At 36.4% G+C, this 144179-nt stretch overlaps 4 protein-coding genes across 8 annotated transcripts in view; 3 read left to right on the top strand and 1 right to left on the bottom strand.

Moving 5' to 3' along the window:
• PAN3 (Poly(A) specific ribonuclease subunit PAN3) overlaps positions 1-23799 on the top strand; it is a 32986-nt gene extending 9187 nt beyond the window's left edge. For both annotated transcript variants that reach the window (XM_071589813.1, XM_071589812.1), the window contains exons 5-13: positions 132-585; positions 3287-3571; positions 6019-6135; positions 7705-7869; positions 12087-12439; positions 18165-18304; positions 19131-19412; positions 20116-20278; positions 21989-23799. In XM_071589813.1, the coding sequence (XP_071445914.1) occupies positions 132-585; positions 3287-3571; positions 6019-6135; positions 7705-7869; positions 12087-12439; positions 18165-18304; positions 19131-19412; positions 20116-20278; positions 21989-22150 (2121 nt within the window). In that variant the 3' untranslated portion in view covers positions 22151-23799. The remainder of the gene's footprint in view (positions 1-131; positions 586-3286; positions 3572-6018; positions 6136-7704; positions 7870-12086; positions 12440-18164; positions 18305-19130; positions 19413-20115; positions 20279-21988) is intronic.
• On the bottom strand, positions 23578-24932 carry wrm2 (wurmchen 2). The gene is made up of 2 exons (XM_071589815.1): positions 24833-24932; positions 23578-24739 (listed from the first exon to the last, which is right to left on the bottom strand). Exon 2 carries the CDS (start codon positions 24556-24558, stop codon positions 24388-24390), a length of 171 nt encoding a protein of 56 aa, XP_071445916.1. The 5' UTR covers positions 24559-24739; positions 24833-24932; the 3' UTR covers positions 23578-24387.
• A 495-nt stretch (positions 24933-25427) lies between these two features.
• asrij (OCIA domain-containing protein asrij) lies at positions 25428-47846 on the top strand. The gene is made up of 6 exons (XM_071590533.1): positions 25428-25608; positions 27319-27442; positions 33815-34001; positions 35485-35645; positions 42754-42889; positions 45241-47846. The coding sequence occupies exons 1-6, from the start codon at positions 25534-25536 to the stop codon at positions 45356-45358; spliced, it is 801 nt and encodes a 266-aa protein (XP_071446634.1). The 5' UTR covers positions 25428-25533; the 3' UTR covers positions 45359-47846.
• A 6990-nt stretch (positions 47847-54836) lies between these two features.
• Positions 54837-143897, top strand: LOC139691891 (glutamate receptor 1-like). Of its 4 annotated transcripts, none has more exons than XM_071589823.1 (20): positions 54837-55204; positions 63442-63594; positions 93711-93838; positions 97780-97909; positions 112162-112294; positions 113759-113879; positions 115645-115812; positions 116486-116692; positions 117302-117409; positions 117806-117919; positions 120193-120313; positions 121041-121135; positions 127289-127785; positions 133064-133262; positions 133457-133701; positions 135401-135509; positions 136377-136514; positions 137384-137458; positions 141561-141636; positions 143047-143897. In XM_071589823.1, exons 1-19 carry the CDS (start codon positions 55075-55077, stop codon positions 141579-141581), a joined length of 2892 nt encoding a protein of 963 aa, XP_071445924.1. In that variant the 5' UTR covers positions 54837-55074; the 3' UTR covers positions 141582-141636; positions 143047-143897. The 4 variants fall into 4 exon arrangements, with proteins under 4 accessions (XP_071445924.1, XP_071445926.1, XP_071445923.1 ...); XM_071589825.1 differs by lacking the exon at positions 127289-127785 and adding an exon at positions 128865-129220 and having other exon boundaries at positions 143047-143896; XM_071589822.1 differs by having other exon boundaries at positions 97762-97909; positions 143047-143896.
• The last annotated feature ends 282 nt before the right edge of the window (positions 143898-144179 follow it).

The following is a 144179-nucleotide window of genomic DNA, read 5'->3' as shown; positions in this document are numbered from 1 at the left end:
CTGAATGTTTGAAATTAAATTGTGGTTTGGAGTTGTAAGATTGATGGTTCATGTTTTGCTCTTGTAATTTGTATTATTTTATGTTCCATGTTTATGACCTTATAATTGAATATTTTTCCGTTTACTTGCAGGAAAATGTTGGAGGAACAACGTACTTCTACCCAGCAGCAGGTGATTCAGCAGCAATCCACCCCCACTTAAACTTACACCACCAAATGCAGGTTGCTCCCCACTGCCCACCTGGATCTGTGCCACCTGTCACAACAGGGCCTTCCCTTGTGTTCTCAGCATATCGTGTGTACCCAGGGCCCCCCTCACACCTAGGCACCACCCCATTGACTGCCACGTCACCGAGGTCTTCACCCCCATTGGCTGGTCCTACCTCCTCACCTAGACCTACGTCCCCCACAGTAACTTCCCAGCCAGCCATATCCTCGGGACCATCTCCTTCAGGCCCCACTCTTCGGCCCTTACCAGCACCACCTCCTGTTTCCACTTGGTTCTTAGTTACGGAAGAACTTCGTGCTGACACCTTGCGTAAGCATGCACTGACATTAGCACAACCTGATCCTGAGCAATTTCCAGGTGTGTGGAATTTTTCTTGTTTTTTTTTAAATGTATTTGAATTATAGTGCTAAGATTTTAAGCATTGATTTTTTAAATGTTTTACTGGCACAAGCAATATGGTACTGTGAAGAAATTTATATTAAATACGGCATTGATTATTAGCTTGCTGTATTTATTCTTTAGCAGTAATCAGCTGGCCACTGGGGTGATTCCTAGTCTTTCATTAGTACAGCGATGCTATTCAGAAATATTAAACCTATTCTTCAAAATCTCAATGCATGTTAATTTCTTATAGGGAAAATACTAATGTTTGTTACTTTGTTATTTGTATATGAAAAATATTATGCACTTAATTTGCAATATCACTTGGATCAAGAGGATAGTGTAATACCTCATGTTACTTTCTTCTTTAAAAATATTGATTGAGTGCATGTTGATCATTGAAATCATTAAGGTGTCCGCTCAGCCACACTGCATTTGCATAATACTTTATTGGTTAAGTTTGTGTAAAATGATACAAGTATCAAATTTGCCAAAAGCTAACCTGTAAAACTCATTAATATTGATGTATTGAAAAAAGTTCAAACATGAATTGGTTCTAATGAAATTAAAAATACAAAGTAACTTTCCACTGTTCTTTATTAGCGTACGACCGGTTTCAACGCTCCAGCGTCATCATCAGGGTACCTGATGATGACGCTGGAGCGTTGAAACCGGTCGTACGCTAATAAAGAACAGTGGAAAGTGATGATGACGCTGGAGCGTTGAAACCGGTCGTACGCTAATAAAGAACAGTGGAAAGTTACTTTGTATTTTTAATTTCATTAACATGAATTTCCACAAGGTTGAGCCGGAAACAATTGAATATGAATTGGTTCTCTTTTGAAAATATGCTTATGTATGTAATATCTCAAAGCTTGGTTGTGTCTCTGGAAAAAATATTGTCGACTACTATTATGTTTTTAAATATCTTTGCGTGACCACAGTGTTATGAAAATGTGGGGCACTCTTTATGTAAGCATTTTATAAAAGATATTATAAAATATTTATTTTGTGGTATATATGCACAAAAAAAGGGGGATTGGGATGGTGCGTTGGATAAAGTACTGGCTTTCCACCCAGAGGCCCGGGTTTGCATCCCGGTGGTGGCAGATATTTTTAGTGGTATCCCAATCCCTACATTAGGTACTTTGTGGAGGGCTCTTTGAGTGTGGACACCGTCCATTGGATGGGATGTTAAGCTGCCCTTGGCGCCTTTCGTTAAGAGTAGGCTGATGCCGATGCTGGATTTCTCTCCACCCTTCATCCTTTCCAGATCATCCCTAATAGTGCAAATGACCTTAGCTCATAGTCACCTACCCCTAAATACTACTGCGTGTATGAAAATTTTAAGCGGTCGTCTTTTAACTCTGAAACTAAAAATCATAGTTTGTATGTACCTGTAAAACTTTGTGATTGCATCAATCTTCTCATAAACCATCTGTTTAACTGAAATCAGGTAATAAATCATTTTAAGGTAATTGAGCTTTAATTATTGGACTATTCTATTGTTTAATATCTATCAATTACCCGGAAATATCAGAAAAAACAGGAAACAAGCAAAAAACTGAACTGGCCCTGGAACAGAAAAAAGGTGCCAACCACCTGTCACTAGAATTCAGTGATCATTCAATGTGGGTGAATGATAATAGGTATTGGTAAACAATATTAATATTCAATGCAACAATTTCAGAGTGTAAAAATCATTCACCTTGACTGGGTTCGAATCCCAGTCAAGGTGAATGATTTTTACACTCTGAAATTGTTGCATTGAAATGCACATTAGCGGATGACTCCGTTAAAATTTACTGTTGCGGCATCTCCCGCAGTTTCTTTGGAATATTAATATTGTTAAACCCTCCTGAAAAATGGTGTGCATCATGATGTCTCCGTGGCAAATGCTTAGTCTCTCTTAGTAGCGAGACTATTTACTGAGGTTTCTTATTATCTAAGGTACAGATTTATCTTATCACGTATGCACCTATGTAGTATATAAGTTACTTTTGCTGGGCCTGCATCGGCCCAGTTCAATTGAGGCAAGGGGATGTATGAAGTTAGAAGGTAACGGTGGAACTGAGAACTTCAAGTTATTTATGATTGCACCTTACCTTCCTATATTATCTGGGTTTTTTATTATCTGAATAATTCTAATGTTAATTTCTTCTTGTGCATTCAGTAAGGTAAGTTTGTTGGTATGATTTAGTGACACTAGAATGGGAATAGATATACTCTCAAAGTAATGGTGTAAATTCTTTTCATTTTGTTTCATATCGGACTGTAATTAGTTACATGACTGAAGGTTTCCAATATATTTTTTGGGAGAATATGTTTCATTTGTATTTTAACTAGAATTATTCTCAGTTTGTGCTTTTAAGTTTAAGTCATGGTGTAGATGATAGTTAGTGAGGAATATTTCTCATCTCAACGACATCATCCTTACGACAGAATATCATCCTTGCCATTTATTTAATTTCAGTGTACAGGAGGAATCACATGATGAATTCTCTGATTTTAATGATTGTACACTCTGCAAAATTTATGTTCATTGATAGGAGGTTTTGGATGTTCATTGAGCATTTTCCTTGATCTGAATAATTCCTTTTTCGTCCTTAAAGAAATTCCAAAGCATTATTTCTCCTTATATGCATAACTGAGATCCCGTCTTGGTTTTTACCCACAGATTTGCCCACTGAGGTTGATAATTATCATGACCTCTGCCCCCTAGAGGCTCTTACTGCAAATAATGGCCTAACAGGGCTAGCAATAGGTCAACCGCCAGGTCATGTAGGTCACCATGGACTTCATCCACGTCACTCTATACATCATCCACTTCAGTCGCACCAGAGGCTTTCTCACCATGTACACCACCACCACAAATCGTCATCTTCATTAGGCTACCCTTCATCCACCTATAAAGCAACTCACTCTAAGACTGGAATCCGCTACTGCCTCAAAAGGATACACGGTAAGAATTCTCTTTGAGTCCTAATCCCTTTAACATGTGTAAAGATCGAAGTGAATTGTTTTTTTTGTTACTTATGCGCCTAGGTATTTTATCATTACCATTTACTCTGGTCATATTTATTTTCAATTTTAACTTGTATGTGTAGAAAGAACTACTCGCAAAAGTAAATTGATCACAGTTTAAATAAGTCAAAGTATTTGTATTGGTTTAAATTCAGTACTACCTTTGTACGCTAAATAGGTAAAAAATATCATTATATTTCCTAACACTCACAGTGCCACATGGTGGTACATTTTTAATTACCAATTAATCCTGCTGCTCCTATGTATATCACAATTAAGCTATGAACTTTGAGATTCACTTTAATGCAGTGCTAATGTAATATGATAGAATCGCTCCTTCAGGAGCAAAGTAACTATATTGTTGTAGTCCTTTAGTGCCATTTTTTATATCTTCACCTGAATTGCTTGGTGTCCCTTCATAAGTTTTGGTCTCAGATTATAATGATATTATCTATTGAATAACATCTTATATATTTGGGCACATTTCATGTATTTCTTCCTGAACAGGGTTTCAAATGTCACCTTAACTAGTGCAAATTTTTCTTGTAATTTAGTAACCCTTCCTCTCTTAATTTCATATCCCTATTTCATGATGCCCTTCTTTTTCTGTCTTAGCCATTCTAATTTTCCTTTTCCAGTATTTATGACTCAATACAGTGGAACCTTCCTTAACAAGCACCTCTCACAGCGAGTAATTCGCGTAATGAGCAAAAATATTGGTCCCGAAAAGGACTAAATGTAAGAGTGACTTTTTGCATAACAAGTGATGAGGAGAGGGAAATTTCCAGAATCATTGCACACTTGCAACTGCAGTTTGTCTCTAGCACTAGTCCTGCTACCATCTTAGTGTCACTAGTGATCATACATTTTTCCTGACTTGCGCTCAAACATTTTATTTCTAATTTTTTGTGTAAAGTTTAATCATGTATTGTGCAGTTTTAAAATTGACCCCGTAGAAAAATCTGTGAAAAGAAAATCAGAAGTGAACAAAAATTAAAAATAACAGAAATGAAAAGTAAATTCACTAAAAAGCAGAAACAAGGTGTAAGTGTGGGTTTATCTAGTATGCACATCAACGATTGGCCTTTTCCTTTAGAACATGGACAAGACTAAAGAGATAGATAGGAGTGGAGGAAGATAGGAAGAGTGGTAATGCATGCCATAAATTTATTTAATGATCATTCAGAGTTGCATTTTTTTACCAAATGTTGAAGTATTTGCATAAATATGTCTCTAGGTAGCTGTCTAGTAAAAATGAATTAGATATGTATCATAAATAATTAACAATTTATTTTGGATCTCTTTTGATTTTTCAAATCAAGTTCGCAATCCTGTTTGCTTTATTCTGCAAAAGAAGAAAAGGTGAACAGGGTCCATGATCCTGAACAATGTACATATAATTTTCTCTGGATAAACCTTGTACATTATTTACATTTTTTGGCGTGAAGCACATTATTGTTGCTTACATTAATGTATATGCAAAAAGTTGTTTTGCTGAGTGCGTGTTTTGCTTCATGAGAAAGATAGAAGAATGGATTATGCTTGTATTATGAGGTTCCACTGTATTAGCATTTACTCGTGATATTAATTTTTTTGTAATATTGATAAAATAACAGGTTTTGCCATGTACTCTTATGATGGTGTTGTGGAATTAACTGTAATAAGTTATAATGTTATAAATTACCCACCTTTAAGTTACATTACCCCTAGCCCGACTGCCACTTTCTACAGAAAGTCCAACTTGGTTTTTGATTTTCTTTGGTTAGTACGTACAGAATATTTGGTCACTTCATGGACATGCTAACCAGAATGAGATTAGAGAGACAAATATGCTATGGCATAGACTTTTTTCATACTTCTTTACGTAGGTTTGTCATTTGTTTGATAAAATGTCATGTACCAATAGATATTTTCATTACATTTGTATTTTTAACCTCTCTTAATTACTTTTTAACTCTCCACTAAAATTTTCCCTGTAATTCTACCTTTAATTTTGATGGACTTAGTATTTTGAAAGTTGGTGCATCTAAATGGATAAACCTTATGTATCTTTCCCTTTAGTATAAGTATAACAAAATGTTTTAGTATGCCTTGGTCAGTGGCTTCATAATTAATCTACACAGTACCAGAAGTGTGGATTCTATTTTGATTTGAGATTAAAATTAAAACTTGTTTTTTTCTCATGAGTTGAACACTGTTGACCCTACTTCTATGGTAATGCCCACTGAAAAACAGTTCTTGCACTGAAAAAAATGTTGTGCTCGTTATTACTTTTGTATTACTCATGCAAAGCAGGCAAAATGTATCTTAAAGAGTAACTTGATCTGGTGAGATTGTTGATCTGTGTAATGACATATCCTAATTTTGTTATGATTTACTTTTCAGGTTTTCGCCTTTCTAACACCAAGTGTATGCTACTGGTTGACATGTGGAAGCGTCTTCAACACCCAAATATAATTCAGCTTAGGGAAATATTTTCAACAAAAGCTTTTGGAGATCATTGTATGTTCTTTTCTGTTCTAATAGATTTAGTGTTTTTTTGCATTAAGTTTTTCAAACATTGATATAACTCTAACAGTGACCTTTTTCACCCCTCAATACTTATAATGTAGTGGAGACTAAAGTATTGCCTTTACAATATAAGCGTTTAAGGAAGAAATGCCTTATTTATATAAGGTATAACTGATATATTTATCAAGTTACTCTCAATTTTTATGCTTAAAAACTGTTGCCTGTCATATTTTCTAGCGGTTAAATGTATTGTAAGGTATAAGTGCACTGAGTTTCGGGTCCTTGTCAACCAATCAGCACAGCTTGATTGTCATGGATCAGAAATCTTGTTTGTTTTTTGCACAATGCTTTGCTTCAGGTTGAATTACTATTCATCGTTTGAGTAAAAAATTTACATTTGCTCCTGTGGGCTTAACAACAGGTAAATGCCTACATGGACATCAAAATAGGCATGCAGGATCTATGTAAATGGAGACTAATAATTTCATAGTTAAGCACATAGTCACTGAAACACTGAAAATGAGCTATAATTATTATGATAGAAATTTTCTTTAGAAGCTGTGTTTGCATCAAAGTGTGAAGATTTTATTATTTTATCCTTCTACACAGAGTGATGCACTGTTGGATGACATGCCAAATTTTCATTGGAAAATCTGTTTTCTATTAGGTTTGAAAGAAGTCAAACCTTTTTTTGGGCACAAACATTTTTATATTTTCCAACAAAAGTTTTTCATCGACTTGTTTGTTGAATCCCCATGGTAGCCGATGCATTTTTATCCTTATAAAGGTTAAGTTATTCCTGAGAGAAACTACATGTGAAGTGAATGTGACTGGAAAGTTGGTGAGCCGTTACAATATTTGCATTGAGATATCACTTACTTTTCTTCATCCATATCTGCTGGTATTGTTAATAATTTTTTCATCTTTATCAAACAGGTGTATATACTCTTTATGCATATTACATGAGTCACAAATGTATCGCTGGAAGTAAAATTTGATGTTTTGGAATGCTTAAAAAATTGGTTATAGCATAATTTTGTCAATAAAATATATATTTGCTTATTATTTCCTTACTTTCCAAAATGTTTTAGATTCTTGCTAAATGAACTAAATGATGTCTAGAATCACTTTGGGGAATTACTCTCAGTAGGAATCAAATCAACAACTCTATACAGTCCACAAATTTATTTTGTGTGTATGACCCAAGTTTCATTGTATTGTGATATCTTCAAGTGGAGATCTTGTGATGTGATAGAACCCAAGTCATACGTGTTAAATAAAATTATGGAACACAAGGTTTTTGATTAAATTCCAAATATATACTGGTGTTGAGCTTTCCGATTTGCTTGAAAAAAGGTCAATCATTAGTTTTTATAATGAATTGTTATTTAAAAGTTATTTTTGAACAACTCTGGAAACCGTCTAAGAATAAAAGCACTATTTTCTCACCTATCACTTTGAATTGAAAATATACCTCTATGTTAGTAATAGATAATACAGTATTTATCACATCTTAAAACAATGGCTGTTTATGTTTCATGTCCAAAATATGATCTGCAGCCATGGTATTTGTATTTGACTTCCATGCGGGTGCTGAGCCACTTCTGGACAAACATTTCAGCCAACCAGAGGCATTAAATGGATATATTGATGCATTCAGTTCAGATCCTTCAGCTCCCAGGCCTTATAGTCATCATAAAAACACCTTGCTCCGCCAGCATTCCAGTAAGTAAATGCAATATAACTGTGCTAAGTATTAAACCAAGATATTCACAAGTAAAACTGTTAATTCAATTCATTATTCTTGACTTGAATAATGCTCTTTAGTAATGGCATCAAAATGGAGCAGGCCCTATTCGGTCTCAAAATAGCTATATTTGATTTATATTCTGTTTGTTGTGTATTGGTGTATAGGTATGTGGGCAACATCTAGTGCAATAGAATGGTATGGATTGACTCGTGGATATCTTTTTTAGGTTTTAAAAGTAATTTTTACCTTAACGATTCATTTACCTTTTTTGTGAAGATGATTCATGCCAAGCTTTAAATTTCCTTAGCTTATCTCTGTATTTTTCAAAGGGCTTTTATTTTTTCATATTTTGGAAGCTCATAAACGCTGACCATGTTATTTTGCTGAGTCAATTCATATCTATAAGCATTGACTAATGGTATTTAATTCTTCCATTCATAGAATCATAATTATGCCCTTTGCTATTAAAGAATTCATTAACTCCTTTAATGGGGACAGATTTTTTAATAGTTACCCACCTGGTGGGGGTTTTTAATATGTATATATTTGATAAATACATTTTATTTTTGGTGTATTATAATCTTACTGATTTGTTTCAGAGTGAATTTGTGAAAAAAATCTTTTTACTTGTAACTTAATTATTTAAACAATCATTGAAAAAATCATTTGCTAATTTCATGCTATAAAATTAAAAAAAAATGTTGCCTACCAATAGGGCCATTTTTTCATTGTTAAGTACCATTGATTGCACTTTGTATTTAGTTTTATTTACACTATATACAGACTCTCATCTCTGACATAATGCTGAGCTTTAGTGTGGTACGCATCAAAGCACGGAGCTGCTCTGGGTGGAGCATTTCACTCTCTGCTGCAATATTATGTTTTCCTCCTCTGCTTATGTGACCAAGACCCTACACATATCTTGTGTGTTTTTTAGTTGCAGTTGGGTAATTTAGGTCTGGGAAATGCATGCCTGATAATCACTGTGGTGTTTTAATTTTGAACTTTTTCTTGGCACTTAGGAAATAGCTCCTCCATATTTGTTGAATAACTGATAAATAAGATCTAAATGGAAATTCAAGTGATTTTCCATCCCTCCATGCTTTTTATACAGAGAATTGAATGTGCATAGATGAAGAAGGTTCCATAATATCCTCTGATAATATTTCTTCATCCTCTTCCTCGCCATACTATACATTAGCATATACTGATCTGATAGATTACCTCCTCCCATGGAGTCATTGTAGTCCACAATGGCGAGAGGTTTCTCCTTTGCTTTTCCTTTCCTATCCTGCATTTTCTTTGTGCTAGCATCATGAATGCCGCTCTGTACACAAACATCCCTCTTGTCCTTCCTCTTCAAAGCCATCAGTTTATATCGAAAGTTGGCTACTAACTTCTCCTTTTTTTCAATTTCTTTGTTATATAACTCTGCAATTCCTTTTGGTTTAATCTTACAGTTCCTAATGCAACTGTTTCCTTTGGATTCAGAAATTCATGTAGCTGTAATAATTTTCCAGATCTATCAGATAACCTTTATTCAGCAAATTTTGTGAAAGTGCCAGCACAATCCACGAGGGCTTGGTAAAATGTCACACATCCATTCCTCCCGCACAATTTATAAGTTCCATATCTTTCCATGTGTACATTATCATATTCAAAACATATCCACTCTTTGCTTCACAAAGTTTGTGTGATTCAAAGCCTACTGCAGCCTTTTTTTTTGGAATGTAGATCTTCCACCCTTGACCACCTCCCCAAAATAATAAACATTTCATCAATAGAAATGTCTCTAGATCTTGAAGCTCTTCTTTCAACCCAAATGCTGGAATGTGATTGCAAGGTATCCATCCAGTTTACTCTGTTTCACTCCCAGAAATCTCCTGCAATTCTTGTGATTTGCAAGGAAACCTGGCTGCTCTTCCACTGGCAATTGTTCCCACAGACACATTAGACGGTTCCTCCTCGGATTGGTGGCTGCTTTCACTATGGCTTTCCTCTTCTTCACTATGCTCCAACATTTTATTTCTAAAATCATCAGACAGTGGAGGTGCTCTTAGTCAGTTAGTAGATAATTTAGACCTTGGACTAAAAATTATAAACTATACACTCAATAAAAGTCTATGGCAGAAGCAAAAAAATCTAATAGTGATCTAAAAGTTATAAGCTTCACACTGACTGAGAGTTTCTTGAAAAAGTCACACCATCACTAAAAGGAGGTTTCCAAAACTCAAAAACTACACAATAACAGAAAGTGCAATGACAGCTGCACAGAATGACGAGTACATCCAAGGGTAGATAATTCAAGTCCAGGGTATCACAAGGTAGAAATACCTAGTAATGGGTCACATGCATGTATCTTATGCACGGAAGAAACAAAACTCAGAATGAAATAGCAAAAAAACACAAAGCATTACTGGAACCTAACTTCCACTCAAAAGAAAAGAAGAAATCAAAGAAAGTTCAAATATTCAAAGTATGTCCGCAACTATTTGCTCGAAAGAACTGCAAAAGAATGCCAAAAAACCTGGTTATCCACCAAGAATACAAACCAAAATTAATTCCACATCCCTTAGAAAAGTTACCAAGGGCAAGTGAAAGAATGAGTACCATAAGGGGTTCCTTTGATTTGAAAAGACAAAACTTTCACGAAAGTAAAGAATTCCTTTGTGTCTACCGCTAATACCATCGAGTTCAAAATAATTACACTTGATGGAAGAAGCTTGCGGATTAAGATCCGAAAGAACTGCATCAATAGATGCATTCCTCAAGGAATGAATAATCATTTTATTTGGCACAACTACAGACACTCCCCATCTCAGCGTCGTCCCCGGAGCACATCTATGGATGTCATATCCATTAAAGGTGTTAAAAAAGGTAACATAATGAGCAGGTAGCCAATGAAAATAATAATATTAATGCATTTATTTTTTATGGAGATTGGGGCACTTTCAAGCATACACAAACATAGGACAATTCAGGTATAAACTTCACAATTTTACAAAAAAATACAATATATATATATGTATATGTATATATATATATATGTGTGTGTGTGTGTATATATATGTATTTATTTATATGTGTGTGTGTGTATATATACATACATTCATTTACTTAAATAGATAGCTAATTCTTAATTAGCAAAAGAAATTTGCATTGTGTGTCCATTAAATGTATAAAGTCAATAAATTTTGTTCTGACATTTTTACTGCAAGTTACCAATCTGTGTGTCAAATTTCTCTGAAGACAAATTCTGGCCACACTTTTATGTCTCTTTTATATGAAAAAATGTGACTCATGAAGTAGAAAGATGCTGTGGGCTGCGATAAGAGAAGTTGTGTATATTCTCTGGAATTTGATGACTCTAACAATGTATTATGTGGGAAAAACACCAAGAATTTAAATGTATGAACAGAAGAGCATTATAATGCTTTTAAATATAGTCTTGAAGAAAAGCATAATGATGACATTTTCTGTCAAACCATGGAATAGGTAATGGTGTTATTTGGGTCAAGATTTTTAAATTTTTTAATCATAGGCATAAGCTTGTTACTCTAGGGCAGCTGGAAAATTTAAAATATTGAATAGCCAGCAAGGCACTATTATTAATGAACATTTTTTTCCTGCTTGTTCCTCAAACAGATTTCTTGGGCATCTTCTTATGCATCATGTAACCATAAACACCGTAATCAACCTGAAGGTCAGTTTGGTAGGTGATGATAGAGTTCACCCAGTACTAAGCCCAGCAGAGTGTGAAATTCACACACCATGGTAGGGGGGCCAGTTCCTTTCGCTTTGCCGGTAATGGTTTTCCAGGAAGATCTGGAGCCCATAAAATCACATAGCTAGAGTAGAGCTGAGGGTGCCCGGAGAGGCTTGCCATGTATAGTTTGGTTACTATGGAAAATAAGTTCTCATAAATCACCCTTTAACTTTTTCTGTACTCGATATTTGATCAAGGAAGGGCAACTTATTCTTTAAATAAAACTATACAATTGAAAGTTGTCATTCTCAAACCCTTATCACATGCCCATGTGGTAGCATATGGGATATGATGTAGGTTTAGGTGTGTAAATGAAATGTATTTTCACAATTGAAAATGTGTAAATAATAATGTAGATTTAAGAAATATAATAATATGATTAATTGGTTCTGATCACCTGGGTAAATAATTTTGTACTCCTTACAGATCTTCTCCCAGAGTCCTTGATATGGAACTATATAATTCAGATAACATCAGCAGTGAGAGTTGTGCATGGTGCTGGCTTGGCCCTTCGTGGTGCTTTAGAACCCCACCGAGTGCTTGTGTGTGGCAAGACAAGGCTGAGACTTTCAGGATGTGGAATACCAGATGTCCTGGCCTCATTTGACCCATCCTCTGCACCATCCCCTCCACCCCCACCACCTCCACCTCCCAACTCAGTGACGGCTGGTACCTCATCAACAGCAGCTGGGAACACATCATCTTCATCCCAGTCGGGGCAGTCTGTACCCGCCACGCAAGCATCTTCGGCCTACTTGGCAATGGTTCCCCACTATCAGGTTTGTGTCATAGTAATGGCTATGAGTTGTATTTATTAACAGCAGTATGTTGCCTAATAATGATTTGTTATGGTGTACTAATTTATTGCATGGCAGACCATTATAAATAGGAACTTTTTTCTGTATTGGTTAATTGTAGATAATTAAGATGTTTTTGGGCAAGATTAATTTTCTTCTTCTTTTGTTTTCAATTATGAACAACCAATTAATACCTTCTGAATCATTCATTTTTCTAGGCACATGTTTGAACAAAGGCATATTTATTTCTCCATTTAATTCCATGACTCTTAGGTTTAATATTAATATGTACGAACAAAGTTTGGGTACTTTAAAAAAATTTTGGTATTACATTTAAAATTATTTTATGACATTGGTTATTTGCCATTGACATTGATATGATTACTTTTTTTCAATTTTATGCTGTGACTTACAAATTGTATTACCTCAAGTTGTAGTTAAAGGTTTCACAGACATCAAAGAACTTCATGCCACTTATTTTTGTGAAGTATGGGAGAAGAAATTGGTGAGGTAGTGGTTGATAGAGAGGAAAGAGTGGAGAAAGAAGAGGTCATACTTGGCAGGACTGCAGAATACAAAACTCTAGAGAGAGCACATGATCTTTTATAGCATTAACAACACATTGAATGATGCATGGTTGCACTAACAAAATTTTAAGGTTGTACTTAGTGTATGCTTGTGTTATTTGGTTCCCATGGGAAGAACTGTTAATGAAATAATTAGATAAATCCAATGGAGAGCCAGGAGATTTCTTTTCAATTCACAGAAAATATGCAATGCAAGCTGTTTCAGAATTTGGTTTGAATGATGGATGCACACACACATATCTTTAGAAATAATTGTTTTCACAGATGTCCCCAAAGCTAGCATTCCATTAAATAATAGCACTTAGCAATCCGGCACACACCATTGATTGGCTCCTAAATAAATAGATGGCAACCGATAATAACTTCATATGTTCCAAAATGATTAAGTGTTAAAGCTTAAAATTATGTTAAGGTTTCAGGAAAACACATTCAATTTCAACTGAACAGAAGCTGTGCACTTAAAAAGCTGCAGTACCCAAAAGCAAACCAATTACAGAGAGCAACTGAGCAGGCACAATATTAACTACAAATGGATTTATTTTGAAGATTATTTTTCAATACTAAATAAAAGGGATATTCAATTTCATTGTCTGATATTCTCTACTTTCACCATTATTTTCTATTATAATGATGTCGAAATAAACTTAATGGTTACATGCTTCACTTTTTGGACATTTTATAATTCCAAAACATTGGAAGGAACATATAATTAATTATGTCATATCATGGTGAAATTTGTTGCATCAATAACTTCACTGTGAAAAAGTTAGCATATTGTTCCTTCCAACATTACAGTTAGAATAAATGTACCATATATACCTCCACTGCAATAGTTTCCTTCTCTGATATCTTCACCAACAAATATTTATCATCTTTAAAAATTTTCACAAGTATTATCTTATTGGGATTAAGTTTGAGTAAAAAATTGCATGTAATAATTTGTTGCTAATATCTCTGGGTATTGTGCAGGTTGTGTTCCTAAGTTATTATTGTATGAAGAAAAAATAAGAGACCAAAAATAAAACTGCAATTATAGACTTCCATCAAGTAGAAAAGAAACCAGTCTTACATTCAGGCCAGTACAAAACTCAAAACTCCAAAACTCATGCAATATTTTTAAATAATAATTGGAATCCTCGCGTACCTTGATAGCAGATAATTGAATATTTCAATGCTTGATACATGATTCATTCCGGAACAACTGTGGAAGTGTACAATCTAAAAAAATGTTTATTGGTTTGACATTTTAAATGAAAATTTTGTTTAGGGTCAACCATTCCTCTGTAGAGTGGAGGCCTACCATCCCTTAGTTCTCCCTTTGATCCTACTTAGCTTAGAATTACACTTGTTGATAAAGAACCATTGGTTGAAGAGACCTTGAATAGTAGGGATATTATATGTAGTAGTCTACTTGTGTTGGTCATGTCCCTAAGGCTAGATTTTTGATTGGTTTTGGTACTGCGCACTGCTGAAATTCTAACTCCATCTAGCATAACACAAATTGCCCCTAAACCCATACTACGTATAAAAATAACTCATTCCTTAGTTCTGTATACTTTGTGCCTTTAATAATTCCATTAAAAATTGCTATTCTTTTCTGCTCCTTTCCTTGCTGTTCCCACCTTCTGCCCTCTATTTCAGTGTTTGGCATCCCACTGCCTCTCAGTATCTTCTGTAACGACATGTCCTGCCTCCTTTGAATTTCTCCCTATGGCTGTCACTCTTTCCCTACCATATCTAGTACTTTCATTTTACTTTCTGGTAATTTTATTTCTTCAATTCTTCTCCTAACTCTCAACTTAAAAGCCTCTCAATTTTTGCTTATTCTCTTGCCTCAATGACCCAGTTTTCAAGCCATACAAAATTATGCTCCAGTATATTATATCATTCATATTATTATTGTCCTTATGAATATATCATATTGCATTTTTTATTTATTATTTGTATGTAAATATATGTCATAACTGGTGTGAACCTTTTATGTAAAGAATTTTTAATCATTGTTGATTATAAATTTCTCTCAGAATTGCCGTGGTTAGATGTGATTAGTATTAAGTTTGACAATACTCATTTGAAAAGGATAAGTTTTATAATTTCAGCAAATAATATGTCATCATTGATTTAAATCAGTAAAAGCTGATATATTTAATTCTGAAATTATCAAAATTTAATCTTAGAAATCACCCTTAGAGTTAGTGGCTACAAAGCCTATGGTGTGGTCTTATTAGCTGCTCACTGTTTGGTGGGTGTTTTCCGTGCAAGGTAAAATTTCCAAGATTGTCCCACAAAATGAAAAATTAAAAATGAGAATATTTCAGCAGCTATTGAATTTTAAATGGCCATTGTTGCTTTGTCTGTAATTGATTTACTTTAAAAAAAATTTGGGAAAATTGATTTATTATAAAATAGGGATATTCTAAATCACAGCATTTGTATAAATTTCCCTGATGTCAAAATATTCTTTATAATCCAGCATATGGGGTATTAATGACAATGGCTTCCCAAGAAGGCCAGCAACTGTTGTGATTTCTTATAAATTGTTAATTAGCTTAGATGCCTTAGTGCCTGTAAGAACATATTTTAATAGTGTAGGAGAGATATGGCTTTATGGACATATATCCAGTGTGTATAAAACAGCTGTTAGACTAGAAATAATAATAATAATAATAATTTTATTGGACATTAAACAAAATAGTTTTGCAATAGTCTTCGTCATAAGTCATTAATTCAAATTAAAAGAAAGTTTGGGGGGAAATATTTTCAAAGATAGCTGCTTGAAAGTATTGAAAGGAATGTTCTCGAAAAAATTATCGTCACTGAAGTGGAATTGTCTGCCATGATATTGTTAGTTGGATAAAATTAATAGCCCTTAAAGTTAAGTGCAAGTGTAATTTCATTGCATAGTCCTTGGAAACCTTAATGTTTGTAAGATGTGAAATCAAATCCTTGAAAAATTAAAATTGTTTTTTTAGCCAAAAACCATGTGCATATGATACCCTGGGATCTGTGATACAGACTTAATTTCAATATCTATTATGTATGATAATGTTTCTAATTTATTAAAATTCACGGTAAACTGATTGAAATTTTATTGGACATGATTTGATTTAATACAAATAAACATTAATTTTACTCAATGCAACTATTTCAGAGCGTAAAAATCATTCGCCTTGACTGGGACCCGAACCCAGATCCCTCAATATCCGGTCGAGTGCTTCAGCCACTTAAGCCACCGAGGCGTCCTCTTAAACTCTGAAATTTTGGGGCTTTTAAAGGAACTAGATGTTATGACGAAATACCGTACATACAATGTCACATGCATTCGTAGTGTTCTCTCTTTTGATTCTGATGCATTTAAATTTTGCAGTGCCATCTTGGTGGATGGTTTGATTATATATAATATTTATTGTTATTAATCCACTATGCTGTTGTGCTAGATATTGCTTAAAGTTCTACATTTGTTTGCATTTTATTCATTTTTCAAATGATAACAGGCAAATTGGAATGTAAAACAAAAACAAACTGACATATAATTACTCATTTTTATTAATTAACCAAGTGTTTGTATGAAAATACTAGGTCTGCTAGTGGATAATACTTCATATTAAGGGTGCAAAATGAGAAAGATTTGGCTAATATCTATTAATAAATAAATTGGATTTGATGCAATTGGTGGAAAAACCCTAAATAGTGTAAGATTATTGCTAATTTTAATCATATTGTTTACTATGCATTTTCATCGATTCATTGTTATTTTCTTAAGCCTAATTCCAAAAAACTTTGGGAAATGCCATGACAGTAACTTTTATTCACTATATGTGCATTACAATGCAACAATTTCAGAGTGTAAAAGTCATTCACCTGGACTGGGGTTCGAACTTGTCAAAGGTTAAGCATACTTATTTTTTAAAGTTGGCTTTAATCCTGTGGACTGTGGAACATCGCGTATGATGACAAATACCCGTGACATTATATATGTGGTATTTTGTCACATCTTGTTCCTTGAAAGCCCCCAAAATTTCACAGTGTTGGAGAATGCCTCAGGTTAAGCATACTTATTTTTTAAAGTTGGCTTTAATCCTGTGGACTGTGGAACATCGCGTATGATGACAAATACCCGTGACATTATATATGTGGTATTTTGTCACATCTTGTTCCTTGAAAGCCCCCAAAATTTCACAGTGTTGGAGGATGCCTCAATAGCTTAGCACCTGGCTGGGCGTCGATGGATCCGTGTTCGAATCCCAGTCAACGCAAATGATTTTTCACTGAAATATCACATGAAAAATTGTTCCAATCTCAGTTAATTCTAAAATTTTAATTAAGGGAAATGAAGTTGATCAGTCAGAACCTAGAAATAGATTGATTGTTTGATCTTGGTGCACATCCTATCTGTTTACTGTGGAATCAGCCTGGGAATATGCTTACAATCAGAAATGTGTTGAAAATGTCGTTTCCTTCAAATGAAATATTCTAGTGAAGGTGAAATCATAAATTAGTGTTATTGATTCTATTTCTCTTACTTCTACATTCAGATATAGTAACACTATTATTCTGACACAGATTATCTATTTGTGGGACTTTATTTTTACAACAGAAAACTTACATGTTTGGGTGGTTAGTGAATGTTGTGATGTCAGTTTGAATCACAAATATTTTTTTGTCCTGCCTGCTAGCTATTAATTATTGCCAACATTTTCTTAAAGGTATGAAAGCAGAATATTTTTTGCTTTGGTTCTCAGTGTTTTGTCAAGTCTGTGAGCACTGCTAAAACTGCTTGAAACAAAATATGTTGTTATTTGAAGACTCTAACCTGCCTAACTGAAGCTTAATATTGGCAGTTGATCCTAAAACTGAATGATTGGTTAATTAATAATGTAGATAAATGCTCACATCCGATAATGAGATTTTTGTCTGCGTTGTTCAAGAGTAATAGAAGCATGCGTAATGTAGATTTGATGAGAAGAATCCATTTTCTCGGAAATTATTCCCCAGAAGCATAATTGTTAGCAGTTTTTATTGGTGTGAATTGGCTTGACAATAGATATGAAAGCCCTCTGCCCACTACTGATCTCCTTTGACCCCTCCCTCCTATGCCCATATGCCCTTTGTTGGGGCAGCAAGAGGATTTGCGTGCGCTGGGCCGTTTGGTGCTGTGTTTGGCATGCCGCTCCCTTGCGGCCCCGCACCGAGACCACCTTCAGGCCTCTCTAGATTTGGTCTCCCGCTCCTACTCACCCGATCTGCGCAACCTTATTATGTGAGTTTTCCTGTAAAACTAAGATTTCAATTTATAGCTATAATATGGACGTTATGGTATATATTTCTGAAATACTGTCTTGGTAATATATGTCCAAATAAGTATTACTTTAATAGTAAGAGCCAATTGTGAATGTTCTGTAATTCAGATGTTTGACCATACATACTTGTACTTTTCTCTGGATGTAAGCCTGCAGGATTGAGAAGTTTTGTAATGTTGGGAAGTTTTACCTTTCTCTGATGAGATGTACTTTAAACTTAATGACTAGTGAACCAGTAGTATAGTGGTGAAATGAAGTCAGAAGGAATAAATCTATGATAGTAGTAATTCATATCCTGCTAAAATTTATTTTTATCGATTATAATGTGATGATAAACTGCCAACATTTTAGATTAATATGGGCTTTATTGATAGTTTGCTTTTATTGGTAATTACTTAAGTCAATCTATTACTTTTTTGAATTAATTTGGTGTAATATTTGGGTTAATAATGTAATTAGTTCCTCAGTTGTAAAAAGAGTTGTTCATCATTTCAATAAAATAAGTTGAAATATGTCATCTAGGTTCTTGGAAGCTCATTATAATTTTTAATCATCCGCTGATTGCTCACAATTATCAAAATCAAGATAAGTAGTGGTTACATTGTAGTAATTATTTATGTTGAGACAATAATGGTTGCATGATGAAAATAAATTCATATATTAAAATTTATATAGTATATTATACAAGAGAATATGAATTTGTGTTTTTAATGTTATGTTTTCTGGTTACATAATGAGAGATGGTAATACTTTTTACAGAATTAATTTTTTTTCCTTTTGGCATAGGTATCTGCTATCAGGGCCTCAGACACAACAGCAACAATCACCTCAATTAGGTTCATCATCGTCTGGAGGATTAGGCTCCTCTGGATCACCTGTTAATGTTGGAAACAGCCGTGCACACAGTGTTGCTGATTTGATGCCCATGATTGGAGCTCGATTTTACACACAGTTGGATGCTCTTGCATTAAGGGGAGACTCTCTTGAGGAGGAAGTGGCGAAAGAAATGGAAAATGGGCGACTTTGCCGCCTGCTAGTGAAACTTGGTGCAATTAATGAGAGGCCTGAGTAAGTTATTATTTTTCTAAAATGTCACAGGAGACAAGACAAGCAAAATGTTACATGTCTTAGCATCTGCCAATGCTCTTATCTATTTAAAACTGAGACTCTAAAGGTGTTACTAATTATCTAAGCTTTTATCAGTGTCTTCTTTCATTTGTGTGCTTGTCCTGTATTCTTGCTTCCTTTTAACATTCCTGTTTTTTCCATGAATTCTTGTTTTTTTCTATTCTTGCAGTAATTCATATGTATTATGTAAAAGCCCCGTTTTAAATGCACTTTTGATTCTCCGTTAATCAATATTACGTGGTTTCAAAATCACCTAAAAAGTTCATATTATGAGAACGGATGAGCAGTACTATTACTGTCTGAAAAAGTTTATATCAGTATTCTGCAATTTAAAATTAAAATCCCATTCTATGCAAAGCAACACAATTGTACCAAATATACTCTAAACATAGTTTTCTACACTTGTGCTTTTTTGTGAAAGATAAATTAAATTTCATGTGTGAATAATTAAAGCCAGCATTGTAAAGGTTGACTTACAATTTCTACCTTTCAGGTCTTTGTTAGACATTTACCAGAAAAAAAATAGTATATTTATATCCATTATTTCTAGTGAGGAAGTTGCATTGATATCTTGCCTTTGTCTTAACATGAGGGTTTCACTTGTGTATGTGATTTTAATTTGAAACCCTCTTTTGTTTCACAGGTTAAATTTGGATGGGTCCTGGAGTGAAACTGGAGATCGTTACATGCTCAAACTTTTTCGTGACTATTTATTCCATCAAGTAGAAGAAGATGGACGACCATGGTTGGACATGGCTCATGTCACACACTGCCTCAACAAGCTTGACTGTGGTGCACCAGACAGGGTGAGATGAACGATGCCGATACGGTGCATCATAGAATTAGGTCCATACATCATATATATACTTTAAAAGTTACGTTAATGTTAGACATGTATATCTTTTTTCATCCCATTATTGCCCTTTTATGGTTCCTTAACCATTCTATGAAATGATTCAATGTGCACCCACATATTATGAGTGTAATTAGAAAAGTTCTCTAAAATAAGAAATAAATGGCTTTCCTCAGTGAAACATTTTCATTTTTCAATTTAGTCTCCCTGTACACTAATGTACTTGGTCCAGCGATGTTCCAATGTCTTGATCCCATCTCGGAAATTAGATTCCTTCAGGCCTGCAAAATACCAATCTACTTCGGTGGTTAATTTTCTCTTTGAAGAAAATCTCTATCCACTGAGGAAAATTTTGAGTTTGGGAAAGAGATGGAAATCTGATGGAGCCAAATCAGGCAAATAAGGCGGGTGTGGCTCCAATTTATAGCTTAGTTCACATATTTTTGTCATGGCAACAACATGTGTGGGTGTGCACTGTCTTGATGAAAGATGATATTCTTCCTTGCCAAAACTGGCGTTTTTTCATGTATCTTTTGCTGTAGGATCCTTTGCTGTAGGTCCAGGATATTAGCATAGCATTGCCCAGTGGGAAGACAATCTATCAGCGTAATCTATTTATTTAGCTAACGGGAATAACTCTTTATATAAAGGAAGGCAAAAAACATGTATTGGTTCCACAATTGTAAAAGAAAAAACAACTACAAAAGGGTACAAATTGCATAAAGTTAATATTGATATGTACAGGTATCCACATAGCAATAATAAGCTTTCTAAAATTCTTCGGATATTTTTAATAACATTTTTTTAAGGGATCCTGGTGAAATAGAAAGTAGGTCAATATAATCACAATTGTTTGCATCTCTCATAATTTGGTTTATAGGCGAGTAGTATGTGTCGTTTTGTGCATGATATCTTATTTCAAAGAGTGGTTAAATGTTTAGATACCCAAGTCAAGCGTCATAACATCGGCCCAACTGGAGAGACTCATGCTGTGATAGCCCCATGATGAAATTCTACACTCAATGTGCCAGGACAGTACCAGATCTTAAACTCTGATTATCCATTAGTGGATTATATATTTTGCTGATCATCCGTAGAAAAAGTGCTAATAAAATAAGCATTTTGGTAAAAGTGGCTTTATTTATCCATAGGCAAAATACATTATCATGAAGTTGTCGAGTGGGAAACAAAAAAGGCTAACTACAGAACTATACTGTTAAATTATGTACAAAATACAAACAAAATAATTAAAATGCAATGCTCTGTTTTGAAGACAAAAACTAAGTTAATACATGTTAAATTTCATACATTCACTAATATTATGGAACTAGTTTTTTTGTAGGAAATCTTTTACCCTTGGTTTGAAATTCCTCTGCTCAAGGCATTTAATTGTGGTTGATTGTTGGAATCTTTGGTGTTTGATGCTCTTGAGGCTTCTGAATTTAAATGAATAAGTTCATTTAATTTTGTGTTTTAATGATGGAAATCTTAATTTTTTACTAAGGAATTATAGTATATCTTAAAAATAAAGCTATAGTCTTATCTTAATAAGATAATTAAAGATAATTTTTGAGATAGTTAAATGCTTTGAAACTTTAATATTTTTTTTTCGATACTCTAAAACTAGTCCCCCTTAATTTATTCACGATGATGCTATTTACAGATTTGCCTGATGTCTCGGGATGAGCAGAGCGTTCTGGTTGTAACTTACGCAGAATTGAAGCAATGCTTGGAGAGTTCCTTTGCCGAGATCATGAGTTCAGCTTCAGCACCATCTCATCATTCACATTCTCTTACAGGCTCTACCCACACCTCTGCCTCTTAGCCCTCTCTTCAATTTTTCTTCTCTCAAATATGTGTTGTAGGGCAGGGATTGTCACATGATCTATCTGTGGTGAAAGTAGTGTAACTGTTTTACAGTGTGTTGGCTTAATAATGGAAAAAAACGAACCATTTTAAGCTGGAAAATTTGCTTATGGTATTGATATATGCTTTCAAGATGAAATATTTTTTTTATCATACAGCTCTCTTTCATGAATTTAAAGAATCATGTGTAATCATTAAGGGACCTTAGTTCTTTAAAAAAAAAATTGTGGATGACTTGACCATTTTCTCATCTCTAATGTCTTATTGTGAGGAAGTGTGATTGTGATAATACTCCATTGAGTAGCATTTATTGTGAGCACAAATAGTTTTTAAGGAATTTTGTTCTAATGCGAGTGCAGGGAATGTGTGAACTGCTGCTGCATTCCAATTTTGATAAACACGAGTGCAGGAGATAGTGCCCCTTCTGTTCTTTGGGAAGAATTTTAGGGAACAAAGTGGACTGCTAAGAAGGGGCAAACTTGCTTTCCTTTCTCCTAACTGTTGAGCTCCAAGTTGTGCCTCAGCATGACAAAAAAGTTTATTTTTTATGAATTTTTCATCTTTTAAACGTCTCAGGAGGCACTTTTAGTTCCCATCATGAAAAAAAATGAACCTCTTGTATTATAAGCAGATTAAAAAACTTTATTTTTGGGGACAAATCATTTGGTGTAGGGTGAAAACTTTAGCTGATGACTTGATATGTGTTAGGCTTATAAACTGTCTTATGTTTGTCTTGGTTCTTGAAAATTGTGGCTTGCTTATTTTTGCAGGTTGAGAGGTGTATACTTAGAATTTATTTTGAAAGTGCTTTTTTAAGTACTGAGAAATTATTTGCTGTAAATGGGTCACACTGCCCACTCTTGGAACTCTCTTAAGAAAGACCCAAGCATTTGTTATATTGATTTAATTCAGGTGGCTCATACATACTAATTTATCATGTTTTACAGAGTGGGTATTTTTCTCTACATCCAACATTTTAGGCTAGATGTTAATTTATTGTTCATATTTTGTCATTTTGTTAGAAGTGTGGAGATGTCTTCCATTTATATTTATATAACTTACACCTCACCTGAAAGTTCTCTTGGTACAAAAGTGATGACAGATTTTAATAATGGAATATTTTATATCCAGAAATTAACTGCCCTTTTATTTTCTCTGTAAATATATTTGATGTTTTTACATAGTGCTTCCCTGAATCTCATTCATTTTATGATGCTGTCTTAATGTTATTCTTCTCAGAGGTTTACTTTAAGTTTCTGGATAACTACATGGTTTACAAAAGGTACAAAATTTAATAATAAACGTGTGATTCCTTCCACCATTTACTTTTTTCTATATTGAATAAAATCAGTCATACCATGGTGGGTAGAGTATTAAAAAAGAACATTCTATGCAAAGCACTTTATTTTTCATATAAAATATGTCATTGTAAAAATTGGCTACAATTTCATTTTAAAAGTTAAAATACAAAAATACTCCAACAATGTAAATGTGTACTTATTTATTATTAGGACGGAATGTAACAGGAAAAACCATCAAAATTTGTTGGATTGTCAAATGTAAATGGACGGATTCAAAAAGTACATAATAAATTAACTTCGTATTAAACCAGTGCATTTTGATTCACAAAAATAACAAAATGATTGCGCTTCCAATGAAAAAATACTGCTTTTGTTGGGACATGTGAATATTAATCCCATTATAGGAGCTCTCAACATCTTTTTATAATGAGTATGCCTTGAAATTATAATTAGAAGTACAAACAATAAAAAAAACATTAACATACACTAGCTCAATTGACCTTTTGAATTTTTGGGCGGTCAACAGTATAAAAACAAAGTATAAGGAATATAATTAAACAATAACATAAGAGTGCCTCTGGCCAAAGTAACAGTATATTAATTAACACTTAGCATTGTGCAAGTCAAAATAGCTTCACAGATGTCGGTGAATTTGAACAAAAAATAAATTGTGGCACTGTAAAATCATTCTGCTTCATATGCAAATATAGACATATCCATTTCAACAATTAAATGCAGTGGGTGTACTGGTTACTGTGATTGCAATAAGTGTATAAAATTTACAAGTTTATCAAATTGTAACTAGAGCAAAAAGCAATTGAATTTATTGACCGAGCAAAGAAATCTCCAATGTTACGAATAAAATTCAATCATTTCCCAAGAGTGGTAAGTTAAACTATGCATAAGAGACCTTTTGTTCGTAAGTTTTGTCTTCCCATTCATCATCTGACGGGCGAGGCTCATGCCTGGCCTTACAAAGCTTTGGGCCATATTTTAATACTAAAATGATTGAACCAATAACAAATAAGGCTAAGGCGGTTAGCGGTGGCCAGTACGGATGAAACATGTTCGCGCTTAATGTGCACCTGTTCAAACTTCGCACTCTCGACGCCTCTGTAATTCAAGATATTCGTCGGCAGATGAAGGTCTTGAATCAAATGTTAACTGGGTTGTCGGTATCCTACAATTTTCTAATTCGGAGTAGTCCAGAGGTGGCTGCTTTGTTGGAGTTTTCGTCCAAATCGAAACTATCCAACGATTACCTGTAATCAATACAATGTAATTATCTCCAATGGTAAATTGAAACTACCTACGGTTTGTTATCAAAACTAGCAACATACCTGTGTCGCTGTTTTGCCAGTAATCCTTATACTTTGAACAACAACCCAATATAATATTTAAAAGAAACAAAACAAAACCAAGAACTGTGCAGATTGTTATGACTACGTAGAATGGTGTGAAGTCGCCGTAAATTCTATCCGCATGAACTGGTTTCGTCAGTAAATGTTCAGAACTATCGGACATTATGAATCATGGGATCATAATCTGAAAATAATAGTAAGTAAATAATAAATAATCCAGGGAAGGACTTAAGCTAAAATTTTGAGAAACGACCTGCCTACCGTTTTTGACGCCAGCTACGCCCTAAGCAACGCCCTTACTTCTACTTCGACCACTTGCTGCATTAGCTTTGAGCGTGCTGAGAGTGACGTCAACAGTTAATATGACGACATACTGGTTAGTGTCCAATGAAAGATGGGTATAGGGACTGCTATGCCGAACGTTGGAATTTCTAACGAAATGGCTTTAGAGGGAATTTAGAATCAGAATACCTATAACAATGACGGAGAAGTATGGCAACACAGGAAATTAATCAGTTGGACGTCATTCTCAATGCAAAATGAAAATGACCGTTAAGGGTAAAACAAAAGCTATGCGTAATATTATAAGCGTACACGAAACTTGTGTGAACCGGTGTAGAATTCTATGCACCGAGTTGAGTTAGTAAACATTCGCTGCTACTGTCGAAAAACATTATTAAATGGATAGAAATCCTTATCCTTCCCAGCCAGATGTAATTTCTGAGAACAAACCTTCAACATCTCCTCTAGACTCGGTAAATCATTGTTCTATTTCACTTATTAGGATGCGGGGCCTATATTTTATTTTAATCAGTAATTCTAAGCATGTAAACTCTTAAAAGATCAAAGAATGAACGCCCGCGTCATGCACTCGAAATGCGCTTACTCTTCTTTAGGGTGGAGAGTGAATTTGATGGCACCAGAATTCTTAACTTAAATTTTGTCGACTGTTGAACAGAGAGAGTGATATGCTAATTGCTAGCTATCCGATTGAAATAAATGAACTCTTTATGTAATATCCATCCCGTATATTTTGAAAATGTATGTTAAATGTCCTCACTGGCAACGGTAGTGTTGTTTACGAATCCTTATGCATCTTGCAAGGTTTGGGAATGGCCCATATTTTACAGTTAAGAAGGTTGGGCTTGCAAATACTGAGGGTTACCTACTTCGTTTATGCTTTATTAACTATTTGTCAACTTATATTTTCCTGTGCTTGAAACTATGTTGAATGTAATTTCGGGTGATAGTTGACAGTAATTAACGTAGTTTATTCTTATTTGAAGTTTTATTTGTAATTCATGCACACAGTGATGTGATTTCCAGTCGAATGTTGGGACCCAGTGTGTCTTAGAAATTAGATAGCATTTGGTTGGAAGATATTCCCAAATGAGGCAGTATTATATTTGTATAAGATATTAACAACTTTAGAATGTAAAGAAGGCGTTAGATTAAGATGCTGCATCATTGTCTGCTTGACTAGTGCACTTATGAAGCCTATTTTTCTCGGTTGTTACTCAGAAATCACCTTCATAAGAGGGAGCAGGGCTGAAACTAAGTTTGTGCCATCCTGAGGGAACATAACATTCCCACCGCCTAGCGAGGACGGCTTCGCTCCTCTAACGCCGCCCCCTTTTACAAACCATTCGTTGTTGAGGTGTGAAAAGTATCGTTATGGTGAAATAACATTCATTGTACAAGGTATTGTTGTACCTGTTTCTCGCCGCCTGAGATAGAACCGGCTGCCCCATCTCTAGTTGAGGCCTTGTAGGGAAACCCTGTGGCAATGCAACCATAGAGCATTTTTTGTCTTGTGTTTCAATAACTCAAAATAATTTTTGTTGACCAGCATAGAAGTTATAAATCCATCATGTGTGTGCTACCGAACACTGTCTATTTGTACATGTTTTATTTTAATAATAATAATGTCAGCCTTTATAAAAATCTGATTTAACCATGATGTGACTATTTAGCTATAATTTAGAATATGGCCTGCTTCAATTGAGCTATGATATTTGTAATTTGAAAATGGTGAATTAATTAAGGTGGTTCTCAATGAACCTCTTGTCTCATTCATCTTAAGATGAACTAGGGGAATGTATTTTATCATCTTGTTTGCTTCCCTATTTGTCACATGACAACATTCGATTTTTACATTTATGTTGTTCATAATTTCTTTAGTAGGGGAAAACTGGTGGATGAACATATTAATGCATACCTTGATTGTATTTCTCTCCCATTTTGATAATGCTACTTTGTATACCTTACTTACCATGTTTCTTGTCTACGTTTTGAGGGATGGAAGAAAGAAATTCTTTCAGGGCTGTCACAATTTACTAGTCTGGTAATCCAAATTCCACTAGGAAATATAAAGTATCTAGAAATGAAGTGTGAATTGATAGATTGATCTGTGGCTATAATTTTGACAATTTTGCTACCCCACTAATATTAATTACCAAAATTAGTCTTACAGATTCAGTGAAGATGAACTCCGTGTTTTGCGTGAATGCAACCGGGAAAGTTTTTATTTGCGGTCATTACCGTTGAGTTGTCTGCTTGGTCTTGGTGCTTTTTATGGAGTAAATGCAGGTAATATACATTATTAATAAATGTACATTTCTTAACAGGATCTTGCCAAGACTAAAATAAATTATAGGGAGGACTTGTTAGTTTTATTAGCAGGTTTCTTATGATTCCTTAATAAATTTCAGATAGGATCATTTAATCCTATGTAGGATCTTGTCATACGTTTGAATTAATATGTTAATATTTTCAAATTAGAGGTTTATGTTACAGTAAAAATAGTTTTTTTAATTTCGTCTCCCTGTAATTTTAATTATAAACAATTTATTTGTTGTTAAGTGTCATATTCAGTCTATAATAGACATTTTCAATTTTGAAGATAAAAGTAATAATAATGACCATGCATAAAGATGCTGGCAGTGTCTAGCATAAATTTTGGAATTAATGCATGTTTAAATCCCAAGAATTATATTCCACACAAACTTTTATTTGAAGCAATATGACTTTGCCACTTAGCAGCATCGCTTAGGTAATTATACATTGAAAGGATTAGATTAAATATGTCTAGAGGAGCAGGAGGTACTCGTTGATGGATGGTTATGGGAAGGAGAGAAGGGACAAGGGTCTGAGTCTGATAGTCTGTCGCTCTGATGTTTTGCAATGATGACTAGGGGCAAGTGTGAAGTATGCATTATGTCATTTGCAATAACTGACTTCTTAGCTGGGTGCTTTAACATTTTGAACTCCTCCAGTATTTCCAATATTTTTTATTTGAATGCATCAAATCCTTGGTTGAAAACTGCTGGTGTGCCTGTTGTCACAGAGGTGCTTTGTGGAGGGGGATGCAGTATTTCCTTCCTGAAATGCTTAATATTTTTTCTCCCTCTTTGAATATCCTTCCCATTAGACCAAAATGTACTGGACAGCTGTAAGACTTGAGTGTGTACATTTTCCATTTTTCCACTTGTTTTGTAGTAAAATGATGTTTTTTGAAACTATAATCTGTTGTAGAAGGGTAATTCAAATGGTGGTAGGTTACTTTTTAATATGAATAATATTTTGGATAAATAAGTAATTTTGAGTAAGATCTGGTGCTTTCCTGGCATATTTGCTTCATGAAGTTTTCTCTGGTCTTCCACCGGGTCAGGGGTTCCATATATGGCCGATGTTTCGATGCACGGGTCGGACATCGAAACATCGGCCGATATGGAACCCCTGACCCGGTGGAAGACCCAAGAAAACTTCATGAAGTAATTTTTAGCCACTTATTTATATTGCTTTCCACACTACTGTAAATGTTTTTCGCCTCTACTTTCTGGTGTTTTTCTTGTGCAGGTTGTCAAATTCTCCAAATTATTACTGCTGATGGCTATTTGTATAATGATGTTCAATTCTATCTTACATTGTTCTGTTGTGAAATATTGTGGAAATTGAAGGACAGTATGAAAGGGCATTAATCATACTACCTTGATCAAAAATTTCCCGGAATTTATTCAGAAAATTAAAAATACAAGTTTATTCATCTAAATCTATATTGTCCCCTTCAAAGTAATCCCCATCGACTGCAACACACTTATGCCAGCGCTTGATCCAATCCTCGAAACATTTTTTATATTCGGTTTTCGGTATGTCCATCAGTGCTTCCTGCGATTTTTCCATTACTTCCTCTCGGCTGCTAAAACGCGTTCCCCGTAATGGTTTTTTAACTCGATTGAACAGAAAGAAGTCACAGGGAGCCAAATCAGGTGAATTCAGTGGCTGTTGGATGGTATTTGTTGCATTTTTCGTCAAAAAATCACGAATAATGATAGCACTGTGCGACGGTGCGTTATCATGGTGCAAAATCCACGAGTTTTCTGCCCACATTTCTGGTCTCTTTCGGCGAATTGCTTCACGCAAACGTCTCATAACGCCCAAATAATACTCTTTGTTTACTGTCTGGCCTTCTGGCAAAAATTCATGATGCACTACACCGTTGTAATCCATGAAAACCGTCAGCATTGCCTTCTTTTTTGACTGAAAACGACGTGGTTTTTTTGGTCTCGGCTCATTTGGTGAACGCCATTCACTTGCCTGATGTCTGGATTGCGTGTCGTACTCATAAACCCACGTCTCGTCTCCAGTAATGATCCTTTTGATGAATGTGGGATCGGATTCAGCCTCGCAAATCATGTCTTTTGCGACGTCAACACGGTCTCTTTTTTGCATGAAATTGAGGTCTTTCGGCACCAACTTTGCTGCTACACGACGGAAACCCAAATCATTAACCACAATGTCTTGGGCGGATCCATAGGCAATGTTCAAGTCCTCCGCTATTTCTCTGATGGTTAATTTGCGGTTATTGACCAACATTTCTTTTACTTTATCAATTTTTTCACCGACTTTCGATGTCGATGGTCTGCCACTGCGTTCATCATCTTCGATTGACTCACGACCACTTCTGAACCGCTCGTGCCACTGGTAAACGACCGTTTTTTTTAGAGAATCGTTGCCGAAACACTTTTCCAACATTTCCAACATCCGTGCGCCACTAAATCCGTTTTTTACGCAAAATTTAATACAAGTTCGTTGTTGCAAATTTAAATCCATTTCTGCAATTGTAAAAAATCGCCAACACACACAGAGATAGATGTACTCTTGGCTACGTAACTTTTGCAAATGTCAAGTTATGACACTAAGATTTAAAGGGAATATCAACAACAGATGTACCAATTTAACAAAAAAAACAGAACTCAAATCGGAACGATGGGAGCGCCACACGGTGGTTATTCCGGGAACTTTTTGATCAAGGTAGTATTAAGCGTATTTTAATTGCAAATTTTTGTTAAACAGGCTGACAAAACCAATGGTTTAGATGTATTTTACTTTTTAAAATAAGGTTACATTATTTAACTACCAGACAACCAAAGAGTTTTGGAATAGTTGGGAATAGGTGTGTCACCTGATCTGTCTACTGGAACCAGCTTTATTTCCATGTAATAGGAAATATTCCAGTGCCAATTGATCAGGTATAAATTACTCTGGTAAAATAAATTGTGCTATAAAAAAATTCCATTAGAAACTCCAGGCAAGAGGCATAGGATGTGAGGTGATTATTACAATAAGTGTAGAATAAAATATTTTTCTAGTTAATTTTTATTTTTTGATATAATATGTACCTTCATGCAAATGGTGATTAATACTTTTATGGTTCTGTGTACTGGGGCCTTGGAAATGGGGTGGGCATAGGGTTGCAGTTACAAGGTATCGTGAGGCAGCATCTCCCTCCCCCAACAAGAGGCTGAAACTTTTTACCCTGTCAAAAAAAGCGGCTCTGCTCATCTCTAGCACAGCCATGCAACTCTTGTACTGTAGACTAGTCATTTTGTTCCTTGTTGAGAGTAGAGACCAGGATAAGGTTGACGATGATGGGATCAAATTAATGGACTACACATCCTGAGGTTGCACAGAAAAACTTTGGAAGGAAAGGAGGAATTTTTGAAGGAAGTGTCAAGAAGATTTTCAGCAAATTCAAGAAAACATATTTACTTTTAGGTTTTTTTGACAAGATGTTCTTTGTAATGTTGCATTTAAAAAAACTTGTTTTAGTACAGGTTTAAAAAAATAAATTGAAAAAATGCATGTTTTGTCTTAAGTTTCAAAATATACTCGTTAACTGCATGGAAGATATGCCATGATTATAATTTTTTATTTAACTTCCTGTTTTCAAATAAATGAGGATTTTGACAGATTTTTTTCTTAGCACTTGGGGTTAAAGAAACTGAAGCAACTGTTGTAGGGACATTTCATTCTGAATCTGTTTGACTGTGCCTGAAAGGATGATGACGGGTGGGTTTCCTGCCCCTCCCCAACTATGATACCAGGGTATATTTTTGCTATTAAAATAAAACTTTTGAGTGGGGATTAAGGAATTTATTGCCTTCTGGGCCTGGCACTCTTGGAATGAACAGTGACAGACACATTGCATCATCAATTTATTCAAACTATTCTATTCATTTAGGAATTGTGGTGGTTGTTTTTATGGATTAATTTGATCATACCTTCAGCATCTTGATATTTTTTCTAACTTCTTCTAACCCCATTTGCTTGCCATGAACTGGGGAAACAGCTCAGATTATCCTCCGACACCCGATTTTAGTGAAATTGTTTTTATGCTTTTCTTCAAGACACCTATATTTATTCATTCAAGTGTGATGACACTCAAGGAATGAACATTGTTTTCTAGGTTATTGATGTAATGACATGATGATTAGGACACACATCTGGGCATTCCATCTGAATTTGTGAATGTAAGGAAAAATTGGTCTGCCACAAGCTGTCAGAGGGCTGCTGCTTCACTATCATCAGACTATACAGTTCTGAGTGCTACTCTGACAAAAATTCCTACAAATGATACAAAGTATTTCTGCTAAATATTTAAATTTCTGAGAGGGAGTTTAATATGTTAACACTTAAAGTGACAACAATCTCTACTTCATTCCAGAAAGAAAATAACACTAATTTTCCCCATCAGTTAACCTTTCATCAAATTTTAGTGCAAAAGGGAGCACAGCTATAAATTATAAATTAGGTAAATAATAGCATAGTAGTAAATCATAACTTAGGTAATTACACCTGTTCACTGTCATTGAATAGAAGATGGTTATGTCCGCTCAGCTAATACAATCAATGGATTTGGGTTCTGTTATAATAGAATGTAGTTTCATAGATCCTTGAGAAAATAATCTCCCTTCAACTCTCCCAGAGTTTCTAGCAATGGGGAAAGGGGAGGAGTATTTTTTCACATTACTCGTTCTTGATGGCAATAATATTCATTACTTATTCTATTCAGTCTAATACAAAAAAGGGCTCATGAAGGTAATCTAAAAAAATTTGAATTCCAGGCTCACCTTTGTGACATTTTATTTAATTGGTTAAGATTGCACTTTTGATTATTTTTGGTTTCAATGTCATTATTAAGTTCCAAAGTATGGGAATGTTTCAGTGGAAGTATCCCTTAATGAAGGAAGTATAAAAATAAGATTTTCTTGACCATACTAAATCGACTCAATTTTTGAAATTACAAAGTCATGCAATAATTACTTTATGAAGGTAAATGAAAAAATTGGATTCATTGTTCAAGCTTTTTGGCACTTAAGTAGAAAGTAACCAATGTTACAGATGTGACCTCTTGACCGATGCAAACCTCATTTCTCTACATTTATTCTTACTTTGATGCAAAGTTACATTTCTGCTTTATTCCTCCTCTATCGTACCAATTCCACCTCTGTGTGTGAGAACTTTCTCATTGGCAAAAGTCCTGCAAAGTTGTGTCATCTCCATGGTCAATGGTTTTAGACAACAAGCAAGGCAATGGTTTTATACTGTGTCAGAAAGCCCATGGTGCTTGAGCCAGGAAGGAAAATCCTTTCAATGCATGGAGAACCCTTTGACTGGTCTTCTAACTTGTTGTTATTAAATGCCTCCATTCATACTCCAACTGATTCAGATGAGTTACACATCTATGTTTATATTTTCATATTGGTTGTTCAGATGTAAACCATAATTGTGCTTCACAGATGGCTTTAAAAAGTGTAATCCCATATTATTGTTATGCAAGAATATCTCAGTCTAAAAGTCATTCATCATGACCAGTATTGTTGATTTTTATCCAGTGAAATTGCCGCATCTCCTCCCGTTTTTTTTGTCATGTGCTATTTCTAAGAGAAAAATTTTGAGCCCTTCTATTAGCAATGAGCATTTAATTGTGATTTTAGGTTTTAATTTCATAGTAACTGGTATGAGCTTTGTTTGCAGCAGAATATGTGGTAAAGTTGGAATATGCCCCTTTCACCAACTTGTATTATATTTAATTTGTATCAACTGCATTACTTCTTTTTTGATATTCATTTAATATGGTGAACCCACTTTGCATGGCTATGATGTATGCTTAAAACTTCTAAACAAAGATCAAATATTGTAATGCTAAAATTTTGAAATCAATGCCACATGGGTGGTTTAAGATATCACAAGGGGTTCAAAAGCATGGGAACTTGACAAAATTTACGTGTGGTATCTATATGAACTAAACTATCACACTTGGGAAAATAATTTTGGGGGTTGGCCACTCAGTCAACAAAAAATTGGAAATTTTTCAATCTCTTCAAATATTCATAAAAATAGCTGAATCATTTTTAAAAATAGCAAAGCATATGATTTGCAAATCAGAATTCTCTATTATCTTTTAATGGTTACAAGCCATTTTGATTTTGATATAATCCATCATGTCTGTAAGCCCGGGCTGAAACCAACTATAGTGTGTTTAACTTTGGTGATAGCAATAGCATTCACAGTATCAGGGGATGAATCATATAAAGTACCGAAATAAGCATTGAGGCTAAATTGGTGGAATTATTTATGTAACATTCACTATGAATGCATTTTTTTTCTTCTACCAAGGTTTCCTGAAGAAAAATCCCAGATGGGGTCCCACACCAAAAATAGCTATTGGAGTTGTGATAGGTTACTTCATGGGAAAAATCTCTTACCAAGAGAGGTGTGCTGAGAAAATTATGCAACTTCCAAACAGCAAGTTAGCAGAATACCTAAGGCAAAAGAAATTACGAGGAAGATCCGGTTATGAGAGGTAATTATCCCCAAGTCGATTAGAATTTTACTATGCTTAATGCATCATAGTTTATTCAATGAGATATGCATTTTGAATGCAATCTTTTTTGATGTGATAGCTAGTGTATTTTCAAGAGAGTACTTGGGTGGCCAGCGACTAGGGAATCTGTGAAATTTGCTGCAACTGGAAAATGTCAGGGATTTTTTTTAGGGATGTTGTGAAATTATTTTTGAATTCTTTTCAAACAAATTTTACTTAAAAAAACTTTCAAAAAAAATTTTCATTGGGAAAATACGTGTGACTTCAAAAGATTATTTTACTGAATGATAACAATAGCATTAACTATTTGGCGGAAGAAATTTTTGTCATTATTTTCTTAAGGAGAAGTAGAATTAATAAAGGTGAATCAAAAGCTATGTTATACACATTTTATTGGTTATACCGTGGCCTGATTTTTGTTATTGGGTGCTTAAATTAGGTTACAACTGTTTTCAAAGATCGGCTGATTTCCAGATATTTTGCAATAGTCACAGTGTTTTATACTTGAAGCACACTGTGACACAGTGCCTTATAACAGATAGAATCAACAACCTGGGCATAATGGAGGTCCCTTCTCATGAGTAAGGATGATGGATCAAGGTGCTATTGCCTATCTTTGGTCACACGGTTCAGGGTTCTTCCCATCAGATGTTCCCTAACAAGTTTCAGAAGGAAGTGTCAATTTTCTCACAATTATGGTGTTATCCAATTTTGTTTCAGTTGCCACAATTTTTTGCTGAGGTAAAAGGGTCATATAAACTATTCCAGGTGAATACAGGAAATATTGTTTATGTGCAATGTGGTATATAGGAATAAAAGATAAGATGAGCGATAGGAAAGATGTGCACCCCATTTTTTCACTGTTTTTTTTAGTGAAAAGAAGACTTGTGGGAGACTAGATTTGCTATGGCGTATCTGCCTCAAATGGTAAAACTTCAAAAGAGGAGTAATTTTTTTTGAAATCATAAGGTGTATTGAAATTCAATGCAAGTACTTAGATTTCAGTTGCACACCCTGAGACTGGCACAAAATCATACTGTATGAAACAATAGTAGTTTTTAGTTGCATATTTATTTTATTCATTGTAATTGTTGTGGTAATAAATGGTGTTTTTTTTAATAAATTAGGATGGATGGCTAAAGCATTTTCCTAATTTCAAGGTATGTGTTTGATTAACTGAGCCTTTATTTGATTGACCTAAAAGGGCACATTTATTAGTTTTTCATTTTTTAAGATTGGTATGCTTAAATTATTGTTCCCAACCAAATGCCTATTAATATGAATAACGTTTGTTATCATTAGCTATCGCTGATAAAAATGTTGAGAGATAAAGTAGTGGTATATGGGGAAAAGAGATAGGTCTCTCTCTCTCTCTCAGACTGATGTAGTTGCTTGCTTGCAAGCATTGGAAATGGTGATACATTACAATTGCAATGGACTTGTTCTCTTTGTTTTTTTTCAGTATGGACACCCCTAATTTGGGTGGTGCCATGGTAGCAACACCCTTTGGAAATGATCCTCAATTTTCTTATACTAATACTGGCCCTGTCGATGCTCTACAGCTAGACCTAGATAGGCCATTGCAGGAGGGGTTGGATGACTTAGGAAGGCCTTCTGTAGATTGTAAGTTAGACTACCATTTGTTGTTTTGACCTACTTTATGTTTACTTAGAGTAAAATGTCAGTTTTAAAATTCTTCATAGATCATGCCTGTGCATTTTAATAGAATATTACATATTGTCATATATCCTGAGTTGTTTTTGCTTGCAAAATCAATAAGTAATTTCTTCTTTATATTCTGAACTAGCTGAATACCCGGCTTTGCACGGGTTAGGGAGAAACAATAATATAAATATACTACATAAATAAAAATAAAAAATTATAAAGTACAATAATACACTACTTCATACAAATTTAAGAATCTTTTTTATTTAACACCTGTTTATAAACTACATTTTTCGTTTCATATCCAGGAGAAAGAATATATAAATTTTTAGGCGAACCTACTCTGGAGCAAGCAACATAAAGTTGCCCGTGGCTAAAACATGGCGATCTTAGATCAACACCACAAAACTTTAAAGACTGTCCCTATGATTTATTAATGGTAATTGAAAAAGCTAGCCGGACTGGAAACTGTAATCTTTTAAAGTTGAAGGGAAGATCAGTTGGGATTAGAGGTATCCGTGGAATAAAAATTATTTCACCTTTTCCTTTTCCAGTTAAAATGACTGCCTGGATTATATTTTTCATTAATTTTGTCACACACAATCGTGTCCCATTGCAGAGTTTTGGTGGATCTAAATTTCGGAATAAAATGATTGGAGATCCTACTTTAAGTATAAGGCGATGTTGTGGCAATCCAGCTGGATCAAGTGAATTTAGGAATTCCGTTGGATAATTGACGGCTTCGTCAGCTTCCACTACGGTATCAACCGATTTATATTCAATCACGTCTCCTGGCAGCATGGCTAGTATCTCCTTGTTAATTTCATCAACAACATCGTTCTTAGGAGCAAGAATGGCTCTTTCTCGCAACCATTCTAAATTTTTATAATTTTGATTAACGTTAGGATAGACTGCTTGTATCTTATCGCGGACAGTTTTCACCGATACACATAAATCTGATGACAATTTTATCATACCAGATGCTTCAATAACTAATCTATCTTCTCCAATCTCCAGAAGTTTATTTGAAAAATTTTGAGCATTCCCATCTCTTAAGAGGATTCGCATGTTTTGTTTAAGGCTAATTTCTTGGACATGATTCCATAGAACAATGTTTTAAACAGGCATAAATTTCATCGGCTGGAGTCGATTTTGGAATGACAGGCAGAGTTTGATGGAAGTCTCCACACAGGAGTACCAGAGCTCCTCCCATTAAACTGCAGTTTCCTCTAAGATCTTGAAGTGTTGCGTTGAGGGCCTCAAGAGATTTTTTATGAGCCCTCGTACACTCATCCCATACTATCAATTTACATTCTATAAGAACTTGTGCCTGACCGCTTGTTTTATTTATATGACATGTGGGATTTTCTTGTCGGGAAATATTAAGTGGCAACTTAAGGGCAGAGTGGGATGTTCTTCCTCCTTCCATTAATGTCGCTGCAATACCTGAAGATGCAACGGCTAGAGCAATTTCTCCATGAACCCTGATTTCAGCGAGAACTAAATTAATTGAAAATGTTTTTCCCGTGCCACCAGCAGCATCAAGAAAAATGATACCTCCTTCTTGTTTATCTACTTGACCCATTATTGTTTCGTACGCGAATTCCTGATCTTCATTAAGAAGTGGCTTTTTATCCGCGATGTATGCTTCTAAGTCTAAGACATTGTAGCTAGTTTCACGTATATAATCTGGTTAAAATACACCCTGTTGATCTTGTACAGGTGCAAAAAGACCGAGTTCCACTAAAGTCTTGTTAACCATGGTGATACAGTTTTCCTCCAAAATAATCAAAGTTTTATTAAAAATGTCGGAGTTAAACGTAATATCCAATGTAGGATTTTCACTTCGAATTTTAGCCATTATATCCTCACTCATTGATTCTTTATATTTTTCCCATATCGTTTTTGGGTTATATGGATTACAGGAGGTTATTATGATGGCAAACAAAATTCGGATTTGTCCTGGAAGAGAAATCAAACTGGCCTCTCGCAATGAGTCATCCCAGTGTTGATCTCCTTCTAGCAACCCTAAATTCTGGCAAGCTTCTCTGAATGTCTCACATATTTCTCCGTTTACCGTTCTTAATTCTGCAAATGAGCGAGGTCCTCTAATGGTATGTAGAAGCATTCTTAAAAAATAACATTCGGCGTTGTTAGGATGGACTGTGTAGACTCGGCCCAATGCGTCACATGAATAAATATTATTCTCAGGATCAAAGTTGCCCATTTTTCTTCTTCAAAAGACTTTCCTTGATGTATTCCACGTATAATATCTCGGCAATTCTGAATACAATAGTGTTCTTGCAAAAGTATCCTGCTGGCATAGTTGGAAAAATGCTGTTTCTATGACAGCAAAAAAGTAAACAAATTACATACATACAAACAAACACTCTCCTTTATATATATAGATATAGATATGGTATATGCTTGTGATGTTGTCTTTACCTTTTACAGAACCAATACACCACCAGTCAAACTCAAACCACCATATATTTTAAATTCAAAAAGATTTGGTTGGTAAAAAATGGTTAGAAAAATCTTTTGTAGAATTGGTAGCTGTCATAATTTCAGTTTTTAATAGTGTTAAGTACTTTTTCCTGAAGACTTTATAACGAAATCTTTTAATCGTACTGGGCATTGCTAATGATCTTAACTAAAGTCAGACTATCCTAGAGTTAGTCGCATTCAGATCATCATTTTTGCTAGGTTTACTAGGAGAATACAAGTTTTTCAAGCCCAGCTATTTCCAGTGTGCTTCTTGGTAGCCATACCTCTGTGGATGTTTATTAATAGGACATAAAAAGTTTAATCTTGATTTTAGTATAGCTCTGAAGGTTCGTAAAAATTAGCGTCAGGTATATTAAAAATTATTTTTCAAACATGATAATTGCCATGGTTTTTCCTTTGACATGCCTTGTTGAAAGCCATATGCATCTGTATGCTCATCGATAAAGATTATCTTGCCAGTAGAGGAACATTCTTGTTTTCAAATCAAACTCTAATTTTCTGGATCTTCTCTTCTCCTTCCCAGTGCATACGAGTAGTAGTAGTTCTCCTTCCAATTCTTGAGTCATGTATTTTACCTTACCTATTTAAGAACAGTTCTTCAAGAGTATCCAATCAGAAAAGACATCTGTAGTTTTGGTTGCTTTTATTTCCTCTTTTCTGTAGTCCAACTTCATCCATCATAACACCCTCTTAAGTAGACCAGCTTTACAAATAAAAAATAACTGGTACTTGCTTTTTCTCATCATCATTTACTATATTAAACACAGCATCGAACAATCTCAGATGAAACATTTCTCAGCTGGATCTCATGTAATAGACCTGTAGGGATTTGGGTAGGCTGAAAAATATGTATTTTGGGGGCTTGAACTAAGCATAAGTAATGATGCTGCATAATAATATAATATTTATTTATTTGTTTTTCAAATGTCAATGTTGCTTATTTTAACCGTACTCCTAAAGTACTAAAGTTTATTTTTTTTGTGAAAATTATAGCTGAATTTAGAGAGAAACAACTATAAATAACAAGATATTTTGACTACAGATACCTTATTGCACAGGATTCCTTAGGAATTTCACATAAATGTAGTGAAATATAATATATTGAGATTAAATTGTCTGTCTCAGCAAAATATTACTTTCCAGTTATATATGGTGCATATTGCAGTTCATTCTAGTTATTTTAATCATATGGTAATCCACATGTATTATATTTTAAAGATAAGAGAATTTCCATTCAATTTCATAAAGTGCTGTGTGCTTTTTACTATGGATGTAAATTGGAATGTATTATTTATTATTATTAGGTAATCTACTGGTTAAGGTAGGTTTTTGGATGGACACAACTACCAAATAAATACTTCACAAAGATTTCTCATCATCTCCTCTGTCATCTGATCTGATCTCCTCATTCTGATCTGTCATCAACTCCCTCCTCCTTGTGAAAGCCTCTTTGCCTAGCGCAATTCTTCTATGTCCCTACTACTTTGACCGTGTTGGTTCAAAACACTTCCAAGATACGTAAACTGTTTTACCTGCTCTAGTTTTTGCCCTCCTATTTTAATGTTTAGCTTAGCCTTTTTCTTTCTAGAAAATCGCATAACCTTTATTTTATTATTATTGATACTCATCCCATATCTGTCGCACTGAATTTCCAATTCACTCAGCAAATCTTGGCTGACTGGCAAACTAAAGCTCGGTCATCCGGGAACCGAACTGATTTTACAAAAACCTCCAGTTCTTCCCATGCCTCTTTAATCATTTCCTCTATATACAGGTTAAACAGCAATGGTGATAATGGGCAACCCTGCCTTACACCTCTTCCTAACACTGCCCATCTGGACTCCCTGTTCCCCACGCACACCTAAGCAGTCTGAGACAAGTACAGGTTGCGGATTAGCCTCCTTTCCCTCCAATGTATTCCTATTTTCTTCAGTATACTCATTAGTTTTTCCCAATTCACTCTATCAAATACTTTTTCGAAATCTACATAACAGGCAAATACCTTCTGATTGTATTCTATATTCCTCTCGATTAATAATCTCATTACTGCAATGGCGTCACGCATACCTCTCCCCTTCCTAAACCCAAACTGGTCGTCCCCTAAGTAATCATTTTGCCTACTCTCTATCCTTTTGTTGATGATCCTGTGAACAACTTAAGCTTCATGGGATATCAAACTTATTGTCCTGTAGTCCTTACATGATGTAGCCTTTACCTTTTTCGGAATAGGAGCTAAAACTGATCTTGCAAAGTCTTCCGGCCAGATTCCTTCCTTATGGATACTACGAATCAGCCCATATAGCCTCCTCCTCGCACATTTTCCTAAACATTTCAGTAGTTTAGCCACCCCCACGGCCTTATTTTGTTTCATCTCCCTTAATGCCCTTTCTATCTCATCGTCGAGTATACCTGGGCCTAAGCTCTCTCCCTTGACGTCATGTTCCTTTTCTATGTCTAACTTTGTTAGTTAAATTCTTTACTATACAGTTTTTCTATATATTCCTTCCACCTCTCTTGGATCTTTCCTGTGTCAACTATTATCTTACCTGCCTTATCTCTAACTGTTAGCATAGATCTTCCCTTCTTACTTCTCGATAAAGATTTAACTTTGCTGTGCAGCGCACCAATTTCACCCTTCCTCTGCAAACTTTCCATATCCTCCCACTGCATTTTCCACCATGTTTCTTTTGCTTCATTTTTTACCTGTCTCAATTTATTATTTTGCTTTTTGTACTTCATTTTGCCGAACTCTGTGTTTACATTCTTCCACTTTCTCCTCTCATCCATCTTTGTAATCATCTCATCCGTGATCATGGTTTCCTAGTCCTTTTCGTGTTAACGGTTCCAATAGTGTCTTTTGGGGCTTTCGATAACCCTTTCTTGATCCTTTCCCATTTTTCTTCGATAGTACTTAGCTCTTTACCATCCGCCATGATTTTCTCTATAGCCTGTTGGTACTCCTTCCTTTTCAAATTGTTTAATGCTTCTACATTCCATTTTCTAACCCACCGCACCTGCCTTATCTTTTTGAAACGGACGCTACATTTCATAACAACTAAATTGTGGTCAGAGTCCGCATCTGCTTCCGGGAAGCTGTGGGAATTTATCACACTGTTCCTAAACCTGTGTCTAACCAGGATATAATCTAGCTGATACCTTTCTGAGTCACCTGGCATTTTCCATGTATACCTGTGCCTTTTGTGGTGCCTAAACCAAGTGTTAGTGATGACTAACCCCTGTCTCCTGCAGAACTCAACTGCTTTCTCCCCGCGGTCATTCCTTGTGCCTAAACCTCATCACCATCTCTTCCTTCACCTACCGTCACATTCCAATCCTCCATCACTATCAAATGTTTCCCTGCAGTAACACACGTGATTATGTTCTCTAACTGATCGTATATATCCTATCGACTTCTTCTTCCTTATGGTTGCTCGGTGGCATGTATACCTGAATAATAACCAAGTTCGTCGGTTCTGCTTTTATCTCCATTAGTAGTATTCTATCCGTTACCTGCTCTATGTTGACTACGCTTCTTCCTACCTCTTCATTTAATAATATGGCAACCCCTCGTTGGCTCTCGTCCCCACCGCTGTATATTTTTCTATACTGATCACTCCAGTAATCCCCACTATCCTTCTGTCTCACCTCGCATAGACCTAAAATATCTATATTTCCCCTTTCCATCCCTCGCTTATTATTCTCCAGTTTCCCTGTTCTCATCTTTGTCCTAACTTTCCACGTTCCTATTCTAACTAACTTGGTCTTCTTCTTCTGCGTCTCCTGCTGCTGCCGGTTTTCCCCTGCAAGGGTTTCGTGGGATGACGGCCGCGGAAGCCTTGCCTCCCCTGCTGCCGGGCACACGGCCGATTGGGCCAAGCCCCGTAGTTGCCAGGACTCAAAATCTTTGTATTGTCCATCATTTAAATCTTGGGAGGTGGTTTCCCATTGCCTTCCTCAATAGTGTTTTTAACGTGACACCATCACTCAATGGCTGCCGCACTGGGGTGAGACGCCATTGCAGCCCCCTCACTGAGGAACAGACCCCGCATGGACTACCTTTCGTCTGGCTCCTAACCTTCAACATATCTTGCATGGGTGACCTTCCCAGGAGCAATATTATTACTCCCGCCAACACAGCTCCAGAGGTCATCGGAACACCAAGCCCTTCCACCATGTCAAGGTTGTAGTCCGGGGAGGGGATTGGAATGTATATGCAATGAAGTTTCAAAATTTTAACCGTTGGTCTTTCTTTAAGCTATTATTTTCATTTATTTGCCCTGGGCTAAATTCATATGTATTCATTAGATAGGCATCGCCTTTATATCTTCATTCCTCACAAAAGATAACCCTAACTCCATGAAGTAGGAACTTCTATTTCTTTAATAAATTTCTTTAATAAATTTCTTTAATAAAACTGCTTAGTTAATAGTCAAACAGTTCAAAAAATTGAAGGAGTCCATCCAATGTTACAGGGGTTACCTAAAGGAAAAGATAACCAGATTTTGTCCCACATAGCATTATAATTTTATTAATTGATTTTGTGACTGATTTCCAATAGCTTTGGGAGCTAGTAGCTTTGATGATGATGAACCTATTGGAGGGACAGCTACAAACCCTCCAACACAAACTGTGACATATGAAGAGCTCCGTCGCCGCAATCGAGAAGAGTATGAGCAGAAAAGAAGACCCTACAGGTAAGATTATTATACAAAAGGGAAACACACATCTGCCCACTTTTAGTGTCTTGATCACAAATATATTAAAATTAAGAATAGGTAAAATATAAAATTTAAGTGAAGTAAATTCACGTTAACATTTATTTGAGGATTTTGTTTATGATGCAGCATGAAACCAAATGATCCTAATTTAAACATAATTTCCCAGCACCGACTCAAATTGTTCAAATGTTAAGTATGGGGGAAACCTTAATCTACATAAACTTTGAATTAATAAATGTTTTTATGGTCAAGACAGCTCTCCATATGAATTAATGAAATAAGAACCTCTAATTCACATTTCCGAACCTGGAGTTCATGTAATGTCATCTCACCATCCTTAAGAGATAGGCTGATTTTTATTGTATTTTTTCCAGAGGTTTCCATTTCAGTGGAAAATGCACACTGTCAACCGATAGTATACATTTGTTCATCATGCTTCTTTTTGTGCTGAAAAGCATTTAATGATGAACTAATGGTATTGCTATTTTTTCAAATTCAATAAAGATTGCTATATGGCCTTACGATCTATTTAAGAAGTTTCTGGAGTCATTGTTTATTGAGGGTATTGCAATTATCTGCCTCCTCTGAATTGAAAATGTTTGTATTAGCATTTGTCATATTTACAATGAGAAAGTGCTCGCAGTTAAAGTAAGTAAAAACTATCCGAGAAAACAGGAAATTTTGAAAATTTAGTTCATTTTGAACTTCAGAGCAAAAGGGATAGGGTACACCAAGAGATATAATGTATAAATGCTTCCCTACCTAGGTAACGGATGAAATGATCCCCCTTCAGAATTTTTAGTACAATTATTTTTCATTTTAATGTACTGCATCTCTTAGGATAAAAATTACCAATCATAATATTCCTCATTTTATAATAATACTGTTAAATATTTATAAAAAATGAAAATGCAGTAAAATAATTTTATATCTTCGCCTCAATTTTGCTTAAACATTTGTGGAAAATATTTACATCCTTGCCATTTATCCCACTTGTAATGATTTTCATCATCGGTCCAACAGAATGGATTAAAATCAGAAAGAAGAAGTAAACTGTAATGGGGAGGTGATGATTGGGGTGGATTGGATTTATTTCCTTTGCCTGTCCTCATTACAGCAGGCGAAGATGGGCCCCAAATGTCAGATGTATGAATAGGGAGGTGTGGGAAGGAGTTAGAAATAGACTGAACAAATACAATGGGCATGGGGAATTAAAGAGGAAACCCAAGGGCAGTTAGAAATCATGGAGTCATGCATCACGGTAGTTTCGGAGTGCAAATTCTGAGAGGATATGTACATGGACGGCTCACATTTCTGGCATTTGAAATAATTTGAGGGATGTGGGAACAGAAATCCTTAGAAGATGGATGAATCAGATCATGGCCCTGCCTCAATACCACACAGGTGAATGAAAATGGGGGATGACTTGTTGGTTAAGAATGAATTACGAGATAAAAAGTGGGATGCAAGAGAAGGAAGGCAGGAACAATTGAAATATTATTCATTATAAAGAATTAAATGTTACAGTTTCAGTGTGTATAACAAATCTGAATTGTTTTAAAGCATGATTTTTTATTCTTTTTGGTGAAGTATTTGTATTAATTGAATCAAATGGGATCAGAGTCTTTGAAATGTTTTGCATAGATGTAAGTGGTCAGCGTTTTGTAATCCATCTTTCATTGAGAAATCACCAATATATTCTCTTGTGACTGACTCAACTCTCAGTATCAGCAGTTTCCAACCATTCAAATTTCAGATTATCCAATTAACGATTTTGAATCCTACAGACCACAGACATGATTTTTTTGAAGGTACAAACCTTTGTAAAATAATGGTCAAAAAAGTTCCCTTAATCAACGTGAAATTGTGATAATGCATTTAATCATATCTAAATTATTGAAGATTTTTTGTATCAAATTTATTACTGCGATGTCTGTAGCTCCTTGTTTGTGATTTCTCCGTTAACTATGAAAATTTGTAAGGAATGTGTAAGCATTTAGCCTTTTATTTGATCATTGATTCCTTTATATAAAAATGCTTCAAACATGGAGAAGGGCGTCTCTTATCAGCATCAATATCTTTTTTGTTAGGGTATCTCTAGTGATTATTCCGATAATGCTCATTTGTGTTATCATTGGGATACCCAGATTCTAGCCACCCAGGTTACACAAGAGCCATTCCCAAGGCTGGGGGGCTCTGGAAACCATGATCCATAAGACAACCTGGCCAATTTAAGCACTTCATTGTGATAAGAATCTAATTTTTCTAATGGTGTTGTTTTATCTGCTTTATGCAAATTTCTGAGTTCAATTACTTCATTCTTACAGGGCATCTCCTAGCACAGAGGAGTCACCTATTGTGTTGAGACAAAGAGGCCCACCCTCTGAGTCTACCTCTTCTGGCTCCACAGTGAAAAACCAGTATGGGGACATAGTTGAAAGATAATGAAGAGTAGTGACACACTGGCAATTAAGTAGTGCAGAGTCTACTTGGTTTTCTTGATGGTATTCAGAAATTGTACTCATTAATTTAATCAATAGGCAATTTTTTAGTGTGTTTAGTATTTGCATTGTAACTATTTTGCATTTAAAACGAATACATTACAAATCAAATACTTGTCATCGAGTAAAATTAAAACTGTGCTTATATGAGACTGAATGTTGAAATTTTATTTTTTTTCACTAACATATTCATTTTTTGACTCATGAATGGTATTCATCTAATATATTAAAGAAAACTCTTATTATCAAAACCTGTGATCACATGTCATTTTATCGAGTTTTATCGAGTATAATGTCTTGTTCTCTGTGGTATAGATTTTAATTAAACATATACGGAATGTTGAAGACTGATAGAGGAGATGATTTTAGGCAAGTGATGTTGGGATAAGAAGGTTCAAAAATGGGGAAAAGGGGCATTGAATGGAATGAAAGGGGATAGAATTTATGCAGAATTGAAGAACAGTGTATAGTATTGTAATGTTGGGTGTCAGGTTTTCTCATTATGCGAGACTAAGAAATGTAGAAGTGTACAGTCTGTGTCCATCCCAAAATGTAGGTACTTAAAAAAATTATGGACTACCGACTAAAACAAAATAGGTCTTAAAAGAAAAGCAAGAATTAATCTTTAATATTTCCTATCTCATCCACTATTGTAACCAAAAAAATTTGAATTAGAATTTTTCTTCATAATTATGCACATAACTTGAAGTTAAAAGAATATAAAATTTTCTTTTTCTCAGTAGTCATCAAATTGGGCATTGGCTTCAATTTCATATTAGTATTCATTTTATCCAATAGAATTTTTCACCTATTGCTTTCTTAAGGGATGTGAATTAACACCATGTTAATGTGACTATGTTTAAGTAGGAATGGCTATAATATCCATTCCAATATAAATATGACTGTTTTACTCTAGATAAAGTATTTTACAATTCATTAGTCCGCTGTGTATGTATGATGTAAACTTTCTTGTTTTATCCCTTTCCTTCCCTTTGTCTTACAGTAAATAGTATGTAATTATAAAAAGTGAATCTAGATGATGAAGCAAAAAATTTGACTGCGATTTAATTCAAATTATCAATATGAGTGCTAATTTAATAAAATAGTTCGGTGGCCTAATGAGTGGTTAACTCCTCTGTAGGGTCACTGGTTCGATATATATCTCTAGACAAACGGAATAAAACCAAAACTGTGTGATTTTTTGAGTGCCTGCTATAATTTTAAGTTCAATTTCAAATAGCAGAGAAGGAAACTGTGTCCATACTGATAAGATATGAATTCCCATGTTATTGACCTCAATATTATGTTTGAAGCAGGTTTGACCATGAATCTACCTGTATTAGCAAGTGATAATTAGGAACAAAGAAAATGTAGTATATCAAGAGAATAGTGAAGGTAAAATAACTAGCTTTATATGAATGGGATGAGAATGACATTATGGAAGAATTGATAAGAGATTTACTTATTAGTAATATATAATCTGAGGCGCAACAGCTTACAAAGAAATCGCCTGTGAAGCAAAACCAATGGGAAAAATACCTAAGGAGGTACCTCAAACCCAGGGTAGGGCCAAAGTCAGCAGAATTAATTTTAATTGAATAAAAGGATTATAAAAAGTTGCAGTATTTTCATACTAAAAATTACTCGGATAAATATATGTTGTGATTTTTCAATGACATTTCTATTTCTGATGAAGTTACTTATGATGTTAGACAAAGTAATTATCTTTGCCCTTAGGAAAGGAAATTGGATGTACCATTCCCTTTATTTCTTCATTATTCTCTACTTTAATAATGACCAAGTAGCCAACATTTATTAGATCACTATTGTAGGCATCGTACAGATTGGAGATAGCATTTGAACGAGATGTAACTCTCACCCATTTTAATAGATTTCTAATGGACTTAAGTGCATCATTAACACTTGTTGCTCAACATTTTTCCTTGATAAACTATGCATACTTTCTATATCCTCTTCTCCCATCCTAAATGAATTTTTACTCTTTCCACTTTTACGCATATCTTTCATTTTAAGTATTCCACAGCCTTTTGCTTTCTTTTACCACTCATTACCTCCTGCTACTACTTCCCTTATAGTACCCCCAAAAAACTTTTCCCGTGGTAACTTTATACGAAAATGTTAATTTCTTGGAAGATTGGTATTATTTCTCCGGTGTAACTATGAAGTGCATTGTCAAACTTAAAAGTATATGATAATTGCTAAATCAATAATGTGACAATTTTTCCTAACAAGTTGCTAATATAAAATATAACTTCAAAGATAATTCAAATACCTAATCCTTCCAGTTCTTTGTATACATGTGATTAACCTGTAGTGTTGGATTATAATTAGCACTTATTGCCTCAGCAAAACAAATTAAGGTATGAAACTCAAGGGTGAAATCATGTTTTAATTGTCATGACTGAAATAAAGGATGCATTACCTAATTAGACATTGTATTGATCTTGAAGTATTTATTTATTTATTTATTTATTTGGGATACATTGCTGTTAGGCGATAAGCCGGGTGGCAATGACATGATATAACAAACAGTAGTCATTCTTAAAACATATCACAGTGTCATTAAATAGTCGTCATTAAATAGTGTCATTTAACAATCCCATCATGTATACCTTTTGCATTCACGCCTAAATGATTTAATGCTTTTGGGTAAGGGCTTAAAGAGTTCATCAGGCAGCTGGTTCCACTCTTTGATTCCCATATTTAGGAACGAAAACTTGGCGGTGTTTGTCCTTTGGGGCATGTATTTGATTTTAAGCGGGTGATCATTCCTGCCGAGATAACATGGCTTATTTACACTCTCGTTCAGTTCTTTCCAGCCTCCGTCAGCTTTCAATATTTTAAAAATGGCACACAGTCTATTCAGCTTCCGTCTGTTCTTTAGTGACCCCCATCCTAGTGAGCCTAGCATGTCACTTACACTGTCGGTCTGCCTATGTCGCCCTAAAACGTACCTGGCAGCCTTCCTTTGCACTGCTTCTAATTTTTTCACATGCCCTATTTCAAAGGGATCCCATACTGTGGTCGCATATTCGACAATAGGCCTTACAATTGTTTTGTAGGCCAATTCTTTAGTTGATTTAGTGCTTCCTTTGAGGCTCCGCATGACCCAGTGGAGCGATTTAAAGGCCTTGCCTACCACATAATCTGTGTGAAGTCCCCACCCTAAGTCTTTACTTAGGTGTACCCCTAGATATTTACAATTATCTTTTGTTACAATCGTTTCTCCCATTATTTTATATACCCTTCCCTCACCTGCCTTCCTTTTGGAGAATGAGATGTGGATAGTTTTTGCAATGTTTATCTCCATTTTGTTGATTTTGATCCAATTAGCCACGTTATCTATGTCACCCTGCAGAACGTCGCGATCACTGCTGCTGCTGATTTCCCTATAGAGTATACAGTCATCAGCGAACAATCGTATTTTGGAATTGACACATTCCGCAAGGTCATTCACGTAACAAAGAAACAGAGGAGGACCAAGCACGCTACCCTGAGGTACTCCGGATGTGACGCGGGTTTCTTCTGAGATTTTGTGCCCAACACGAACCTGCTGGGTTCTATCTTGTAGGAAGGCCTTCGTCCATAGTAGTACTCTTTTATCAATATTTAGTTTTCCAATTTTATCTAACAATCTGTCATGGGGAACCCTGTCGAAGGCTTTTGAGAAGTCGAGTATAACTGCATCTATTTCTTTACCTTTGTCTAAGCAGTCTGATATTTCCTGGCAGAGTCCAAGTAGTTGGGTTTCGCATGAGTACCCTTTGCAAATCACCATGAAAATAATTTTAAAGTAATTTTTGAAGAAAAATAATTATTTCTCAATGTTATATCCATGAAAAGGAAGTTGGGAGAGTGCTGTGCTACTGACTGGAGGCAAGAAGCTTTATATTCCAATTATACCCTTTTTACATAGCCCAATTTTAAGATTACCCTGATTTCCAAAGCTGCTACCTTCAAATGTAAGATGCTTACAATATGAAAATATTAGCTACTTTCCTTCTCTATCCCTCACAATGTTTTGGCTCATTCAAGTTTATAAATATGATGTTCATGCAATAAAATCCTAGAGTATGCATATCTCCATTTTAGATACCTGTCCTTAATTTAGAAAATATGCTGATATTAAACAGTTTAAAGTTATATGGAAAATATTAAACCTCATACTTGATATAAAATATTTATATGGACCTGAAGGGTCATAAAAATGTCACTTGACATACAGTGATGTGATGTTTCGATGTCATCCATTTATATTGAAATATCAAAAGGTGAAAACTTATGCATTAATCAAGTCTTGTCACATTGTGATGGTCATACAGCAGCTGCCAAAATCAATTGGCTGAGTATTTTTTCCCATTTTCCATGAAATGAATATTTTTTATTCCATTGCAGTTGGTACCTAATGTGTTTAAATTCATTTGTCCATAACTTCTGAATCAATGTGTCTGCAGACTTGCTTAATATCTTTGCCAGTTGTTATATTTCATTCACTCTATCTATTTGATTAGTTCCTTGCTCTTTTCTATTCTATTTTTTGATTTTGAATATTGTTTTAAACAAAATTAAATTTTGCTATTTCATGTCAGCAGTCTACTTTATGCAGAATTAGTGCATAGTTTCATGAACTCAAAATAGGATATTAATGGAAAATATGCACTTTTTACATATACTATTTCAACTTTGATTTTCATGCTTGAAGATTTAGAAGATGAATAAGGAATGCAAATTATTAATCTATTTGAAAAATGAACATGAAGATGAGTGATTTTGAATTTTCGCCAAGACTTTCATATTAAACCCAGGAGCTGACATACTTCAGTGAAGATTGGTTTATGAATGCTGGTTAGTGTCTTAAATAATACTCTTATAACTAACGTGAAAATAGGGTGAATCGCATAAGTAGAGCTACTTCTTTCAAAAGTTGATTCTGCGATAGTTTATTCTGGTGACCAGAATTGTTAATGTACATTCACATAATTTCAATTATTTTTAGTTTAGTCTTTGGTCAAATTTTAAATGGCCATCTCATGTCCACATTATTGAGAACTAATTCCTTTTATAGTATTTTTTCATAATGAGCTAAATAATTGTTTATGTGTATATTTGTTAATTAATAATAGTGATAAGTTTTAAAATATAGTAGTCCAATAGTTATGTGTAACTAGCATATCCTAGCTAGGAAATGGAGACACATGTGTGATTGCAAGTTGTCTTTATGTCCACTAAAGTCTCAAGTACTGCCAACAATGCTATAACTTGGTGCCTAATTTTTATAAAAATATACATGCAATAGTTGTTGAGAGAGCTTCTGTTTATGGCTAAGGAAATTTACAAGTATGAAGAATAGCTTTTTTTGAGATATCATTAGCGGAAATTATTAATTCAAGGCAATCCAGTTTTGCTGTAATTGTAGTTGGTTTCTGTCACTTGAAATACTGGAAAAACTGTGGCGTCTTAGTTTAAAATAAATAGAGAGGAGACCTTTGAAAGAAAATTCATCATTGCAATCACTTCACAGAGGAAGGAAACTTTCTCAAAAATGTCTTAACAGAATTCAGATATGCGAGTCCAATTAATAGTGGTTACTCTGATTGGCAATTAAGTTGCTTCAAGGAGGAGAATGAATCTGTATAATAGCTTTGAACTACTTTTCTTTGATTATATGTCCATAGGATATTTAATGTATGATATTAATAACACTGTGCTTATGAAAAAAAATAACCTCTTAGATAAATGTTTTCAGTAAATGTACATAGTATATATCTGGAGGTTCTTCCAAGTTATTCAATTTCTTCCAGTTCTTCAGTCATAAAAAGTGATGCACCCAAAGTTTTGCTAGTGTTTGAAGCTCTTCTGTGTTCTCTTTCAATTACCTGCACAAAGTTTTGCTTCAATGCTTCTTGCTTATAACCAGTTTTCAAAGCATCTTTTCACTGGTTAACTGCATGCCATGATGAAAGTGACCTGAAAGCAGCATCACATATATGAGTATTCATTAATTTCAGCAAGTTGGAGAAGCTCCTGACTTTATCGATTCTAGGTACTGGAGATCTAAACTCTTACTTGTAATATTCTAGTTTGAGTGCTTGTGGTTCAGTTGGTTGAAATTTTTCTTATGTGTCAGGAGGGCTATGTAAATTCACAATCAAAGCAAAATCATAGGTAAGGCATATCATCAAGATTGAGGATTATCTTATACTAAAACACATCTGTTCAAACTGAAATACTTCTAATAAATTACTCCTTTCAAAATGAAATTTGTTCCCATTGTACAAAATGACAGCCTTCACATTACTTTGTAGAAGAGTCATCAGTCTCCACCCTTGTTTTATGTTCACAATCAAGCTCACCACCACAGTGCAAATATTTCTACAATAAATGAAATCACTCCCTTTGGAATAAAAATCTTGAAAATTTTCCTCGCTATTACTAAAGAAACAAACCTCTTCAATGTCATGCTGAAATAGATTCCAGCCCTTCATCCTAGAACTCAAATGTTTCAGTCAACTCTTTGGAAAATTTTAAGCCCCAATTAAAATCATTTAAGTCACCTCGAGTTAATAGATGAGGTTCACATGAAAGGATAGATATTTGCTTCCAATGTAAGATCACCTATCTCCTCATTGTGAACTTTGGCAGCTATCTCATGTACCAAATGGTCATCTTCTGTGGTTTGATGTGCTGGAGAATGTGGTACAATTAAGTCCTTGCTGCTTGGAACTGGCATCATAGTATATAGAAAACATTAGTATTTTACTTTGTGTCTGGATTTACTACTTAGTCCTTGTGTGTTTTTAGTCCAGTTATAGCTGTCCAATAAATGATGCTGTTAGTGTCACATCATGCATGTCAAAAAGTTCATTTGCCAGGAACACATTGGATACTCTGTTGGAAATTTGACACTGGTCGAAGAGGATACACATGGGGGACTCCTTTTTCATATCTTGATCCCTCAGTTTTCAACCAAAATAAATATAGAGTTCATAACATTTTATTGCTATGTGTCAAACTTAGTTATCGAGCTTTTAGATGCAATTCTAATTACTATTCCCACAGATAACTCCAGCTGATGTCTTTCAGTGGTGCCGTCTTTCTATTAAAAAAAATCAAAGCTCTAAAATTTCAGAGAAAAACAATTGTGACGTGAAAACGATATTATATCCAAAAGAAAAATATATTTAAAGAAGCCAGGAGACAGTAGTTTAACGAATTGTCGTGCTGGACATTGTGACTTGCATAGGTGGAAAATTTTCATCGCACGGAAACTGTGGGTGAGAGAATAATTTAATCAAATATTAGGACTCAGCGTAAAGAGTAATTGATGCATCCTCTCTCTTCCTTGTTCCAAGAATCGTGCCAGTGTGAGGAGAAGGCTTTGTTGCGGTGCAATGGCCTGACGCGTATGCAACACACGATGCACACAAGTAATGTACGCTTGCATAGGCTCCGCGGCGCACAGCAAACCAGATGAATCTAAATCCGGATTTTTTTTTACCAGACCATACATATAAAATAATCCCAATCTTCATACTGATGGTTGTCTGACTGGAAAGGCAAGAGACAACGGGAATGGCAATGGGTGTTTAGTTTTCAACACTCACTGCAAACCAACCAGTAATAATATATCTTTCCACCAAACCTCCTAGTTTCTACGTATCGGCGTTATCTTGGGTTACAAATTTACTCATGCAGGTCGGTTTCCACCAAAATTTGGTGGAAAGTTATTTAGTTGTTTTAATTCTGTAATAATGGATTTCCACAAATTTAAGCTTGAAAACACCGAATATAGTAATGATCCAGTTGTGCAATAATAATTGAGAAATAATTCAATTTAAGTTGCACTACTTTCCCTTTAATCTTATGATAGAGCATTAGAATAAGTTCTCATTCAAGTTCGATGACATTGCAAAAGGTTTTCACATTTTGTTCGATATAATTTTTTTGTCGAAATGTTATCAGGACTGGAGGAGGATCCTATGTTATTAGTCAGGGGAAGGTGGCAAGATAGAAGGGAAAGAGAGCGGGATAAAGAGCAAAATCGCTCTTGCGATCACTCAACAACGCACGGCGGCATTTAAAAAGTTTTAAGAATTGTTCTTTTAACATCTTGCGTTACAATTGGCAATGTCGGTGCAGAATATGCTTCATGGGAAATTAGTTTTCATTTTTGAAGTTTCGTCGTGTGGTAGCGTTCACCCTCAAGACGTCATGGCATTCATCACGGAGTAGTTGAACATCGCTGTCGGAAGGCTGAAGGGGGCCTGCGAGGACCGTACAGGCAATGCTACTTCCGCTATGATTGATTATCAAATGGGCCGGAAAAAGTGGATTGAGCGAGGAAGTGTTTTTGAGATGTTTTATATTATTAAAATTACAATTCACTCTTATTCAAAAAGTCAACATCATTTTCTTAAATGTGATGAAATACTTGGTGTGCTCTCAGACAACGTTTTAAATCACCCCAAGAAAGCACAGGGTACGCTTCACTGAATTTGAGTATCATTTTCAAGGTTAATAACATATTTTTCGGATCGAGCGGCCAAATTCACCATGTTTTAGCGTTAACTGATGATTATGGTATACGGGAAAATCATCTCACGACGTCATATTCCCATTGTTGACGAAAAACAGGATCATAGTGTGCGGAATACCTCATTTCATAGATTTCTGTTCAGTTCTTTTTAAACAATGGTGCCTCTTCGCGTACAGGTATAATTTGTTGCTCAGAAAAAGTAAAATTACGGCTAATGTTGGAGAATTCTTGTTACATGCAGCGATGGAAATTTACTCTGGAATGAAGAAAATTTTATTGCCTTAATCCAGTTTCTCCCATCCCATATTCTATGTCTGACTGCAGTAGATGAATATTTCGAACACAATTTGGCGATGGTGAGCGCTCAGCATTTAATTTGAATCGATTGCAATGCTAGAAAGGTGCGTACTGTGATATCAGGTTGACCATGGATTAGAAGGGAAGGGTGAGGCGGGCAGGAAAATAACATACAAATTTGGAAGAAATTCACCTCAAGTGGCTGAATTTTTTCAGGATGGTGTTAAGTTCGTCGATACTAATGCACAATATTCTTCGAAGGGAAAACGTCGATGATGACAAACGACCGGCAGGAAGAGTTAAGTTAGAAGGGCAGACCGGACCGATCCTCCAACGATGTCGTAGGAACATCGGCGCATCGCAGCATCGCGCTGCTTCAATCGAAATGTTCGGGAGATGCCGCCGTTGACCGTTTCGCCACGAGCGGCGCTGAAACCGCCGCCGCCACCTCCAACCCCCACTCCACACCTCTCTAATGCCATCCCCCCCTTCTGCCCCTCGCTCCACTCCACCCAGCCGCCTCCTCCGCCGAGACATCTCCTCTCCCGCCCGCCCGTGGAGCAGTAGCGGCGCGATCGTCCGCAAAACCTCCTCGTCCGATCGGAATCTTCCTCTCGCTACTCTTCCCCCGTCGACACCTGCCCGGATCGGATCCTTCCCCGTCCTCGGAGCCGGCAGTCGAGGAGAAGGGTCGCGGGAGAAGAGCCCACCTGCCTGGGGGCGCCAAGGAAGAGGAGGTCTGCGGTTCCACCCTCCGGATGCTCTACCCGAGGAAGCCCTGAGAGGACAAGGAGGAGGGAGCGAGGATGGGGCACGCTCCCGCCCGGGGCTCCTTGCCCCCCGGGGCCACGCCCCCCGTCACCCTCGTTCTGTCCGTCGCCCTGCTCATCACGTCCCTGCACGCCACGCCCGCCACTTCGGACAAAATACCCTTGGGTGAGAGCACTGTGCGGAAGAGAGTGGAATCCTCCCACTCCATTTTCAAATTCCCCGCACCCCCCCACTTCCCTCACCCTCCACCCCCGCTCGTCACGTCCCGCCTTGATTCGGCTCCGCATCCCCCTCCCGCTAACAGGTCGATTGCCCCCTCACACTTCTCTCTCGTCCCCCCAACCCCTCTTTCAAAGACAAGCGGTTGCTTTCTTCTCGGGAGGGATCCCGGTCTCGTAGTTTTTTTTTCGCCCGACTGTCAACCCGAGCTGTTACCGGACATCCCCTCGGTAACGCTTGTTTCCCGCATTGTACCCGGATCGCCCAAAGGTGATCCCTGCCGCACGTCTATCGCGATTACTGAAGGAAAAAATGTAAACACGATAGTCTTTCGGCAATTTGGGTGCACTAACGATCTAGTCTGCGAGAAAAACTCCAAATTGCTCACTTTATTTTTTTTTAATGTCGTCAGTTTTATAGCGTTAAGAAATCTTTTCTTTGTTTGTTTATTAGACCCATTAAAGAATTTTGAGAGAGGAGGAAATTGATGCTCGGGACGTATGGTAAACACGTAGGAAATTGATTATTAAAAACCCTAATTTAGAGAATGGTTCTCTTTGGTATCTTAACGTTGCCTTTTAAGAAGGAGAATGAACGTACATTGGAGGCTTTTGAGATGTGATCACGAAGAAGGACGGAGAGAATGAAACATATTATAATTAAGACAAACAAAAGAGTGTTAAGCATGATTGCAGAATAGAAGTTGTACGAGAAAATTGGAAGTAGTTGGAACTAGTTTTTTTTTAAGACATTGAGATATTTATGTACCCTGTAAGCCACCGCTATGGTACGTGGTAGGGGGCTGTTGAAAGGCTGTCGTAGAAGAGAGAATGTGAGGCAAATGTGAAAGTAGGAAAAAGGATAAGGCATGTTATACGTACGATATGAGGGGGTAGGAGACACTAATTGCAACTGAAGAAGGATATATTGTTGGTGTACATGTTTATTTAGCCCGAAAGTGATTTAGAAATCCATCTGCAGTGGTTTAGAAAGATGTGTAATATTTTTCAAAGATTTCATGATTCATCAGGCCTTTAATCGTTCGATTACATATAATAATATTATAAATACTACGAGAAAAACTCCCTTGAATTGCATGACTCCGGCGTTTCCCAATAAAATGGTAGGGGTTCAAAGGCAAGTGGAATATTAGGGACAGATGAAGAGCGTATTCAATCCTCACTATCTATATTTTAATGAAGTTCACAATCAATTGCATCATCCTATATGGTTACTTTATATTTTTTTCTTTTTTTATTTAGGTTATTAAGGCAGCTGAATACGTTTTATTTTCTCGTCATATACCCTACAATTTATCTTTCACTCTTGACTTAATGATCTTTACATTTTCGTCTTAAAACTATTAATTTACGTAAGTTTACCCGCGAAGAATTTGTATAAACACCCTATGCTCTCAAAAAAATATTTTCGTTGCGTATCATTTACTAAGCATTTGTATGACTTTAAATTCATTATCATTACCCTTTATTTTTATCTTATTTTTTCAGCCGCTTCATGCTTGTCGTATCTTATCTGTCTTATGTGCAATAAATCTATCTCTATGTTTGGTTTATCGAAAGTGGTTGGAGGCGTTCTTTTAATTCCTATCGCATTCAAAAACCATTCACGCAAGCACACAAATGCGTTTGAGTTGTCATGTATTTATTTTGAAGGAATTTGCGCAGTGATGGTTGATTTTACACATACTGATTCGGAATTTTGTGTGCTAATATAAGCTCCTAGTGCATGCAATAAGGATTTAAATAGAACAGTCATTCAGGTAAACTCATAATCATAGGTAAACTACGTATTCGCAAAAATCTTTGGACGACCCATTGCAGCTATTACATTTTGAGTATAGCGTGTATTTCCTCGTGTTAACCCCACGTAATTTCCTCCTTAAGTTCTTCGTACCCTCTTTCTGTCTTCATACCTTCCAAAGAGCCCATTCTCGTCCTTCCTCATCCGCGCTTGCATAACAATCTCCGTTTTATTACGGCCTTTAACATCCCATTCCGCTCAATATGACATCCGCTCCTTTTTTCTCTCTTCTTCCAGTTTCACCTTCCTCATCTTTCCCACCATATTAAAAATTCGTCGCTATTTTTCCTTTTTGTCCTACTTATTTTCCCCATTTTGAGAGTTTTGAGTGTCAACTCACCTATGTTGCCTAATTTAGCCCGAGAGAAGTCCTTAGGCAGGCTCCGAAACGTTATTTCTAATTGTTATAGTCGAATAACTGCTTCTAGTATATTTTACTGTCTTATAAATTATTATAAGCTGCAAAATAAAAATGTGTGACGACTACTGCGATTCTGCATCCTCAATAAAAATGAAACGGTCGTCTTCTTCTCAGTTCATACCCGCAGACCATCCCATTTTGAAATATCCTGAAAGATACCGCAGCATGGAAATATGGCCAACGTTTAGGGCAATCGAATTTAAATTGCATAACCTTCGTGGAAGCGGAAAACGAGACGATTCGTTTTTGAGCTCATCCAATGATTTAATTGGCACATGTCAAATTTGTGCTCTTTACTCGTTTGACATCCTGCCATATCATGCTGAAATCGAATATTCCCCGAATCAAATTATTCAAAGGAGTACGTGATGACAGCATTGTAGCCAAGGAGGTTCGGGATCCCTCTCTCTCTTTCTAATTAAAATGATTTGGGGCCCCCATTAAGAGCCTAATTAGTATAACAAATTAAAAAAACTTTTAAAAACTTGTGTTCTGAAAGGGAGGCTGTGAAATTACAAACCTGTTAGTTAATTCTAATTTAATCATAAAAATAAATCGCTTCCAATGAGTATGTTTCTTTTATTAAAAATAGTTATGCTTCCTGGCTTAGGGCCACCCAAAATCGCCCCCCGCATTGCAGCGTCTTGCTCCCCCGCTATTTACGCCGCTGCGTGCTAATTTTTTAATGGTATTTCTGTTATTTTATTCATTGTATGTGAGTATTGTTTGCATTCACGTAATTATGATTATATATAACAATGTGTGTAAGACTTTCGGAAAATTGAAATACTCTAATTATAGGAAAATAAGCAAAGGATGCAAATGACTCGGATTCCCAGGTTAGCACATTGTTACAACCTATTTCTGTCAAATTCCCTCGACATTTCTTTATAGTGATTTCCATTCTTCTCTGTCGTTCAAATACAATTTGTCTGAAATAAGCTTTTCGTCTAATGAATCCACATCTCCAACATGTTTTTCTCTCACCAATTAAAAGTATACCGTTTAAGAATCTCCGAGTGATGCCATTCAATAGTGTTCTGCCGGTTAAGTTGTATGGCATCCCAGGCCGTGTTTTATGATTTACATCACTCAATAGTGAAATATCTTTGAACTGTCCATACCCACCATCAAATGGGTGGTCAGTGAAGCACTTTGTCATAATCAACGCTGGGGTACTTTTTGCAGCCATAGTTTGGCTTTACATTGGGGCCTAACTAGCATTACCAAGACGTCCAAAATGGCGTAACGGGGTTCGTATAATTTCCGAGGGTCGATTTCTGTTACGAAAATCGTTGTGAAAAATAGTTATTTCTGAGAATTAATTCCCATCTTTGGGTGCTGAAATCCTATAATTAATTTTTCATTCTCATTCTTTGCGTATTTCATGACACGGTCTTAATTTTGACGCCTTCTGTTTGTTAGTCTAAGTATCAAACACTGATATGTATCCTAACCGATGTCAGTTTAACTTAGCCTCACCAAGTCACCCGTGCAACGTAATTTTTATGACTAACAACAGGTCGCAAAAGTTCACTTGGTTCATTTGTAAAGACGTCAACATAGTGCCGTCATAGCGTGACGAACGTACAATCTGAATTTTGAATATAAATTCATCTGATGGCACCAAGGTTAGTGGTTTGTTCCCACGTTGTTTCATTCGGCTGGACAAGGTGAAGATGCTGAGGGCAAACCCCAGAGAAACCTTGGTCCAGCAAAATGGACAATCACGGGGGAAGCCGTTAGCCTTGCTGCAAAAGCTTTCGTTATATTTAATCCATCTTCTACTGAGAGCTTATCGTTTATTCCAAATTTTCATTACACGTACGTTAATATGATCTTTCATCCACTATATAATTAATTTTTATTTGATTAGTTGCTGTATCTTTCTCTCATTTCTACATTGTCCCATCTGATAGGCTTATCTTACCCACGAGTCCATTTCTGTGCCCAGTTCCTTCTTAATTTACGTCACCCTTGGCGTGAACTTGATTCATACCTCATCACATTGAAACCAACATTTTCAGTTTTGGTTATTTAGTTTTAACTTATATTGGACGCATTTATAATTTAACTCATGTATATTCTGCCTAGATCAGCGCATCAGCAGGGGAAATAAGATCCAGTTCAAATAATAGCATATATATCTTGAGGTTACAATTTCTCGATATCAATATCATATAACCAAACATTCAGTTACCATTGAAAATCCAATAACGGTCAATAGTAACAATAGGATGGTGATTATGTGAAGAATCAACCCCAGCCATACTCTTGAATTCTTCTGGAATAATACTGGAATACTTCTGGAATTCTTCCTTAAATTCCTGGACCTCGATTCGAGAACCCAAGTCGGTAAAAACTGCGAAATCGTCATCAAGTCAAGCCTAACTAAAATTCACCACAACAAAAATAAGGATTCCTACTACTTCACACTTATAAAATCCCTCCGAAACCACGATACATAAAGAGTACGACTGGGGTCGATTCTTCCCATGATATCCATACGGCCGTTGTTACCGTTCGTTTTATTCGTAGAATGGTGACATGAATGCAATGTTTAATCGTTGGTCAATCAGCGATTGCCCGAATTTCTTCCTGTTTGGAATGAGGACAGAAGCGGGATTTAATAAATCACAGAGACATTAAGAAAAAGCATATATTCATATTAGTTCGGAAACACTTATTCTTCTACACCTCAGGTTTCTTCAAGTCCGGGTATGACATTCGGGTTTTGAAACAAGAGAAAATAGGCTAAGGTTTAAGTGGCGCTCTATGATGACGACCTTCTTGAAGTACCTTTGTATCTTGTATAATTTTTATGTTCAGCTATGCAGTGACGGCTCGGTTGCAATAGCCGGAACAGCAACCAAGTAATTGTATGGCGATTACGGGTCTTGGAACCAGTCCCTGTTCTTCAGGAATCAGTGCGTGGTGTTTTTTCCTCCACGATGGGTTCCCCAACTCCTTTTATCCAAGGACTGGTCCGCACTAATTTTTTCATACCCGTTTATGCATTTCTATTTTACTTTTTGAAAAACCTAAAACCTCTTCCTGAATGTTGTTTTATTAACGAGTAAATGGATTTTGGGTGACATTTCTTCCTTACTTTCAAATATTAGTAAGTATTTCTGGAATTAGGGTGGTGTTATCCAGAGTAAAACATTGTTCCGCCACCCAAATCAATGCTCATTCGTTACGTGCATGTGAAGCTGACTTGAAGGGGCGAATTTTCCTCCGCTAGTCAGTAACAAAGGATTGCTTAAACGTCCAACGAAACAGCTTGATTGTGGTCGGCTGAATTCATTGTTGACTTCATACGAAATCTGAAACGTTCGTAATCTTTAGCCTGAAGCCCGCGAGCACCTGCACTCAGGGCGGAAGGGAAGTACAAGATCACATCCAAAAGTGGTAGGACTGATTTTTTTACCAGAATTTTATTGACGATATACTTACATCGACTTAATAATCTTCAAAGTATGCTCCTTGAGCTGCTACACACTTAGTATAACGTGGCTCCCATTCCCCGTACGCCCGCTAGAAATTTTCTTTGGGGATGCCGTTGATGACCCTCGTCGAAGCCTCTTGAACGGCCTTTATCGAGTCAAAACGTCGTCCCTTGAGCTGTGTTTTCATCAGGGGGAAGAAGAAGAAGCCCCGTGGTGCCAGATCGGGAGAATAGGGCGGGTGCGGGAACGTGGCAACGCCGTATTTGGCCAGGAGCTGACTGACGACGAGCGCGCCATGGCAGAATTTTCGGCACCATCTTGGCGCACACCTTGCGCATGGCCAAATCCTGTGAAATAATGCGTTGGACGTTGGATGCAGACAGACCCAACTGGTCTGCAATTTCTTCACTGGTTAAGCGTCGGTCTGTGTTCAGCAGTGTCCTCACTGTGTCCACATTCGTGTCGGTTCTTGCCGTCGACGGCCGTCCGGAGCGATGGTCGTCTTCAACTAGCTCCCCACCCTCTTTAAACAACTTGTGCCACTCAAATACTGTGGAACGGGTTAAGGCAGTGTCCCCATAAGCCTGCTTGATCATATCGAGGGTCTCAGTTGCCGTCTTCCCGAGTTTCGCACAAACCTTCACGGAATAACGTTGCTCTAAATTCAGATTCATTTTGTTTTTCGACGCGGACAAAAAACTTGCTTCACTAAAAAAGGTGTCCTCAATCAACGACAGCCCGCAGACGACTGAGGTTTGTGTTGGCCTGTTGCTAAGACCCCCCTCCACCGCTCCGTTCGCGCCAGAGAAAATTAGTCCTACCACTTTTGGGTGCGACCCTGTAATGTCCCCTCTCCCCCAAGCGTTTGGGGAGTGGTGGGGGTCTCACCCCAACTCCATTGGTATGTTCATAGGGTGTGGGGTTCATTCAAAACCGCGACCGGAGGGAAATTAACCATCCAACCACTTGATGCGCATAATTGCAATGAGTGCATATGATCTCATTCCTGAGTCGGATGTCAACGTACGTATATGCGCTAATGTATTGAGATAAAAAACTGTTTTCTTCCTTCCATCGAGAAAAGTTGTGCCACTGAAATATTCAACAAACAAAACTCTCTTTGTGTTTTTAGGTTTTATATGCCATTACCACGCTTCTGACTAACTTCATATTCCTGAAAAATTTCACAATAGTGAAGACTTTTGTAAAATTTTCCGTAAAATTATATATATATATATATATATATATATATATATATATATATATATATATATATATATATATATATATATATATAGTGTACTGTATATATTGTATTTCATATATCGTATTGTGTATAATGTATTTATAATATTGATAAGGGGGGTTTGTTCATTTCAAGTTTTCTTTTCAGGTTTCATTGAAGCGTGAATCTGTTGGAAAAATTAATAATTTTATGCCCAAATATTCATCATTTCGAAGGAAAAAGACTTTGGTAAAAATCAATTATGTTAGAATGCATTCATGTTTTAAAATTTCTTTGCACGAATATAGGTATTCTGCGTTGAATATTGAAGCCCTTCAAGCTGAATTTGTCTTTCCCAATTTTAATCAACATACGGTTGCCCATGCAACTATCATTTTTAGTTTCCAAGTCGCTTTTTCTACCGCATTTACCACGTCGGGAACTCTAGGTAGTATCCACCCAGCTTTGTATCGGAGCGTCTTACGTCATAATTATTCATGTAAGCCTTTTAAAATGGATTGTTTATTCTAATTCTACGGAAATATAATTTCCCAATTAATGTGCTGTCAACTTTCGTATTTTTATAGCTTGGTTTGCTAGTTTAACATACTTGTACATCACTGTGAAGCGCTTTTTAATATTTACGTTTACCGTCAGATGTATGTATGTACGCGGTCACACTTTCCACAGTACATTTCGATCATAGCGATAAGTTTCCACGTAAGAGAATTGAAATGGATGATTAATCTTTTTTTTTAACTTACCCTCGTGTCCGCGGGAGTAAAATAATATAAGGTTATAACTGTTTTATGGTGTTGTTTGAACTGTGACTTTCTAACTTTTGAGCCCGATGAATATAAATGTTACAGCAGTTTTTTATTAAAGCACTTCCCTCGGTGGAAAAGTTTTGAAACTTGATAATATCGCTCGAAAGATATACAATGCCTAAATTTTTTTAAATCATGAGCATGAAAATTTTAAAATTCGGTACCTTGAGGTTATGTACACTTTTTGTGAAAAAAACATCGCATTTTATGATTATCCCGGCTATTTGTCTTCACTACGAGAAAGAAGGCTAGTTTGCTTTGTCCTCCAGCAGAAAAACTTTCGGTTGGTCCACGTTTGCTTAAAAAGGATTAATGCGCTGAGCCTTGGTGATATAACATCGTCCTTTAGTTAGTACTGCATGAGTTATTTTCATTCATCTCGATCAAAAGTAAAATTGACCTTATATAACGCAAATTTTTTTTTCTCAAATTTTGAACAGGGGCGATCTTCGAGCAGGGGAAAGACGAGGTCCGCAATGCCTTCGCATTTGCCGTGCAGGCACACAACCAGAACGCCTCCGGGAGGCGGTTTGAACTTCAGGCGTACGTCGACGTCATCAACACAGCGGACGCCTTCAAACTTTCCAGACTGAGTGAGTATACACATTTGGCATTGGTTGCGATTTTATTTTCAGGTAAATCCATGACCTCAATTGCATTCCGTAAAGCCTTCTCCCACAAAAAAACGGGGTTTCGGTCGGAAATCATCCCGCTTCGTAATACCTCAGAAAACTGATAAATTCAGTGAAGGAAATCGGTGTAAATGTGCACATCTTATTACTTGCGAATCCCTTTTTATTGTTATTACAAAATAAAAGCGTAAATAGAGATTGGGAACATTTTTTAATACATGAAAATTTAAAGTGACATCTTTTCCGTTGACGGATTGTTTTTTTTTTTACTCTTGGGTTTCTTCGGGTACGCAAGTTGTTTTCTATGAAGTTTTTATAATATGATACAAACAAGATAAGATAATTTAAATTCTTACATAGTTGCTATCTTTTCAATAAAATAGGAAATAAATTATCCATGCTTTGGAATAAACTAGCTGCTATCTTAATGTTCTTTAAAATAAGGTACCAGTACATTCTTAGCTTCTCTATGTCTCGTATTGAATCTATTTTTAGTTTGATATATTATTTTTTTGCAGTTTCTCACGCAATAGAGCTGTTCAATGAAGTGAACTAGATAGAAAATTTTAGTATTTTGCATAATTTTCCAAACTGGTATGCCTGTTCATCCCCGTCTTATTTTCCAAAGTTTTCAAAAAGATAAAATGTACTTTTATTCCTGTTGCGAAGAATTTACGTTTACTTAGGCCGACATGGCTTTGATGTCATTTCTTACAGATGAGTGTGCATTTTTCATTAAAATTTATCAATTCTCTTTAACGATCCTGTTTACGGAATCGTAAAATCCGACCACGTCCTCATTTCAGTCTTAATTATCGACGGAACCAAGCTATTCTATCTCAAATGTAGGGATTGACATTTTTTGCTTTCTTCCATCTCCTCTCTGATTATAATGACCTTTACAACAAAACTAAACAGTTAAGCGTGTCTAAAAGATGTGATTTTTTTCATATTTCATTAAATTTTTGCTTAATTTCATTTATTTCTCAAAGCGGTATTTAGAGTAAATACATATACTGGAAGTCTTATTCAACATGATTCAAAGTATACAAATTTATTGAAATTTCTCTCGTTAGTAGCTCACAAATATAACATTACCCCAGTGGTTATCTTATTTATTTTTTGTTCTGGCTCTTGAAACTCCGTAAAATCGTGCGCGTTAGAAATTATTGCAAACAATATTTGTAAAGTTTGATGAAGAAATTATTTCTGAGACTGCTGTAATGAACGTCTTCCATTTGGAAGTGATCGTTTCGTGAGTTTGACTGCGTATTTAAGGATATGAGTGGCCAATAGAAGTTATCTCTTTTCTGAACACAGATTGACACTACGCCCTACCTATCCCTGTAATTATGAAAGTAGTTTAAAATTCTAAGAAACTGCGGGGGATGCCGAAACAGTAAATTATTACGGAGTCATCCGTTAATTCACGTAGTAATGCAACGAATTCAAATTGTAAAAAGCATTCGCTCGGCAAAGGCGAATGATCTCTATGCTTTGAAATTGTTGCATTATAACTGTGCACAACTTATCTTATGTTCCTCGCAAAAAAAATCGTCCGCCTATAGTAGTAGACTTTAAAAAAATGTAAATGCACCTCGTACCAATAGTATGTGTGCATGGAAAATGCCTTTTCTGAAATAAGTCATCTTTTTTACCTGGAATGCAATTATAGTTGCTTTTGTAGCTATTAGCAAAATTTAAAGTTATTGTAACCAAATCATTAATGTTTTTTTAATGGAGAAACATTTATTATTATCACGGAAATGTAATAGAACCTTGGTTCATCAGCAGTATTACTCAGAAGGTCTAAAACCCTAAGTTGACACTACAGAGAAATTGAAGAATTTGGGGAGTATACTTTCGTGAAGAAACTTTCGTGAAGTACATAAATTGTGTGTTTTATTGATGATTCAATTCAATTCAAATCAATTGATTTGCCAAGAGCATAATTAAGCTGCCTAATGGCAATACTGGCTACTAATGACAACTCCTATATCTATTCCTCCGCATTTCCCTTTATTAATGGCGAATCTAAAATTCTTTTTGTCGTTTTTGTCTTGTTCACTTTTAGGTGTTACCTAAGACTGAATTTACGTGATTCTTGGTACTTTCTGTCAAGTGATCCCCACAGTTATAACCGAGTACTTTTGAGATGGTTGCATTTTCATTCTAAGATCATCCTGTAGCAGCTAAGATCATCCTAAGCAGTGACGACACTTATTATTTTCATAGATTTGCAGCCTTGACGTGCTGAGAGGAGGGGCGCTTCGATTACCCATATATCTTGAACGGCAGAAACAATAATGATTTCCCCTGGTAGGGTCACTCATGCCAGGTAAATTAAATAAGGAGCAGCTGCTCCTCGATGAGATGTCAGAAAAACCGTCCAGCCCGAGCCCTGACAACTAAGGATCTCATCTCTCAAGGGATAAGGATCTCTCTCTTCATTGTATGAAGTGTCCGATGAGGGATAGACTGTTGGATATATCATCAGAGGTTATCATTTCTCTTACGAGTCAGTGGCATAATTAAAGAAGGCATAGAGGCCAAATAACTGCAGCTAACAGAGTAATGGCATGGAATTTTGGACGATGTTGAAGTCAGAGAAAAACGAATTAAGTCAGAAAATATAAAAAAGATGAGAAATTGCATTTTAAGGTTGTGAAAAAATTTCAATTCAATAAAAGTTGTTCGAGGTAAAATTGGATGAAATGTGGATCTCTGGAAAGGTATTTGCCGAGGGAGAGAGAGAGAGTAGTAATATTCCTATCGCGTGGAGCTAAGTGCACCGAGGGTAGCCCTAAAGCGAAACAGAAAATCGGGATAGGTATGAAGGAAAGTGAACAATAGTGAGAAGGAGAATGAAAAATTGTAGGTATAAAAGTAGAAACAAATTTTCTATTCTAACCTGGGTGTACACGCTGACATATGTATATTCATAGGGAGGAGGAAATAAGTGTTAGAGTTAATCAAGGGGAGGAAATATTTGGAAACGTTTCTGGAAGAAAACGCTCGATATTGATTGCTGATAAAGGCAGTGGCGGCCGGAGAAAACGATGTGAGGAAGCTGCGTGGTGTAAGAATGAGGAATAACTACGGTGAGAAAACGGTAGATTTTTTAACAAAAAACGCTGTTCAGTAATAATTAATGCTTGGATTAAACACCAAAAGAGCTTGGATACCGATTCCTAGACGTACTAATCCGATTGGCATAAATTTAGAAACACCATAATTCGCACGGCCTCTCAGATGTTGACGAATCATATGTAATTAAGTGATTACAAGATTTTACTCAAAATTCGTAACGTTTGGGACTTTGCTTAGTCGGAATATGAGAAGCAAAAACAGAAGAAATTGAAATCTATCACAGATTGCATCAGCGGAAAGTAGGATCTAGGAACAAATACTTACACAACAAACACTGCTACGCCTAAAAATCCCGCCAAACAAGACACTAAACACCCTAAAAACAGCTCGCAACCATGTTTTTAACTTTACGTCTTTCTACATCCCTTCCATCCTTTTCCTTCCCTTACCTCGTTTCTCCAACATTTTTCCCTCTTTCACTGTCTTCAACCCTCCATTGCCCCATAAAATGCCCTGCTTCCACTTTTATTGCTTCTGTGAATTTCTCCCAAAAACCTTCTCATTCCCTTCCGTCTCTGGCACTTCCTTTTTTGTTTTCCTTTCTCTTTTATTTAATCCGCCCTTCTCCAGCCATTCATCATGGCATTCTTCTCCCCCCGCATCCCGGAAGGCCCCAATCTTATCCAACATTTTCAATAAAAAATTTTCGGAGCTATGCAAAATTATTTTCCATATCTAAGTTTTTAGTATTCTTTTCGTTACATCTTAAATTAGGTCCCCGGCCATCAACTAGCTTCTCTTAGTAAAAGTATCTCATCCATGCCCATGGTTGTCTAAATGACTTCCTAAATAAGGGAAGTGTATGATCTAATTCATGACTTCCAACTTCAGAGTTTAACTTAGGCTTCATTTATCTTAAAAAACTTCATTATCTTCTTTTCAATATGATTAATTTTCATAATAATTAAAATATTATTAAGTAATAAAATCTGCAGGCTTCAGTGAAGCGTGATCTGTTAGGAAAATCATTGATTTTATACCTAAATATTCATAATTTTGAAGGAAAAGGACTTTTGTAAAAATCGAGGATGATTGAATGTATTCATGTTTTAAAATGTCATTGTGTGAATTGAAATGTTCTGTGTTGAATGAAGAAGCACTGCAAGCTCAATTATTTGTTTAAAATAATAATCTGGATAAGTTGCATCTGTGAGTCCATTAGTGGTGATAACAAAGGAACTCAACCGCTATTTATATTACACGATTTTGCGAGTCTTTGGGCTAGGAATGTAGAAGATGAGCTCTAACCTCGTCAAACCTTATGATCGAGGACTCCTTTATATTCTTCTCCGAATGCATGTCAATGGAAGTTGCAAATTCAGGTAATATTTCAGGTGCGTAGTCAGATATAATTTAAATAAATCAAGTATATTTTGGTTAAATGAACGTTTAATTATTGTATTCCGTGACCTAACTCGAGCCTTCGTTTGAGCGCTTTTATGTTCTGGTGTAAAAAACCCTTCCATTGTTAAAATGAAGAAAGCATTTATAACATCCGAGAAGATTTCTCTTCCTACAGTCACATAGTTCGTTGAAATTTCTAAAAATCCATGAATCGCTTATCCTTTTCCCATAAGAACATTGCGAAATTTTCCGAACTTCGAAAACGTATATCTATGTAAAAGCTACGAAGATTTTACTTTTTATTCTAATTTTATAGAAAGGAATACCGACTAAGATTGAGTTCAGAGATATCTGTTGAAATATAAATTCCAAATACGGCACAAAGTTATCATATTACTTTATCTAGGCACTTGTTAAATGGGTGTCAATGATGTTCGCGACCGGATACTACGTCGCCTGGCGAATGATCTCCAGTTATCCATTATTCAAACAGTGTGCTGCTGGCACTAAATGTACCGATGGTATTGCCTCGGGTCTTTAGAAAATTCCTAAGCATATAGCTCTTTATCCTGTCTCTTGTAATGCATCATTTGTTTTCTCACATTTATTTCCTCACATCTTAACTTTCTTACAAGCAGTCCTCGGACGGTCGCATCGTTTCTATGTGGCCCGTTGTCCGCGAAAGGTTTCCTACTAGGTCTTAATAAAAGACCAGGCTGATTAAAACACCATCAGCGTTATTAGGCTAGGAATTATTAGTTTTATTCCCTATACACTTGCGAAATGACTTTAAAAGCCCTCCATTGGGTGTTCGACGATGTGAAAAAGTTTCACATAGATGCACGGAATGGGAAAAATGAAGGGTGAGTGAGGGAATTTGTAGGAAGAAATGAAGTTAGAAAAGGCCTAGAGTCATATTTTTGCAAGTAAATTTAATTTTTAATATTCCTGAAACGGGGGTTTTATGTGCTCTGCTCGGCCTGCGGAACGTCTGTGGAGAAAATTACATATACTATGTATCGATTCTGGAGCAAATGTTCCCATTTTTCATTCCTGGTGAGTCCCATCTATATTATTAAATGCTCTAAGTTGGCGTTCGGGATGAAAATCTCGGCTCTTTTAAGTTTTTGAAAGGGTTCTATTCCAACTCTTTTTCATCTTTCCTGTTGACGGTCCACTTTCCAATTCAAATATGAACTCGGAGAGCCGCGTTGTACCTTCCCTATTGCACGCACTAAGCCCTCATCTGTTGGAATCCAAACTTTTGAAGCATACTCAAATCTTACTGAAGCAAATAAAACATCACTCCTTTCACTCTGCCCTCGGGTCTCATTATTTTAGTGAAGTGTGTTGCATGACCTTTTCATTGACCACTTGTTGACCTCGATGCCGTGTTTTTACCCAAATATATGGTAGGTGTATTTTTTTAACAGCATGTTATATCACGCAAGTTATGAAAATTTTGACTCGCAATATTCCTCACGAGTATATTTTGCGTTTCTGGACGTGAAATGTTCCTAGAAGTTACCGACATCAAACCGTTCGTTTTCAATGGTAACTTTTTCATTGCAGTCTATAAAAAATTAATACAGCTCATACTTCAGTACTCGTTGTCGAAGCTCCATAAAAAACTTCTTATAGGCAATGCCAAATATTAGTTCAACTAATATTCCTCACATATGGCTCCTAAAACTATTCGAGATTATTCCTGTTCAAGGCACTTATGTCTAAATATGTATTCAAGTTTTTTTCCGGACTATTTTTAGGTATCGATTGGATTGCGCAAATGGATTCGTATGCTGTGGTGAGGAGATGGAAAAAAGCGATTGGCAAGGTACTCGACTCCAACGAAATGAACGGTTAGATGTTAAAATACGCGAAGTATTCGTGTCATTCCTTCTTTGCGCTTCACATTCTTCTTTTATTTTCCTGTCAAATGGAAACACGATAATTTTATCTAGTGGACGAAGAAAATTGTTATCCTCTGTAAACATCCATTCTTAAGTATTCAATTTACACCCCTCACTATCGTACATCTCGGCCGAGAATTGAGTTCTCGTCCGCTCATGGCTTGTGTAAATCCTAGCCATTCTATTTTCAATGTTCCCTTTGAAAAAGGCTTTTAAAATACGAACAAAGTGGAAGGGATGGTCAAGAGCAAGGGCAGCGGATTTCACACATAACTGCCGAGAGATATGCCATCGGCACGCAAAAAAAGGGTCGCCTCATGCTCAGGTGGACTGCACTTTGTCTTTTCTGCCCCTCATTTACGTCACCCTTCTCCCTTGTCGTTTACACTGCCGCGTTTATTTTCCCGGATTCTCGTGGTGTGGATCTTCCGACCAATTCTCCTCTTGTGCTACGTCGGATTCGGGCTTGGGGAAATTACTTGAGCGGATAGTTTGGTGTGAACAGGCTAATTGGTAGAAGGGTCGTGCTTTCACGAAAGGAGAGTGATGAAGTGAACCCTGGAATGAACCAAATTCCATCCTTTCCGCCAGCCCACTAATTCTCTCAAAATTTTCATCTCCTCCATTTCGCCAGATTTGGCTTGGGGATGGCAGAAACTCTGAAATTATGTCATTTACGCCGATCACAAGAGGACACAGAGATCCTCAGTAAGGCTCATATTTAACGAGGCTTTGCGTGTTTGTGTGCGATTCATTACTCCGTCGATTTGTTTGCGGCAAATCTGTGCCTTTGGTATTCTTTCTCGGGGGATCATGAAGGTCGGATTTGGATTGAAATGTGTAAACTAAACATTCATTTATTTATCAGCATTCAACCATCAATCATTTCTCCGAACTGATAGATGCTGTGCCGAATGTAGAAACTATTTTGGGTTTCTTTCGTTGGTCATGGAAACTTGCTGAGATTATACCCTACCTTCTGGAATAATTTCGTATACATACATCCACAATTTATCTTCTCGTCAAAACTATAAATAACACTAAGGTTGCGGTGTTTTTTGTTGTTTTTTCAGTAAATTACTTCGTCTGCCAATCAGAGGGAAAATATCAAAAGGGAGACAGAGAGTAAGAGGTGATTAAACAGAGAGCCTATAAATTACTTGGAATGTGATTGGAAAAATGTATTTTATTTGAGTTCACGTAATACAGGTTAAGTGGAGCTTTCCTACCGTGATCCTGTAGTATTCAATTGGAATTACAAGGCCATTTCTCGAAGCCTCTATGAAGGTCAATTTTGTAATCAGGTTTGTTATTTTAATCAATCTCGCTCTTCCCGATCATCGCTCTATGCACTACGGTGCCGTTGGAAATTATCGTCATTTGTAAATAAATACGAAGCTGAGCGTATCCAGATAGTAAAATTAAAGTAATAAATAACTTTTCATTTCAATGACGTGAATGTACTTTGTATTGATAGAAATTAAACGTTCGCGCTCGCAGACACCAAAGTAATCTGATGCATAATCTCTCAATCAATTTCAATTAAAATAATCCAGAGCACATAGGTTTGAGGAAACGTTTAATTAGTCACAAACATAAAAAAGAACCTTTTTGTGTGTGAAACGTTATCATTTAATGTCGCTACGTCAACTTTACCTACTTGTAACAAATCATAAAACGGTAACAACGGTGTTGGTAATCCAGACGGGCAGCAATCTTCGCGCTTTATTGGAACTTGAAACTTTAGTTCCCATATCGTGTATTATATGAATGGCGATGTTTATGTTTTCCAGTAATTAGTAGTTCAAGTAAATAAAACAGTGCGACAATAGTTTTTTTTACCTTTTAAAGAGTTTATAGGTCGCCATGCCGGTGTTTCACAGTTCGATTTACGGTTCGTTCAAAGAAAGGGAGGCTGGTGTGTGGAGGTTTATACCATCCTTGGATCCATTTCCGCCTTAGTCCTGAATGGTAGCCAGGGTTCGCTTGAGTCATTGTCGAAGGACGTGGGAACACTTAAATTAGGTCTTTTTAAGATGCTTCTTTGCAAACTATCAAAATCAATAATTCATGGAACTTTTTCAGTCGTATGAATTTTAAGATGAAAGATATATGATAATTGCATAACACCGAACTTAATCAAGATCACTTATTGAATTAATGGAGAAATATTCCCAGCATTTTAAACGAAGGATTTTCTCAAGGAGAACCTTTTAAACGGTATTATTTTTTCAACTTTAAAAGTAACATTAAATACGCTTCAAAATTTTTAAAATTGAACCATTATAGATAGGATCAATTGAAATGATTGAAAACAAATCAAGAACTTAGTGAGAGTAATGAAAATTTGGGGTTGTGTTTTTATAAGCTATCGCTTTTTATTAACATAGCTAAGAATTTTGCCATATGTTAGACAATAAGCTTTTGTTGAAGTGAGTGTATTTCATATTCCAAAGGTTTTTGAATACCATCCTTATTAACCTAACTGCATTATCTGTAGCTTTTTTTAAGTTCAACCCGCATTGACCTGGAGAGGAAACCGGAAAATATTTCGGTACCGCTAGACCGGCCAGCGAAAGGAATGCCTGATTTTCAGTTCATATGATATTAATTTTAGAAGAGTAAGTATTCTTGCTGAGTAGAATGGATTATACTTTAGAGAATCGCTCCTCTGATGGGTGCAGAGACAGCCATTGGCCGATGATGATGGCAAGATAAGTCGAAAAATTTCACCTGATATAAGTTTCTGACATGGTTTTTTAAAGCATTTACTTGCGATAGATATCGCTTTTGGTTCATTTTTCTGATAATACTTTTCTCTTAGAACCACTTTTAATTCCATCTCCAAGAAAAAAGTCTCTGCGATAGGAAAATTAAGCTTTGAGGAAAATTGCTCCCTCCCTTCTGGCGATGGGTAGGCTGTTCGTTTCCCTTTAGTCCCGACCTGGCCCACGTCTTTCGACTCTGATTAGCTATCGAGCTTTCTTTTTTTTAAATACCGATCGACGGATGAACCCTGGGAGCGCGCTCGGCATCTTGAAAATGCTGGCATTCCGGGGCATCGTCTACCCCTACCCGCCGCCCCACCCCCCCTTCGAAACTAGGAGACGGGAGACTCGATGGGAAGAAGCAGCGGGAAAGGAAGTGGAAGGGGTGGGGTTATTGTGCGGAGCCAAGGAGAAGCTTTTGATATGTGGAACATCATTACATCCCTTAGGTACATAGATTGGCTTCGTTGGGTGAATCCATCCGGGCATGATACGATACAACATTCTTGCACGACTTTTGTAGGAACCTCTATAAAATACGAACACAGGAGAAGTGGGGAAGGCGGAATCGAGCAGATCACAAGCGCAAAAATATTTCCTTCGCCTGAACTTAAACCACGGATCTTTCGACTTGCCGGGCCGATGCTCTAACCACTTGAGCTATCGAGGAAGCGTAATTTTACTGAAACCTGCGGGGGGGTTTATGCAACCAAGTGCCCCAATTCTTTGGCCAGGAGATGGCGCTGGGGGGCTGTTTCATCCAGCATAGTATTTTTGCACTTGTAATCGGCTCTATTACGCCTTCCCCACCTATTGTGTTCCTCTTTTATATGTGTTCCTATCCCTTTTTCGTACATCTATTACCATGCGAATGAGATTATGTTTGCCATATGGCGGGCTTTTGTGTTCGAATAAGTAATGTGTGTGTGTGTGTATATATATATATATATACATACATATATATATATATATATATGTATGTATATATATATGTATATATGTATGTATATATATATATACACACACACACACACATTACACATTCGAACACAAAAGCCCGCCATATGGCAATATATATATATGTATATATATGTATATATGTATGTATATATATATATATATACACACACACACACATTACACATTCGAACACAAAAGCCCGCCATATGGCAAACATAATCTCATTCGTATTCAGGAAGTTCTCTCGGGTTTCCCACCGGGTCAGCGTGGTGTGCACCGACGTTTCGACGGCTAACTCTGCCATCGTCTTCAGGGTGAAGTGCAGAGCAATGAATTCGCCATGTATTTATACCCTGTCGTAGGGTCAGGTGTCCTCCGCTTGGTCCGATGTGTTCCCAAGTGCCGAGCCGCCCCGGTGACGTCTCGTACTTTCAATTTTTCTCAGCACAGGTCTCCACGTGCTGCTGATCTGGAAGCCAGTGTCCCTGTTGAAGGTATTCTGTCCTTCCAGTCGGATTTCCACGGCTTCCTTCGCCACTCGGTCCCAGTAGCCGTTCGTGTGACAAAGTCTTTTGGTGCTCCCCCAGTCAATCCGATGACCATGCGTGATGCTGTGTTCGGCGACTGCAGACTTCTCAGGGTAATGGAGTCTGATGCATCGCTCATGCTCCGTTAGTCGCTTTTCAATTGTGCGGCCAGTCTCCCCGATGTATACCTGGCCGCACTCACACGGGATCCGGTATACCCCCGGCGCCTTCAAACCCCGTTCGTCTTTTGCCGTGCCAAGGAAGTTCTTCAATTTTCCTTGTGGCTTGTGGATGGTTTCCACTTTATGTTTCCTTAGTATCCTGGAGATCTTATGGGATACCGTGGAAACAAAGGGGATGCTGACCCTGGCAACGGGTTTTTCTCTTTCCTCTCTCTGACGGTCGTTTCTGGTGAAGGCCCTTTTAAGGGCCAAATTGACCTCCCGGCTTGTGTATCCATTCTGAAGGAAAGTATTTTTCAGGTGATGAACTTCTGCCTCCAAACCTTCCTGGTTTGACACGCATTTTTCCCGGTGGATGAGCGTTGACATAACCCCTCGTTTTTGGGCAGGGTGATGGTGGCTTTTCCCGTTCAAATAGAGATTGGTGTGGGTAGGCTTCCTATACACCTTGTGGCCTAAGCTCCCGTCCGCTTTCCTTTCAATTAGGATATCCAGGAATAGATAGATAGATATATATATATATATATATATATACATACACATTCAAACACGAAATCCCACCAAACGGCGAATAAATACTCATATATACAGAAACAGATATAAGGAAAAGGGATAGGAACACACATAAAGAACGAACACAATATAGGTGGGGAAGGCGGAATCGAACGGATCACAAGAGTAAAAATATTTCCTTGACCGGGACTCGAACCTCGGATCTTTCCACTTGCCCGGCGGATGCTCTTAACCACTTGAGCTATCGAGGAAACGTAATTTACCCTGAGATCCGCGGGTCTAATATGTCGCATATACTATATATGCATACAAATTTTTAGATTCTTGTTTGTTTTTTATGAGTTCCTATCCCTTTTCTTTGTATCTATGTAAATCCAAGTGAATTAATAATGTGTGTGTGTATATATATATATATATATATACGAGGGTCATCCGGAAAGTAGTACCCGTTCGTGAAATAAAAAGACAAAAGTAAATATTAACAAACATAAAAAATTTTATTTGAAAGAGGATACTTTAAACTACTTCTCAACATAATCTCCAAGCAAATTAAGGCATTTGTCATAACGTGGGACAAGTTTCTGTATTCCTGCTGCATAGTCCTTCGCCGCCAGCTCATTGAGATACGCGAGGGACCCATCTTGCACAAATTTTTGCATAATGCAGATGGTGTTTAACAATTTCATGAACAATTGTTCGAGAAACATTGGGAAAATGCTCACAGATGTCATCAATTGTGACGCGCCGATCGTTCCTCACGAATTCGTCAACTGAGCTCACCAGTTGGTCTGTAATGACAGACGGTCTCCCCGAACGCTCATCGTCGTGTGTGTTCCCCCTCCCCATGTTGAAGTTGCGACACCACCGCCGAACAGACGACTCGTCCATTACATTGTCTCCATACACCTCCTTTAATTGGCGATGAATATCACATGGGCGAACGTTTCTTGCATTGAGGAATTTAATCACTGCCCTCACTTCACAACTGGCGGCGTTCTCAATTTTTTTAAACATTGTAAACAATCACAGAAACAACACAGGCAATGCTAGCGTCACGCAACTTGGCTCAGAGAAGGCAGACAAGCCACTGAAGCTATCTGACCTCGTCCAGCGGCTACTCGCGTCGTCAGCACTTCATGCGGCACGAACGGGTACTACTTTCCGGATGACCCTCGTATATATATATATATATATACACATGCACACACTTGACCCAACGATAATTTTCACATTTACCTCTTGGAAATTTAGCTGTATATGATATCTTAATTAGCTAAAACCGAATAATAAATCGTCGTTTATCTTTTTAATTAAACTTTTTGTTCAGGGAACGCAAAAAAAGTATCGACATCCACATTCACTGCTGGACCGCTGTTTTTGTATATGTGCGCAATATAAGCAATTGCTTGAAATTTTCCTTTTCATCTCAAGTAGATCTTCATTATGGTGATTGAGTGAAGTAAAAAAAGTGAACTCATCACATTGTTGATTTTGATGCCTTCTTATTCAATAGGCATCTTTTCTGGCGAATTTCGAAAAGAAATGGGATGGGAGACAGTGATGTCAAAATATGTGAAAAGGGGCAGATTTAGGAGGGGAACAGAATCAAATGGGCATTGAAAATAAAACAACCCTAGGCTAGATCATTAATGGCGATAACTGTAATCAAGCCCATTTATAATAATCATTTCTAATAATGATTAGTTTTTCGTTACGTCTAATATAGTATGTTTAGTGAGTTTTTTATACCAATCTTCAAAGGAATGTTTATTACATTTCTTTCGATAAAAGTTTGCATTTTATACTCTCCAAAACCACGCAGAGAAACTCGTTATATAGTAATATATAGCTGGAGTTGATATTTGAGACTTATTCGACCGTCGATTCGGTTTGGTGGGTAAATTTCTAGTCAACTCGAATGTCATGTGTTCGAATCCCAACTAGGGCATATAATAGCATTCGCAATTGTGACATTACAGTTCGATTTGGCATCAACCATTAAATCACCTTAAAAACCCAAAGCTACTGCATTAAAAATGAAAGAAAACCTCGACGAAGAAAACTTCCTTCCATTCACCATTAATGCTTTTTTTTGGAATGCCTGGGTCTCATTGTCACTGCAATAATATCATCAGTTGTCCATCCCGCTTTAATATACTCTCTTGCCCTTTCGACTCCTGTCTACTCCCTCTATCCGTTTTCATCTACTGGTTATGCGTTAAGACTCACGGATATGGATCCTCGTTTTTTGGAGTCCCTTCGTTGCCCCGTGAGAGGGAATGAAATAACCAGTCAATCAATCATCCCACTCCCTCCCGATCCTCTTCCATCCCATTCCTCCCTCCATCCCGTTCCCGCCACGGGAGAGTACCTTTGGCCACGCACGTAAAAACACGCGCACAAACGCCCGGTAGCGGGGAGCCTCTCCAGGGAGAGGCGAGGAGGAGGTGATGGGAGCGCTCCACTCCTTCGTCCGGGAGCGAAGGCTGGTTGCAGCAACCTCTTCCTTCCCCCTCCCCTTCCCACCACTCCCCCCTACATCACAGGCACACACACACACACGCCCTCCTACTCCTCGCTATACCCACGAACCCAACCCTGATAGGTCCACGATCATGCGCGCTCCGGTTTCATCGATCTGTCGTAGTCACTCCGTTTCTCTATCTCTCTCTCAGTATCCCTCCCTGTTGGCGGAGGCCTCTTTCTCTCTCTGTCTCTCTCTCCCCCTGCAACGCAACCGCTCGCCGCCGCTTACGGGCGAGGCGAGGGGGATATGGACCCCATATAAAGCTTATCCCACTCCCTCACCGGCACCTCCACCGCCACCCGACCGCTCTCCTGTTTCTCTCCCCCTCCCCTTCCGCTTTCCGACCAACTTCCACGTACGTTGATGGCGCGAAATCCACCACCCCTCCTTCGCCCATTTCCCCGCCTCCATCCCTCCCATCCCCCCCTCACCATCAAGCCTCCCACGCCCATTTCGCTCTTCTTTCCCCCACCACACCTCCACCCGCGCGCGCACCCCCTTGCCCGGTAATCGCACGATGATGAACCCTTCTCTTCCACGACCGTCTCAAAAAAAGTGTTTCCCGAAGTGTGAATTGTGGTGGGACTTTGCGACGATTTTTCTCCCGTCCATCCGCAAGAGTTGAAACTTTTTAGCGACCATGGCAGTCCCGCAGACAGATCCCAAAGTGTTGTGCATTTCCTCTCGCGCTTTTGGTCGAAATATAACATGTATTCCGTCGTGTTTTCTCTGATCCTAGTTTTTTTGCGTTTTTCGCTTCTTGATTCCGCAGAAATAGGCGGATAATATAAAATAGCCATAGAAAAATTTAAGTAACTCAAAACTATTGCCGTTATTAGATTAGATAAATCTATTATTGAGGCGAGTTGCCACCTCCCTTCCCTGTCTTTTTGATGAATCAGTACACCGAGTTGTCGGATCTCTCTGGTCTTTCTCGAAATGTTTAATTTTTGGACGGACCCATATTATTTTGGTCGAATAATTTTGTTCATCCTTTCTACTTTTTGATCGTTTGAGCTTTTTGATGAATGTGAGAGTTCACCTGGCGTATGAAATACATTTGCAGTAAAGGTTAGCAGTATTGTTTTCTAAATCTGATAAATTTCAATTCTTACTGAATTGAAAATGGCGAAAAATTCAATTGAAAATTTTTGCGGAAAATATCTTCTGTTTGACATCAATATTGAAAAGTGAACTTGAAATCGACGGATAACGAGTTACTCCAGATGAATAAACACGATTTAATGATCCAATCTACCCTAGGCTATTCGAATTTTTAAGAGGCCAATTCCTTTGTTCTTTCCCTTCCAATTTCTTCTGGGAGGTCAGAGGATCGGGGTACGTTCGATTCCTTTTTTCCGCCCATTCCCCTCCATCTCACTTGCTATATCTCTATTATCGAAGCCACGTACGATGCTTCCAATGAAGGTCAGACGTGAAGCCCTCAGCGGACGAGACCGAGACTAAACCGCAATACTATATATGACGTATTTTGTCCCGCCATCCGACTGATAATTCTCAAATCCTTATGGTCCCTTCTCGTATCTTTCACACCTTATCACAGAATAATTCGCAGTTTGGAAAAATTGATCGAATACGGGCATTCCCACTGTTTTCATATTCATCAGTGCATCATATTATTTTGGCTGATACCAAATGTTGTTACATTCAAGATAATTTTACAAAAACTATGTTTAGGATAAATAAAGCAGTACTTCACGTAAATTATCCGTGGTAGGTGTGATGGACCAAGTACACGAAGACTTCCTGTAGTTTATTTTGAATTAGTTGAAGTGGTCACCGCAAAATCACCGCCGGAATCGTATCCACTCCCCTCCCCCCGGGAATGGAATTTATATTCCTCGGTGTGCCACTACGCTTTCATGGTTCATCTAACTCGGTACTATCAGCATAGAATGTCGGCTCATCATAAAGAGATAACAAAATTGATCAATGAGTCAAGTTAAAATATATTTTGTGACATTGGTTACACTTACTAAAGCATCATTAGGTAAGTCATAATATCATGTGCTCACGAGCGTAAACCTGCATATGGTTGGGGTTGAGAGGGAGGGGCGAAACGTGGGAGCGGACTGCCATTGGTGGTCAAAGGAAGGATGTGGGGATATCTGTCTCAATACCAGGGACCCGATGATGCTGTAATAAGCGCAATATAGGTCATAATAAATATTTAACTTGTGAAATTGCTCATTTTTGTGATCTTTGTGATGTTTCCTTCCCACAAAATAATATCGCTTGAGTGTTCAGAATTTTGTGCGTCGTATCCTCTTGTGCTGGTATTTCTTGTATCACTAGATACCTCAGATTATTATCACCCCTAATTTTTTTTCGCCATTTTTTGCATTATCATCCACACTCTTGTCATGGATTACCAATGTAATACGAAAATGCGCCACGGAAATATTGACGAATGTTCCATAATAGCCATTTCTGTCGGCTGGAGCTCGTTTTATTCGTGCCAAAACATAAGGTTCATTGCTTAATAATTCTTAAATTTATACCCTATCCCTAGAGGTACCCTTTGCAGTGAGACTAAAATAGTATCCATGAAAACACAGTTTGCAGCCGTGAATATATGCGCCATTAAATTGTGTTTTGTACTGCCATGCACAACACCTGAAATGCTAATGTAATAATGAATTATTCCTATTGTTTTTCAGTACAACAGAGAAGTATGTTGAAAATTATGCTATAAAGTTAATGTAAATACCTCACAAAACAAAAAAATTACAATCTCGCAACTCCATTGTATATTTCTCCGAGGAAGTTCGCGTTGCTAATTTTGTTGCGGATATCCTCATTCCGCGAAGGGCTTCCGTTTGTCCTCCGATCTCTTATCTGAACATCAACCACCATTAGACTTTAGTCCTCCCTCCTGTCTCTCACTTTCTGCTATTCGCCCAAGCGTATGAGCCTGAAAAGGGAAGTGCGGTGATAGCAGTGTGGGTTTCCTTTCATTAAATCGAGATAGCGCGAGCAACTGGGGTAGTTAGACTTGAGGAATTATAGCCAAAATCTCTCCATCGCCGCAGCAAATCGTGAACACGTTCACTCGACACACGCACGGGGTGCCCGAAATAGAACACAAATGAGAATTTTTCGATAGCCTGCCAACTATTGTGCTATCCTTAATTCCATGTGTCGCGTAGCTTACGAGTCAGGGCCTAAGCTCATATTTCCAGAATGAATCTAGGAATCTATTCGGGAAAAGGGGGAGAAATCGGTTTAATCGGCAAGTGCTACGAAATCATTAATGAAATGGCCATGTGTAATTTGGAAAATTTACTAACCATAATCAGCATGGAAGTATGAATGCATTTTAAGTCAATTTTTTCGTCAAGTCCAGCGTACGTTATGACTCCCACAATCCGCATAATGGTGGGCTCTTCCTGGTGGGGCTTCGCTCTACTGGTACGAAAGGGCAATGCGTTCAAGTCATTTCAGCAATACAGGAGACGGATCGTTAGCTCGGGCGTATTCGAAATGCAATGATTTGCGTGCGGGGCTTGTAACCATAAATTGGTCCATTAATGCCGGCCAAGTGGTTGGATTCCCCCTCCAGCTTTCAATGCCGGGGAATCATCGAAAATACTGGATAAAGAAGGAACTGAGGATTTTTATGAACTTCAACCTCCACTTTTAGGTCACTACTTGAATTAATGAACCTCGTATATTATATATATATATATATATATATATATATATATATATATATAATATTTGGACGGCACAATAGAACACAAATAAAATAGTAACACTTAAAAGGACACTCACATCGTAGATTGTTTAAGCTTTCGGCCTTCTCCGAGGCCTTCAAGTAAGACTTTGAGTGCCAAGTAAGACTGTGAGTGTCCTTTTAAGTGTTTTAACAATTTTATTTGAGTTCTATTGTGCCGTCCAAATATTATACTGCTTGTGTGAGCGTCTCTATATCATCGATATGTAAATATATATATATATATATATATATACATATAATAAATAAATATATATATATTTATTTATTTATATATATTTATATATATATATATAAGAGGGACCTGATATAGAGTAGGATGATGGATTTTTTGTTTTGTTAGGAATAATAAAATGTTTGTTTGGTAGTTGTGTCCATCCAAAAACCTACCTTAATCGGTATATTACCTTTAAAAAAAAAATATGTATATATATATATATATATATATATATATATATATATATATATATATATATATATATATATATATTAGGTGTCCATGGAACTTCTGTTGAGTCGTCATGATAAGGCTGTGCACCACGTAATGTCAACACAATTGAGTTTTCGAAAATAAGATAAAAAGCATGTTACTACGCAGCCATTTTTTAATCTCCTTTTCAAATTCTGCACACCTAATACACAAATATACTTATGCTAACACATTCAGATGCTCTCTCTTTTTACGAATTTATTTTTCTAAGGAATCTATTGGATCAGAAAATGAGACTTTGCATATATTTTACACAGTCCGCTATTAAATTACCGTTATCCCACTTTGATGATTGTTAAAATTCGTGATAAGAGATAATTAAACCAGTTTAAGTAAACTCGTCAAATGAAAAGTCATTTGGGGCATAAAATATGAATTCACAAACTTTAAATCAAACATACGAGTACGTATATGATGCGGGGATTTCTTGCGCCTGAAATATGACTTTCAAACCTCGAATAATGCGTTTTGTAATCCAGGACTTGTTTCCTATCTACAGATATTTTCTCCTCGTCTCTGGAACCAAACCTGCATTATCCAATTATTACCATTTGAATATTTTGGAGCATTACTTTTTCATGCTCTTACTTGCTTGAAAATGAAATAATAACCTCCTCATTATCAATTACGAGCGGAAAAGTATATTTTTAAGGGCAAACCTTTTTTTTAATCCCTTTCTATTTTTGGTATGCTTCCTCTACCTTGCCTAAATTAATTTTACTTATCACATCCCTACAATTTTCACCCTATTTGCAAATTCCGTTTCGCTTGAACCAGCGCGTCACGACACCCTTATCCTGATTTCCATTATTCCTCTACAACGGATGGAATTAGTTTTTTTTGTAGGAGGTCAGTGGTGGGACCTACCATAAAAAAGGTCCAACGTGTTATTTCTGCTAACAGCGAGACTTCTGCGGTTTCTCGGCGAACCCCACGTGGGTTTCGTGACATGAAGAACGTCAAGTACAGCATGTATTCCGCAATAAGGGGAATCACTAATACTGTCGCTCTAATTTGAAAACACAAGTTGCGTTTTGCTTGTACTTTCCTTTTTGTTCTACATTTTTGCTTCCGCAATTCTTTCTGAGACTGTAGTTTATGAGGCGTGCAAAGCAGATTCATATTTAAAGCCCATTATAGTTAAAATATCTATCCGCTTGCGGTTTTAGATCTGGAAACCGCGTCTCAAAAACGAAAGATATTTTACAGTTCATCGAAATGGTATCGTAAACGTAATAAAAATTTCACAAATCACACTAATTGAAATTCAGACAAGTTGTAAAAAATGAGCCAATGTCGTTAATACGTAGATTCAACAAAAACTCGTTACAAGGACATGTAAGTTGACCGTTGAGCTGTGAGCTGTTAGTATTAAAGTTCCCAAGTTTTTCCTTGCGGTCTAGCTCCCAATTACATTCTTGCATTGCCCAACTCCCGCCCTCTTCCAACTACTGTTTTTTCTCATTCCTTTTGTGGCATGTTAAGACAAGAACTCATTTTTTCAATACAATGCATTTCAGTCTGGTGAAAAGATCACTGCTCAAAGCTTTTATTTGTACTTGTGCGAATAAAAAATGACCGCAGCATGGTCAATCTGTTAATTTATAATTGCATCCTCAAGTCTGTATCTCTCTCTTGTTGACTCGCCTCTGTTATCGCCACAATTGGTGAAATTGCCTTGAATAGTTAGGGCTACATACGATCCATGACGGTTTTCGATCACTGTCCTTGATTACTCGTGATCAACCAGAGCTTCCGTAGTCAATTCCATCCTAAACTGTTCCACGAGCACGGTGGACATCGCGGACACGGTGGCTATTGGGACGCGCCCCGTTAAACATGCCCATTTTCGCCCGTCATTTATTTCTTCACGCTCACCTCACATTCAAAATGTCCGCTAGCCCCCTTCGTAGCTCGCCCTTTCTCCTGACTCTCACTCCTCTTCACCACGTCCTTTTCGTATTTAGGTCCTCCCCACCCCTCCGTCTCAATTCCCACGCAAGTCTTTCCAACGCTTCTCTCTCTCTCACTTTTCCGCCTCCACTCTCCCCGTATCAAGCTGTCCGATTGGAGCACATCGTCGGCCGCTAATGGCTTAGAAAGATAAGGATAACGTTCCGGTTGAATTAAGGCAAAGGGAGTGCTGGTATCGGGGTTGCGGCGTTTTTTTTGTTTCTTCTTGTTTTCGCTTCGCAGCACCAAATGTGAGTAACGCCCACTCGACGTTTATGCATGGCTCTAATTCATGAAACGGATCCTGCCGCGAAGCTGGAAGTATTGTTTCGGGGAGAACCCTTTGGAAACGCCACGTAATTAATGGCACCATCAACCGCTGAATCACATGGCTCGACTATTTTTATAAAATTTCTGCGAGGGATCCTCGAAACTCCATGAAAAATTCATTTGATTTATTGGTTTTCTGGGCTTGGCCATAAATCTTGAATCGAACACGGATTATGTGTCCTCCTGTATCGCTCGCAAAGACGCGGAACTTAGATTTTGTAAATGGATGAGTACTTTATCATGCACTAGTGTTCATATAATCCACAATAATTTTTAGATTAAAGATTAATTCCGGATATCTCTTGAGCAAAATACTTTACTACTGGAAATACTCTCCTTGATTTTTTCCCCCATTTGTTTTCTCGCGGAAGCTAATTTTTGCTGGGTGCGATTTAAGTGAATTGCTCTTTTATTGCCTATGGAATTAACGTATGTTTTCGAGAAACTTTTTTCGTCATTTGCAATAAAAATGAACCTCAAAAGTGAGTGATTTTCTCCGATTAAAGCAAAGCATACTCAAATGGAGCGACTAATTATCCTATCTATCCCTTTCCGGTCAATAGAATTATTATTCCGAGAAATATGAGCCTCATTCATAACCGGGCTACTGATAGCTGCCGCGATTTGTGGTGGCAATAAAGACAATTAGCCTAGTTCTGTCTTTCTAGCTAATAATCATTTGGATGACTTTGCTGTAATATCTGATGACATTGGCTTCTTCCACATTGGCTTCTTCCACACTCCAAGGGTTTGGTTGAAAATCCTTTGCCATAAGTGCCAATTAATAAATAAAATACGTGTCAATTTGTCAATTACATACCGTTCTCTACTTATATTTCGTTGAGATTAATTACTTGGAGTGCAGCATTCATCCGTCGGGCGAGAGATGAAATTTTCAACGACTTTCAGAGTTGCCTTGAGAGTATTTCTGGTACTGAATTTCTTTCGACCCCCTAAGATTCTCTCTTCCCTTGCCCTTGCTTTAACAAACTGCCCCACTATACCCATTTCTTATTACTTCTCCAATGGCACAGGTGACGTGTAATTCCGGTGCTATCTCTCAATAATTTCTATAACAATGAAATACTACACAAGCGATTTTAGAGGTGTTTTAAAATTCTACTACATCACTCAAAAATATAATTATTATTGCTTTATGATTAAAGCATTATTGTCATTAATCCATTAAATTATACAGTCAAATTAGGTTAAATATGTTGCAAATAAGTTGACGTGTGTCTCTGGAATATTGTCCCGGTTGAACTATTGCCACACATGTTATTTCCTCACCAACCTCATATAATTACCAGAAGGAATGAAACTAATACTATATTCACCAATCTGTGGCCCATTATTTTCTTCCGCTTCTAGTACAAATCCGGTGAGTTAAATTCATTATCTAGCTACGCTGCGTCACAGTTTTATAAAACACTCCAAACATTCATCCGTTGTAGAGTACTAATGAACTGGCATATAGCTTTTGCGGAGCATATGGAGGGGTAGATGGGACTTCGGGTGGAATACGGGAGAATATCCCAGCGTGGAATGAATCTCTCACCACCCCTCTCCCCCTTCAGCGTCAGTCGAAATGGAAATCTGTGTCCCGTCAGGTCGACGAGAGAGTCGATGCCAAGTGGTGTCAGGTTCAAAAGAGATGTGGCGGATCAACGCATAGCGCGCCGACCGTCCGTATTCCATCTTCCCGGATCTGCCGAGATCCATCCCCCCCGCCACCCCCCCTCCGGATCTCACCCTGCGGTTTACTCTCCATCCTCTCCGAGCCCAACTAAGCGATTTCATGCGGCTCGGCGCACGGGGATTCCGCGACCCATCACGATGAGGCCGTTGTGTGTCATCTCGGCCTCGAGTCCGTGAATTATTATTGTAATACCGGCTGGTTATAACGTTCACTGTGACAACTTAATCTCGGTGGAGTGCCTCGCTAAGGAATAGAAAATAACCCTTTTGTATTACAACGACGAGTAAGCAGAAATGAAATAAAATGTAATGTTGGCAATTTTAGTTAAATTTGAACAGCATGCAGGTGTGCTTCCAGTGAGCGAGTGATCCCAGGAAATTTTGCACAGAGAGACAAAAATGACCCGTGAGCCTTAATTGATTCCATAGGATGATCAATAAAAATTCTTAGTTCATACTTGTGGGATCATCGGTCAAAAGAGTCGAAAGAGAGTTCAGTCGGTTAAAATTGGGAATTCCGTCAAAGATTAGAGTTTCGTATGGAATTTTAAAACCATCAACGCGGAGAGTTTTATTTCAAATCAGGTAAAATCTTCATTTGATTATAATTTTTAAGTGTTTCATCAAATTTTAAATAAGGGTATGGGTTAAAATCAGACTAGCGTTTAAAATACGTCCAAATAGGTAAGTTTCGCTCGAATGATTAGCGAGCTATTTCGTGCGACCTACTTGGATTAGTATATTTTTTTCATATTAATGGATGCGTTCAAAGATTCCGTGTAGACTCCAGCCTAATTTCACGCGATCCTCTATCCGAATTAATTAGGAGATTGCTCTAGAACTCCATCTGCGAGGATTCAGGTAAATTGGACGTTTTACCGGATTAAGCCAAATTTTCATACTGCTGTATTGAAATTTTATGTTAATCTTTCTGATGAGATAATCATGATAAAGAAAAGATAATAGTGGTCATGTATTCATGTGCTGACTCAAATTTCACGCGGTTCTTTTTGTACATTTAAACCATTCTCTTGGTTTGATGGAATGATTTCGTCCAACAAAGAGTTGGCTCACAAGGTCCGGGTAAAATCAAAGCTGGTACATACTTGCTTGGAGACAAGATGGTGCTGGGAAAATTGAGATGCAGCGTTAGTGGGTGATCCATGGCAGGCATTAAATTCGCACATGATATAAATGACACGAATAGCAAGATGGATCGAGCGCAGCTGCGGACACAATTCATTTGTTAGGAGCATAATAGAAGGGCAGAGTTCCCGAGGAATATCAAGGGACTACATTGAGGCGAAACTGCTCTCACGTCGTAAGGGAGTGTGTATTTTGGAGGCACGAGCAGCCATCCTTCGGAATGAAGGACTAAATGAATGATGAAGGGAGGAATAAGTAAATGGATGCAAGTGGTATGGTCTGAGGAAAGAAGCTCAAGGTAGAGAAGAAGAGTGAAACATTGACGTCGGCGGATCTCTGTCCTTTTAATGACATGAAAGCATTCCCGCGACATCCTAACGGGTGACAATCAGGAAACCACTGGAACACGCTGGTCTCTCCAGTGGTGTCAATGCAACGAGGAGCCCCCCAACACGCCGTATGGCTAGAAGAGAATCAATCACTTCCGGAACCACTCACCGGGAGTGGTAACCTAATCGCGTAGTCATGTCCGAGGATGTATGAGCATGTGCGGGCACATCGTACCCATTACGCCAAGGTTTAGTCACTGCAGTACGTTCATTGGCGATAACTCCATCGATTGAAATTTGTGGGTGGAAGAAAAAGTGGTTTGCGTGGGGTTATGAAGAGGGGTAACTGCAGGAGATCTGAATAATATTAAACGTACTTCAGAAGTTGCGTAGAGGGCGCGTGACGGAAAGAATTCGAGATCGATTCGACATAATTAATTAATCACCTTTTATATTATATATATATATAGAGATATATTGTGGCGCTTAAACCCGGACAAATTTCAATTTGAATTTCCCGCCATATCATAGTTCCACTGGAAGTCGCGATTGGTGTTCTTGAAAGCAATAGGCATCTAGTAAACAGTCATTACATAAAAAAGGCGAGATGTGTACAAGTGCGGAGTACAATCGAAGGGCCGCGATTATCGAAAGTGTTCGCGCTGGGCGTTCGCCAAGTAAAATAGCTCGATTCTTCGGGTACCCCAGATCAACTGTTTATGATATTGTGGCTAAGTACATTTATCCGTGAAAGGCGATTAGCGCCGATTCTTGAGTGCGTTTAATTTGAGAGGATTTGCCTTGTGGCATTTTGGTATTCCGTCAGCAATCGTAGCTTGATGAAATTAAGAAATCACACTTTCCGCTGTTGCGAATCAGACTATTCATGCTGATGAGCAGTTTAATGAGGTAGGAATTTAAAAAATGTTTATATATCTTCATCGTCTCATTTTTTTATCAGTCGTAATGCTAAACCTTTCACCTCGCACTTTTTTTCATGGTAATTTTTACTGTATTTATATTGATGGAAATATTGTCGGTGCCAATTTATTTGTAAAGTATTCCAATGTAGAATACGAATAAATGAAACAAAACCGTCCGCTCACGCACACATATTCCTTCATTCACTGTCACTGGAGCTCACTTTAAAGCGCTGGATAAAAGCTACGAGCGGAAACTTTGTATGGTGAAATAAGTGCGAATAATTCAGCGAGTTCTCCTGGAAACTGGTCGCAAGGACGTAAAAGCGACGGGAAAGGAAACGTTAGAAGTGAGGAACGCCGTGCCAAAAAGGGTCGAATGCTGTTATGTATTCGTCTGGGAAGGGGGGGGACATGTTTGGAAGTGGGAAGGGTTATATCCCGGGAGACCACAAAAAGTCGGGCGTCAATGTGGCAGGGCGTTCTGATCGGGAGCGCGGGATTCGCATGCCATATTTCATGGGTATCGAGGGGCAAGGTATCAAGGGGGATGGAGAAAAGAATGCTGTGTGAGAGGCCGGTCTGGGATATCCTGGCGAGAATGAAATCGCCCGGACCGACTTTTATTCCCTCATCTCCTCGCCTCTTATGTACCTCCTTTTACCACGTGTGCCCAATCCGTCTGCTTTTTCCATTCAATATGGTGAGCACAGATATGAACTATGTATCTACGGAATTCCTCACTCTTCCATATCATTCTGGGAAAACCCTATAATATTTCTGTTTTTACCTAAAGTTGAATGTTTTTTATACGTGGGTGTTCTATTTTGTTCTCTGGCTACTACGTTAGTTTTATTTTATGAAGTTTTATTTTATGAAATTTTATTTCATATCCATCGTATTTAGGGTTATCTTAAAAAAATTGAACAATCATGATCCTCAGAAACATCTTGGGTAGCCTTGTAAAGGTATATTTCGGGCGATCCCCAATAACCGCTATGCACCACGTATTGCGCGGGTACCTCCTCGTTTGCCCTTTACTATTTTCTTCTTCAGTTTTTCATACCTTCCGTCTGCATTCACGACATCCATAAAGCCTTTCCTCTGCCTACCCATCATTATTCCTATCAGCACGACCTTTGCTGCCCTTACCGTATCTCAGTGACCCTTTCGCTAACTTTTATGCCTTCATCGAATTACAATGGCAGCATCCTCACTTTTTCCGCCATATTTAAAACGTCGTCGTTTATCTGCTTCTTTCTACAACTCATTTTCTCTTATACATAATATTTCATGCTCAATATAATATGTAAAATTATCCAATTTTAAAAAGTTATCATCTAGTGGTTTCGTTTAAAATTTCTTTATGAGAGGTTTAAAAGTACGTGTGGTCCAGGTTAACATTTATTCGAAGTTTTCTTGATGAATTGCTTAGCAAACGTCTTACATCAAATCTTTTAATTTTTGCATTGACCTATTGAGTTTGAACCACAGAGGTAGTATTTTGAAAGATTAAATGAAGAAATTAATTGTCCACTGGATTAAACAAATGAAGTGTCCTCGGTGAAGAATATGAATATTAAGACGCCTTGGGAAACCTACAGAAGACAACGCGATTATGTCTTGTACATTCTCCATTTTAAAATTTTATTCTCATTTAAGTGAATAATTCAAAATTTGTAACAAATTTATTCGCAATTTGCGTTGCCTAGGGATATAAAACGCCACTTTTAAAACGTACTATGTTGAATATTGACAGGTAAGCAATAGTTTTATCTCAACAAATTACATGCTAGTTTGCGAAGATGTTGTACATTAATAAAAATACTTCAAGATTACTTTTGAAAATCCGTTGCAAAACCCTAAACATTTTTTGGCAGCTATTGTTGGTTTTTTTCAATCAACATATAAATAAGGTGAATTTTGAAGTTTTCAACGAACCTACGTGAACGCAATAAAGTATCCATCATTGATTCTTTCTTTAGCGTGTATTTTCGTCGGTATTTTAGAGCTGGAGATCATTTATGGAAATAGAATTGTTCTAACTTGTGAGGCTTCTGACAGCACCCTACTCTCAGTAATTCATTTTTGCCCATCCACTTTCCCTGTCAACACCGAGCATTGTGTTTCATTGATTTTATTAGCAGTCGCGATGATTTTGGTCATATCGCTCTTAAATAGAGCAACAAGAAAGCCATCGTATTACATGACAGCATCCCAGCTCGAAGTGATAATCGTGTTAGTCAGCGAGCGATTTACCCGCTTTGTCATGAACAAAGCTCAAATATACCTCTTTTGCTCAAAATTGATGGCGATTTAACAACGTGGCGGTCGTTGTGAATAGAGAATGATGAAATTAGATTGGACTAGTAAATATGCAGCCGTATGAAAGTACAGGTGTTAAATATGTACTGGGTTAAATATGCAATTTCATAGCCTTATGTTCCTCATCTTCCATCATCATTCCCAATATTTCATAAATCCATCGGAGGACGATTACCTAACTTCCCTGCAGACATTCTTACGATCCGAAGTATTTTGGCACGTAAATAGAATGGCATAATTTTTATCTTCTGAAAAAATGAATTAGAAGAGATTATTATGTTCAAGAAAATGGTGCTTCTAGTCATCCATATTCAAAATAAATGTTTAATCCTTTAATTAAAATTATTTATTAGTTGAGAAATACCATTAGTAAAATATCGGAATGCGGAAAATTCATCCTGGGAGTTCGAATCCGTTAGTACGAGGGTCATCCGGAAAGTAGTACCCGTTCGTGAAATAAAGACACAAAAGTAAATATTAACAAACATAAAAAATTTTATTTGAAAGAGGATACTTTAAACTACTTCTCAACATAATCTCCAAGCAAATTAAGGCATTTGTCATAACGTGTGACAAGTTTCTGTATTCCTGCTGCATAGTCCTTCGCCGCCAGCTCATTGAGATACAGGGTCACTCCTTCTTTAAGTTCTTCATCGCTGTCAAATCTTTTTCCTGCCAAAAAGTCTTTAAGCTTTGTAAAGAGATGAAAATCTGAAGGGGCCAAGTCCGGGCTATACGGTGGATGGTCGAAAGTTTCCCATTTGAATTGCTGCAAAAGTTTTTGTGTTATCCCAGCTGCATGAGGCCTGGCATTGTCATGAACGAGAATGACACCAGTAGACAATAGACCTCGCCGCCGATTTTGTATTGCCCGCCGTAATTTCTTTAATGTTTCACAATACGCATTGGCATTAATAGTGTCTCCACGGGCCATGAAATCAATAAGCAATACACCTCGTCGATCCCAGAAAATGGTTGCCATGAGTTTCCTGGTGGACAGAACTGTCTTGAATTTTTTTGGTTTGTTTGGTGAATGAGCATGATGCCACTCCATTGACTGTCGTTTACTCTCAGGTGATGCATAACAAACCCATGTTTCGTCACCAGTAATTATGCGAGTCAAGAAAGAGTCTCCTTCATCAGAATAACGTCCCAAAAACGTCAGTGCTGCAGCCATACGCTTGGTTTTGTGCTCATCTGTAAGCTTGCGAGGGACCCATCTTGCACAAATTTTTGCATAATGCAGATGGTGTTTAACAATTTCATGAACAATTGTTCGAGAAACATTGGGAAAATGCTCACAGATGTCATCAATTGTGACGCGCCGATCGTTCCTCACGAATTCGTCAACTGAGCTCACCAGTTGGTCTGTAATGACAGACGGTCTCTCCGAACGCTCATCGTCGTGTGTGTTCCCCCTCCCCATGTTGAAGTTGCGACACCACCGCCGAACAGACGACTCGTCCATTACATTGTCTCCATACACCTCCTTTAATTGGCGATGAATATCACATGGGCGAACGTTTCTTGCATTGAGGAATTTAATCACTGCCCTCACTTCACAACTGGCGGCGTTCTCAATTTTTTTAAACATTGTAAACAATCACAGAAACAACACAGGCAATGCTAGCGTCACGCAACTTGGCTCAGAGAAGGCAGACAAGCCACTGAAGCTATCTGACCTCGTCCAGCGGCTACTCGCGTCGTCAGCACTTCATGCGGCACGAACGGGTACTACTTTCCGGATGACCCTCGTATATATGCACACTGTATGTGAACTAAATGCGATACCTTGGGATCTGATTCGTCATAATTTTATTGCCCACAAAAATGTTGTTTTGTTAAATTTTATTGCCAACGAGCCGTAAGTCGATGCGCCGCTGTTCATTAAATGGTATATTATGATTTCTTAAATTTAAAACTAAAATACGTATATTGTTACTTTATTTAACCATTTTATTATATACGAAACAAACTGTAAATACCGATGTTTATCACCTTGATTAATAAGTTTACAATGACTGTTTGATGAAATATCACCATAAATTCTATAATCGCACAATTTATTGTGGGCAAATTTGATATTGTGTCATATTATTATCTTAATGTGTTGTGCATGTGCAATACATTTTTCATTAATTTGACTCCAGTATTTGGCTGGCTGCAACCGTTACATGTTGAAACAAGTCCGCTGTTCAATTCGTCTGCGTCTGTTTCCGATGATGAAAAACCATTTTGGTGATGGTATTTCATCACATTGGAGAACAGGAAAAAGTAACATGGGACAACTTTTGAACTATGAAAGGATGTTGCAATATATTCAACTGTAGCGTTTGGGACGTGCGGCCATGCGTTTAAGTTGTGCGGTATCCAGCCTGTATTTTTGAAATGTGGCCGTTTATCATTGAAAGGGCCTTGGACAATTTTCGGTACATTCATGTATTATGCTCCTTTTTTCAGTGACGTGCTGGTGTGACTTGCAGATACACCTTCCCCTAAATACCGAAAAATCATGCAGCCATAACTTTCCCTAGACAATTCACCACACCACTAGACCTCTGACAATTTGTTCAGCCGTAGACAAAATATCAATCTTATGTATTGCTCGACGCGTGTATCCTCCATCGCAGGTGAATTGAGTAATACGTTTCAATTTGCAACGGTTGCCTCCGACGTAATTCTGGAGTGAAATTTATGAAACTTGTACCATGGATAATTAAATATACGAGTATACACACACACACACACACATATATATATATATATATATATATATATATATATATATATATATTTATATATATGTATGCATATATATATATATTTATTTATTTATTTATATATATGTATGCATATATATATATATATATATATATATATATATATATATATATATATATTTATATATACATATATATTGCTTTGAACTAGCAATATAATAAATAACTATTTTTACTGTAAATTACGCAAAAAATGTACATTTAATTTTTATTGAACGGTCCGCGCACGTTTTACCGCAACACTTAATAAAATTATCGACAGTTCTAATGGGTGAAAAGTCATTTGCTGAGTCGTTTGCCTTTCTCCTATTAGCAAAAAAAGTAAGTTACCAATGAATTTGCCTGGAAAGTATTTGTGAAATTGTTTATCAAGCAATGGCTTTCCAAATATCACTTTAAATGATTCAGTTTTTTAATATTCAGATAAAATGTAGCTTTGTGTTTCACTGTTTTTCTTCTTCCTTCCAGTCTGTAACCAGTTCACTCGAGGTGTGTTCGCCATGTTGGGTGCCGTCAGTCCGGATTCCTTTGACACGTTGCATTCCTATTCGAATACATTTCAGATGCCCTTCGTAACTCCGTGGTTTCCGGAGAAGGTAGGTAGAGCTCCAGAGTCATTAAATGCCTCCTTTTTGCCTTGCACTTGACAATAATTCAAGCCATCAGGGTTATATTCACAGTGAGACTGTTCTCGCTCATCGTTTTGTATCACGAAAATTATTTCAGAACTAGAAATCAACATTATTATATCGGTGGAAATTGGAGGAACCTTCGCATTTTCAATGGTCATGATTCAACCATAGGTTGAGTGGACTAATTATAAAATGTTATCAGGCGAGATAGGCGGGGCCCTTCCAAAATTCTGTCCATATTCAGAATACATTTGTTTTGTAAGTTCGAACCTATCAAAGAGGTCTCCTTAGAAAACAGGATATCATCCCTCAAGGTTTGCTAACTTACCCATTTTCCTATCGAATGTGTTATTAATTGCTATTCATTTCGGTTGTCGTCTCGGGCTGATGAATAGCAACGACGAATTAGGCTACAGCTTTACTCTGGGAACACTTATATTTCATATCACTCTGCCCTCATGCTAAATGAATGTCATAAGCTCGTTCCAGTATTGCATTTCAAAATGTTCGTCACTTTGTGACAATACGTATCTAATCTTATTTCGAAAAGTATCCTTCAAAAGTTACGACGATATTTTTATGGAATTTTGGAACGGACCCAAGATAAGATAATAGCATAAGATTAACAATGAAATATAAACTCTGGAATTCAATGACTTGTCGCGTTAAGCGTACCTGCAGGTGACAGATTCAATCATATTTTCTCCTCCATGTACATCTCACTTGCAAGTCGTTAATTTTGACCCCGTCATCATCAAGGCTGTTCGGCTCTATGTGCAAAATATTTTTGTACATCGCTGTATGCCTCATCTACATTTATATTCACTCTTGTAATATATTAAAAATTCTTCTTACTCCTACTCTTACCTATCAGATGTTAAATATTCCTTTCTGATTCAGTATACCCAAAAAGTCACTTTTCTCTTTTAAGTTACACCTACGTTTAATATATAAAAGAACAAGATTCAATTGGAACAGTCTCTTTCTTCAATTCTTGGAGCCAATTCTACAATAATTCATAGTATCATGTTCTCCTTTCTAAAAGATTCCAAAAAAATCCAAGGTTTTGCTTCATTTTTATTTCTCCACCTCTCTTAAACTCATTCTATAAGGAAATTTAATAAAACTTTACATCTTCTGTCACCTACTTTGTTGTAAATAATCCGTATCCTTGTCTAAGGCATCCACCACACTTCAGAATATTCTGCCCTGTTGCCATTAACGCTCAAATTTTCTTTCTATTACGCATTAAACTCAGCTACATTTTCTTTCCTTATTTTTTTCGTGCTATATTTAATAACTCATGAAAAAGCTTCGCTGCAATTACGATTCAACTGACAGTCTAATGCTCTTAAAATTTTCTTATCCCATTTTGAACTGTGAATGATTGGAATTTTGAAAAAAATAGTCAGACTCTTATGTAGTCTCTGTTACATAATTATGTTAATCTCTTCAATCCTTATTCGTGCAGGTGTTGTTGCAGTATAGCTTGTATGTCAACTATTCACACCGTTGTCACTCACGCTTTGTCACCCGTCGCATATTTCATAGCAGTTGTGATTTCCACTGACATGATGCAACTCCCCATTTACTTGTCTTTCTCTTGATTTTCTTTCCCTGTGTCCAGGCCTAAGAAATTTCTCCTTTGTTTTAAAGAATTCTGTCTGATGTGCCATCATCTGCTAAAATCTGCTTCTCCTTCTTTGGTACTCCTCCTCGTTCCCTTTAACTTTGGAATGGACACCCATCGTCCTTTCACTACAAATTCTACTTCTTACCTTCGTTGTACAGTATATCATGCTCCATCTCTTCCGTTATTACGTGTCATCCTCTAGCTTTAATTAAAAAACTATCCAGTTTTTCTATACACGAGTAGATATAATAAAGCAACCCACCCAAATACATGTATGCAAGCAAAGCATATAATACAAAATAGCGACAGAGGGCATGATATGTTAGGGCAGGGCAAAGGGCATGTTCAGAAGGCAAAACAAACAGAAGGGGCAGAGAACTATTGTGAGATAAAAAGAGAACTTGAGAGAGAAACTGACGAGAGATTCATGCTCAAGCAGTTTAATTTCAGCCTATGTGCTTATTCCCGGGTGTGAAGTACCGCTTTAGTCCGTGAAAACTCCGATCCAGGTTTGCTCGTGAGTAAAGAGAATTGCATACTAGCACGGGGAAAAATATCATCCTTTTTTTTACGTTTAAAAGCATCGCCCTGACAAATATGTCATCCATTTAAGCCAGAGCTTTGCTTGCTGAAAAAGGTAGGTGTTTACGGCTCATTCTTACAATCTCTCCGCTGTGTAATTTAAAACATCAACCACCAAAGTGGGACTCTTTATGAGCAACATTTTGAAGGTGACTTTGAGCGTATGAAAGACTAACGCATCGTAGCGCATTTAATTAGTTGCTTGCTTGTTACTTGCATATGTCATAAAGGAGGATTTTACTCTCATAATTATAATTATTTGCCTACATTGTTTTACTTTGAGACAGTAATTATCGTTGGCCTTTATTGCCATCAGGAGTAAAGTTTGCGCATATTCCTGCCGTGCGAACAAACTTGAATATACAATGGGAGCGTGGTTTTGTTTTGTGCTTTGACGATTTTGTGCTTAGATTTGGACGTAGATGCACTGTCAGCTTCCCGAACACGTTTAGTCATTCAGAAGCATAAAGACCATCTTTTAGCTCATTTTTACGTTTATACCATTTATTTTATTTGGCTAATAAAAGAAACGATTCGCTTGGGCGATATATGAGTCTTTTTATACAGGTTAATTGATGACAGGATATCTCTGAAAAAGCATCCTTAGGGACTTTATTAATATAATGCTCTCAATTGACTAATTTTTTAACCCTATAAACCAAGTGAGGGAATTAAGGCTGTCTTTGCCCCACAATCGTTTTGGGGATACCCCGAATAAAATAGCTGTGAGAGCTTTTAATCAAAGATTACTTTTGAATGTATTTTGACACATATAATGGACGTACTTCGTATGCGTTTCACTTTAATGTATATTACTACGGATTTATGTCCCATAGTTTCATCTGTTGGCGTTTTATTTAAATCGTACAAATAGTAAATTAGATACCTTACAAAACGGTTGGTTAAATTTTTGCACTTCTATTTCAACAGTGAAAATACCATTTTGGACATTTTGTGTTGTTATTATATTTACTACACGTAGAAAATATGACATTGCTCTGTTATACAATACGGAAATGTATTGCATTTATAAATTATGCCCAAATAATATACACATACAAGGGGGCTTATCCTAATTTTATTATATTCCGCTATCATAAAATCTTTTGCGATATCCAGAGCTAGGCAGCGCACATTTAACATACCAATACATTCTTTTATCCCACAGTTTAGATGACTTTTTTACGGAGGTTTTTCGAGGAATAAATTTTCCCTCTAAATTTGTCAACACCTATGCTCGCCCTCTCCTTTCATAAATTATTTCACAAAAAATATCGGCTTGATTGCTTTTTCATTCTGTTTAATAATATCTTTTAAATTACGATATTCATACGGTTATGAATATTTTTGATATAATTATAATGAAGAAAATAAAAGACATCTAAGTTATTTAATATTCATGAATTGCTATGATATCTTCTGGAAAACGTTTCTGAAATAATATGGGTTATATTTGAAATATATTTTTGTTAAAATTGTTTGTGATATGCTATCAGAACAGTCAATGAACCGATGAGCAAAATAATATGGCTCTATGAAGTACATTCATTTTTTTATTGAAATAATTGTTTTGGGGTTTTTGGTACACATCATTGTTCAGTATATTCCATTCATGTTTTAATTATGAAATATTTCAAAGATTTTTGTGCGTGCATGCCTAACCAGACAATAGCTTCCGTCTTCCAAACAGGTGCTCACCCCATCCTCCGGTTTTCTGGACTACGCCATTAGCATGAGGCCGGACTACCACGGTGCCATTATCGACGTGATGCGGTACTATGGATGGAAAAAAATAATCTACATGTACGACTCTCACGACGGTGAGTGGCGAAGTTTTTTTTTCCTGCATCCCGAGCGTTTTGTATGATCTCTTGCACGCATTACCCCAGCTCGGAAAACATTTTTGGTGGTTGCAATGCACAGATGACACATCATGTGCATGAATGCTCGCCTAGAGTGCTCCTTATCATTTTTCTTCCCCAGTGAATCTCCTGCTTTTTTTTCTTAACATCCGTGAAAGTTCATTGTGTTCTCGGTCTCCCCATTTATCCTGAACCTAGGAACGCGCGAATGCTCTCGGCCGCTCGGTCTGTCATATCCAGAGGAAAAACAGTTTCACCCATGAGTCTGCCTGGTTTTGCTCTGTGAAAGCAGGGAGTGACTAATGTCATGAGCCCCCTCCCATAACAGCCGACACAGCCGAAATGTTTCAACTCTCGATTTTCACTTTACACATCAATGAGAATATAGCCGGTTGCTAGGTTTCTCGAGTCCCACTCCCACGGCGTGATACGTGCATCCAACCAATGAGATAGCTTATAATTCAATTAGGGTAGAATAAATTTCCCATTAAAATAGTTCAAACATTTCAACTTGAAATTGAATCGGAGCGCTTTGTGGTTATATAAAACATTTAGTCTCTTCATCGGTCTCCTAGCTTCCTTTTTCCTAACAAAATAGAAAGTAACGCTGTTTCGCAAGTTACAAGCAGCTTTAAATTGTAAACATGTAAATGTTCATAATGTTAGGAGTGTATTTATACATATAGATCGTCGAAGTAACACGGAAGTGTTGAATAAAAAAAACTTGGACGGCAACAAACAATATAAGAACACATGAAAAGAACACTCACGCGATATTTTTTAACAATTTTGACGAAATTTAGCTCCGTCTTCTTCAGAAGAGACAGTAGTACTGATTTTTCATAGTCCAGTACTACTGTTTCTTTTGAAGAAGACGGAGCTAAATTCCGTCGAAATTATTAAGAAATATCGCGTAAGTGTTATTTTTATGTGTTATTATATTGTTTGTTGCTGTCGATAATGTAGTAGCACTCACGAGAGCAATATAACATTTGAATGGCACAATAGATAAGACGTAAAAGGACACTCAAATTTGAGATTGTTTGGGCTTTTGGCCTTCGATGAGGGCCTCAGAGAAGGTCGAAAGATAGAAAAAGATAAGAAGATAGAAAAAATTCCACTTGCCACCCTCAGCGTCTAAAAAATAATTAGTTCTATTTAAATGCATGCTCTTCCACTAACCTTATGTGTTTTGCTATAATAACCCATTCTTTCCAAATGACCTCATTCGTGTTCCGTTCATCTGTTTTTAAGTCTCTTTCCTTTCAATCCCTCGTCCCTCTCCGCGGGGGCAAATTCCTGCTACCTGCAACGTTGGGTCGCATTCCCTGCCTTTTACAGACTCTATAGGGGTAGAGTGTTTCGTGGTGCATTTTCATGTGGTAGTGATGTTTCAATTTCTTGCTTGTTGTGTCCTGGCTTCCGTGTTGTAGGATGGCTTTCGTGCTGCATCACGGGGTGCAGTTTTTTAAGTTGTTTTGCGGTATATGTGTTTGCATGAGTATTGGATGAAGGGATTTTTGCATGAGTGTGCGCGCTGCTGTGGGTGTAATTTTCCGTGTTGTTTTTTTTGCATGTGGTATTTTTCCTTTTTACGGTTGGTGACATAACACCCCCCGCCGCACGCCCTTGCGGCGGCTTGCGGGGTATTATGTAGATATAGATGAAAGCTCAAAAAATCTAAAATTTGAGTGTCCTTTTACGTGTTATCTATTTTATTTTGTCGTTATTGTGCTGTCCAAATGCGATATATATATATATATATGTACACACGCCGTATAGGGCTTAGTACTGGGTGATCTCTACCATCATCTACTAAACCGACCTTCGGGTTGATTGCTGTGTTTATGGTTTATATATATATATATATATATATATATATATATATATATATATATATATATATATATATATATATATATATATATATATATATATATATATATATATATATATATATATATATATACACGCCGTATAGGGCTTAGTACTGGGTGATCTCTACCATCATCTACTAAACCGACCTTCGGGTTGATTGCTGTGTTTATGGTTTATATATATATATATATATATATGTATATATACACGCCGTATAGGGCTTAGTACTGGGTGATCTCTACCATCATCTACTAAACCGACCTTCGGGTTGATTACTGTGTTTATGGTTTGTATGTGTAAATGTAAAAGTGTTTATGTGTGTGTGTATATGTGTGTGTATATATATATATATATATATATATATATATATATATATATATATATATATATATATATATATACACACACACACACACATACATATATACCCACAGACACATAAGATTTTTGCACCTGATAATATGTGCGGTCGGTGAATTCAGTAAGTTGTGAATCGAATTCAGTGAATTGTTGAATTAAAACAAATATATGTAAATTTCTAATTTTTTAAATTACTTTCATTTGTATTGGTATTTAGTTCCGTGTAACCCTTCCACCCACGCTCACCACGCCACGTCCACCAAATTGTCGATACATCTATTCTATATACTTTTTTGTCGACCATGAATCCCTCTTCGCCTGATAGTATCTAGATTCACTGTGCGTGCGTCCCCTTAGTACGACTCTCAACCGCCGATGATGCGTAGTGATTTTTTGGATGGATCGAATCTGGTTCCTTATTGCACGAAGAAAATTAGAATACCAATCTGCCTTTGGCTGTAGTAAAGCTATGCGTATCCTTCTTACGTGCTCATGTATATTTGTATCCTCTCAATATCCCGGGCGGCATTTTGTATCGTCTGAAACGCTCGCAATTTGTGAGAGCTCGTCTCCGGCTTAGACCTGCGGCATCGTTAATCGCCGGTCGAAGACCCCTTCAATGGCCGGCCAACTGGCGGAGCAGCATCTCCCCTCCTCTCTTGCACGACACTCTCCAAATACGCCAGCGAATAGAGGCAAGTCAACGCCCTTTCCTCTCTGGCCTCTCACGTTTCTCCAATCCAGCCCAACCCGAATTTCATTCTCTCCACCTCAAATCCTTTTCACTAAAGACGGAAAAGGAGGAAAGTGTAAAGCAATAGTTCAGCAGATAAAAATTCTTAATAAAAATATTTCATCTTTATTTTTTACTTTGTGGTGTACAATTTTAATTGTGAGATGATGCTGGATTTGGTTAGTTTTCTCTTTAAAAAAAATAATTCCGGAAAAGCAGAAATAATAAGTTAGGTTTTGATTTACATGAAGAAACCACAATTTGTGTTTACGTCACGTATTTGCATCTCCGTGTATTTCTTCCATAGGAGAATATAATTAATTGCATTGTGCTTATTGTTGTGGGTTTCGACAGTTGCATAGTAGCCCTTATGATTTTTTATCGCTAAGACTCATATTTTGAAGAATTGTAAACAGCTAAGTTAAATTTATTGTCTCTGTGTTTCAGTAGCATTAAAGTATTAAATGTGCGGAGGCATTTAGGATAAATCGTTGGAAAAACGCGATTAAACTTCAGTGCTTTTATGTGTGTTTTCATAAGTGTTAGCCCATATACAAGTATAGGCTTGTATAGGCTCGATGGTAGGAGAGCACCATCAAGAGCGATGAAAAAACATGGTTCCGATTAACTCATGTATTCTCTGAGAAATCGGCACTAGGAGGAGGTCATGCTCATCACCAGGCCAGAGCACTCAAGATTACGCGTCTTCTCTTCCGGGTCGGCCGACCAACTCCTTGCTCGCGGATGCACAATCCATCCATTCCATTCCACATCAAGAAATAGTCTTGACTTTCCGCGGGCAGCATTAGTTGTCATTTCCCCTAACGTCACTTGATTGAAATTAAGACGAGACACTAACAAACAATTACTTTAGACTTTACGCTTCCCTTGAGTGACTGGGGTTTTTTGGGTCATTTGTACATCTTCTCGGAATAATATTTATTATTGGAAACATCAATTCCTTATGTAGTAAGGAATACATGGCTCCAATTAAACTAATATTCTTAAACAAAGATTGAGATAATCTGAATGAAGAGGAAAACATACGAAAAAGTGTTTGGCATGTTGGAAATTGGGAAAACGTTTTTGGCACAAATTCGAAATCTTCTGGGAAAGTAGTCGGAGGGTATATTGTGAAATGGTAGGATGTTGTTGATGTGGTAGAAAAATGACTGTTGTTTAGGAGGTGAAGAGAGAGGAATTGAATAGGCATATTGAACTGTATGAAGAGTTAATAATATTGTGGGAATACTGGAGAAGGCGATGGTGTGGAGTGTAAGGAGTCTGAATTGGGGGGGATCCAGATGGTGCGGCGGCTAACGTACTGGCTTCCCACCCAGAGGGCGCGAGTTCAAATCCCGGCGGTGTTGAATATTTTTGAATGAAGGTATCTTTATCCCTACTTGAGGTGCTTTGTGGAGGGCTTTTTGAGTAAGTACGCCGTCCGTCGGATGGGACGTTAAGCTGCGGACCCCTTGGCGCCTTTCGTAAAGAGTAGGCTAATGCCGACGCTGGGTTTCTCTCCACCCTTCATCCTTTCCTGTCCATCCCCTATGGCGCAAATGACCTCAGCTGTCGGTCGCCTCCCCTCAAAACTACTACTACTACTACTACTACTACTGATTGGGTAGAAGTGTTTTAGATGGACATGGATCATTTTCACGGTCTTTCCGAAACATTATTCTACGAGGTAGACTATTTGTTGTGATAAAAATAGTATCATTACATCGTCCGATTTGTCTGCGCAAAAATCGTTTCTCATGGAAATGTTTATGTTTTGCGTCGCAAAACTTTTTTACGCTACGCCTGAAGGTTCTGTGTCGTGATGTCAGAGACTCACGGATCACGCAACGCCGTCTCCCTCGTAGAAATAACAGATCCCCTGATTAGTAAATGGGATTTCATGTGGGCGTGCGTGGCGTTGGAATAATGAATGGGAAGACTCCTACGGAAGCTCACGATATCAGTTTAAAGCGATATGCCGTTAAATGACTTAGTCTTCGTTCATTTTGCGATATCAATGTTGAATAAGTTGGTACTATCAACTAATGTTTAATTTTCATGCCGATTTTATCAATGTGGACAAAACCAAATTTTAACTTCTATAGTTTTTTATGCAGTCACATTATAAGCTCATTCAACCAATAAATCGGAATCACCAATTTTTCAAGATTTGCTGGGAACTAGGTAAACCTCATTGGAGGTCTTTCTTGTTTCTTAAGAGTTATTTTATATATTGCTGGTGGCCGGTGGCGTCACCAAAGTTGCCAGTGAAACCATTTCATTGGTCACACCTAATTTTGAAGGACGATTCCCCTTAGCGTTGCACGACGAATAACTTTCATGAAGTGCTTTATTCCTTTGATATGGTGACATCTCATATCTTGAACAATTCATATAATAAATTGTGAAATGAGGAGGGTGTTTCGAGCAGGAAAAGTGAAGATATCCGAAGAGCTGGAGCCAGCCAGCGTGAACAACGCGTTGTGTGAGTGAGCGATTGTAATTTATATTTGAGCTTTTGATTGTTATATTGCTGCTTAAGAGTTTTTTTCTACATAATAACGATTTATTTGACGTCATTAGTATTAAAACGCAATGCTTGAAGGTTTAGTTGGTTCAATTAACTGAATATAATGTTGCAAAATAACTGATTTGGAAAATTCTGACGCTGAAAATGTTGCGGATCCCTGTCTACGTTGATCCCACAGGAGTTAGAGAAAAAAAACTTTTAAGCTCATGTACATCATCGCTATTTAGCACGGTCTGTTTTGAAGAGTTTCATTTTGAAACTATCATTACCAAAAAAATTGCTTCTATAGTGCGGCTGTCTAACAAAAAATGTGTCTAAGTTAGAAAAAAATTAGTGTCTCGAAGTCTACCTTTTCCCAGATATGGAAGGGAAATATGGGTGTACCAGGAAGAACATAAATGACTGCTGTACGTGATGGGTGTGGACGCTACGCTGGTTCGGTCTTGCTAGGGAACTGTCTGTTAGTCGAATCGCCGGACGGATGTACAGGAGGGAGGAATGATTATTTGGTGGATTGCAGAGGAATTGGATGAGACTGAGAATATCGTGGTTCAATATGTTTTGAGGATATTTTCAAGAAGAGGAACATTAGGAGGAGTCGCATGAATAGAAGAGCTCGTGTGAAACATTATATGGCTGTGACAGCGGCGAAATAAGAATGCGTGGTTGGATAGGAAGGAAAATAATCAGTAAAAGAGATGAAGTTTCGTGTCATAACCTTATAATCATGTGCTTACCACCATGTTCATCCACAAAGTGATATCGAAGGGAACGGCGTGAAGGATACGTATGCTCTAAAAAAATTCACTTCTTTTAACTGGTGTGTAACGAGTGCAGCAAGGCGTGGTACTCCAGCGGGCAGAGCGTTTGAATGGTGGCTTGAGGATTGGCCTTTAAATACGGGCGATGCCTTAGGACACGCCCAGCTAAACGCGACGATCTCTGTGGCTGACGGGACTTTTCTGGGAAACCGCGGCCGGCACGGGAAATAAACTGCCCGCAGTACAAAATGTGTGTACTTAAGGATTTGGTTTTATTTGTCTGATATTACTCCACTAATGACTCTTTTCGAGCAGAAAAGGGTAAACAACGAAGAATAATAAATCACCAAATGCTATTACATTAATGTAATTAGGCTTAATTTTTTGGAAGCATCCTTGATAATTACAAACAACTGTCAAAACTGGCACTGTAGTAAAAAGCGTGAAAAATTATTAAAACTTTTTTGTTCCTATAAAATGCTAAGTGGTACTGCGGCTCGACTGATGGTATTTGATTTTTTTAACAAAGTTAAAACATTTGATCGTCACACAGAAGGCCACACCTATTACTTGAAATTGCAATCAGTGCATTTCGTAACTGACAAGATCTCGAAATATTGATTGTAATCTCTATTCAAGTGAGATAGTGCGATATTTCCCTTTAGGTAGTAGCGATATACCAATAAGAGAGTGAGCGGAACGGTGGCGTTATAAACTGTATACGAGTTAACATGATTTTTTTTGGACTTTTGGAAAAAAGATTTTTGCCTCGGCGGCCATTTCGTAATTATTTTATGCCGCAATTAACAAATTCAAGTTTTGGACGAATGATTCCGTTTCTCCAAGGTTATTTTGGATAAAATATGGAGGAGACCTTAGAGGAAGTAGATTACCCTAACTATATTGCAGAATGGAATTGCTCAAATTCCAGCTTCTCCGGTGATTCTTTTTCCAAACATGTGCTTGGTCATAAATATGCTTAAGTTAAAGTTATGCTTAGTGCTCAGTGTAAAAAGCAGGAATAAAACCGACGGAAAAAATGACACCAAGCAAATCTTTTTTACAGTCGTTTGTCTGATATTCTGGTGGCCCTTCCTTTACTAGAGATTCTTAATCCAAGTGCTTAGTTTGTCCTGAATTTGCTGTTTTTAAAATTAATTTCAGAGTCAGAGATTTGAGCAAAACACTCGGAGAAAAAAATTATCCCGTGCAAACATTTAAGTTATCCACGGGAGACTTCCGTATCCCTCAAATTAAAGCTACGAGTCAATTTACACAGGTCCTAAAATTAACATTCGTTAATCAAATCTAGTTGAATCCACATATGATAAAAGTCGGAACGGATTTATTTTCACCATGTGGTCCCGCATGAGAAAGCCGCAAGGACTCTGTAAATTGACTTGTACTTGTTCGCGAAAGGGTCTCAGATAGCATCTCTTCCATATTCATCCGCGACGTGTTCCCACCCACTCCCGCTTCATCGAGTGTTAGCCCATAGGAAACGAGTAACTCGCGCAATGTAGGTCATCAGCGTTCCCCAAAAATTTCACGTATCTCGGTGATCGAGGGAGTTGGAATGGGTCTGTGGAGGGGGGCTTGTTGTTGTTGTGGATGAGGGATAGAAGGGAGAGAACGGGTTGTGAATAGGGTGAGGGGGAGAATGGGAAGGATCGGCGTGGGGCGGAGTGGTGTGGAAGGGGCGGCATGAAGGAAGGAGATGGGAAGGAGAAGGGGCGAAGAAGAATAAGGTGGAGGAGTGTGTCGAGGAGACGTTCATCACGAAAGGGATGCGTGTGGAGTTTGGTTCAGACTTGGCGGGAGGAGATGTAAGGGGGAGGGGAGGGTCAAGAGGGAGTGATCCGCGTCTCCTCGACTCCCGATGAGAATGGGAGACGTAGGCATGGCAACGCTGCATCTCCTCAGAGATCCTCTCTTCCTCCCTCCAGCCCCTCCCACCCACTCCATCCCTCTCCTCCTCCTCCTCTGGGGATCAATACACGCAACCCCGAATACTTTCCTCTCCTTTCCCCACTTCTCCCACCGCAGGGCCGATCCCCGCGCGATCCTCCCGCGATACTTCCTCCCCAATTTACTACTCGGCGACGACTCCTCGCGGGCCTCGAACGACATTTTTAATTTCAAGCGCTTCGGAAGTTGAGAGATAAGTCGGCCCTTTTTTTGTCCAGTGCGGTGAAGAATTTTGCAGATTTATGTGAATGGACGAGTAGGATGATACTCGATTAATTTTATTTTTTTCGCTTAATTGGGATCAATTTTTCCCTTGCTGAGATCTCGAGAAGATTTATGAATGCCGCGAAATTGCGTTTCCACAGAAAATTACTTTTTTATCATTCGGTTATAAAATCGGTCTTCCGGTCAAATATTGATTAAAGGTGTCCATACTTTCTCAAATGATTATTTTTCTCGAGATTTTTCTTTGGTTCAAATTGTTCATCGTAATATTTGCGCTGGGATTTATTTTATTTACCAGGTACAGAGGTAATACAAAATCGATTACTTAACGTTTAGAGTAAACGCAAGTAAAGTATACCTTATGAAAATGTGTGCCCGCGATAATTATTCCGGAGGAGAGTGAATATTGAACGTTTCTCAAATATTCGTTCCATATTTTTACTTACAAAGGTAGTTTTAATTTACTTTTCCAAGGGAACTGGTTATGAAATAGCCAGGAGATATCCATTACGTACACGCGCCCGCGAGCAGTCAGCAAGGCTTTTCTAGTATTGTTGCGAGGCACTTTTTATCGCATGAATTATAGAATTTAGATGACCGAACGATCTCTAAAGCACTCTTAAAAATCTTTTTGGATAAAAATTGTGCTCAGTGTACATTTGCGGAACGTTGGTTATGTGATTGAGCTGCTTAATCAAAGCTTTTTTCATCGTATTGGCCAGTAAAATGAGCCTTCCTAAAGGTCGTCAAAGTGATAAATAATTTAAATCTCTCCACATCAGACATTGTGATCGTCATAAGCCTCTTTCACATTTTTATCTTCGCTTCTAAATTAATTTTTAATTTTAACATTTTTATTTCCAAATTTCATATTTCATTTTTATATCACAGGTTTTGACGCCGATCATGCATTCTTTATGCAAAAATATTTGAACAAACAAAATATAATCATTTTGTTTTATTATAACTAAAACTTTAATGATCCATATTCATCATCGTCGTCAATGAAAAATTGTCCTGTGCGCTTTTCTTTTTTTTCAACATTTCATCTATTCTTTTTTTCTTTATTTACGTGCCTAAAAAATTATATGACATCTTAATTTAAAATAATTAATCTTCATGCTACCAACTGAATTTCATTCCCGTATTATTAGAAGTATGGGGTGGAAAATGTCTGTGGTACCTTACATTCTCAACGAACTCAAGCTATGCCCACTGCAATCGGTCTCAGTTTCGACGGAGCAGAGTTGATTGGAGAAGTTTGATTACTAACGAGCCGATTATCCCTTATGGCACTTATATAAATGAGAGAGTTTTTCATTCTATGATGGCTCCTCCCAGCGGAGATTCATCAGGAGTGCACTTAGCTTTGTGGCAGAAAAATCACGGTGTTCTCCTGGTAACGGAGCAAGCGGACGGGAAGGGTATGGGGATTAGAAGAGCAAGGCCAACTGGCTCAAGGATATGTGTCCATTTTGGGACACTCGGGGTGGCGGTGGGATACCCGTGGGGGAAAAGACGTCTAGGCTTGGACACGAGAGGTGAGATTCGCCTTGGGTGAGGCGACCCCAGGAAAATACGATTCGAGAGTAAATCGAGTCGGGCGTGAGCAAGGGATGGAGAGAGAGTGGGACGGTGATGGAGCGGGGACTACAGAAGAACAGCAGAGCGAGTTTCGAGGAGATATTCTCTCCTCCCATCGCGGCGACCCTTTGATGTCCACGCTCCGTCCACTTCGAACGGGCAGGAGACGCCGTTTCTTCCTCCTTCCCCCGGCTCTGTCGGCCGACCACCTCCTTTACCTCCCACCTCCCAGCCTTCCCTCTCCGTTCCCTCCCGATTGTCTCTTCGGCAGCTTCGGGGCTCTTTGTCACGTGCTCCCGCCCGTGAATTTTCCCTATTTTTTTATCTTTTCCCTCCCCGTCTGCCGCTGGCACTCTCTTTTGCTTCCTTCGCCGGCATCTTAAGGCCTTATCTCTAGGCTAACTGTGCCGCGAAGGCAAATCGAAGTTTTAAGAGATTTCCTTAAACCAGCTTAAGCAGTGTTGACAGTAAGCTGACTTCCCCCCTCCCCGGTACCATTCGCATCACGTAATTTGTTAATTGGTGGCGAATTTCGTTTCATTTCATTAAGGATAGTCTTACGAAAGCGAGCGCGGGACCCATCGTGAGAGAAATTGTTTAAACCCAGGGATGTTGAGGAAACAACACGTCAGCTCAAGAAACGTTCGTGATGCAAGCGATCCGCCTTTCGTCATCGAGAACTTATCACATACTAGTATTATCTGCTGTTACAAAGCACTTGGTTGACTCTCCGCGCTCTATAGCGTGTCATCGATCATGACCTTCCCTCCACCCAAACGAGTTGCAGCTCGTAGGCTAACACTTTTCTCATTCCCAATAGCATGGAATTCTTGAATTGGGTGTTCAACCAAAGAATATTGCTCTCAGGAGAAATGTGTCATCGAAGCGTTGGTTTAATGCTGATTTCCAGTTGTAATGATCGAAATACAGCCTTTTTTCCGATAGTCGTGAGAAAAAAATCTTTGCAGTCTCCGCGTCAGAGGTTTTAAATTATTTCCAGTCAAATGTATAAAAATGTTTGCCCTATTTAATGAAATTAATTGCATCTGTGGTGACATTCGTCCTTGAAACTATAACGATACATTGTCTCAGCTAGTCCTGAATTTTGTCAGTTGCGACTACTCCTTGGTTGCTGGCCCCAAATATGGTCAACTGGGTGTAATTTTTACGCAGGCGAACCTGATTTTTTTAAAATTACCCCGACTCGCTTTTTAGGACTTTCCCCCACTTGCCCCTTTCTCTCCCATCTTCGGTGGCTACCCTTGCTTCTTCCATCCCAAATTGACTAAGTCGAAAACACTGGCTATCGTTTTAACCTCTAATATACAGCCACATTCATGTACTCCTTCAGTATACATATATTTTTTGATTCTCGCAGCTAAACGAACTTATCTCACACCAATTGGCCCTGCCCTCATTTTTTTCATTTTATATCTTCATTTGGGTATTTTCTAATTATAAATTATTAGTATACCTTTTCTCGGCTCATGTTTTGTCGGAAATAGCCACGCCACCAGGAAAAATTCTTTGACAATCTTCATTAACCTTGCAATAGGTTAACCATGAAACTGCTATTCGGATTTTCAGAGCTGGCATAGGCGTCGATATCTTGGACTTGTGTTTTCTCAAGTTAAACCTCTTTGGATTTCGCATGCGGGAGCACGATTTCATGGGTTCGTATTGAATTCCAAACCTATGGGGTACTACGACGGTTCACCGGCTATATCATGAAATGGCCAACCCTACTCATGTCCTTCCAATTTCGTTTCGGATCTTTCCATACTTGTTTCAAATAGAGGCAAAAGGCATATATTGATCTTATTCAGCATTTCAAAGGTGATATTACACAGTGCTCCACGCAAGAATACGCCGGAGAGAACGATCGGATGGACTTCCATGGCGACAGGTCAAGTGAGAATGGGAAAATTACTCTTTTAAGTGGTGTTTGGATCCATGTTTTGCAACAAATATTGTGATGTGAGAAAATGTTGACTCGATTTCGATAACGCCTGTTCAAATGCCTCAAAATATGCGAACTTAAAGCTCTCCTCGGATTTGGTGAAAGGGATTAACTGTAGTCATGTGGTGGTAGCAGCATAACTTTCGCCTTTTTGTCGCTGGCTTTCATCAAACTTTAGCCTCGGTGATGTCGCTTCGGTGTAACTGATTGTGAAATGCTGCCGGCACGCAATGTGCTCGTCGCTCAGACTCATTTTTTTTCAATTCAGCACGCAATGCTAAAAAAAATCCCTCGCCGATTAACAAGTTCTCCTCGAAAGAAAAGCCCTCCATAGCCTGTCACTTTCTTTCTCCCGTGTGTCCTCTGTCACGAGCATAGCTGGTAGCGGTGATGAACGCGAGAATGGTAAAATATTTTGCTGGGTTCCAAGCAACAATGGAACGGTGATATCGTTGCTGGCCTTTTCTTCTTCGCTTTATTTCCTTCCTGTAAAATTTCATGGAACTAGTAAATGTGTTTTACATTTTATCTCCAATTATTCGTATAGGCATAAGTTAGACATAAGTTCATTGGACACTCACATATGTAAGAAATTAATTAATCGACTATACTCTCGTACATTTTCCTTTCCGTGTTAGAAATACATCTTCTTAACAATTACACCATGTAATTTAGATTTACATTCTAAGAGCTATGAAGTTTATGGAAGGACCCTACTGTTCAAACCCTGACCAAACCTCCCCCCCCCCCCCTCACAAGGCTCTACTTCAAGAAAAAATTAATATATTATATGTTTCATTTTTTTGTAATAAATATATTTCCTTTCATCAGCAAGCATGGGAATTTACTTTATTTTCATTAAGTTCAGAATTTTTCTGTAGTGCTTGTTCTTTATCTATGAATGAGCTCATGAAAACTTAACCTTTGACATTTTCCTAAACCCTTAAATATGTCTTTGGGGATGTTACCTATCACCAAAACCTTGTTTGTTTCAATTTTCTTTATGAATGACTTCTTTGTCTGATAGTAAAATATCACTGAACCTAAGCTATCCTCATTAATTTTATCTTATCTAGTATATATTAGTATACTGGTTTCATATCTTTTCCACAATTCTTATGTGTTCTATTCATCTTATTTGAATCATTTTTGCTTTTCTTTATACTTGTCATATCATTGATTCTGTGCATGGATTTTCCTTTCTTACTTCCTGAATGTCCTTCCTTTAACCTTCCTGTAGAGTACATCCATAGACCCTCCCTCAGAAAAGTGTCCATGTCCTCAACCTGCTCTATCCACCACATTCTAGCACCCTATCAGTTTCTTGGCAAGTTAATTATGTACATTTCCTCTCTCCATCACCCGCTTGATATTTTCTGCTTTGTCATCGGCATACATTAAAAGTCCCTATACTGATGATAGCAATACTCTTCTGTCTTCTTTATACTATAATTAGCTATGAAAAATGAGTGTACAACTTTAAGGTTGGATTTTTTATGCATTGTAGCCAAGTTCTCCAAGATAAAAAATGTGGTCTGAAATTCCCTCATCCTGCTTTTCCACGGACTGCTGCCATCACCCAATCACTTTCCCTCTTCCATCCTTTCTTTCCACTCTCCTTGTTATCATTCACCCTGTTCTCCTTCATTGGGGATCCATTTACGATTACAATCCTCTACTTCTCATTCTCTTCAAGGCCCTGACGGTGGACTTATTGCCCATATGTTGCTTTCCAAATAAACATTTTTGTTTCCCTTCACCCCTTCTTTTTGTCATGGGCATTCTATTACCTCTTTTAACTATCCATCCTTTAAATTAGTGCCATGTATTCTATGAAGACTCTGTAAATGTGTCTACTTTACTGGATTATCATACTAAAGGCTGTATCACAGAATTTCTTACTCAATAGCGTTTGGAGTGAACAGAATCTTAATTGTTAATAGAAGAATCCCTGTTCTCAGGTCAGTTAATTGGTAACTTCTGTAAGAAGTTTCTCAACTTTGCATATTACATCAAGTTTACAGACATGTGTAAGTAATGCTACCTCTTAAAGTGACATTATAATAGCTAGAACTTTTTCATCTTGTAGTAGTTAATGGAGTATCTCCTGCATTCGATTAGTTTACCACATTCTAGCCAACTGCATATGTGATATGGCATTAAAATATTGTCCTACTCAACTTTATTTTTCTTTGAATCATTCATTAGGTCTTCTTCGGCTGCAGCAGATATACCAGTCCTTAAAACCAGGAAATGAGTCCATTCAGGTTGAAGCTGTAAGGCGGATTCAAAATGTGTCAGAGGCAATTGACTTCCTGCACAGCCTAGAAGAGCTCAGCAGGTTGAATTAATGATATTATCAGTGCAATTTTTAATTTTCCTTTATTAGCATTCAAGGTACTGAAAAAATTGTCCTTCAAAATATCCAGGTGCATAAACAAATAAATTTACATGAGTTTTCTTATGGTTTTTTTATTAGGCCATTGAAAACATGATTTAGATTATCTGTATTTCAAATATTAGCCAAATTTTACAGGAAAGTTTTAAATTTAATATTTCCACTGTATTTTCAAAATAAAAACTTAAGTATTTATTTTTAAAATACTTTAAAATAAATACATTTCTGTTGGCATGAATTAGCAAACTGCGGAGGTTCTCTTTCGTTATCACTAATTAGAGTGTCTTGAAAATGGAGATTGTGATCTGCCAATTACAAAAACATAATAAGTGTTAAGTATCAATTAGAGAAATTGTTATGGGTATATCATAGATCACCTTTCAAGTTTCCATCCAGACATCCATCCCTGACGGCACTGCCTTTGGTACATCAACATGTACTTACATGGGCATGTAAAAATGTACTTTTGATCATGAGTCTGTCTACATGTACTCATGCATGCATACAGACTATGTGTTCACAAATACTCGGTTATATATTAGATATAGTGCATATGCAGTGTAAATTACACACATGAAGGAGATGTCCAGCCATATCTAATATAAGCTATATTACACTTACTTCAAATGGAAAATAATTATTGAAATTATTCTCTTTCAAAGTCTGATCTGTCGGCTCTGGGGGTTACCAATAATTTGTTTTTTTTCAGCCATATTTATTTGTCAAAGTTTGAATGAGAAAGAGCAAGGCAAATCAAACCTTAACTTAGGCCTTTTAATGGAGGTGAATATAAAAGAAGAAATGAAAATTTAACCTCAAAAGGATTGAAAGAAGTATTCTTGGGCATAAATTTAGAACAACTTTCAAACTGATGGCATATCATTTGTTTGCTGAAGCTCACAATCAAAAAGTCTTGTAAAAGACATTAGCTTCTGAACCCAGGGATATAATACCATTATTTTTGTATCAGTATCAGTGACTTCTAAACCTGCAAATTAGTGTGATTATGCTTCATAACATTTAGGAGGGGTGAAAGTGTTGATGAATACAAGTTGATATATTTGGTCCATTGCAAATGGGTGTTGTTGGTGATATTACGTCATCTTATCCATGGCTTTTTCCTGTCATCTTAGACAACCATTAAATGTATTATGTAAAGGGATTGGAAGTTTCATACTTTAACAAAATGCAACCTCGTGCTAATCCCCACCACTTTCCTTTCTACCCAAGTATTGAACTATTGAAACTCCTTGGCTGAAACACATAAGTGGTTTGTGATTAAAGATGAATTCCAGTTCTTTAGGTGCTAAATGATCCCTTATTCAGCTAAGATTTTAAACATTCAGCTAAGATTTCATTGTGCTAAGATTTTAAACATAATTACAATAATATTTTACCTTTCCTTAGATGGACTCACAAATATGTAGTATTGGACTGTCCAACAGACATGGCCAAGGACATCATTGTCACTCATGTCCGGGACATAACACTTGGCAAGAGAACATATCACTATCTTCTCAGTGGTCTCGTGAGTATTGCTTCATTTTTCTCAGCTTTCAAGTTAAATTATGCATTATTTCATTGTGATAGCAATAATGATAATGATGCAAATCTTAATATATAACTTTGGAAGCATCCGTCCATCTCTGTCACTGAAATGGTATGACCTAGAGATATTGGGTAAACTGCATTTTTTTCCAGCAATCTTAGAATTTCCTAGGAAACTATTTTCAATTTTATAAAGACCAGGGTTCAAATCCTGGAGATAATTAGGTATATATTTGCATATTTGTGCACATGGTATCCCATTTTTCAGAGAAATACTTTCTTTCTTCGGCCAGGTAATATGGTTATGCATATTTTACTAGAATCTTAATGTGTGTGGAATGAACTAATAATGATTCAGTCAATACAGATGTATTTCCACTCCACCATATGAGTGGTGTAATATTACCTATTTTTATGAGTTAAGCAATTATAGCATTCACTTATAATGCCTGCCTCTGATTTATTCCTCTAAATAAAGAACATCCTTTAAAAACCTTCCTAACTTAAATGGTTTTATTTCTTTGGGATGGAAATTATCAAAATGTAATGAGTTTCCAACATTTCATTCCTATTTGATATGGTAAAAAGTCATACATTATTGCATCAGAATCTTAAAAATCATATGAAGAAGTTAAATACTGATGCAAATATTTAATTTCATCCTGTTTGCCATTTTAAATTACATGTTTTTTATTTTCTGCTGATTTCTTAAATTTGAAATGTATTTATTCAAAATGGTTCATCATTGAAGTCCCATATTTCCTTCATTAAGTTCAGTAAGTAAGATCGCCACAATTTGAAACTTATTATCAAATAAAATTATTGTTGTTTAAATACAAAAATAATGATTTAATTTTTCACTTATGTAGATTAACTACTACTGTAAAAATGTTGTTAAATGATGATGCACTATTAAATAAATGAAATGTGCGGAGTAGTGGCTAGTAACTCACACTGAAAATTTTTGATAAAATATAATATATGATTAGGTCGCAGTGAAAAAATGACCCTATAGAACTGTTATACAAATTGTGTTAAATAATGAAATGTGTTAAAAAAATTCAAATTTGAAAATTATGTGTACACCTGTTATAAAAATGTGAAAATATTCAAAGATTATTTGATATAATTAAATGTCAATAATGGAGATAAATTATCGTTTTAATCAAATATTCCGACAAAATAAAAATAATTTAGAACAATTTGAGAATTGGGGATTCAAACATTTTATTTTTGCAGTATGTACTTTTCATGCACTTTTTAATTTTTTATCATTTTTTAAGAACAAATATTTGTGCAATATTTTATTGGTTCAACTTATTAACAAGAACTATTGGAAAATAAAATCAGTAAATTTATCAAGTAGTTAGATAAGTTTAAATGAGTGACCAGAGTTTTAAAAATTAATAAAATATAAACACTGATAAAAACTTATTTTTTATTGAGTCCAATGGAAATGTTTGCTCAAAGTGATGAACTGAGACTTTGTGCAGTTTGAGAAATCAACGAAGTTATTAAATAAATCTTTCCTTTTTTGAATAGATGCACAAATGTACAAGATGAACTTGTACAAAAAACTTACCTTAAATTCAAAATGCATTTTTCATATGATTTTAGGATCTTGATTTTAATGTCACCAGTGGACTGACATCATTATACAATCAAACTGCATAATATATAGTAGCCGTTTATTTGTACCAAATAAAATATTTTTTATTACAATTTGAAATATTTCTTTCCCACAGATAATGGATGACCGATGGGAGTCTGAAGTAATTGAATATGGTGCGATAAACATAACAGGATTTAGAATAGTGGATTTATCAAAGCGCCATGTTCGAGATTTCCTTGAGAGCTGGAGAAAACCTGATCCAAATGCTCCGCCTGGAACACCCACAAGAGATACAATCTCTGTAAGCATAAAATCATTTTTTAAATTATTTTTGTGGGCCTGAAAGTTAATGTGTTATTCACTCCATTAGTGTTAAAAAAATTAAATAAAAATGTATTAATCTGAATTGCACCTCTGTTAGTTGTTATGAAATGAGCCAGTTTAATCAACAATAAGGATGCCATCAACCAGCCATCTGTTTGTTTTAACTGATTACCCCAAAAAATAATAATCAACAGCGAAGAGAGTCTTCAGATGTAATTGTTTTGTAAAAGGAGTGATTTTTATCAACATTAAAGTTTGGGTTGGATCCGAGAGTAATTAATTGTCCCTTAACATCCAGAATAGAAAGAAATGTTCGGTTTAATTGCATCACAGACAATGTAAATTATGCTCTTTTATTATTCTTATTGAAATCTGAGGAGTCAAATGATACCTAAGCTTGAGAAATGCAAATAATGTGAATTGATGTAAACTAAAAACGATGAATGTTGCCATAGATATCTGGAAAACCTGTACTTTCTGAGGAAAATCATGTAATAGTAGATGAATAAACAGGATATTGAGATTAAAATACAATGAAATTTAGATCATAAAATTTATTCCAATCGAAGTAAACTATCCCATCCCCTTGGTGGTGCTCAAATTTGCCCTTTTGTCATGTCCTTCTTCATTTCTTCGTTTGGTTTTTATAGGCTCAGGCTGCGCTAATGTATGATGCTGTGTTTGTGCTGGTTGAAGCATTCCATAAGCTACTCAGAAAAAAGCCTGATTTATTTCGGGGAAATTTCCGGAGGGGCCAAATATTCAACAATGGAAGCCGTGGTCTTGATTGCAACATTTCTCGCGGCTGGGTGACACCCTGGGAGCATGGGGACAAAATTTCTAGGTTTTTACGCAAGGTAGGTCATCGGTTTCTTCTTTTTAATATCTTTGGTATATTTTGTCATCAGATCACTGAAAGACCGCATAACAGTCGAACCTAATACAGCATGATTAGAGGCAGCATTGATCTGCTTTGACAAACTTGAGAAAATAAATTGTTACAATAGAGCTGCGAAAAAATATTTAGATGTGGGACCCACATTTATAAGGCAAAAGTGATTACATTTATCATCTCATTTACTCCAGAAAAGTAAAATAATATGGCTACTTAATTTCTCAGAAATGTATTGTCATCTGACGTACATATTAGTGAAATTAACACACACATAAAAAGTTTCTGTTGTGGATCTGCCAAGATATTGGGATGAATCCAATCTGCTGAGTTAAAATTAAGCTGGGTATGGAGTCTCAAATTCATTCTCAAAGGAGAAGACTAAAAGGTGGGCAATCAGGGTATAGCCAAGGTGTTGCACTTACTTATAACAGGATAAATTACAATAAAACTAATCAACTGCCATATGGTGTGAGTGGATTGTATTCAATTGTCTTGTAATATATAATTCACACATACAACCTGTTTTTTCAAGCCATCTTTCCCTCAATCACTAATGCATTGTCATTTTAAGGTGGAGCTTGAGGGTCTCACAGGTGAGGTGAGATTTAATGATGATGGGCACCGGCAAAACTATACTCTTCATGTTGTAGAGATGACAGTCAACAGTGCAATGGTCAAGGTTAGTGTAGCCTTTATTGATAATTTGGATTGAGTTTTTGAAATTAAAATTACATAAATTCTCATTTTCTGGGAAATTCATATTCATTAATGTGGCGGTGATGGAAAGATGTGGTGGTCATTGTAGATTTTTGTTCACCTGCTTACACTTTTTCAGAATCTTATTTTTGACAGTTTTTTCTTTGAACCAATAATTTGAATAGTTCAAATACTCAAACTCCACATTGTCACTATTCAGCATCCCTCTTTCTAGAGACAAACATTACAAATAATTTTTCTTGAATAATGTAAGTTATATTCTGTTAATCATATTGAACTGTTTATGCATGAATATATAAAATTGTTTAAAATCATTGAATTTTTACAGAAAAATAATGCAATGCAACCATTAATACAGGTCGCTGAGTGGTCAGATGAAACTGGTCTCACTCCAATTGCAGCCAAGTATGTGAGATTGCGGCCCAGTGCTGACATTGAGAAAAATCGCACTTACATTGTGACAACAATCGTGGTGAGTTTTATTATCTCTTGAGCAATATAAGCCTGTTATTTGTAAAAGAACTATGCCTCTACTCTTTGTAAATTTTCTCGAACACAAATTTAAAGAATATTTTGGTGAAATGTTGATGGTTTGGTGACCTTAAATTAGGTACTTTCATTACATAAATGGAAACTCAAATGTGAAATCAAGGGCTCTTTTCTTAATTTTTTGTTCTTTTCTTCTCTTTCCCGGCTTAATTTTAATCCCATGTCAGATCCATCCACATAAATTTTCTTTCTCTGGTCCTTTCTTGAGAAAATATTGTAAGATTTATATTATGTCTGTCTTAATAGTTAGTTTTTAATCTCTTTTTCAGAACCCCCATTGTTTATATCTGTTTTCAACCAGAATGTTAACGAATCAAAATTAATTGGATACTACCTTGATTCAAAAAATTTGTGGTACGTTGACTATGGATGTATGTTAATAAGAATATCAAATAAGATTTCAGGGATGAAAGAGTTATTACAAGTTCATAAGCACTCGTGGGAGATGTTAATTTAGTACATAGAATGTGACCTTCCAAAAATGATTTTTGTTATTTCTAAACCATCAGCAAATAAGTTTACCAACAGGTGGCAAAGTGAACATTCATTTAAGCCTTAAAATTACTGTGTCTACTAATTCTATTTTTCAATAGTTTGACACTGATAGGTACAGGATTTAAGTATTCTCCGGGTAATGAGTTCCACTCTGCTATGCCTTTATTTACAAAGGGATACTTCCCTATGTTTGCCCTATGTTTTCTTCTCCTAATTTTTTATTACGTCATTTTTTCCACATAAAGGCTTGTTTTCTTAACCTCAGTCCAAGATTTTTCCATTCATTATGTCCCATATATGACCACTATTCTATTAGCTCTTCTTCTTTCACTTAAATATTTGTATCCCAAAGTATGTCTCATCACCAAGATATCATTAAAATCCATATTTTTCTTGATGTGAAAGTTTTCATGAGTGATAAAATAGCACATTTAGCAAAAATTCTACAGACATCCATCATGGAGGTCACATTCTCTTGCATGAAAAGATGGTGAAATTAAACTATTAATGTTAAGATAAAATAGTATTAAGTTAAAAAATGTAACCATATATTCTTTCATTTTAGCCAAAATGAATTTGTCAAAACTTTGCCAATTCAATGTTGTTAGTGCAACCTAAGCCACATTACAGAAATGAAGTTTTGTCACTTTTACTTCAATGAAACATTGAGTTCTGTTATGCATATAAATTTCTCTGCATGCATATAAATCTCTCCTCTTCAGTAGAATCTGAAACTATTTTATTAGTAGAAGGATTAATTTAAGCAAATGGACATAACTACATACTTACCTTGTATATTAAAAGATGGCCTTTTGCTAAAAGGGTACTCCTAAATTTTAATTCCAGTAATATTTTGCATCTTTTTACACTCCAATATGAATAGTATAAACACCTACCAATTCAAAATTACATAAATAGTACTGTGGTAAAATTTAGATTATGTACACAATTGTGTCACAATTAAAGAAATATTTGCTCCAAGTTCACACAAATCATCACTGTTTGACCTCATATTTTATGTATTAAATACCCAAGGGCATGATTAGTGTGTCCCCTGGAACAAACATTTGTTCTAATGCCTCCTGTACACATTGCCAAGAAAGGATGTACAGAAAAGACTGTTTGACCAGTGGGCCATTTTGGCTCCTAATAGTAATGCCATTGGTTCTTATAAGACGTGCTTGTAAGAAGTTTGGAGCACATAAAATTGTCTGCTCGTATTCCTTACAGACAACACAGAGTGGGTATTACAGAGTCAGCATATATCTCAAAATAAAAATATAAGTAGGCATACAGAACAAAAAGCAGGAGTCAGGAGCAGTAACAAGACTATTTTCGTAGAGTTACTTATGAAGGAAATCATTTACCTTTAGAAAGTGATATGAATTCATCAACTGTATAGCATTGATGATCACAAAGGAATTGATATACTTTAGACTTACATAGCAAAAAATTATCTATTTCTCGGTAGTACTTATAAGAATTCCACACCATCATATCCAGGGTTCTTAGCAAACATGGATCAAGTTGCAATGACAACAGTACTGCTTTTGCTGTGGTGATTGCAATTTCAGTTGATGAGAAATTTAACCTGTATCTAGAATTGTAATCAAAATGCTGCTATTCTTTTCTCATGAGTGTTTTGTAATATGATTATCCAATGCTGTTCATAAATTTATAATAAACAATTTTGCTTCTCAGGAAGAGCCATATATAATGCTGAGAACTCCAGAACCAGGAGAGAATCTGACAGGGAATGACAGATTTGAAGGCTACTGCAAAGATTTGGCTGACTTAATTGCCAAAAAGCTGGAAATAAATTGTAAGATCATTCTTCCATGATTCCTTGATTCCTTCTAATTATTATTGCATATAATTTTTATTTAGTTATGCTCTTGGTGTTTAGAAATTTATCTTATAAACTTATTTAAAATAATATTTTCATCAAATTGGAATGAATTGATATGGTTGCCATTGTTCATTTCATCTTGCATTCTTTTTGTTGATCCCCCTCTGGTGTTGAGTGAAAAATTATATCCATTCATCCAGAAGTTCTAATGAATATTAGAAAAATATTGCACCTTCTTTCATTTTCTAAGCTCTCCAGAACTACTGTACAATAAGTCAATATTATTCATTTGATGCATTAGAAATTATTATTTCAAATAAAAACAAATTATAGAATTTTTAAAAGCTGTAGAAAGGTTGTGGGATATTTAATTATGCTCTATGACAGCCATGCAATGTTTTTTCTTCATGTAAAATGACTATTTCCAGTCAAAAGACCTTCAAAAAATTGTTAGCCTTTAAATTTCCCAGCTCTCAATGGAAGTATTAATGATAATTTAAGAGGAAATTCTAATAATGAGAATTGATCCTAATTTGCTGAAATTTTAAGCAGAATTTAATGCTAACCGTTCATAAATTTAAAGTTATTTTTTTGTCTCTGCACCAAAAGATATTTTTACGAGACACTGTCCATTAGTCATCTCATCCGTTGCCTGAATGTGTTTGTAATCCAGTATGTATCTCATGCTCATTTTCTGTAGATGAGTTACGTATTGTCAAGGATGGTAGCTATGGAGCTGAAAATCCAGATGTAAAAGGCGGATGGGATGGAATGGTTGGAGAGCTGGTCAGAAAGGCAAGTATTAATATAGCCAATACCCAAAGATATTATCTAATCTTATACTTCTGTGAATCATATGATTTCGTGGAACTTAGTAGTATTCATTATTGATGAATTTTCTTCTAATTATTGAATAATTAATCCTGATAATACTTTCTCAGCATCAAAAATATTTTCATACTTTTTTCATTCTATCAGAATATTATTCTGGCCTCATATTATGTCATTGAGATTGAAATGCTGGATTCAACCATTCTCATATTTCCCTCATGGGAGGGATCCCAAGGCTCCATAAGTCATAATTTCAGGTATTTCTTGAAATATAAGAAAATGTCCCAATCGAAAAAATTTTATGAAAAAATTTGAAATGGAAAATGAATTGTATGCACATTGAAAAAAATGCATTTCTATAGAAATATTAATACCTAATTTTAAAATATTTCACACAGATGATATTGAATATCTATACTGAACCCAGGAATGGAATTTAATTATTGTTTTAAAATATATCAAATGCAAAATAATCCCAAAATCATGTAGGAATGACTTATATTTTTGGATAATTTTCTTATAAAGAGACAAAATTTGCATTAGTTCAATAGTTGAAATATTTAAGATAGCGGCCAAAAATAATCATTTTAGCTAGCCATTAAATTAACTTTTAAATTTCATAAGTAGGTAGTTATACTACCTTTTCCTTTGTCTAAAATGGAATTTAAGTTAAAGAATAGCAAATGCTCAGTTTTCAATTGCCAACACAATTGGTGTTATTCAATTTATTATCATTTATTTTACTTTGATTAGTTGAAGTTAACTACTTACAATGACATTGCAGACCTCATGTAAGGTCAAGGTTTAATAGTACCTCAGAAATTGGGGTAATTATTATAGATTTATAGCTAAATGTCTGCTTTTCTGCCTCCAGCTTAGTAGTAATTTTATCCTTTTAAAGTGGGTTGAAAGCATCAATTTATCATTTTCTAGCTAATTTTTCAGAGTGCAAACATGTATTTGGGAACTAGATATCCCTATTTCAGCAGATGTGACACTATTTACTTGTTTTTCTTGACACTTTAAAGGATAAATTTAAAAATTCCTTTTGTTAATGGTTAGTATTGAGTTATTGTGACAAAGCTGAGAAAGTATTTTCTTCACTGAACATGATGATATGATCACACTGCAAGTGCTGAATAGATTATGTTGGCATAACAACTCTCTTCTTAGATATTTATAGTTTTCCTTCCTTGGCCTTAATGGCCTTCATTATTTTTTTTAATGAAAGTCATTCTTTTTTCATCAGAATTGAAATTTTGTTTAATACTATCATTCTCAATTACTACACCTTTGACACAATAATAATTCACATTTAGTCAGTGATTTCTGTTTTATTATTTCTTAATAATTTTTCCAATAATAGTCACAATATTGATTTCATTTTCATTCAGTTCAGCATATTTATCAAAATAACTGCATGTTTATTTCCGTGATAGCAGATGATTCACCTCTCCATCATCAGCAGAGCTCCTATCAACTAATAATTATTTTAAAAATCTAATTATTTAGGTAATGTAGGTAATCACATCAAAAAAATGGATGGCTAAATAAAGTCAATGCTTACACATAGTTGATGGCCAACCCCATTTATCCTTACAAATGCCTATCACTGATGATAGATTTACTCAGTGCATCCTGAAACTGAGATTAGATTCAATGGACTCCTCCAGCATTATTTCATTGAGGTGATCTCTTTAGTCCATCTACCAGATGACTCTCTGTCTTTGAATCTTGACCACTTAGACAGCAGTCACAATGCAGGCACATAGAAGTAAGGAGAGTTGCTGAAAGTTTCATTCCTATATCAGAGAATGGCTTGCTGTTTTGGGCACAAGGATAACTATATTTACTCTGCTGTGTGTCCCACTTCAATATCTGGGCACAAAGATTGACAAACAATGGTATCCCACTTTTATACCTGAAATTATGCCATTTGTTATATATTTTTCTTCATTTTTGAATAGCACTGATGCTGTTCGCTATTTTCTTGCAAAAATGAGTGTTCCTCAAGTGGAATATTATTCTTGACTGAAAATTTGATATGCATATTATACATGCATATGCATATTATGTATGAATACATAAATTGTATGAAATACAATGGGTAAAATGGGACCCTGCTTGAGAAATCCTCATGTTTTAACTATCTAACCAGAATTTATTGAATTAGCCCTGATATATATCGATAACATTACATAGTGACAAAAAGGAACCCATGTTTAGCTGTAATATACCTTTTCTTTTGAGCCGTATTTTCTATGATGGTCAGGCAATGACTCAGGTTCACTATTTTATTTCATCTAGGCAACGCTGTTATTGTATTATATTGCTCTTCCTACAGTAATTCAAAGTTTAATATAAACAGTCTTTGAGTAATTCATTTAATGGTAAAGAATTACCCATAGGCATATGTTATGGCATATGACGTTGTCATAGTGAACTATGACTTTAAGTCATTCCTTTTAACCAAGAGCTTAAATTTGATGGTACATACATGTGTGCACGATCATGAAAAGTGTTTTTTTTGACTTCAAAAAATGATATTTTACAGAAATAATATGCCATAGCTAGATGAATAGGGATACCTCAAAATTTTTTGAATTCCAAATTTATCTCTAGAACCTTGCAGAAAATTCTTTAAGAAAAAAAAGCATGAATTGTTTTAAATGCTGAAAATTGATGTTTTTTAATATTGAAATTACTTATCAACAGAGATATATTTTCAATACTAAACTTCTCATATACTACAGCCCTGATTCATATGTTTCACAGTTGTTCAAAACTTGTAATAACATTATTTTTGCTTTGAAGGAAGATGACCTAAGATGCTACAGTTTGCATGTAAACATGTACATATTCATGCATCCTGATGTTTTTATAACGGTTTACGCTTTGAGCTTATAAAATTTAATTCAGTTTTGCTTTGAGTGGTTTTCTTTTAATCCTGTGCCCATTGTCTGGAATGACTTTCTATAGCCAGCCATATAACATTCAAATTTGCATCTGTCATGTAAATCTTTAGGCTTGGTAAAATTTAAATATTCCATTATATCATAATGTTCACAAATTTAAGTTCACATTCATGACATGCAGCTGTAATTGTACTGCAAGCTTTATGTGCTTTACCAAAGTCAAATGTACGAGGGTCATCCGGAAAGTAGTACCCGTTCGTGAAATAAAGACACAAAAGTAAATATTAACAAACATAAAAAATTTTATTTGAAAGAGGATACTTTAAACTACTTCTCAACATAATCTCCAAGCAAATTAAGGCATTTGTCATAACGTGTGACAAGTTTCTGTATTCCTGCTGCATAGTCCTTCGCCGCCAGCTCATTGAGATACGCGAGGGACCCATCTTGCACAAATTTTTGCATAATGCAGATGGTGTTTAACAATTTCATGAACAATTGTTCGAGAAACATTGGGAAAATGCTCACAGATGTCATCAATTGTGACGCGCCGATCGTTCCTCACGAATTCGTCAACTGAGCTCACCAGTTGGTCTGTAATGACAGACGGTCTCTCCGAACGCTCATCGTCGTGTGTGTTCCCCCTCCCCATGTTGAAGTTGCGACACCACCGCCGAACAGACGACTCGTCCATTACATTGTCTCCATACACCTCCTTTAATTGGCGATGAATATCACATGGGCGAACGTTTCTTGCATTGAGGAATTTAATCACTGCCCTCACTTCACAACTGGCGGCGTTCTCAATTTTTTTAAACATTGTAAACAATCACAGAAACAACACAGGCAATGCTAGCGTCACGCAACTTGGCTCAGAGAAGGCAGACAAGCCACTGAAGCTATCTGACCTCGTCCAGCGGCTACTCGCGTCGTCAGCACTTCATGCGGCACGAACGGGTACTACTTTCCGGATGACCCTCGTATATGAACTCCTCTGCTCATTTACGATTACCTACTTGTTAAAACTTTTATGAAATGACTACATTATAGTTGCAGCATAGGTAAAAGTGATATGTCGGCTTTGCAAATAAAAATATTATTTGTTAATACTTAACCAAGTAAAAATGTCCAATGAAACTAAAGTATGACTGATGAATACTCAATGCGATGGAGTTACAAGGTCATACCTGTATATATGTAGTTCAATAATGAGGACAGAATCATGCATAGTTTTAACTGGCTACATACACAAAAAGGCATCTTTATATGTCCAAAAAGAAAGATTTACTGCCAACAAAACCTTTGCAAGTCTTGGTCAGATGAATTCCTTTTATTTGAAGGAAATACAGTTTAACCAATTTTAAAAAAAATTGTTTTTATTTGAGTTTACATGGGAAAATTTTATACTATGCATGTAGATCAGAATCACAGCATATCAATGCATCTGTGATATCTTTTCTTATTATTTAGCTATATCATGAATGTAGCAAAAGTGATAAATCTAGCATATTGCTTCTACTGAGAAGAAATAAAGAATTCAGACTTCGATAGCTATTTAATGGTGTTGATGGCTATTTTTGCAGTAATTATATTTTTTTTACCTTGTCATATTGATTCTACTTTGGTATTGATAAATTATAGCACTCATCTATACCTTGTATTTATATTATATCTGAATTAAGAATAGTAACTTGAAAAAAAACTTAATATCTTTAAATAACCATCAAGATTACTCTTCATGAACCAAAGTTAAGTTGGTTGTTAAAATATTTGGTGCAGGGTCAAATCTGTTAAATTCAAAAAGTCAATCAACAGCAAATATCAATGGTGTTGAAACCCAGGTTTTGTGTAAACCCCAGTTGGATTAGTTTTCACCTTGGTTCCCAGATATTGAAAACTAAGATTCACTGGGTTACCTGTCTCATCACATGGATATACATATCATCCACCAGAGTGCCCTGGTTTTCTACTGTATGGGTGTTCAAGTATATGTAGGTACTAAGTTAAACATGTCAATCAGAGAGGGAGAAATATCACACCTATTTTCATGAAACCCTTTTTCAAAAGTAAAAAGGAATACCTATCTTCCAATTTCCATTATATATCCATGCATTACACACACACACACACACACACACACACACACACACACACACACACACACACACACACACACACACATATATATATATATATATATATATATATATATATATATATATATATATATATATATATATATATATATATATATATATATATATATATATATAAAATATATATATATTAAATCTTGTGAAAGAATTAAGATATTGTCTATGCTTATTTTTTCTACCAAATTATATTTTTGTATGCCCTCTTCAATCTCTTCACCTGCAAATATTACCTATTAATTATTTTATCATCCTAGTAATTCTTTTTAATTACCTGAGCTTTTAAAATATCCTCCAAATTTTATACTTTAAATTTCTATTTCGAGCAGTGACCTATCCTAGAATTCTTTAAGAGGAAATAGATAATAATAATAGCCATGAGTTGGATCTGACTATTAATACCAAATATCACATTATAAGTATAAATTTCTATTGAATACATTATGAATACTCCCTTGTTTTTTTAATGTCCAGCATAGCTGAACTAAACCTTAATGTTTATTGTTTTCTGATATCCTTAAGACCTAGTAATTACAACTCATATACCAATTATTATTCTTGCTAATACAAGTGAATGATACTCTGCCATCAAGAGAAGATTAAGAAGCCTGATCTAAAGAACTTTGAACTTTTAATAGGCCTTTCTGTCCTGTCTTCAATTTTCTAATACCCTAACAAGTGAGAGTTAACTTGGAAATAAAGAATATTTGCAGGAAAGTATGTATTTCATTAGAGGAATATAAAGAGTACATCTGTGTTCTTATGTGTTTATAATTTTTTCTCAAATAATTGGCATTAAAAGTATTTCCATTAATATAAATTCTAATTCCTAATAAACATCAGGAAAGTAACAACTAACCCATGCTCAAAAGCTTTCTTCTTGCTTTATCTTGCATTAGGAAAAGTCATTAAAACTTTGTTAGTGATTTATAACTCCCCATAGAGGAATATCATAGGCATATTCTCATAAGTGTAAACAAAAAATAAATGGTGCAGTCAAGGACAAGGTAACTATATGTTGAGACCCTTGGAGCTCAAATGCCCTTCAGGAGGCAGATATGGCTGTAGCACCCATGACAGTGACAGCTCTTCGCCAGCGAGTGTTGGACTTCTCGGAGCACTTCATGGAGCTCGGGATCAGCATCATGGTGCGCACCCCTGCAAGGCGCCCCCCAGGGGCCTTCTCTTTCCTAAGCCCCCTCGCCCTCGAAGTTTGGGCCGCCACGGTGGCTGCCGGGTTGGTTGTGGTAACCGTGCTCCGGCTGGGCTCCTTCCTCACCTCTTCCCAAGCATCTCCCTCCTTCTGTCGAATGGCTTCTCAGCCAAGCACACCACCATCCACCTCCACTGCTGCCTCGACTTCCTCCACCCATGCTCAACAACCTCTGTGCACGTGCCAGCAGTGTTCTCACTCCCGTAGGATGTCTCTCTCCTTCTATTCCAGCCCCTTTCTCATCACAAGACCCTCTGAAGGTCTTGGTCTTAAGGATTGTTTTTGGTTTACCCTCGGGAGTGCCTTCAAGCAGGGAAACCTCATTTTTCCCAGGTACTGACTGCTGTCCGAGTGGCCACATTGACTCTGGGCTTCTTAGGATATAAGGCATAAATAAATGGTGTAAATGTGGTGTCATTCTGGGAACAGTCTTCTTTAATGTTGTTTTCATGGAACATCAGGAGCAACAGTTCTCTCTTCCTGGAATTAATGACTATGAATGGCACATTATGTCAAGTTAATGTGAATTTTTGTCTTAAATAGATCAACAGGGAGAGAGAGAGAGAGAGAATTCAGTCTGAGCATAACAAGGAATAAAATGTTGTTTTAGGGTTAAAATGAATGTGGTGAAGTCATTTTTAAGTGACTGTAGTAAAGAGAGGATTTTAGGAAAGAAGTTTTTATCTTTTGGAATTATAAAATGTCTTTTCCTCCAACCAGTTTTCCAACCACAAAATTAGATGACTTTTTCTCAGAAACTCTAAAAATGTTCCATGATTGAAATAAGAAAATATTGTAAGCTATGAAACTGTTCCCAATGTGAACCACCTTGACAAACTATTGTGAGTACTGTGTGAGGGAAAGAATGTTTGAAGCTTTAACCATTCACTTCTGACTTTTGCTCAAATTGGCTTAAATATTAAAAGCCAGATGCATCTCATAGATCCAACTCTGATTAGGTGTGTTTACCATCTCTTTCTCTCTCTTCTACAAAACCTGGGCTTCATCACCCCATCCAATGTCACCCCTTAAAATGCTGTTGCAAACAATCGCTTTGCAATGCTGCTCACTGCTTTAACTACTTTGCACAATGTTCCACAATTGTGTGCCTGCTTTACATGATGTACTATATGAATTTGTGAATGAATGAACTATTGAATCATTCTCACTCATATAATGAATGGTGCATGCAAACTTTGTATATTACATTTTGTTTTGGCTGCTTCCCATGGACATCCAAATACTCTTCATAAATTTTTTACCCCCAACTGGCTTATTTTACCACTCACTCACTAAATATTTCACCTTCAACTCATGCGTTTTTTTTTGTATTGCACTCCATACCATGCATGAATACCATCTCCACCTTTTCACTTCTCTGAAACAAAAACCCTAAAAAAAAAATGCCACAGGAGGCGGACATCGCAATTGCCTCGATGACCATCACCTCTGAACGTGAGCGAGTCATCGACTTCAGTAAGCCCTTCATGTCCTTGGGCATCAGCATCATGATCAAGAAGCCAGTGAAGCAGAAACCAGGCGTTTTCAGCTTCCTGAACCCACTCTCAAAGGAGATTTGGGTTTGCGTCATCTTCTCATATGTGGGAGTGTCAATTGTGCTCTTCACTGTATCCCGATTCTCACCATATGAGTGGCGAGTTGAAGAGACACTTGCTGGGACGGCCGTGGCAAATGACTTCAGTGTCCTCAACTCCCTGTGGTTTGCGCTGGGTGCCTTCATGCAGCAGGGTTGCGACATATCGCCCAGGTGAGGGTGTGAGATAATGCGTAGTGATGGGTGTTGGGGGGGGGGGGGGGGGGAAGGGGTTAAGAAAGTTTTTAACGACTGATTTTCTATCATTGATGTGGCAACCTCCCCACTCTATTGACCATCACCTTTGCTGCTTAATGGGAAAGAGATACAAAGGATAGATTTCCCTTCTTTTTTTCATGATGGAATGAATTAAATGAAGGGCCCTCCTTTGAAACCCATAGGATTCATTTTCTCATGAAAACTTTATGTTTAGATATTTCAATGTTAATGAAGAAATCACTTTGCACATATAGTACATTTGAAAGTAGTACCCTTATCATACAGCCCTTCTTTCATTTCATCTGCTTGCATTACATTACTTTGTTTTTAATTTTACTTCAGTGTTCATTTTAGCATCCATTTTCTCAAGCCTGCTAGCCATGCACGCTCAGTCTTTTACCTGATGGTTCCATAGTCGTACTCAAGTATGTTAGTTGCAAATATTAATTTCCCTTAACTAAGAGTCCTGAAGAAAGAGAAAGAGGGATGTCCAAAACAATATGTTTAGATTCTTCATTTCCATCTGTGTAATTATTAGCTTTGCTGTATAACATTTCCCCACACAAAACAGTCTGTGCAACTTCATAAAAACAGAAAATATGTGATATCACATCACATTTTATCTTAGCTGTTTATTACCTATTTTCAAAATTATCCAATACTTTCTGTTGCTTGGGAGAAAAAAAAGTCCAAAATGCAATTTTCTATAACAAAGTATTTTATTGTGATAATTAAATTGTCCAGTCTTTATGACAGTGAAAACAGTTAATAAGTGTTTTCAACTTTGGTTATTAATTTTATTGTTATATTCCATATCTAAAGTAAAGATTTTTAATGTTTAAGAAAATATATTGTTATAATAATATATTGTTACCATTTACTGATATAGTTCAGCTGTTACGCCTGTATTCTTCAAAGCATTTATATTTTTCTTTTAAGGGACAATGATATTTTTAAAAGGATTGGCTAAATAACAGATACATAATTAAGCTATAACTTTCTGTTAACTATAACTTTCTCATGTACTCACTGGCCACCAATTGTTATTAAGCTGTATTTGACTATATTGCAGTGAATGTTATCTTGAATCATGTTAACTTTTAAATATTGGTAGAAATACAATTTCAGAAGGTCTATGCTCAGACAGGCTCAACCCTCTCCCTCCACTATTCATGAAAAGAGTGCACAAGTATGTACCAAACAGGTGCATAATCCTAATCTCAATGGAAGTGATTTTGAAAAATATTTAGCTTTTCTGCAACCTTGTAGTCCAACAAGCAGAAGGGACTTGCATTCTGCTAGCAGGAATATGGAGGAAAAAGATGGGAAACAACAATACTGTGGTCATGCTAACACACATGGAAAGATAAGGAAATCTTTAAAAAAAATATTTTAAAGCATTTTTTGTTCATTTTCAACACACACACACACACACACACACACACACACACACACACACACACACACACACACACACATATATATATATATATATATATATATATATATATATATATATATATATATATATATATATATATATATATATATATATAATTATAGGAGTCACATATTTCCATCATTTTGGTGTATTTCAGTTTAATTCCCATACGGATCACTCAGTTATTTTACATTTTAAAGTTTATAAAAAATTGGAATGCACAGAAATGTCAATCTTTCTTTCAGTCTTCCTTGAGGGGAATATAACCAACTATGGTCATGGCCTCAAACCATGTTAACTTTCTTGAGACTTTCATATTTTTTGGCCAGTTTCAGTGTGGCCTGAAGAATATGTGGAATATTCAGCCATGTAGGACATCTGGAAGTTGTCCAGAAATTGTCTCAGTCAGTCAGAACGAACACTGTCTTATAGGTATAGATAATTAGGATAGCTTAGCCTCTTGCACTGAAATCCTTTTAAATACCCCATTATGCCAATAAACAATAGTATGAACATTTATTATTTGAAAAAAAACTAATGCACACTCTAGCAAGGTAAGGTGTAGTCAGGGCCATGATTAGAATGTGTACCTGGGGCAAGGGGATTCCAGTACCCCCCCTCCCACGATCCCTGTACATATTGCATATGTCTTAGAATCTGACTTTTCTTATTTCTTAAAGCCTTTCAATGCATCTTTTGTGTTGTGAGAATAATCATGAGTATCAAGAAACACTCAGTTTACAAAAAAATACGTATATTCCATGTTGACACCCCTTCCAGTAAAGCACCCGGGAACATGCCCTCCACCCTCTATCCCTCCTAGCTATGGTTATGGTCGTAGTTAAGCCGTCAGAATAGATGCATAAGGGAAAGAAAAAATTAAAATAAAGAAATGTGGCTGAATAGATATAATAAAAGGATTTGGAGCTGCATGGATTAAACCAGTGTGATGACTAGAGCAATGGCTTCCCATTCAGAGGTTCTGAGTTCCATTTGTGGTGGTGACAAACAGTATAATTATGATACCTATTCATACACTCAATGGAGAGCACTTTAAGCATGTATGTTGTTGTTCAAATGGGATGTTTGACTAAAAATCTCCTGCTATCATTCATACAGAATGGATTGATTCTAGCATTGGATTTTTCTACACATGTATTTCCACCTGTCCATGAATCGTACATGAATTCAATTCACTGAAAAATGGCCACCATTCACCACCAATTCAATAAAATTGTGTAAATAGGATTAGCAAACACATGCTTTTCACTTTATTGCAGCAGTCATTACAGTCAGGCACCAATGTTACTGGTGACAGTGTCAATAAATAAATAGTATCTTCTGAATTCTCTCTTGATTATTCTTTATGCTTATGTAACATCAGTTCTCTAAAGAACATATGAGCACTTGATTTCTCTCATGTTCAATCCAAATCATTATTATTAATTTAATGGCTTGATAAACACCACAATAGTATTGATCTGCATTGGCCATGTGATATTCATGTTACATGTACTCAGTGCACACTGTCATGGCCAATGATGTCATTGATTATCCCTCCATATATAACACTTTCTTCATTGAGTTATTGCTTCTAACAATTAGCTATATAAAAATTGTTTTATTTAAAAAATTTTCTTTGCTTAAAAAGTATTCACAATTAATCATAATTTTAGTATTGCAGTAAAAAGTTACTGCCCTTGAATATTTATTGATAAGTAATATAAATTTTAAAGGTAGGTTTTGAATGGTCCCTAATAGCTGTTGCATATCACTTTTTTCGTGACTTCCCCTTGTTTTCACAGTGCTTCATATTTCCCTCTTCATTTATTCAACTTCCTACCTTAATACAATCCAGAAAGTCTATTCTCTTTATTCCTCTGCTTCACTTACCTAATATTCTCCTTGCCATCTTGGCCTTCAGTATCTAGTTGACCCATTATTTCCTCCGCCCACTTTTACTACCTCTGAATTTCAATCAGCAATTTCCTCTCTTCTCCAACCTTATATAAGCCTTCTTGTGGGCTTGAAAGAATGATGGAAATTAGCCAGTCCCAAATTATGATTGGCCCTGGTTAGGGGCTGATAGAAATGAAACTTTTACCAGGGCTGTGCAGGGTGAGAGTGGAGAGGGTTAGGAATGGTTTACAAATATTTTTGAAGCCTGCTCTTTGGCATTAAAAGAGATAATTTAAAATGATTTGGTCTTTTCAAAAGATGTTTTGATTAAAAGTGATTGTCCATTTTTGCCTGGCATATATTCAGCCAAATTATATATATAAATCTTGTTGAAACACCAGAAATATCGCACATTATCTTTAAGAATATTATTAACCCTGATGACTTATTATTTGCAGATCTATATCAGGCCGAATAGTTGGCAGTGTCTGGTGGTTCTTCACCCTGATACTCATATCTTCTTACACAGCCAATTTGGCCGCATTTTTAACAGTTGAACGAATGGTTGCTCCCATAAATTCCCCAGAAGATCTGGCTTCTCAAACTGAAGTCCAGTATGGCACTCTATATCATGGATCTACTTGGGATTTCTTTCGTGTAAGTAATTGTTTTTTGTTCTAAATGTAAGTATGCTGTATGTGGCGAGAGGATTCTACTGCTTGACTCTCTCCACATTTCGGCATCATCCTCTATGTTTCACTGAATTCGTAATCAGTTAATTTAATCAGCTACTCAATATTTTTTAAATGTTTGAGAACTAATAGTTCATTCTACTTTTTTTGTAATTGTAGCGGTCACAAATCACCCTGTACAGCAAAATGTGGGAGTTCATGAATTCTCGAAAGCATGTATTTGTTCGAACCTATGATGAAGGAATAAGAAGAGTGCGGCAATCAAAGGGAAAGTATGCTCTATTAATAGAGTCACCAAAAAATGATTACACCAATGAAAGAGAACCATGTGACACCATGAAAGTGGGCAGAAATCTGGATGCAAAAGGATTTGGTGTAGCAACTCCCCTTGGCTCCCCTCTAAGGTAAACTTGAAAATATTTCTCTCTTCAAAATTTGCCCTAACTTTAGCAAGTCATTTTTATTACCATTAGATATTTTCTGACTGGAAAGAAGTGAAGTTATGAGTGATTGCATTCAGTGCAACCTACTCATCACAATCGATCCCTTAGATTGCCTACTTTAATTGCTTCTCTCATCCCAATCCATAATTGAATGCTACCTTGGTAGTTGAGTTAAGTCCCACTGTGGATGTGCCCAGAAGTTCCCTCACTCATCCCAAGAGTTAACCAATAAAACTTTGAGATAGTAGCCAAACATATTGAGATAGTATCGCAAATTGTGCTTAAGTGATTACGGATTCCATTCAGTTTGCAATGGAGGAAGTTAAATATGTTTTGAAAAATCCCATTCTATAGAAAATAGTACTACTGGGAACATCTCTGCCATGCTCTTTATCCTGTACATACAGTCATGGTAATTGGTAGAGATGTGAGGTCATTACATTACTTTAGTTGTGTAATAAATTGAAAAAGGAAGGGGATGAATTAATATACCTATGCCTTGAAATGCATATTTCTTGATTCATGCTTGGAATATCATATGGATAATGTATTGTTTAACGTACATTTCAAAGTCCTCACATCCCGTGGAAATAGTGTCTATTATTTGATTTTTTAGATAGTTTATTTAACTGTTTGGTTTTTAGGATCAACTTTTAGAATTTCTAGGAAGATGAAAATTATCATCATTTAATTAAATTTTTCATAGTTTGAATAACACTCTTTACAGTCCAATTCAGGGTTTTGACTTAAACCTTACTTTGATAATGATGAGTTGAGCAAAGAAAGTTTTCAAAATGGCAACCTATTTGAACAGGAACTTGGATATTAAGAAGCAAGCATATATAAGGAGGATACACTTTTGCTCTAGGCCAAATTGTGAATTATTCTAAGGTCCCACAGGGTTGACCTACCAAGATGTTTACCCAGTACATATCTCTGAAAATCACCAATGTGTTAATTCTAGGCAATGTATTCTTTAGTTAGTGCCTGCTATTACAGTTAGAGCATAATGGTTTATAATTTTAAAAAAGGGTACTCATAGATTATGTTGGGATAAGTGATATGAAAACCCTACCTACAAAGAAATAGGTACCAGATCTTATGTCATTCACAGAGAGGTTTGTGATTCATTCTGTTAGTTATGTGTTATAAATGGTATGAATTACGAGTAATTGAATGGTTTTTTGGAGGGGGCATGGTAGCTAGAGGATAGCGTGCTGTGCTACCAAGTTCAATTCCCACCTCTGGGCACCCTCAGCTTCACCCAAGCTGAGTGATTTTTAGGGCACCAAATCTTCCTGGGAAATAACAGGCAACACAGAGAAAGGAACCCCGCCCTTTCCCTGATGTGTGAATTGCATACACCATTGGCCTTAGTATTGAGTGAGCTCTACCCTTACCTATCAAACTGACCTTTGGATGATTACTGTGTTATACCTTAAATAAAAATCATTTTTAGCCCCCATTGCCGACTGATTATCTATTGCATATTCATTTTGACTACCAAATATCATGTATAAAATGCCCACTGATTTTCACTACATCATTAGTCATAAGAATTCTTTCTCCTAGATGGAGTGTTGCATATCTATTTTTGCTGAAATACTTTTACTTCATTTATCTCTTTTTTAATGCACTAATTTTATTTCCTCTCTCACAGGGATGGAATTAACTTGGCAGTGTTATCATTAAAAGAAAATGGAGAATTAGCCAAACTAAAAAATCGCTGGTGGTATGACAGAACTGAATGTCGACATGGTGATAAGCAGGTATGCAAAATTCAAGTATATATTTATCCAAATTAGCAAAATGGCACTTAGGTTGCAGTATAATTTGTCTCGCCAGATAGCCGTATGTTCTTAATTGGTTATATGTCCTTCCTTCGATAAAAAGAGGATTATCTTTTCAAATGGCAGATAACATTCTTTTATTCTTAGTGATTTCCCTAGTGTACTAGTTTATTTTTTTAACCAAGTCAGTTAAATCCACTAAGAATATATTCTCTAAGATAATACAATCCCTGTAAAAGCAGAAGGGGGAAAGGGATGGCTATGGTTAATGGAAAGGGTTCATTTGCCTATTACCTTGCATAGATTTTAACCTGCTAGCCCTAAAGAAATCCAAAAGTGCTACTAACCAGAGAAGTATGCATGGATGACAGAAACTAAAAATGTCAAGTATTTCAATATTTTCTAAAAGAATTACAATTATTGGATCATACTAAGACATATATTTAATATTAAGTCTAAAGTGCTTCAAGCATATTTATGTTGGTGGCAGACAATTTTAAGCATAATAATAAATTATTGACACAATATAGGAAAATATGTATGCACTTAGACAATTAAGCATATAGATGCAACTTCCTATTTGTGTAATGTTACTCGAGCGCTATTTAATATTGCTTCATCTCAAAGTAAGTTTTTATGAATGAAGAACCCAGGTATATTGGCTTAATCATGTTTCACCCCATTGCCAATACCCATTTTCCATGCATAAACTAACAAATGAAGAAAGGGAAAAATTTATCACTATAACCATAATTTTAAGGTATTGTTGTAGTTCTCTTTCTTATCATCATGCTCAGCTGTACATATTTATATGAAAATTACTAAATGTAAAAATTCATATTTCAGGATGCTTCACGCAATGAGCTATCCTTAAGTAATGTTGCTGGAATATTTTACATTCTCATTGGTGGTCTCATCCTGGCAATGGGAGTTGCTCTCCTTGAATTCTGCTATAAATCCCATGTTGAAGCCAACCGAGCAAAAGTAAGTGACTTGGTGACATAGTTGTGACTTAGAAACTTGAACACTGAAGAAATTGATCATGCAATTACTATCTCCATACTATATTATGCATTTCAAGTCAAAGGCTTTTTATATGACACTCAAATATTGGGGTGATGATGGTGTGGAGGCTGATAGATAGTCATATGTGGTCGGTATATAATCATAATAGATCATTTCATATCTGACTTACCACTTTTAATAATTAATTTTTACATACCTCAATGAGAAAAAGATGAAACCCTTGACCATTTTCAAATTGAGTGTTCATTCTTTACTTAACAATGGGTTATTGGATCAGGGGGACAATGATATCATGGGAAAATATAAAATATGATTTGTGCTTGTACCAGGGTGAACCTTTAGGACATCTGAGGCTTGACATCCTTTATGAGTGGATTTCATTTAATTGTCTTTATTTTGGCTGAAACTGATACTCCAATTAATTTGCATAGCTTATTCATAATATTCATCCTCATTTTCTAATACTCTTTGGAGTAAGGTAATCATCATATTTTGAGAAAATGTAATCAAGAGTCATATGCATACATAATTAGTGCTCCTGAGATCAGAATATTATTTTTTATCCTGGTTCATTTACAAATGCCTTTTATTTTTCAATTATTATCAACCCTTTCCACTCTCATTCTCTGAGTCATGTCACTATAGCATTAGTGTAGGAAATGATAGTCAATAAACAAATAATTTTATTTCACATCAAAAAAATATCTATTTTAGTGTTTACATTTCAAGAATCTATTTATGAGGAAAATATTTTGGCAAATTTTTAACCACAATGATTACCAAACTTCTAAAATTTATCCATTTATAATATGTCACATTATTTCTAGATACCTCTGTCAGATGCAATGAAAGCTAAGGCAAGATTGACAATTGGTGGTGGGCGTGACTACGATAATGGAAGGGTAAATATTACTATTAAATTTATTATTTTATAGAAATAAACAAAAAAAACTTCTTTTTGTCATATTTATACAGTAAATTACAAATTTATGATGTAGCCAGAATACTGCTTTCTCCATTAGGTTTTCTATTTATGACTAAAAATAAGGACAGCATTGGCATAACTTACTACATTATTCAAGTATCTTAAACATTAAACCCTAGAATATAAAAAACAAAAATAAAGTCTTGAAATCATCTCCCATTATGGTTTATTCATTTACAAGTAGTTCTTTTTAGAAATACCTTGTTTTTGGAGTGAAATGGGTTCAGCACTCATCCTATTAAGGATATGAGCCAGCACCCACAATTGGATTTCTACAGTGACCTCATTCATTCAAGAAAACTAGTCCATCCACAGTATATATAATGCATATTCAGCATGAATATACTCATGATTTCTATTGAATGTACATATTTCATAACTGTGCATTCATCATGCCTATTCCCACCCCTTACTTGCCTTCCATTTTCCACTCTATCATATTCTTGAACATCCCCTAACCAATCAAAATGCTCTGCATCCAGTTTTCTTTTCTCATTTGGATTTCTTCCAACAATCCCCTCTCCTCCCCACTATTACCAGCTCTTCCTCATTTGTTTTCCCTTCCTTTTACTCAACCACATTTCAAAACCCTCCAATCTATGTTTATCATTTTGCTTCAACGACCATTTTTCCATGCACCAAGTTTCATTTCGATATCCAGTTCTACCCATGAGTCTTAAACCATTTCCTCCATGTATATGTTGAAAAGCAGGGGTAATAATGGACATCCCTGTTGTACTCCTCTTCCTAGCACTGTCCATCTGGCATCTCCACTTGCACCTGAGCAGTCTGAGATATGTGCAGTTTACAGAGTGGCCTCCTATTTTTTCAGCCTACCCCTTTTTTCTGCCATATATTCATTATTTCTACCTGATTCACTCAAACAAATTCCTTCTCAAAACCTATGAAACCGAAAAATACATTCTGATTGTACTCTATGTTCCCCTCTATTAGTGACCTCATTACTGCTATGGCATGACACATGCCTCACTTCTTCCTGAACCTAAACTGATCATCCCCAGTCCTCCTCTCCTTCCTTAATTATGATCCTAAGTTTCACATAGTTTAATTCAAGATAAAGCTTATTATTCTGTAGTTTTCACATCATTATTGGTCGTTCTATCCTAAGATTGGTTGGCTGCAGCCCTCCATCCTACCCTATCTGATGCTAATTGGCTTACTTCCTGATATTTTTTGCTATGTACTTTCTCCTTTATTTATGCCATGTATTTATCCCTTGACCTTCCTCTTCGGACTTTTCCCTCAATTTTTCCTTCTATTATATTCTTCACGGATCCATTGTGCCTCAGGATGTGCCCAATCCATCTGGTTCTTCTTTTCTCTATGATGTTCCATAAGGTCTGTTCTTCGTCTATTCTTCTGTATACTTCTTTTTTTCTTATTTTATTAGTCCATTTGATCTTAAGCATCCTCCTCCAGTACCAAGTTTTGAAGGCTTCAAGTCTTTTCTGGTCTACTTTTCCGATGGTCCATAGAGTGCTACACTCCATACGAATGTTTTGACATATGTTTCCTCGTCTGTAGTTCTATCTCCTTTGAACACAGCAGCTGTCTTTTCATTCTGAATGCTCTCTTAGTTTGAGCTATTCTTTGCTTGATGTCTACAGTACTTCTTCTGTCCCTTGTGATGATACTTCCGAGATAGGTGAAGGAATCCACTTGTTCTATTTTTTGTCCTTTCAGTGTGACTACTGTATTCCACTTCTCTCTTCCACATACTAGGATTTTAGTCTTTGTCTTTTTCATATTGTATCTTTGTAGAACTTAATCCAATACATTTAGTGACCTTTGAAGATCCTCCTGGTTTTCTGCTATCATTGCTATATTGAATTTTCACGTATGGCTGCTTTTTCCTTTTTTGGGATGGGAACAAAGAATTAGCTGATGAAATCTTCCAGTCATATTCTTCCCTCATAAATGCGATAAATTAATTCATTAGCTCCTTTCACATTTTCCTAAATCCTTAAGGAATTCCATGAAAATGTCATCAATCTCCTTAGTCTTATATGATTTCATGTACCTAAATGCCCTTTATATCTTGCAATCATGTATTCCCGAACCTTAGCTATCCCCATCTACATCATATCCTCTTTCTTTGTCTAAGATTTCTGGCTTATTATTATTACCATGTAGATCTTCCTTGCATTCTTTTCATCTCCATTAAATCTTCTCTGGTTCAGTTAATAATTTTTCTGGTATATATTTGATAGGAGTATTTGGTAGTCCAGGGGTAGATCATTGGGCTGCTGACTGGAGGACCCAGGTTTGATTACTGGGCATGCCTCTTTGGGCATCCCCAGCTTCACCTGAGCTGTGTGATTTTTTGAGCGCCATGAATTTCACACATTATTGGGTGAACTCTACCATCACTTTCCAAAACAACCATAAGGTTGATCACTGTGTTTATGGTAAATTGGATAGTGCGCACATTTCTCCTTCTTACTTCCTGATAGTACTTTCACCTTCCTGCATAATACAACAATTTCACCCCCCCTTCTTAAACTTTCCATATCCTACATACACTACATCTTCCACCATGCTTTTTTAGCCCTTTAAGGTTCCAGCTTCCATTTATTATTCAACACATATTACTTCAAATTCCAAAGAAACTGCGGGAGATGCCACAACAGTAACTTTTAACGGAGTCATCCGCTAATGTGCATTTCAATGCAACAATTTCAGAGTGTAAAAATCATTCGCCTTACTTCTTTCATCCTAATTCTGTTTTTGCATTATTCCACTTCCTTCTCCCATCTATCTTCCTGATCATATCATCTGTAATCCTTGGTTTCCTTGTCTTTTTCCAGTTTACTGTTCCTATAGTTTTGTTTACAGCTTTCGATATCCCTATTTTGATACGTACATATTGTTTTAATTTATCCGTCTCCCTATCCTGGCTTTTAACTTCATACCCTCATATCTAATGTTACTCTTCATTAGTACTAATTATGATCTGAATTCACATTCACTTCTGGGAAACTGTGCATATTAATCATGCTGTTTCTCTATCTGTACCTAATCATAATATAGTCTGACTGATATCTTCCATAATTGCTGGTCATTTTTCATGTTTACCTATGCCATTACTTTAGAATAATTTTTGGTAGCAGCATCCCTGACACACTTTGAAATGAAGGCTGAAACTCACTTTTGGTGGATAGATTTTGGCCAACATCCAATCAGTTTCTCCACTTTTAATAAGGTTGTTAAATATATAGAACTTCTTGCTGCTCAGGAAGCTAGCTTTTGAGTTATTGCTTCCACGGAGACCTATCACATGCATATACAAAAGGGTTCATGTATGCATAATTCAGAAAATGGTCAAAATGTGTTTACAGGATCTCAAACCTTGTATTTCCATCAAAATATTGAATTAAAATTATTGCATGAAAACAATACTTTCCCCCTAACCACATATGGGGAAAGTAAAAACAAATAAGGAAAATGTTCTATTCTCTCATATGTGCATTCCTGACACTCATAAGGTTCAACTTTAACTGCACTTTAAAAAGAAAACTCTGGGAAACTTTGCAGAAGCATCCCATGCTTGAAGCAATAATATGCATTAAGTATTCATGGTCACTGAGTCAATATGCTCAATGTTAGTGACAAGCTTCCAAGTAAATGTGAGTGAACATCCAAATTCCTACTTAGCTCCAACAATGACTGAATTCAAAATCAGCTAACAATTCACAGAACATATATCTTTCGTGTTCACTCAAAAACAATCATATCTCTGAAAGGTGCACCACTGTCATTGATATGAGGTATATATTAGTTTGGTTAAAAAAACAAGGTCTACTTTTAGAGTCCAATGACCCAAATGCATTGATTAATGTGGAGCAGCAAGAAGGTTTTAATTTATAAATAGAAAGTAGGAATTAAAGAAGAGCTAATTAGCGTTCAAGCTAAAGTTGCTATATAATTATTTAATTAATTTATTTTAAATGAAATACAACAAATAATCCTCTTAACAATTGCCAATATTTGCTTTCCAGTTATTTGGAGATCCATCCTAGCGCATTCATTAAAAAAGCATGGAAAAATAGTGAGTGCACATTACAACTGCTATCTGTGAGTATGAAAACATTTGACTTTTTGAAGTTAAAATTCCAAACATACAGTATAGGTGTAAAATGTTAACAAAAACCAATGTTCATTTATGGCCTTCATAACATATAAAACCTGTTTGTTCAAATTATAATTTCTATAATTATTTCCCCAACATTAATAATCAAGCATACCATAAAAAACAAATCATACTAAAAAAAATGATATCATACCATAAACTGCTCTTTGGCAGTTATGCAGGCTTTGCTTCATAAAGTATACATAAGATGCCACACCTATAATTATGGATTTATCATACTGATTGATATAAGGGACAGAGGTGGCAATTACTGATAATTATCACTGCGGTATGTAAAATACATTTTGGAACCCTAACCTTTTTGAAGAAAAAGTTTAAAGGAATGAGACTTGAGAAGTATTGAGAGAGAAAATGAAGTGATTAAAAAAGTTAGCAATCGCAAGGCCTGCATAAACTGAATCAGTAGTGACATTCTACACAAGATTGGCCATGAAGTAGTGTTTTTGCCATTTTTGTGTTTGTAAAAGCCTTCTAGTTCAACGAAATCTGTAATATAAGAGAAATTTAAGCAAATTAAGGTAATTATGAGTTGCTTGGAAGTACTTTCAATATAATTCAAATAATTAAGTTTGTACATTTACTGGCCAAATTAAGGTTTTTGAATTAAAGATCTGTACCTTAATCTTTTATGATATAGTGGATATTTCTGTAGTGTTATAGACTATGTAACTAACTAATAATATTGAGAGGTCCATGATAGTATTGGTTGAATCACCTAATTAATTGCAGAAGACAACATATTTTTTTAATGACTGGAAAACATTTGAACAAGAATAAATTCGTTAGTAAAAACATTTTATTTTTTTTAATTTATGCACCCAATAATTAAAAATAATAACAGGAATGTAAACTAGGGTACATCATCATCTTGTAATGAAACATATTACCAAGAGAAATGACACAGCAACAATTGACAAGGAGTAGTGTCAGTTCATACAAAACTATTTGAAGACTCTCCTTGAAAAATTAAATCAACATTCCTAGGTTTGTGGCTAGGTCTTCCAAACACTGGAGTGTCCTGCTAATCACTTTGATCATCAAGGGTTTAGGTTCAACTCAATTAGAATACCATGCATATGTCCTCCAGGAAGTGACTAAGAATACACACACACAATTGAAATTACACCAACTGATTTTGACAGCTTATAATTTTATTTTTTATTGCAGATGAAAGAAAACCTTTAGAAAATAATCATATATTTGTGATCCCCGCAAAAATGTTAATGAACTCTCCAGTTGAGATTTTAAATGCCCTCAGAGTAGTGATCAGGTAATTATTTTGTGCATAATCTTTCTTGAATTTTATAATGACCTCTTTGCTACTCATCTTGCAGGCCTGCCATTTGGATGAGCCATCCCTTCTAAGCTCGGACCCAGAAATAGTAACTACCTTTAGCTGTTCTGGTAGACGTGCCAGTGAAAAATGTTACAATGACATTTTTGTACTACAGGCTACCATGGCAATCCAAATCCAGTGCCATAATGAAATGGAGCCAATACAAAGGGACTCTTGGCAGGAGTATTATTTGAATGAAACTTCCAAAAACCCAATTGTTTCATTTACCCTCCCTTTGAACTGACTTTTTTCAATTTTTGAATGTTTCATCTATTGTTCAATGGCTGCAAAGATAGAAAGGCATTGAAATTTGGATATTTTTGGCATTGTTCTGCTCAACACTTAAATTTATTGTAATTATGGTGAAATAATATTAATCCTGTTGTCTGATTCTGATGATGGAATTTTCTTCAGTGTTGAGCTAGGAGTGAAAGTCATGTGCAATAAATGTTTTCCACTGTTTTTTTATTTAAAAAGCTGGAAAAAATTTCTTTCCATAGTTAATTAGACCACATTCCATATCCAATTTTTATACTGAAAGCATACTTATAGGTGAGCCTGTAACATAGTTCTCTATGTAAATTTCCTGTAAAGTTGTATTCATTTGAATTGTGAAACTATTCTCATTTGTATGCTTCACATTGATTTCCTCAATGAATTATAAGATCTGAAATTAAAATGAAAGCCTATTGATGTGCATTATTCCTGCATGATTGTAACAACTATTTGAATGTACATAATTGAATTTGGTTTGAAATCACACAAATTTTGTAAATTATCAAACAATAATAATGTTGTGTAGTGTGTAATATTTGTTTTGATTAAAATATTCAATTTTAATGAGTACATTTAACTATGGCAAAATATGCTTTTCTTCCTCCTTCTTCGGCTGTTACCATTGGGTATACATTTCTTCTATGGTTGATGAATGCAAGTTATTAGAATCATCCTTAGTTTTAAGCAGGAGGTTTCGTGGAAATATCATTTTTTAAACTCTTAAGAGACTATCAGTGTAGCTAGGAACCTACATCAGAGAATAATGTTTTTTGCATGATTAAGATGCATTGAGTAGCCTACATTTTTATGTGAACTATTTCTGAAGAATTTTGACACCGTTGAAGGATTTTACTG

The sequence above is a fragment of the Hetaerina americana genome, unplaced genomic scaffold (genome assembly GCF_022747635.1).
Source record: "Hetaerina americana unplaced genomic scaffold, ioHetAmer1.1.p SCAF_4, whole genome shotgun sequence".
NCBI lineage: Eukaryota > Metazoa > Arthropoda > Insecta > Odonata > Calopterygidae > Hetaerina > Hetaerina americana.
The sequence above is the reverse complement of the archived record's forward strand: the minus strand, read 5'-3'. Positions and strand labels throughout refer to the sequence as shown.

Bases quoted from the DNA above. Each gene is read 5' to 3' on its own strand.
- wrm2 (XM_071589815.1), bottom strand. From the start codon at position 24,558: ATGTTTCATCCGTACTGGCCACCGCTAACCGCCTTAGCCTTATTTGTT.
- asrij (XM_071590533.1), top strand. From the start codon at position 25,534: ATGGATAGAAATCCTTATCCTTCCCAGCCAGATGTAATTTCTGAGAAC. The intron at 25,609-27,318 runs GTAAATCATTGT...TACCAAAATTAG, and splicing joins CAACATCTCCTCTAGACTCG to TCTTACAGATTCAGTGAAGA. The intron at 27,443-33,814 runs GTAATATACATT...TCTTCTACCAAG, and splicing joins TTTTTATGGAGTAAATGCAG to GTTTCCTGAAGAAAAATCCC.
- LOC139691891 (XM_071589822.1), top strand. From the start codon at position 55,075: ATGGGGCACGCTCCCGCCCGGGGCTCCTTGCCCCCCGGGGCCACGCCC. The intron at 117,410-117,805 runs GTTAGTGTAGCC...CCATTAATACAG, and splicing joins TCAACAGTGCAATGGTCAAG to GTCGCTGAGTGGTCAGATGA. The intron at 127,786-133,063 runs GTACTGACTGCT...TATTATTTGCAG, and splicing joins GGAAACCTCATTTTTCCCAG to ATCTATATCAGGCCGAATAG.